This window comes from Xenopus laevis, chromosome 6L (genome assembly GCF_017654675.1).
Source record: "Xenopus laevis strain J_2021 chromosome 6L, Xenopus_laevis_v10.1, whole genome shotgun sequence".
In the NCBI taxonomy this organism is placed as follows: Eukaryota; Metazoa; Chordata; class Amphibia; order Anura; family Pipidae; genus Xenopus; species Xenopus laevis.
The window spans coordinates 22,842,454-22,986,632 of NC_054381.1; the positions used below are offsets into that span (position 1 = coordinate 22,842,454).

Here is a 144,179-nt window from a genome sequence, read left to right on the forward strand (position 1 = left end):
TAAAACACGCGAGCCGAACATAAAAATATTTGAATGGGGGACCGTGTAGCAAAACGAAAAAAAAAAAGAGAAAATGGTAATGAAGAGGAAAACAGCGTATAAAGGGGAGTAGAACAGGCGTGAAACTGGGGAAAATAAGGGGGGGAGTGGGCTATAAGAGTAGTAATAGGGGAAAGAAAAGTACTCAGAAATGGAAGGAAGAGAGGGAATAAAAAGCTTTTTAGACAATGGGAAAACAGAAGAAAATGGCTGATATAATGAAAATACTGGTGGGGGTGCTGGGTCAACCACTGCAACAAATGAGCGGTAGTTTTGATGCTATTAAAGGTGTGGTTGACCTTGAAGTTATGGCCCCCGCCGTACTTCCCAGCCATGCAGAACTCAAGCAGCTTTGTTTATGACGATCCCTAAGCAGCCCAGACCACACTGAGCATGTGCACAGTCTTAGTCTTGCAAAGATGTTTAACAAAGTTACAAGATGGTGACCCCCTGTAGCCAACTTTGAAAGCATAAATTATTTGTTTGATTAGGCTTGTGGTGCAGTAAGTTCATGTTTATATTTAGTATACAAAATACAGCATTTCTAGCCTTATTCTATTTTAGACTTTACATGCCCTTTAAAGGGATACTGTCATGGTAAAACATGTTTTTTTTCCAAAACACATCAGTTAATAGTGCTGCTCCTGCAGAATTCTGCAATAAAATTTGTTTTTTTTATATTTAATTTTGAAATCTGGCATGGGGCTAGACATATTGTCAGTTTCCAAGTTGCACCCAGTCATGTAACATGTGCTCTGATAAACTTCAGTCACTCTTTACTACCGTACTGCAAGTTGGAGTGATATCCCCCCCCAGCAGCCTAACAACAGAACAATCGGAAGGTAACCAGATAGCAGCTGCCTGGTAGATATAAGAACAGCACTCCAAAAAAAAATCCAGGTCAGGCAGTTCAGGGAGATTGTCGCCCCAAAGAAGAGGCGATTAGTCACCAGGCGACTTAATATCCCCAAATCTGCCCGTGTGCCCCTGTTCTAAGAACAGCACTCAATAGTAAAATCCAGGTCCCACTGTGAGACATTGAGTAGGAGAAACAACAGCCTGCCAGGAAGCAGTTCCATCCTAAAGTGTTGGCTCTTTCTAAAATAACAGGCAATGTGACCTGAGATGCACCTACACACCAATATTATAAATTTTAAAAAAATACACGTGCTGGTACAGGAATGGCAGTTTTTATTGTAGAGTGAATTATTGGCAGTGTAATTTAGAAATGAAAACTACATCATAAAAATTGTGACAGAATCAATTTAAGCTGTCTCTGTGCTGTAGTTAGTTTGGAGACCTGGGGTGCGCAACTATTTTCTCATTGTAATTACCAGTGGGTGGTTGTGGGAGTCAAAAGCCAATGGTATACTCCACATATCACATGTTCCTAACTCCAAATTGTGCAGGTTCCCTGTCTGTTCTGCAGCAGAAAGGTCTGGGGCCCCAAAAGGGTGAAGATTGGGGCTGGCAGGGGTTTGACCTGTTCCATGGGGAGTGAGAGCTATCAAACTGTCACCCACTAGTACACAAACAGACTGTTCACTTGAGTTCTGGTCCGGTGTTTTATGTGAAGTCCAGGGCAGTATTTTTTACAATATGGACTAATTCAACATATGGCTATAATATAGGCTAATTTGGGAGAAAAGAGCGGAAGAAATATAGTGACAGTAATATTTAGTTTATAGGCTTTTATGTTCACAGTAGTGTTGGATTTAGGGACAATAGGGGTTTTTAGGCTCTTATTTCTTACTCTGGTAAAAGGATACCGATGTTTTATATGAAAACTATGGTCGAATTTTTTCACAATTTAGGAATAAAAAAAGCTAATTTAGGAGAGGACAAAGGTGACATAGATCAACGGTATACGTCATTTTTTACGCTCATTTTCTACTGTGGTATTTGAGGATCCCTTTGTGTTTTGTGCAAACAAGGTTAGATTTTTTACAAATATAGGGACCTAAGCCGGGAACAAAAAACAACCCACTTCATTTTCTCTTTTGGTGAGTTATGGCAATAGACTAAATTGAAGTCTCTGCTCCCAGGGTCTTATCAGAAGACATTTATTTTAATATTTAACCAACGGTACATTTCATTAGTTTGTCTCTGAACACCTCAGAATTCATTCTTGTGCTTCTGTCCTGTGTCACATGATGGATAAACACTAGTGTCCCAGTGCCACTGGCAGCCATACACTCCCAAGCCATCACACTGCCTCCCAAATGTTTTATAGATGATGTGGTATTCTTTGGATCATGAGCTGTTCCACGCCTTATCCATACTTTTTTCTTTCCATCATTCTGGTAGAGGTTGATCTTGGTTTCATCTGTCCACAGAATGTTTTTCCAGAACTGTGCTGGCTTTTTTAGATGTTTTTTTTTTTAGCAAAATCCAGTCTAGCCTTAGTGACCTGCACCTTGCAGTGCACCCTCTGTATTTACTTTCATGCAGTCTTCTCTTTGTGTTAGCCTTGGATATCGATACACCTAACTCCTGGAGAGTGTTGTTCACTTGCATGGCTGTAGTGAAGGGTTATCTCTTCACCATAGAAATGATTGTGCGATCATCCATCACTGCTGTCTTCCATGGACGTCCAGGTCTTTTTGCGTTGCTGAGTTCACCAGTGCTTTCTTTCTTTCTCAGGATGTAACAAACTGTAGATTCTGCCACTCCTAATATTGAAGCAATTTCTCTGATGGTTTATTTCTGTTTTTGCAGCTTAAGGATAGCTTGTTTCACCTGCATGGAGAGCTCCTTTGACCGCATGTTGTCTGTTCACAGCAAAATCTTCCACATACAAGCACCCCCCCCCCACACTCAAATCAACTCCAGGGCTTTTATCTGCGTAATTGATAATGACATAACGAAGGAATTGCCCACACCTGCCTATGAAATAGCCTTTGAGTCAATGGTCCAATTACTTTTGAGCTAAAATGAAGCGATTGTGTTAAAAAAAAAAGCTTTATTTCCTCAGATTTTTATGCAATCTTTTTGTTCAACCCACTTAATTAAGGCTGAAAGGTTGCAGTTCAACTGCATCTGAGTTTCATTTAAAATTCATTGTGGTAATGTACAGAACCAAAATTAGAAAATAGTTGTCGCTGTCGAAATATTTATGGACCTAACTAAACTAATTTAGCAGGAGACATTGGGTGAAATATATCAACAGTATAGTTTGGGCTCCATTTTTCACTGTGGCATCAGAGGGTTCTATTGGTTTTTGGCAAACGGGCCAGATTTTTCACATTTTAGGGACCTAAGCACAGAACAAAAAACAACCCACTTAATTTTTTCTTCTGGTAAATGCTGGCAATAGACTCCACTGAAATCTTTCATCAGGAGATACTAACAGCATCTGCTTTTGCCTGGAAATTGTACTGTAATTTCTTGCTGCTTACCAGCAGTATGCACCACCACCAGAGCCTCTGCTCTCAGTATTTAACTACAAGTACATTTCATTTATTTTGTTTTTGCTCAGAGGTTCGTGCAGGGAACGAAAAATAATTACATTCTATCCTGGTTGCCGACAGTAACTGCTTTTCTTTTCAAAGCCTCTTTTGAATTTGACCGTAAAAGGATTTTTTTGTGCAAACTTGGGCCAGGTGAAATTAAGTAATCTTGTAAGTATTTTTGTAGTTTGAGGTTCTCAGTGTTTTTGGGCTGGATTTGTCACACCGGGGCTCATTTATCAACACTGGACACATTTGCCCATGGACAGTTACCCATAGCAACAAAAAAAAAGCTTTTTAAAGCCAGCTGCAAGTAGAACAATGAATTGAGCAATTGTATTGGTTGCCATGGGTTACTGCCCATGGGCAAATTTGCCCAGTGTTGATGAATGACCCCCACTGTGTCTAACTGAGGAGAAAATTGGATGAAACTCACCAAACGTAGTCTTAAGTTTCTATGCTTTTTCTTTTTTTTGTATCTGTCATCAGAGCTTATTCGCTCAATTTGACCAAGCAAATTTTTGTGCAAGATTGGGCCACTTGAAATTAAGTAATCATTTTATTTTATTTTTTGTTTGGTGTTTTTGTAAATACTGGACTTGTCTCACTATTTCTAAGAGAAGACAGAGGGTGAAATTCACCAACAGTAAGAAAAGACTGGCTGTTTTTCACAGCAACATCAGAGGGTCTCACACTGTTTACAATTCAAGGACAGATCAAGGGCTAAGATGGTGGGTGATATTGACCAAAACAGATCTTTTATTCTTCATATACTCCACTGTAAGGGGTGCAGGTTAGGGGGGGCTAGTTTAGGGTGAATATAATAGTTTAAGGCCTTTTGTCCTACAGTGATGTCAAATTTCAATAAAACTGGGAATAATGGAAACCATACCAGCTGCCAGCAGTAGCTCTCAAGTTCCCCTCATTTAATCATAGGATAAACATTTATTCATGCGAGCCTAATAACTGCACAATCTGAAATATCTAGTAATATATGTTTTTATTTTAACGGTTGTGTCAGAGAGTGCCAGTGTTTAACGAGACAGAATTTTCAATATTTAGTGCACTGACAAACAGGCTGCTTCATCACATAGCGGGAAGCACCCAACAAATAGGTCACTTACAGGTATTCTGTCATGATTTTTATAGCGTAGTTTTTATTTCTAAATTACAAATTTATTCTACATTACAAATAATTGGATTCATGAACCAACAAATGTATTTTTTAGCTGTAATATTGGTGTGTAGGCAGCCATCTCATGTCATTGTGCCTGATACTTTCATAAAGAGCCAGCACTTCACAATCACATATCTACACCTAGCAATGCAGGTGTTATGGAGCTGTTTTTCTGTTACCTTCCCATTCTGTTGTTAGGCTGCTGGAGGGGGGTTGATATCACTCCAACTTGTAGTGCAGAAGTAAAGTTTAACTGTAATTTATCAGAGCACAAGTTACATGACTGAGGGGACCTGGCAAAATAACCCCTTTTAGATTTTCAAATTAAATGTGTTTTTTTTTAAAAAAACGTGTTTTTCCCATGACAGAATCCCTTTAACCTTTTGTATGATGTTGACCGTAACATTCTAAAAACTCTTGAATTATTTAGTTTCTTTCAGCAGCTTAGTTCAGATGCTAGGGCCCAACTTACCCTTGCAACCAGTCATTGGTTTGAATGAGAGACTAGAAGATTACTAACAAAAAACTAACCAAGTTGTAGCATCATAAAGCAATAGATTTTTGTCTGCTAGGGTTAGTCACAAAGCTGGAAAGAGACAGAAGAGGAAGGAAAAATTGATCACAAATGAAGACTAAATAAAAGTTGCCAGGAACAAGAAATTATATAACGTACTCAGGTGAACTCCTATATCACAGCATTAAAGAGTACTTGCTTATTTATAGTGATGATGGGCGAATGGGACCTGTTTCGCTGAAAGGACAAAAAAATTGCCATATGCATTGAATTCAAAGGGTGACTTTTATTTTGACGTGTGACAATTTTTTTTTCCCCACTCATTGGAGTCTACTGGCAAAAAATAACTCAATACTCTTGTACTGAACTAGAAATTTTGAATTGAGTTTTGGAAACTTGGAGTAAAAAGTTGAATTAGGATATTGATGTGTTTACATTGTTGTGTTCACATTGATAATAGTAAGTGGGCAGAAAGACAACCAAAGGCAGATTGTCATTGCTAAAGCCTTGTTCCATCCCTGCTACTGGTTTTATTTTGTTTTTGTTTGTTTTTTAATAAAGCAGTTGTTTGAAAAATAGTTTGTTGGGTGAAGTGGCACAATTCTTCATGAAGTTTATTTAATTCTTTATAATCAAGGTAAAAGTCATATAGAAAATGACACTTTAAATAGGTCAAAGAAAATCAAAGGAAACTGTTTAAAGCATATACAGTATGAAGGGCAGATTTTAAAAGGTCTGTGTCGTAACAACAATTATCATCTTGTTTCTGAGGTCAAGTCTTAACACCAACAAACAACACACATAACCATTTGTTAAGAGGGCTGCTCCCTTTTGACATAACCTTTTTGTGATTTGTGAACAATTTAAAATAGACAGTGGACACCAAAGGCTTTATTCTTCTAACATTCAGCTTTTCTTTTTTTTTATCTACTGATCATTTTTAAATTAAGTTCTGATGTTCATCTTTGCTAAATAACAGGCACAATAGGGATTTCCTCCAGGTGGTGCTACAGGACAAGGGGAGAAATGTTTTTTTCTGCTTTTACTAGAGACAGTACAAGTAACAATATAATGTTCCTGTTTCATAATAAGAAATAATAATCACATGCTTTACAAACGAATACAATACAAATTTTTTTATTGATACTCACCAAGGATTTAATAAGGATTATTGCTTGTTAGTGACGAGTGAAAATTTTCGCTAAGTTTTGCTGTGAAAATGACGTCCCATAGACTCTAAAGCTCCCCATAGACTCGACGATTCTTCTTCCCGAACGACCGATTTTAGGGAAGCCCGACCAATCCTTCGAAATTATCGTGCGGTTAGTGGGATCGTTCTGAGAAGATTGTGGCCTCACAATCAGGATCTGATCTTTTAAAAATCTCAACATCTATGGCCAGCTTAATGGGTGAAAAAATTTGTTGCATCAAAAAGTTGTTGTGTAATGTGTTACTCCTCAAAAAAAGTTGTCGTCCATAGACTTCAATGTATTTTGGCGAATGTTCTACATTCTACTTTCAACCATGTGAACCAAGAAACTTGAAAATTTTATGAGGCTTCATTATTTACTACTGTTAATATATCGATTAGGGATGGGCAAATTTTACCCGTTTCGCTTCGCCAAAAATTCGCAGCTGGTGAAATGTCGCTGACGCCCATTAAAGTAAAAAAAAAATTGTTGCGCGTCTTTTTATTTTGACGCACATCGCCATACAAGTCTATAGGCGTCAATGTTTACTTTTCGGCGAAACAAGGCAAAAAAATTCGCCCATCTCTAATATTGATGATAGTTCAGCCTTTAACATGATAGTTCCATGTAGATTGTTGTATAAATTGATATATTTCGGACTAAATAGTCGCTTGTGTGCCTGAGTTTTTGATGGGAAAGTCATAGGTGGTAATTCTGTTTCTAATACTATCATACTAAATATAGGGGCTCCACAAAGATGCTTACCTTGCCCTTTGCTCTATACTCTACACCCATGATTGTGTGACCACATTCAGCTTTTTTTCCATAGTAAAATTTGCTGATGACAGTGGGCAGGGCTTCATCACCAATAATGATGCGTCTAGTGGAGAATGTAGTATCATGTTGTCAAGAGAATTGTCTTCATTGGAATGTCAGTAAAACTAAGGCGTTAGTGGTGGGAAATATCAGAGGTTCTACTCTACCCTTAATATTGGAGGGGCTTCAGTAGAGAGGGTGAGTGGTTTTAAATATTTATATCTAAAGGTCCAAATTTTTGAGGACTTAACATGGTCATAACATTTTTCAAGCACAGTCTAAGAAGGCTAGGCAATAATATTTGAGATAACCGTTAAAGACTTCTTCTATCAGAGTGTTCTGAGAGTGTACACAAACATATACACAGTTATGTGGATTTTTTTCTGCATCCTGTGTATCTTTTTTGTGTATCTTTTGTATGTTAATTGGGAATTATATTTCCATTTTGGTGCATTTTAGCCATTTTATATTTTATTGCATTTTCAGTTCTGCCTAGGTGTTGTATTGTTTGTTTTTGACTGTAAAAATTACTTGGTCAAGCCAAAATATTCAAACTAATTCTGATTGCCGATAACATTTATTGAATCTTAGTGATTTTATTGCATTCCGCACGGTTCTCTGTTATTTGTTTTTGCCCCCGGAAATTCAGTTTGCTATATATCCATTTGGGTGCCTCTCTACACCACATAGTTTGGTAAATGTTTGCATATTGGGCATCAAACTGTTCAGTAGACCCCTGGCATTCATTTTAGGAAGTTTTATACACGTACATTCCAAAATGTGGGGCATATAATAGTTTAAAATGCTTTGTGACGATTGCGAGAAATGTAAAAAAAACTTAAGTATAGCATAGATTTGCAGTTTGGTAATTTACAGTAAAAAGACATATATACCCCATATATCTTCAGAATGTGTACTTTAAAAAAATACATGGTTGTCTAGGGTCTCTGTACTGTTAAGGGGTCTTATGGCACATAATAGTGATTTGCGGGTCAAGAAAATCTCGACCCCCACATATTGGATGCTATTATTTTTTATTTTGGTACCTAAAGCTATGTGGGAGATACAAACTTGCAAAGTTCTGAGGTGATTTTTCAGAATTTTCAGAATCTTTCATAGAAACCATTATGTTTAATAAAGCTTTTATGTTTGGTAATTTGGAGTAGAAAGACACGATTACCCATTTTGGATTCAACAGAATGTGTGACTTTTCAAAAATATGTGGTTTTCTGGTTTAAACCTACTGGGATCTGCTCTGGGCTGCAGCTAAACCTTTAATAAGGCTATATTATTTCTTATTATGAAATTAAGCAAAAAAATCACTTCTTCAAATATATTCGCTTCTCCAAAATGAATTAACCAGACATTTATAAGGAATTCAAACTAATCAACTGAGAAGACGATAAAAGAAAAAACAACACTTTATTGGGGCATTATGTTTGCTTCTAAAAACATCAATGGTTGACATTTAACAGGATATTAAATTGTCACTGTTCTCAATTTATTCCCTGAAGAAGTAATTGTTGAAGCACCAACATCCTATGTGGCAATCCAGAAGATTGTATATGAGGAGCACATTGCAGCAGAGGCTAAGACTAACCCCAAAACAGTTTCAAAGTGTTTTAATAGTAAAAAGATGCAGGTTGAGAGTGTTGCCTGACAACTGCTGTTGGAGATGAGATGGTGGAAGTGGTAATTTAGTCCATATATGGGTCGTATTTTGGACACATATCTAACACATGTATAGAAATAATTAACTGCTAGGAGGTGTTCGGTGCTCTTCAGTACTGCTTTGCCATAAATATCAGAAGGCAGACTCCACTAAATGTGACTTACTTACTTGATTTGCTGATGGCTGCTAAAGCACTTATCCCAATCAACAAGAGAACCAAGCCACTATAGAAAAATGGTATGAGATAGATATCTATTCATAGGTCTTATGGAAGAAATTACAGCTTCACTACATAAGAAATACCTAGACTATATAACCACTTGGTTAACCTGGAGGGAATTTATTGGGAAAACCACAGGAGATTGAAAAACGTATAAAGTAGAAATACAGGTTTAACACATTCTGACAAAATATTCTACTGTACAATCATCATATAGAACCATTACGCTGCTAAATCACTGAAAAAACTGAAAAACCTTAAAATTACTGGCAGATACACTACAAAACCTTCTCCAAATATACTTACCTCAAACCAAGTAGGCTTCCATAAACATATCAGTTCAGGCCCTCTGGAAAATAATAGTGGCAATATATCACTGTAACATAGAAAAGAGAAGAAAATTTGCGAAAAATTTTGCAAATTTACTGAAAAACTGGTAATGGGGAAAAATTTGTGAAATGCATTGAAGTCAATTTTTTTACGCGTGCCTATTTCATCCAAATGCATTACAGTCAATGGGCGTCCAAATAATTTTGATGTGCGGGTTTTTCATCTTCAAATTTTCACCGCAGTTTTTGCGAATTTATATGCTGGCGGCAAAACGCGAAAATGTGACGCAAATTCATGCCTGGCGAATTTATTCACCCATCATTAATTACGCCCAATAGACTTAACCCAAATAAAAACATGGTTGAAATTTTTTTTTTTTAATACATCACGAAGTAACAAACCTTTGTGCTGATTCTGGGGTGCTCTCTATTGGCGTTTCTTGATGCACAGTTGGCTCCTTGTCTGCTGATACAGACAACTAAAAAAATAAAAATGAAGAAACTGTACCATTGCTAGAAGCTACCTTACTAGGGAGGGTCGAACTGGGGGGCCCGGGCTCACCGGGGCTGCTGCCCCCGGCTCTTGCGCACAACCACCTGTCTGTGAGCATGCGCACAGACCGGGTCCCCCCTGTCTGTGTGCATGCTCACAGACAGGTGGTTGTGCGCAAGAGCTGGGGGTCCACCAGGTTTTTTCCCGGCACCCTGCCAGCCCAGTCCGACCCTGTTAGTAGGACGCTAATTTAAAAAAAATAATTCTAAGTGAACCGGAAAGGTATTGGAAAAGCAATTTCCATAAAACCATAAAAGCTCTGTTTAAAAAGTTCACTTGCATTTCAGCTTTCACACGGGACCCTGATCCCCATGACCCACCTGTATTAAAATACAGTTAATTGAAGGCTATTATTGCCTTTAAATTTTTTCAATTTGCAGATGTAGATTTCTACAAAGAATTTCCATATGTTTAAGCTGATCTGTGTATTGCATAACTTCAATTAACAAACGGAAAGCAAATTTTTAAATATAGTTTATTTAATTTCAGTTTTTATTTCTGGTGGCTGCTGTGCAGGCTTGGGGGGCTATTAGTGATTGATTTGTGTGAATTTTCTTTAAACAGATGGTATGAGAATATTGACAAAGCTCAGAATTCTGCTGTCATCTCTAGGTCGGCAACCCTAGGTGTAAAAAAATGGCAGTATAATTCACATATCACCAGGCTTCGTAGTGTAAAAGAAACCGCGTAAATTCCACTGCAAACAAAGGTCTGAAGCAATGTAAAATAACGGTGGCAAATCTGGCATTTGCATGGTGTAAAATAACACACATTATAAATTAGGCATTTATTTTACATGGCTTTTCACGTCATTTTTTTTTAGTGAATTTAATTTTACATAATAAATATGGCCCTTAATGTTTATTTGTTTTTAGCAGACTTAAGGTATGGATAGGGGAAAAACCCTCAAAATTCTAGATAAACAATCCCATACTTTTAGGGAAATTAAGAGTTATGCAGGATAGGTGCAGGTATGGGGATGTGGCAGAATTCTTTTGAGTGTTCGAAATTGTCTATGGTGTTTCCAGTCTAAGTCAATTTCATCAAGTTTTGTGTTTGGCCAAATACACAATCCTACACTGAAGAGGCATCCAAATATTGTACAGAATCCAAACCCTAATTTGCATATACAGATGTGAGCCAAATACTTCAGAAATGCACATTCAGAATAATGCCTGTCATAAGCTATCCAGCAAGTCACGTGGCTGGAAGGAGTCGAATCCCAAATTAAATTCTGAATTTGGAGCGTCCTTAGTTATCAGAGTTTTTGGATGATGCTGGATTATATCTTGCTTGAAGCAGTTGTATTTTGAGTTCTGACACTCACATAGATAATGTCATTGTAGCCATGCATTTGCGATAAAAATAAACACACCTATCTGACATGCCTGATAGCTGTGTTTAATGAGGATGCCTATTTATCACCAACCTTACTGGAGATATAAAATAATTTTGGCTAAAATATCAACCCAAAATTTGTAAAAATAAGAGAAAAGGTGATTGTAGTGCTAGAAATCAGATTTGTGTTTCACCAATAAAAACTCTAAATAATATACAGTATCTCTAACCTCAAACTTTTAGTATCAATTTTTGATGCCCGGTGCATGTTCCGGGGAGGGGTAATCCCAGCTATTTACCAAGCCCCTCTTGTTCAACTGAAAATACGTTTTGCACCACAGGTAACCTGCATGTAATTATATGTTTGTATGAACAATAGTGGGGGGTTACAAGTATTAAAAAGTACAGTGTTTGATCCAGTATTAAAACCCCGGGCCACTAAGGGCACATGAGTAAATATGGTTTATAGTATACAAATATACAAGGTTCTGATGTGTTTACTGTAGAAGATTGAAGGGAATTGAAATGGTTTCCAAAAGTCCTTTTAAAGATTCCCACCCTCTCTAAGATGCCACTAGTGCAAAGCCACATGGAGCAAGTTTGTGCATGACACTAGAATATGATGTGCCAATTTAATTGCTTGCACAAGAAGAAGGAATTATTATGTGCTCCATTGTTCTAAAACAAAAGTAACAAACATATTGGTAAACATTACCTGTGAACATGCTGTATGCTGGTAAATTTACAAGGTATGTTTCAAGTGTAGATGCATTTTTACACTACATAAGATGGCAAAACCGCCATTCCTTTAAACCAGGGATCCCCAACCTTTTGAACCGTGAGCAACATTCAAATGTAAAAGGAGTTGGGGAGAAACACAAGCATGAAAAATATTCTTGTGGATGCCAAATAAGTGCTGTGATTGGCCATTTGGTAACCACTATGTGGATTGTCAACCTACATTGAGGCTCTGTTTGGCTGTACAGCTGGTTTTTATACAACCAAAACTTGGAATTCAAAAATAAGCTCCTGCTATGAGGCCACTGGGAGCAACAAACCATAAAAGGTGTCACGCAAGGATATCGATTAATAATACACAAAAGCCATGAATATCCTGTAAATTATATCCTTATAAACGGTGAGTAGTGATGTCATCAGTTATAAACGGTGAGTAGTGATGTCATTTCTGTCACATGACTCACTAAAATTTGTGTATTATAATAAATAAAGTACCCCCAGTTGTAAAATATGAGGATATTATAAGTTACCTCGGAGTTCCATGACCTGTATAAAAACACTCGGCCTTCGGCCTCGTGTTTTTATATGGTCATGAAACTCCTCGGTAACTTATAATATCCTTATATTTTACAAGAGGGGGTACTTTATTCACTATATAATACACAAAAGCTATGAATATCTTGTAAATTATATCCTTATAAACGGTGAGTTCTGATGTCATCAGTTATAAACGGTGAGTTCTGATGTCATTTCTGTCACATGACTCACTGAAATGTGTGTATTATAATAAAGTACCCCCAGTTGCAAAATATGAGGATATTATCAGTTACCTCGGAGTTCCATGACCTGTATAAAAACACTCGGCCTTTGGCCTCGTGTTTTTATATGGTCATGAAACTCCTCGGTAACTTATAATATCCTTATATTTTACAAGAGGGGGTACTTTATTCACTATATATTTGAGCTTGTACTCTGGTACAGAGTACTCTGTCTTATAATCATCTGTTTTTAGATTTACTCCATTGTGGAATCATTCTTGTTCTAAATTTCTGTGTTGCAGATATGTTAACAATCATTCTCTCAACCTACATGTGAAAATGGAAATTATATTTCACATGCTTTTATATTTCTTTGTAATGCATATAATGTAAGGGTGCACCAAATCCAGGAGTTGCTTCGATGAACAATATAAGTGCTTAGTCCGAACTGAATCCAAATGCTTAACATCATGTGACTAAAGGAGTGAACAACAGGACACGGTTTATTTTTCTCAAATTTTAATATGGCTTTAAATTCAGTGGGGTATGTGGCGGAATATTTTGTGGAACATTTGGCCCAATCTAAAAATGATGGATGTGGTGCATGCCTAAAATATATTAAAGGAAAACTATACCCCCAAAATGAATACTTAAGCAACAGATAGTTTATATAAAATTGAATGACATATTAAAGAATCTTACCAAACTGGAATATATATTTACATAAATATTGCCCTTTTACATCTCTTGCCTTGAACCACCATTTCGTGACTCTATCTGTGCTGTCTCAGAGATCACCTGACCAGAAATACTACAACACTAACTGTAACAGGAAGAAGTGTGGAAGCAAAAGGCAGAGCTCTGTCTGTTAATTGGCTCATGTGACCTTACATGTGATTTGTACAGTGCACAGTGAATCGTACGATCTCAGGGGGCGGCCCTTATTTTTTAAAATGGCAATATTCTATTTATGATTACCCAATGGCACATACTACTAAAAAAGTATATTATTATGATAATGGTTCATTTACATGAAGCAGGGTTTTACACATGAGCTGTTTTACTCAGTATCTTTTAATAGAGACCTACATTGTTTGGGGGGTATAGTTTTCCTTTAATAGCCATTCTCTGTCTACCTTTATTATGCATAAATTCCAAAGTGTAACACAACCTGACATTTTAAGCTTAGAAAGACTTAAAAAAACAGGAGTCTGACACCATCTTTACTCTAAAAAGCTCTTCATTAAATGAAACAAAATTTCAGGCATCCAAATGCTCATTTACATGTCAACATGTCCAGGAGGATTATCTGCAGCATCTGGTAGTTTTCTTGTTTTCCATCTCTTAACCAGTTTACCTGCCAAACTGTTTCCCAATCTGCATTTGAGAATAACCAGGCATTAGACCTACAGCCCTACTTGCAGACTCATTTAAGGTATATAGCATTATTTCACTGCAAGCCTGGAGATGAGCAGTTCCATTCCAGAGAGTGTGTAATGGACTTGGAATGTTTTTCTTTGAAAACCCTCTACAAGGAATCAGAAAGCTATGAGGGTGTCCACAGTAATGAAGTGAGATAACCCCCTGTCTGCGTTCTATCATTCCAACCAGCCAAGACGAAGGCTTGAAGCCACTGGGAAACGTTACAACTTGGAAATATATTACATTTATAAAAAGAAGAAAGTTACTGGAGAGAACATTAAGGGAAAAAAAAAACCCAGCAGAAATGATTACATATAATAAGTTTTATTTGGCAACTTTTGGCATGTGTACACATTAGAAAAATAGACCATATTTTGTAAAAAGCAATAGATACTTTGTTTAAATGAGCAATTTTTTTTTTCTTTCACTGACATATTTGCCATACAAATATTTCCCCATACGGTATAGAAAACAAAATAGGTCACGTCAAGTGCAAAAATATCAGTGGAATTTGAAGTCAGCTGAAACGGTTAGATATCATTTCTACATATTTTCTTAATATGTGTATAATAATGAGTACAAGTTGATATTAACCTCAGGAGATAGTCTATGTAAAATCAAAAAAAAAAAAAATACATGTAACAAAAACAGGCATTAAGTGAAACAGCTTGATTTTATTAATACAGCCCAAAGATGGAATTTAGGCTATGGCTTTTGTGGTGTACTCTGAAAAACACAGACGGAGAAGTGCCCGGATGTGTAAAACACAGAGACAGAGACAGATTACACCTTATAGTGCCATAGACCTTAGTGTCTTAGGTCTCATTACTGACCTTTCTAAGTAAGCAGACGGTGTGCAGACTACCCTTGTGTCTTCCTACTTATTGCTGTAACACACCTTCTAGAATCCTTCCAGATATCCCTGTACTACAGAACTGGTAGTGTGACCAAGGGAACATCTGCACAGTCATAACACATCTTAAAGGTTAAATATGAGCTCACACAACCACCCTGAGCCTCAATTTCCCCAAGAGCAACAAGACCTTGGGCAACAAGACCTTGTCCAATACTGCGGTTACATTCCTCCAATGTGGTACCTTTGGCAAATCGCAATTTCAGAAACAGAACACATTAGATTACACAAACTTTGTAAATTAAAGGCTCATCTGGTGATCAGACCCAGGTCCAGGCAAAAAAAGCCCTAAAACTCACAAGAGGTGAATGATGCAACAAGCGGGCTAGCACTAGAGAACCTTCAAGGAAATGATATGATGTCCAGAAACCTAAAGATACTCTTTTTCTATTCTGGAACCTTCTGGTTGAAATGAATTATGTTCAGGAAGTATTAAAATCGAAGTAAATTGCATTATAGTGTAAAGGAATATGGATTTACAAGAATTACTTTGACTTCAACAACCTTTCATTACATTTTTGTGCACCTCAAACTCAAAGGTTATAATACGAAAGCCTATTTTGTCTATGATATGCAACAAACATTGCAGCAATCCAAAAACAAGTCAATCATGGACTCCACTTCCATTTAACTGACTGGCCACATCAATACAGCATTTAGCAACAGGTTTATTAATGTGAGCGCCTACCATGTTTATATTGTTTTTAAAAATGGCAGTTGGTGCCAGGCTGCATGATTAGGCTTTACAATATGCACCTTAAGGTAGTTTAAGACTTCATACAGAACAGGGAACATCATTTTGTGAACAATCCCAAAATTCAAATATTAACCAGCCTGTCAACTCCCCTTACCATGGATACCATTAAAAAGAAGCAAATCTAAGAATAATCTAGAACAATTTAGATTTCATATGATTCTGGCTAGGAATTTGATATTTTTAAATGGACCATCTGACCAACACAGTATGTAGGGCCGGCAGTCAATTTCTTCCTACCGGCAAACCATGGCGGACCCTTTCTCTGTTTCGTTATAGTAGGCAATGTTCGGCCTATAGATAAGTTCAGCTGTGCTATATAAATAGCATTCTCATGCTCATGAATGCTACTATTAGCTCCACCACTGTAGCTGGTGAAAAACCTCCTTTGCATAACCAATCCTCATATGGATTGAAGGCTATTAAACTCTGCTTGAAGGCTATTAAAATAATCCTTGGCCATATATGGGTGAAAAAAATTATCGCACGTCAAGAAATTGTCGCTCATTTTTGGTGAAGCGAAACGGGTCAGATTCGCCCATCACTAGTCACAATTCGTGTACTATACAACAGTAATGCTAGTTTGTACTGTTTAATTGGATATTGTTCTCCCCAATGTGCAAGAGGTGTAAAGAATTAGAATAAATAAAGCAGGACTCTAGCCTCATTTTTCAATTTTATACGTTATGCTATTGTAGGTGTCAAAGGCAGAAAAGTATTTTTGTAGTGAGAAGTGCTTGCAGGTATAAAGTAACCCAACATCAGCAAGACCTAATGAGTCACCCTTAAAACAAAAGCCTGGAGTCCCAGACAACATCTGTAATTTAACTCTAGTAGGAAGAGGCAGCCAGGAACTCAGATTCTCAGAGAAATTTGATGATTTCAACAAGCCATTCTATATTTACTTTGGATAGAGGATGCATGGGTGCGGCGCAAGCAAAGTGCATTTTATATATGGTTTCTAGCGTGGAATGTGTATATACACTCAATTGAGGATACTAGATATATCCTTTAACAATAGATTGTCACCTTCTATGCCATAGTCATCTAATAGCCAAGCACTACTATATATTTATATATGTATATTCAAACAGGAATGACCATGACCAAGGCAAAAACACCAGTTCTAGATAGTCTGGGCTTAAACTACAAATACCATTGTGTGGTTGCGGTGGGTCTAACAGAAGATTATTTTAAGTAACATGTTTGCAAGTTAGAATTTAAGGCAACATAATAGCATGCGTCTACTTTAAATATGTCATAGCTTATTAATGTTGACACCCAGTGAAATGGTTTGACTCCACTGGGAGCAGAAACTTTTATTGGCAACAAAAACAGTTAGGAAGGGGGTGAGGAACATGCATGCATTTCCGTGAATTGTTATTCAAATGTATACTTGGAAGAAAACAAACCCTGATAAAAACGCGGCCAGCTTTGTAAGATTTTCCACTTGTTAGTGATCGGCCTGAATTAGGGAAGGGATGCTGGAACACTATGCTCCATAACGCTTACATTGGTGTTCCCTGGTAAAGAGAAACCAAATGTAAGAAAGTAACTACCTTTCAGAAAAAAGTACGTTGTTTTTCCTTCATCTTTATACATACACGACTGCAATGTTAGAAGGTAAAAATAAGGCAAACGGAACACAATCATTTCATTCTTAATGCACATCATTTTGATTTTATATGGAAAATGACCTAAAATATCACTTTTCTATACAAAATGGATACAGTTTAGAGACTATTCCCTTCAGTTGCAAGGTACAGTGCCCATCAAGCCAAGGAAAACACTTAAACTCCCACAGCTTAATAATATTTCTCTATGCGCTAAGTGCTCATACCCAATCATTTTTATAGTTAAACAGGAGCTTGTATTAGAATAGCGGGGAGCCCATGGTTATGCAAGATAAGCAGCAACTAGAAACATCTCAGGCAAAGCGGCGTCTCGCCAGCTAAGCTAACAGTTCTTTTGCATGACATATTAAGCATATGCATAAAATAAAAAACAGAAAATGGCACTTTCATAGGAAGCAAGTTGAGAGTATAGACCCCCCCAAGAAGCAACTTTTTTTTACTAAGTCTGAGGAGGATACCTCTTGGCTTTGCCAATATAATGCCCCTGTTTTCCCGTGACTTACTGCAGTGGAGCTACAAATTTCATCTAGTAATACTTAATCTGTCCCATGGGTATGACTTTTAATAACTTATATCTATTAGAATGTTAATACTTGTTATGAACAGTCCCAGTAAAGAGAAATGTTTGCAGCTGCATCTAAAATGGTCTTATGTTTTGTAGCCTCGCCAAGTTGTGATAAACAGCTTGAATACACTCTAATTTTATGAAACTTTACTATACATACATTGTATTTTAAATCTATACATTCTGCAGGAACAATACAGCTTATCAAACTGTGTTAACTCGATTTAAAGTGCCTACATTTTAATGGAAGCCTCCCCTAAATACCTTATTTAACTGACCAATAAGGGGACTGTCACTCAACCTTATTGGACAAGGACAAATACTGTTCAAAAGATTTAACAACAGCATCTAACCCAAAATGAGATATTACTGAAATCTTTCTGCCCATTAGAAACTACACGATATGGCCAAAGGTATTGCAGCACCTGTTTTATTCATTCATTTGAAATTGGCCTTCTCTTTGCTGCTATGACAGCCTCTGCTCTTCTGGAAAGGCATTGCACTATGGACATTGGAACATTGTTGGAGAGAATTGCTTCCCTTCTAGGGATGCACCAAATCCAGGATTCGGTTCGGGATTCGGCCTTTTTCAGCAGGATTCGGCCGAATCCTTCTGCCCGGCCGAACGGAATCTGAACCCTAATTTACATATGCAAATTAGGGGCGGGGAGGGAAATAACGTGACTTTACAAAACAAGGAAGTAAAAAATGTTTTCCCCTTCCCACCCCTAATTTACATATGCAAATAAGGGTTCGGTTCGGCATTCGGCTGAATCCTTTGCCAAGGATTCGGGGGTTCGGCCGAATCCAAAATAGTGGATTCGGTGCATCCCTTTTCCCTTCATATATAAGTGGTTGGGCGATCAGATCTGGTAAGCATTCCAATGCACCCAATGATAGTTGGGTTGAGGTCATTGCTGAGTAGGCCAGTCAAGTTGTTCCACTACCATATCAGCAAACCCATTCGGTATGGCCCTCAATTTGTACTTAGGATCATTACAATACTGAAAAAGGAAAGAGCCTTCCCCAAATTGTTGCCACGAGTAGGAAGCACAGGATTGTCAAGAATGACATTGAATGATCTAATGACCCCTGTGTAGGTAATAATAGGCACAATATTTAGTATGGGTGTCCATATACATCTTACCATATAGTGTACATCATCACAGCAGGGACTGAAATGTGTTGAAGTGCTATTTGTGGTCACATACACTTTTTGAAAATTCCCACTTTTCATCATGGGTGAAAGCGCTAAGCATAAGCAGACATACACAGACATCCATTCAGACCACCGTCACAGTGATAGTGCTTCTAAAGCGCTCACGGCATTATAGGAAAATATTGACCCTGTTAGAGACATTTGAGCTGATGATAGCTACTGCGTACATATAATATAATATAATAATATAATTTTTTCACTGCTTATTTGCATTTATACATATGAAGGGAGTATAGTGCTCTGTCCATTCCAGCCTGCTTAAACACCGAACACTGGCACTAGCAGTGTTCCATTGGTATCAATAATCATATACCACTTTATTTACGATTGTTAGTGGCGCATCATCTTTTAAAACTTGACACTACCCAGTTAAACAAGCCCCTACTGCTATGTATAAATGGAAATCTGCAGAGAAGGAATGGTTTGTTTACACACTGATCTAATAACCTCATTGGATCACATACCAAATTCTCCATAACAGACCAAACACCAGTAACATATCTGTGTCCCTGTAAGCAAAACCTCTTCAAGCTTTGGGGTCCCAGAAGTGATTTGATAGGTCAAGACTTAGTCTAGCTATGCTTTTTTTACACCTTTACAGGAAGTAAATCATGCGCTGTCAACTTTGTCCTCCATTTGGCTCATGCATTCAGCCCTCCTGTAGGCTTTCCTGAACTGATATCTTGCTGAAAATAGGTCAGATTTAGGTGATGCACAGGCCAGAACATCTTCAACTGAAACCAACCGAAACCCAGCCTGGTCCAGTGAGCAACAATGATACCATTATTGCCCTCACCCATCTCTGTCATCACATCCCTGCTGAGACTTTTAGCTGGCACCAAAAAAGTATTGGGATGGGGTGGGGGAACCCAGAGGTACTGGGACTCAGAGTAAAGCTGGCCATAGACGCAAAGACCTGATCGTACGAATCAACGTACGATCGGACTTCCCCATCTCCCGACCTGCCAGGAGATCAAAGTCTTACCATTCCGATCAAATAAAGTACAAAAGAACAGATCAGCCAATGTTTATCTCAGCCGGACGAAAAATGTTGGGACTCTCCACACACGGTCCGAAAATCGTACGAATTCACGATTCGTACGATCGAATCGTTGCGTCTATGGCCAGCTTTAGGCCCACAACCCACTACAGAAGATGTGGTTGGCTTGTCCATCCTGTGGGTTTTGGGCTGGCCCATGCACCACAACCAGATATCAATCAACTGTTTTGAGCAAATTGATACAGTCCTCTCCCAACAGGTCTCCCATCATGATCCTAACAGTTGCCCAGGGGTCATAACATGGGATCATCTTGATTTGGCCCAGCACATTGGTGGTCAAACCAACCTAGCCACATAAGCAAATCTTACAGTTTATGCCCAACATGAGCAACATTTGCCCTGGTCTAGTAATTTATAGCAAACAATAAGAAGTTCACTGCTCCATTTAACTGCCCTACAGCTGTTGAAGCCAATGGCTGATTGGTTGAAAAATGCTTTTGTTTCTACCTCAACCCTCAACCTTTACAGAACCTTCCTCAATCAAAAATCATAACAGAGTGTCTGCAACACGGCCAATATAGCTATCCAATAAAGAACAGTCCTAAAAAACAGGCAAAATATATTTCCTATAAGGAATCTGTAGCGTTCACAAAATCTGTGCAGTGTCAGTGTGGATACATTCAGATTCTTATAAAAATGTGCTTACTAGCCTTATTATTCATTTCTTACCCAATGTGTACAGAACCAAACTACATTCACAAGCTAGACCTGGCTGTTTGATCTGTGAATCTGTTCTGTGTTTATTCTAACAGACATCATTGGAAAGAGAAACAAGATGCAAATGTGCTTTTTTAACAAAAAAAAAAGAAAACAGATATTTCAACGTCAGATTCTTTCTGTTCTTAACTCCAAGATGTTGTCGCAGCACACGGAACACATGAGTAGTTTGGTTTTGGCAGTATTAAAGGCAGTGTTAGTATATGCCATAAATCACATTGGGAGTAAAACAATTTTTCTTAGCTTATAACATTAAAAAGGCTGTTTTCTTTTTCCAATTCAATTACTCTCTGTCGTGTGGCATTACATGAGCAGAATCCTCTCTTTCTCGTGTTGCTTCCAGATTAAACTCTTTCCACTCTGGTAGGGTCGTACGACTCTGCAACAAACACAGTAAAGAGCATTAAATACAAAGGTTTAAGGGAAATCTCTATGGGAAAGCAGTGCCTGATTCCTGTTCAAGTCAGTCTGCGCAATAAGGACGTGGAATATGATTATAACAACCCTTGGATGCATATTAGCCCAAACATGCTTTTTAAAGGGAAACAATACCCTCAAACAATGCAAATATATATACAGGTATGGGACCTGTTATCCAAAATGCTCAGGACCTGGGCCTTTCTGGATAACAGATTTTTTCTGTAATTTGGATCAAATCTACTAGAAAATCAAGTAAACATTGATTAAACCCAATATGCCTTCAATAAGGATTAATTATTTCTTAAGTGCTATAGTCCATCCATCTAACTTGTACAAGGCACTGTGCTCACAGACAAACCAGGGCACACATACGTTCTAGGTTTCATCAGCCAATGAATGGACAGAACTAAACTATTTTCCCAAACATGACAAAATTATGGCACAAAGATTTTGGCTGGAACATAGGTGGGCCATATGGGGGAAAGATTTGCTCATTTGGTGACCGTATCTACTTAAAGGAGTGGTTCACCTTTAATTTAACTTTTAGTATGTTATAGAATGTCCAACTGTAAGCAACTTTTCAATTGGTCTTCAATAGTGATGGGCGAATCTGTCCCGTTCCGCAAATTTTCCGGAGAAGCGAAACGGGACAGATTCGTCCAAGCGACAAAAATTAGCAAAACGTATTGAAGTCAATGGGTGTCAAAATAATTTTGACACGATCGTCAATTTTTATACGCGCTACTATTTTGTCCAAATTCATTAAAGTCAGCGGTTGGCCGAATAATTTTAATGCGCGACACAGAAATTTGCCGCAAATCCATGCCTGTTGAATTTATTCCCCCATCACTAGTCTTCAATATTTATTCATTTTTATAGTTTTTTTTCATTATTTGCCATCTTTTTCTGATACTTGCCAGCTTTCAGATGGGGGTCACTGACCCCATTCAAAAAACAAATGCTCTGTAAAGCTACAAATGTATTCTTATTGCTACTTTTTATTACTATTACTATTACTATTTTATTATATTTCTATTCAGGCCCTGTTCAGCCTCAAAGCAATGCATGGATGCTAGGGTAATTTGGCAACCAGATTGCTGAAATTGGGAACTGGAGAGCTGCTGAATAAAAAGCTAAATAACTCAAAAACCAGAAATAATAAAAATTGAAAACCAATTGCAAATTGTCTTAGAATATCACTCTCTACGTCATACTGAAAGTTAACTCAAAGGTGAACAACCCCTTTAACTTCTCTGGGATGGGAGTAGAATCCAGCAGTTAAAGGAAAGAGGGAGACATCTGATAGGGATGGAATCTGATAAGAGTGTGAAATGGGCAAATGGTACAGGTATATTTATCTCTGTCAGGATTATCAGGAGTAATGGGAAGAAGAGGGTAAGATAGGGGTCACTGAGCTGACTTTGATCCCTGATCTACATCTGATGCATTTCAAAGGGAAGTGCAGCCGTGGCAGATTGATGGCTATGTTTCATTAGATGGGGAATCTTGTGCAAAGGACCTATATGTACATCCAAACAAATAACCTCTCTGTTTTCAGTAACTGGTGGGAGCAGCACATTTTTTTGTGTGTTTTTGTGTTTTGCTTTATAATGAATATATTTTGTTCAATGGTTGAAAGGACTTGCAAATTACTGTCTATAAAGAAGAATTATATTTTTGGTCAATCTTTAAATGGTAGATAAAAGGAGTATCACACGCGCTAAGATTCGGGGAAATTAGTCGCCCAGCGACAAATCTCTTCTTCTTTGGAATCGACAAATCTCCTCTTCTTTGGGCAACTATTCGTCCCGAACTGCCTTCCCGCCGGCTCGAATGTAAATTGCCGGCGGGATGGCACTCGGAACGCTTTGCAATGCCTCACGAGGAAACTTCGGGCGACTTCGGAAAACGAAGCGCTCCGAGTGTCATCGCGCCAGTGATTTACATTCTAGCTGACGGGAAGGCAGTTCGGGGAGATTAGTTGTCCGAAGAAGAGGAGATTTGTCGCCGGGAAACTAATCTCCCTGAATCTTAGTGTTTGTCACTGCCCTAATGCATAATCTTGTTGGTTAACAAGCTTTTTATCACCTCCTTTAAACCTTTTACTTGTGTTATAATCTCCCACGCAATGAGGAATCATTCAAAGTAAATTATCACCACTGGGTCAGGGGCCAGCAGAACAGGGGCAAATTGGTACTCCATAGCAGAAACAGCTCACTGGCATTTCTAATTAGCTAAAAAAAGAGACAACGTCCAACTGTACCAGCTTTGGTATGTCCCTGTACAGGTATGGGACTTATTATCTAGAATGCTTGGGACCTAGGGGTTTTCCACATAAAGTTTCTTTCTGTAATTTGGATCTCTATCGATGGCCATAGACTACAATTAAGATCTTTCTTGGATGAGATGTTTCCAAGAAAGATCGTTCTTTTCAATACACACATGTAGAGCTGAATCGTCAGATATACAGGTATAAACAATAGATCAAAAGATAGAACCCAATCAAAATTTTCTGTCCAGCCCGATTAATGAGCCGATATTAGTTGGCTCTTTTCCCACCATACACTCACCGAATATCGTACGAAAATTAGTTTTGTCCGATATTATCTGTGCATCTATGGCCACCTTATAGCTTAAGCCTGCTTAAAATAATTTTATCACTAAATAACCCCAAAATGATTGTTTTGCCACCCATATGGATTAATAAAGCATAGTAAAAGGTACTGTTATTATTACAGAGAAAAGGGGAATTGTTTATTACAATAACAATGAATTTTCTGAATAAAAGGGTTCTGGATAAGAGATCTCATCCTGCCAGAACATTAAAGTGGGTGGTATCTTTCATGTGAAGTGTTTTTGTAATCTATCTGGTATGTGTAAGGAGACATCTGGCCTTTACTAAGCATGTACAAAATGCAAATAGCCGTTTTGTTACCCAAAATGCAGGGTTTCTTTCCTAAAACCCAGCATCATGGCAAGCGTGCACTAAGACTATGTTCACCACAAGTTGCAAAAGATGCCCCAATATGGATACAAAGTAACAATGGAAGTTGCAGCACACGGTATTCTGTTAGAATGGCTTCCCTTCTGGTGCAGCTATTGACTCAACAAGTGAACAGAACCCTGGAATTACCGCCATGTCTAGGCTGGAGGTAGTTCCAAGTTTCCCTAGTGTCCTGCATGCATTTGCTTGCAATTTATCAGGGTGGGCAATACAAGCACATTGAAATGCTCCCTATATGAAGCTGCAAGCCAGGTGTGTGGAGAACTTGCTGCCATTGTTACTGTCGGTTCTTACCAGAAAAAGAAAACTCCAATTTTTCTTTGCTTTTTGTTGTAATAAGCAAACTTTCATCCAGGGATATGACCCTTTTGTAGATGGCACCGGCAGAAAATTTGCGTGAGCCTACATCCTGACCTCGGTGCAATAGCTTCTCATCCTCTATTTCATCTCCCGAATCGGTACTCTTAATACTCAACCGTCTCATGCGGGACACAGAGTCAACTTCCTTCATCCGTGCCAGCCGATCCACAGCAGTGCGAGGAGGTGTAGACGCAAGCTTTCCCTGTAAGGTTTCAATCATCTTTGAAGTGTTTCGCACTTTCTTTTCACAGTTACGGAAGGCGCTAACTTCGCTCGGCAAAGAAATTGGCTGACTTATAAATGACCTGTCCAGCACTTGTATAAAGTTCTCTACATCTTTATCAATATGCATATGAGGCTGAAGAACACTGTTGCAGATGTCTGGGCTCTCCTTGGTAGAAAGTTTAATTTCACACACTTTTGCTTTCAATTTTGCTTCATTTTGTGCAAAGGCAAGGTTCTCGGGGCTTTGTGCTTCAGAGCTCCCAGTAGATACGAGTGAGTCATCTGCTACATCAATCCCCAAAATCCGCGTGGCTCTTTCGTGGAGAGATTCAGTTTCTGGAATTTCTGGATCACTCTGTGGCTCATGGAATTCTCCATTATGGTTTGCAGTGATGAAATGTTGGTTTAGATCAAAAACAGAGAGCCCTGGACTCCCATTGTTTGGAGACAGCTTTCTTATTGCTTTAATGTCAACCTGGCTACTTTTTTCCGAGCCCCCAGAATTTTCAGACTGAAATCTGTCTTGCCTGAAAAGTCTGCAGCTTGACTCGGGGGCATGTGAATTTTTGTCTATCTGGATTTTGCTTGGATTTTTCTGCACAGCAATATCTTTTTGTTCCACATTAGGGGTGAGAACAGTGTGAAGATTTATTGTAGTTCCTATCTTTTTGTTTTGGACTTGTTTTTCTGTTTTCACGCATCCATCTGATGACTTTTCAGATTTACCTCTGCTATCTTTCACTTGGCCAGACTTCAGTTCAGCACCAGTCCTTGGCTTGTCACATTTTAACTTTTCAGGGTACCAACTATCTGACATACATTTGACCTGTGAAGGTTCGAAAACTGGAACCTCTTCTACCTCAATCACATGGCGCTTGTTAGCCACCATTTCGCTCCTGATTGCAGAAACGTCCAACTGTGATTCTTTGCTCTGCTCCTTTGATGCACTTCTATCCCCATCATCAGAACAGTTCTCTTGCTCTTGAAACTCTTTATTCAAACATTCTAGTTCACTTATTGCGTCCCAGGGTCGCCGGTTAACAGGTTTCAAAAGAAACTGCCCAAACACCTCTTTTTTATTGCAAAAACTTTCCGATTCGCTCTCTTTCTTTTCATATTTACCAGTTGCTATTTTTTCTCTTATGTCTCCATTTTCATTATAATGTTCTGGCCTTTGGCATGGTTCTGTTTTAGGCATGTGAGTAATTAATAAGGATGTTCTTGAAAATGCGCTGTTGCTGGAGGGGCTAAGACTCATCTGGCCTTTAATACTGAACATATTTTGCCTGGCACTTGGCTTTTCTAGTTTGATTTCAGAGCCACAGTGAGGCTTTTTAGGGTTATTGTGCAGTTCATTTGCTTTTGTTTCATTATAATATTTAGAATTTTGTATATCACCAAACACAGTTTGAGTTTGCTGGTCTTTGTACTGATCACCTGGCCAAGAACCAGAATAGGCAAGTTCCCTATGCTTCCTTGGATCTGAACATCTGAGGTCATTTGCTTGTTTATTTCCCTCTGTTTTGGACTGGTCTTGTTTTCCCAGCTCCGCTTTATTGTTCATGTTTCCTGTAAGGGTTTGCAGTTCCAAATCACTGGAAGACGCACTTAAAAGTCTCTCGTCAAACAGACCCCCGTTGCTGTGTTTTAACATGTTCATCCTGTCCACATTGTCTGCTAAAATCTTGTTGTTCTTGCACATATCTGATGGGGCAGAATCAGATTTGATTGGAATAGACACTAAGCAAAATATTGTTTCGTTTAACTTTCTCTTTGAACTTTTCCTGTTGTGAAGACAAGCTTCAGGTTCAAACTTCTTCACCTTCGTGATTATTTCGCAAGCGCTGTCCGAATGTGTCTTTTTTAATGTTAGCCTGTCAGAGGAGTCACTGTTTTCTGGTAGGCTACATGCAGTGGACCCTTCTCTGGTTTCAGGAAGCGAGCAGCATATCTGACTTGGGATAGAGATGTGCATCCACTGTTTGTGTTTAATTCCTTCTCTTTTCCCATAATTATGTTTTGCACTTTTAAAATCTATAAAGGCACTTTCTCTGTCTTGAAGATGACCTTCCTGACTTGCATGTGCAACCCGGAAAGCATCTTTCATATCAGTGGCATGATTGTTGTGTCTTGGTTTTTCTGCTTCATGACTTGATGGTATATGCTTTATACGGGGGTCATCGAAAGGAATGTATTGTATAGAATGAATATAATTATCAGTGTGCCTCTGCTCGGCTGGCTTATCGTATAGGATGTCACTGTCATGAGAATTGGTGGGAGATTTGTCCTTTGTGCTGGTTTTTGCCACCGGATTATTTGGCCTGTAGTAGTGAATGCTAGGCACTTTGTTAAAAGATTGATTGGTAGCATGCTGAAGAGGGGGATATTTATATGAGGGTGGAGGTATGTAATTAGGAGGTTCCAGGCCTGAGTCTTGAAAACAGGATTCTTGGGGGAGATCTTGTACTCTGGCAATGGAGTGATGTTCATCTTTTTGTTGATGATCTTGACCTTCATTTGTATCCACTGCGCCCCATGTCTGCTGATGAACTTCATATGAGGGAGGATTTGAGGGTCTGCTATACTTTTGTTTTGAGGATGAATTTCCGTCTGAGTCCGAATTTATAGCACAGTTACTTTGCAGCTGTGTTTTATCCTCCTTCAGCACATAGTTTTCACCTTTAACAGCTGGCAGACTAATGTGATTTATACTATCGGGGGAAAGGCCTTTGGGCAATGACAAGGATTTCAGCTTATTGGGGCAGCCAACAGTGTTGTCCACTTGGTTAAATGAGATGAAATCTTGTAGCATCTTCTCACCACTGCTTTCTGACATAGTTCTCTCTGATGTTTTTGTAGCCTTCATAACAAATTTGTTGACTTTTCCCCACTGCTCTTCTAGTGATGGTTTCCAGTTGTCATAGACAGTGTTGGCTCTCACAGTTTCCATGTCTTCTACAAGATCCTTTCCGGCTTCCCTGGAATTTTTATCAAAAATATTACCCCTCAGTTTTGCTTCAGTATCGGTAGAGGACCTTAATTTTTCTTCCTCTTCATTAGTCCCTTGTCCTAATAATAAGCTGAAGTCTTGGCCTCTTCTTCTCCAGTACTGGATATCCTTTTCGGCCTTTGCCCAGTGTGCTCTTTCATTTTGAGGTTTGTCAGATAACCTGCAACAGAAATAAAAGGCTTAAATCAGCGACATGAGTACATGAGTGTTTGGAAATAATACATGGAACATATGAGTTACTGCATTGAATGTGCTAAATTGCAACTTTCTCTGGGATATAATAACTCACGCATGGCTAGGCAACTGCAGCAGACGGCATTGCTTATTTTATGCAGTAAATTACAAAACTCTTAATCAATACCTCACTATAGAGCATTCAGTTATGCTACACCTTGGCTTGTCCACTCGGTGGTATCTCATTTGAATGCCCGGGGATTGAGCCCCTTGAAAACTGTACTTTGCTCCATCCTGGCATGGATTTAGGGAAAGCCACAATGCCCTGGAACTAGGGAGGCAATTTGTTATCTATGGTTATTTTCCTTGAAAAAGATCCCTATTGGGATCGAAACGTTGGAATAAGATACCATGTCACAATAAAAGATTGTTGATTTTTCACCAAAAGGGAGTGCTGGTCTGGAAAGTTTTGCTGTATGTTAATATTACCGTGCACCCCTATTTATCCATTGCCTTGGAGTGCGGATACTCATCAAAGAAGTATATATATATATATATATATATATATATATATATATATATATATATTAAACAATTTAGAAAATTACAGCCAGACTTGATTCTCGGACAGAAGCAGAAAGCTGGTCTGTGTTTATAGTACAGGATCCCTTATCCGGAAACCCGATATCCAGAAAGCTCCGAATTACAGAATGTCTGTCTCCCATAGACTCCATTTTATCCAAATAATCAAAATTTTTAAAAATGATTTCCTTTTTCTCTGTAATAATAAAACAGTAGCTTGTACTTGATCCCAACAAAGATATAATTAATCCTTATTGGAAGCAAAACCAGCCTATTGGGTTTATTTAATGTTTAAATGGATTTCTAGTAGACGTAAGGCATTAAGACCCAAATTACAGAAAGATCCGTTATCCGGAAAAATCCAGGTCCAGAGCATTCTGGATAACAGGTCCCATACCTGTAGTAGTTGCCTCATACATATTACTAAAAATGACTAGGATAAGTCAAAAATAATGCTTTCTACATCTAGAAATACATGTAAAACTTAATTGCATTGACTTAATTCTTCAGTGGATCTTATTTGACAAAAATAATGCCAACCCACTGCTTGAAATGCCCGTGCTTGTATAAATCCTATAAACTTCTTAACTGACAGGCAGCGAGTAGCACATTCAATCTAGGCCTCCGTTGATCGGATTAAGATTCTTTTGCTTGCTGGAGCTTTGGTTGGTTGGGGGGGCATAGCAAATGGACCAAGTGGGTTTAAGAAATGTAAATCTCAGACTAATTGCAGTGCCAAAGCTAATGTGGTGGGGCATACAAGTTAAAGCTGACCATACACAGACTGAGAATTTCCCATATCAAAATTATCACCCTATGAGATATTCAGTCTGATTTAAGTAGTTTTTCAAGCTGTTGACTTTCCAATCAGTAAGGAAACCAAGTTTCACATGTATGTGCTTAGGTCATGTTTGTTTTGGGGACCACACACACAGTTAAGTTGGGAGTTTAAAACTACAAACTTAATTACAATACTGTAGGTACATATTTGATAACATTATGGTCTGGGAACATCTAAATATGAGTGTATAAAGAGTCTAAAGCCACACAGGGATGAGTGTCTCAACATCTGGACATCAGTACAACTGAGGCTCAGACTTGATTCTCCAAATTGCTTGTGGTCTACTCAGTGGAACCTATGCGGGATTAAGTTGGTTGATACAAATGCTGATTAGAATCATTGGTCTTTCATCAACTCTGGAGGCACATTTACTCAACCAAATATATAATTTTTTGGGGACGTGCATAGTAATTGACTGCAGTTTACTGTACAAAAAAGTGAAACTTTTCCACTATCATTTTTAAAAAAGGATTAAAATCCATTATGCCATCCGTTTTACAGAATTACAGAACTTTTAAAAATTATATTCTTTTTAAATTGATTCTCTTTAAGTATAAAACTAAGATAGATGTAATCCTTATTGGAAGCAGAACCAGCCTATTGGGTTTATTTAGGGGTTTATTTATCAAAAGTCGAATTTGTGTGTTTTTTCTACCTCGAATAAGCTCACAACTCGAATGTAACAAACTTACCTCTTGTTCGTAGGGGACGCCCGCCGCGCCGAGCGGCAGCCGCCGCTTCTAGGCCTCAGGCGCCAGCTCCTTAGGGAGCGCGCTGACGTCACGGCGCAGACGCGCTGGCGTCATTGCGACGGACGCAATGGCGCCAAAATTTAAAATAAAAAGGCAATGCACAGTGTGTGCATTGCCCAACGTAGGTTCTAGTTTTTCTGTTCCTGGGTGCGATTCTGCTTGATTATTCCTGTCCTTCCGGCTAGTCCTGACTCCTATAATTGATCTCTGCCTGCCCTGACCCTTTGGCTTATCCTCTGACTACGCTTTCTGGATCCCGATTTTGTACTTCGACCAAGATTGTTACTGACCCGGCCTGTGACCTCGACTACTCTGCTTCTTACCGATTCTGTACCTTGTTCTGATTGGTTTTGACTTGGCCTGTTTCTGGACTTTGATATACGTTTACGTAAAGTTCCCTTGCTCGCTCAGAGTTGTAGTCCTCTTAGTCCCCTCACTTTAAGACCTGGCGGCATCCGAGTAGCGGAGGGCTCATCCCGAAGTGAAAGGCGGCGGTTTGAGGCTGAAGCGTGAGCCGAGCCCGGGACATAGGGGTTAACTCTGGGTTGTGGGATACCAAACGTGACAATACGTTGGGCCGTTAAAAAGACTAAGAAGATGGAGCCAGCTGACGTTACTGCTTCCACCACTCCTTCGGACGCAATCCTGGCAAATCTTCTGCAGAGGCTTGGAGAACAAGAAGACAAGCAAGATTATATTGTCCAATGTCTTCACGGTCTTTCTTCCAGGCTTGATATGATGCAGCAACAGCCTGTTCCTGGTCCGAGTACTGCAACTCCTCAGGCAAGCTCTTCTCTACCTTCACCTACAGGTAGTTCCTTCCATGAGCCCAAGGTTCCTTTTCCTGAGAAGTTTACCGGGGATCGTAGTAAGTTTTTTACGTTTCAAGAAGCCTGTAAGCTACATTTCAGTTTTTTACCTTATTCTTTCCCCACCGAGGAATCTAGGGTAAATTTTGTAGTTACCTTGTTACAGGGCGATGCTCAGCTTTGGGCATTTAGTCTGTCCCAGAGGGATCCAGCCCGTCTCTCTCTTGAAGCTTTCTTTAAAGCCATGGCCGTAATTTACGATGATCCTGATCGTGCCGCCTCTGCCGACGCAGCCATACGTGCTCTTAAACAAGGCAAGAGGCGGGCAGAGGATTATTGTACTGAGTTTCGGCGGTGGGCTGTAGAGACGGGCTGGAATGATACTGCTCTCATGAGCCAATTTAGGGTTGGTCTGGCCGCAGCTATCAAAGATAGTCTTGTCAATTTTCCTACACAGTCCTCCCTGGATTCTCTTATGCATTTGGCTGTTCAGATTGATCGTAGGCATAGAGAGAGACTTCAGGAGGAACAGGTTGCCAATATCTCACCTCTTTCTGTAAATGTTTCCAATATCCCGCAAGTTTTTCCTCAACCCTTTGAAGAACCTATGCAGATTGGTTCTACTCGTCTTTCTTCTGCTGAGAGGGTCCGTAGGAGGAGTAATGGGTTATGTCTGTATTGTGGGGATAAAGGGCATTTTCGCAACACCTGTCCCAAAAGGCCGGGAAACGACAGAGCCTAAGCAGGTCTGGGGAGTCTTGCTTGGGTGATGTCGTTTCTACTCCCCAATCTTCTCAAATTTTAATTCCGGTCCGTTTGAATTGGGACAGTGGTTGTGTGCAGAGCTCTGCTTTTTTGGATTCGGGGGCTGCGGGTAATTTTTTGGATCTTGGGTTTATTAAAGAACATGGTGTCCCTTGCGAACCACAGGTTCCATCATTCAGGTTGTCTGCCATTGATGGTAGATCTTTGGGTTCTGGGTTAGTTTCTACCAAATCTAAGGTCATCCGTATGTCCATGTCTGATCATTTCGAATCCCTTTCTTTTTTCATTACCGAGTGCCCTCAGACTCCAATCATTTTAGGCCTTCCCTGGTTACAAAGTCACAATCCCCAGGTTGATTGGCCCTCTGGTAAAATTTTGAATTGGAGCCCTGCTTGTGAACATTCTTGTATTAAGGTTGGTCAAACTCTGGCTGCAACTTCTTTAAAAGGTCTCCCTCCCTGTTATGCTGCCTTTTCTGATGTTTTTTGTAAAAAAGCAGCTGAGTCTCTACCCCCCCATAGACCTTACGACTGTGCCATTGAATTATTGTCTGGGTCTTCTCCCCCCAAGGGTAGGACATATCCACTTTCTCTTCCCGAGTCCTTGGCCATGGAGGAATATATTAAAGAGAATTTGGAGCGGGGGTTCATTAGACCTTCTTCCTCTCCTGCGGGGGCGGGTTTTTTCTTTGTCAAAAAGAAGGATGGGAGCCTTAGACCCTGTATCGATTATAGAGGGTTAAACAAGATCACGGTCAAGAATCGTTATCCTCTCCCTTTAATCTCCGAACTGTTTGATCGAGTAAAGGGAGCTGTTATTTTTTCCAAGTTAGATTTAAGGGGCGCCTATAATCTAATCAGGATAAGGGAGGGGGATGAGTGGAAGACAGCTTTTAATACCCGGGATGGGCATTATGAATACCTGGTTATGCCCTTTGGCTTATGCAATGCCCCCGCTGTCTTTCAAGAACTAGTCAATGATATCTTCCGTGATCTTTTGGGCCGTTTTGTCGTGGTATATCTAGACGACATTCTCATTTTTTCTTCAAATTTATTTTCTCATCGGGCCCATGTTCGTGAGGTTTTATCTAGGTTAAGGCAAAATCATTTGTATGCAAAACTTGAAAAATGTTTATTTGAGGTTTCTGCTGTACCTTTCCTTGGATACATTATTTCTCAAACAGGTCTTGAGATGGAGGCCGCTAAGGTCCAAGCAATTCAGCAGTGGGCACAACCTCTTTCATTGAAAGCAGTCCAGAGGTTTTTAGGATTCGCTAATTACTACAGACAATTTATTTTAAATTTTTCTAAGTTGGTGGCTCCGATTACTGCCTTAACTAAGAAAGGGGTTGACCCAAGTATTTGGCCTGCTGAAGCGGTTGAGGCTTTTCATCTTTTGAAAGAAGCCTTTATTTCTGCCCCAGTTCTCCGGCACCCTGACTCTTCCTTACCTTTTATTGTTGAGGTAGATGCATCCGAGATCGGTGCTGGTGCTGTGTTGTCTCAGCGACATCCTGTCTCCGGTAAGATGCATCCTTGTGCTTTTTTTTCAAAGAAATTCTCTTCAGCAGAGGTCAATTATGATATTGGCAACAGGGAATTATTGGCCATTAAATTAGCATTCGAGGAATGGAGACATCTCCTTGAGGGTGCCAAACATACTGTTTCTGTGTTCACTGACCATAAAAACCTATTATACATTGAATCTGCTAGACGGTTAAATCCTCGGCAAGCCAGGTGGTCATTATTTTTCTCACGGTTTAATTTTCTCATCTCCTACAGGCCAGCAGATAAGAATGTAAAAGCAGATGCCCTTTCTAGAAGTTTTGTCTCCAAACCTAGGGAGAATTTGGGGCCAGTCCCTATTGTTCCGAAGGAGGTGATTGTGGCAGCCCTGAGTCCGGATCTCTTTACTTCTTTGTCTAATGCTCAGGTAGATTCTCCTCCTAATATTCCTGTGGGCAAGTTATTTGTTCCGAGTAATTTACGTGAAGCTGTCTTTCACGAGTCCCATGATTCCAAAGTGGCTGGTCATCTGGGTTGTGCGAAGACTTGTGAATTATTGTCTCGTACTCTCTGGTGGCCGACCCTAAGACAAGACGTTGCCAAATATATTGATTCATGTCCAATTTGCCAACGTTCTAAGCCTTCTAGATCTTTACCTCAGGGTTTGCTGCAGTCACTTCCTATTCCCGAGAAACCTTGGACTCATATATCTATGGATTTCATTGTGGAATTACCTCCTTCTAAGGGTCATACGGTCATCTGGGTAGTAGTGGATCGTTTTAGTAAAATGTCCCATTTTATCCCTCTCCCCACCCTTCCATCTGCCAAGACCCTTGCTGAACTTTTCATTGTCCATATTTTCAAGTTTCACGGGGCTCCTCTTAATATTGTGTCTGATAGGGGGGTTCAATTTGTGTCCAAATTCTGGCGGGCCTTTTGTTCTTTAATGGGTACTGATTTGTCTTTCTCTTCCGCATACCATCCACAGACTAACGGTCAGACTGAGAGGACAAATCAGACCCTGGAACAGTATCTGAGATGTTATGTCTCCTGCAATCAGTCACTTTGGGTTAATTTTCTTCCGTGGGCCGAATTTGCCTATAATAATGCCATTCACCTTCCTGCCGTCAATTCTATTACTGAGGACTTTTCTAAGGTTTGGCAGGAGGTTCAGAAGTCTTTATCTTCTGCAGTAGCTGCTCAGAAGAGGGCTTCTGATAAACAGCGAAGAGAGTCTCCCGAATATCAGGTTGGTGATCAAGTTTGGCTGTCCTCTAAGAATATTTCTTTGAAAGTCCCTTCGGCCAAACTGGGTCCCAAATTTATTGGTCCATTTTCTGTATCTAAGATTATTAACCCTTTGTACTTTCAGGTTAAATCTTCCTCCCGAACTCAAGATTTTTAATTCCTTTCATGTCTCCCTTTTAAAACCTGCTAGAGTGGTACGTCAGACTTCTCCTCCTCCTCCTGTTTCTGTTGAGGGGCAATCTGAATATTTAGTTCACAAGTTGGTTGATTCTCGTATCTCTAAAGGTAAACTACAATATCTGGTTCACTGGAAGGGTTATGGTCCCGAGGAAAGGTCTTGGGTTCCTGCCTCGGATGTTAGGGCTGATCGCTTGGGTGAGGCAGTTCCACTCTAGGTTTCCCAACAAACCTAGGGGTCCAGTGGCCCCCTCTGGAGGGGGGGGTAATGTAACAAACTTACCTCTTGTTCGTAGGGGACGCCCGCCGCGCCGAGCGGCAGCCGCCGCTTCTAGGCCTCAGGCGCCGGCTCCTTAGGGAGCGCGCGGCGCGCATGCGCCGGTCTTAAAGGCGCAGGCGCGTTCGCGCAGGCGCGCTGACGTCACGGCGCAGACGCGCTGGCGTCATTGCGACGGACGCAATGGCGCCAAAATTTAAAATAAAAAGGCAATGCACAGTGTGTGCATTGCCCAACGTAGGTTCTAGTTTTTCTGTTCCTGGGTGCGATTCTGCTTGATTATTCCTGTCCTTCCGGCTAGTCCTGACTCCTATAATTGATCTCTGCCTGCCCTGACCCTTTGGCTTATCCTCTGACTACGCTTTCTGGATCCCGATTTTGTACTTCGACCAAGATTGTTACTGACCCGGCCTGTGACCTCGACTACTCTGCTTCTTACCGATTCTGTACCTTGTTCTGATTGGTTTTGACTTGGCCTGTTTCTGGACTTTGATATACGTTTACGTAAAGTTCCCTTGCTCGCTCAGAGTTGTAGTCCTCTTAGTCCCCTCACTTTAAGACCTGGCGGCATCCGAGTAGCGGAGGGCTCATCCCGAAGTGAAAGGCGGCGGTTTGAGGCTGAAGCGTGAGCCGAGCCCGGGACATAGGGGTTAACTCTGGGTTGTGGGATACCAAACGTGACATCGAATGTCTGCTTATTTATGAAAAAAACTGAATGTAAAAAACTTGATTGAATGCAGTCGGGGGGAAACTTTAATTGATCAAGTTAGCGGCAAAATAACCCTCAAATTGATCGAGTTTTCAGGACCTCTACAGGTTTTAGCTTGAGTATTTTTCAGATTTAGGCTTTTTGTAGCTATTATAAATCTCAAAAAATTATGGTTTTCTTTTTATCTTAAACTGCTCTCAAAAAATGGGAAAACACAACTCGATGGATAATAAATAAACTCCTTGATTCAACATTAAGGTATAAAGATCCAAATTACAGAAAGGCCTGTTATCCGGAAAACCCCAAGTCTCCAGCATTCTGGATAACAAGTCCCATACTTGTATTATCTGAAGTACATGTTGGCCCACATTGATATACATTTATATAAAATGACATTTTAACCTTCATATGCCAGCTATGCCGTTATGTCTGATCACCCCTATTAAAGGCATAGTGAAGTGGTGCAGATTGTGTATGAATGGTGCAGATTGTGCTAATTACACAAGTTGCCTTTTTTCCTTTCCCTAGCCCCCAGTTACTGACCTGTGTTAGTCTTAACAGAAATTCTCTTAGCCCTGTCTCAGGCATGATGTCTGGCTGAAGGACAAATGTAAATAGTGTCCCAGCCTATTGGGTTTTTCCCTCACCCCCAAGTCATATGTCACTCAATATCGAGAGAAATGATTTACTGATCAACATAGATAAGTAACCGTGTCTTGAGATATTAAGTTCAGATATGTAAGATGTGAGTCCAGAAAACAAATCCACAATTCAAGCAAAATGAGCTTGAAGAAATCTTGTGACTGGAGAAAGTGTGTTTGTTTTAAGCTTTTAATCTTGGTGAGAATGTGATTTACCCTGAGGGCCAGAGTTAGAGGGGTCCCTTGCAATACAAGAAGTGTGGAGCCCAATGTGAGACCGGTGTGTATATGTATATATATGGGATCAAGAATGCTTGGGACCTAAAGATGGCCATAGACGCACCGATAATATTGTACGAAACAAATTTTTATACGATATTTGGTGCGTCTGCAGCAGACTTCGGATATCGGTCAGCTCATCGATTGAAGGCACCCGAACATCAGCCCTTGTTACTGCTGAATAATCAGGTACAGGTAGAATTCTATTGTTTCTACCTGTATATCTGACAATTCAGCTGTACACGTGTGTATTGAAACGAACAATCTTTTACAGGAAAGTTCGTAATTGTAACGTCTATGGCCACCTTAAAGGAAAACTAAAGCTTAATTAAATAGGTAGGCTAGAAATGTTGTAGATTATGTTTTGGGCTTCTATACCAACCCAAGGCAGCCCTTTAACAGGGAAGATCTGTGTCTCCAAAGATGCCCCAGTAGCTCCCCATCTTCTTTTCTGCTGATTCACTGCACATGCTCTGTGCTGCTGTCACTTACTGAGCTTAGGGACCCACTCACAATATACAGTACACATAGAATAGAAATGTCACAATATAAGGCTGATAATTAATACAGATAATTACTACATGGCAGCACAGAAACCAGTGCAACTATTATAATTAAATATTTAGCCCTGTCGCATTAGCTTATATTACAGACCAACCTCATTTTACATACATAATTATATAGTTGAAAAAAAAATTAGTCCATCAAGTTCAACTCCTCCAAATGAAAACCCAGCATCCATACACACACCCTTCCATACTTTCACATAAATTCTATATATATATATATATATATATATATATATATATATGCTTCAAATGAAAGTTCTTTTCTTCTAGTCTGAAGGGGAGGCCTCTGGTACAGTGATCCACTTTATGGGTAAAAAGGTCCCCTGCCATTTGTCTATAATGTCCTCTAATGTACTTGTAAAGTGTAATCATGTCCCCTCGCAAGCGCCTTTTTCCCAGAGAAAACAACCCCAATTTTCTGCTTGATAATTAGTGACAACCCCTAAGCTTAGCTTCTCAACAGCTGCTCAGAGCCCACTGAGCATGTGAGTGTCACAGACACTTTCCAAGATGGTGACCCCCTGTGACAAGTTTGAAGTCCTGGATCATTGCTGCTATTGACAAGCTGAAACTTTAGGCTGGTGCAATAAATTCAGTATATAAAATATGGCATTTTTAGCCACATTCATTTCTAGGGTTTAGTTTTCCTTTAAGTCTTTCTGAAAAATAGGTTAATCTGTAATGTGGAGCACCATGCCTTAAGACTAATAAAAAATTAGACTTTTTTGCCACCTGGCGAGTTATTTTATATATATAAACTGTCTTATAAAAAGAAAAAATCAGTAATATTTAGGAAAGGTAGAGACTATAGGAAATAGCTTTCTTGCGTAACCTGCTTTCTGGATAATGGGATTCTGGATAAGAGGTTCAGATCTGTAACTTTCCAAATGTATTGACGTGAAAGATTTTGAGGAAAGAAACTGGTTACTGAAACCTTAAGCCACAGAGCGTCTGAACACAATTTGATTAATCGCATTTGAAATGTATTTTAGGTTCAGTGTCCAGAGATGAGCTGCCGTCATTTCACTTCACATAACTGCCACCAGCAAAATGACAACAGACAAATATTGAATTTGACACAAATAGGACAAGGATTTGAGCAGTGTCCCAGTAAAGAAAAAAAAAAGTCTTTTGAGCTGGAATTCAGTTCAACTCTATTCATATTTTAATCAGTTTAATTTGCTTCCCTATACATCATAAACGTTTTAGGCCATGTATGTTCAACATTGGTGGCAGGTATCAAAAAACACAAAAGGACACTGGTCTCTTCCCCATGGAGATAACAATCTAAGTGGATTAATAAAGAATGTAGAGACTCTATAGGAAATAGCAGTACAGTATCTGGCTTGTAAGGGCAGAGACACACGGTCAGATTCAGGGGGGATTAGTCGCTACAAACTGTCTTCCCGCCGGGTAGAATGAAAATCGCCAATCGGAACGCCAATCGGAACGATTCGTTTTCCGAAGTCGCCCAAAGGTTCCTCGTGAGTCAACTTCGGGCAGAAACCGAAGCACTGTGAGTGCCATCCTGCCGGCGATTTTCATTCTAACCGGCGGAAGGGAAGTTTGGGGAGATTAGTTACCCCGAAAAAGAGGAGATTTGTCACTCTAAGGGATACTGTGCTAAATAGCAATGTACAGGTGTGAAATACATAACCTGTCATCCAGAAAGCTCAGAATTATGGAAAGGCCGTCTCCCATAGACTCCATTTTTTCCAAATAATCCAAATTTTTTAAAATGATTTCCTTTTTCTCTGCAATAATAAAACAGTAGCTTGTACTTGATCCCAACTAAAATATAATTAATCCTTATTGGAGGCAAAACCAGCCTATCGGGTTTGTTTAATGTTTAAATGATTTTCTAGTAGCAAATGATTAATAATAACATTTCTCAAGCGAGGTATAGACACCGATATACCATAATAATAGTGATATTGGGCTAAATGGACTGGGGTGTCCACAAGCAGACCAATTGAAATTATAATTACAAAAAATGGCTACTCAACCCCCAGTTTCTAGTAGACTTGAGGTTTGAAGATCCAAATTACAGAAAGATCCATTATCTGGAAAACCTCAGGTCCCGAACATTCTGGATGACAGGTCCCATACCTATAGTAGCGGAGTATGAGTACCTTATGGAGGCAATAATGCATAGAATGGCAGAGGCAAAAAAAGAAAGACTTTTAAGACAGGAAATGGCAGAGGAAGTTGGTGGCTCAAAGAGGTACTGAAGAGATGGCTGGAGGCACAGGTAGACCCAAGATAGAGATCACCAAAGTGCTGCAAGAGTCAATGATTTTAAAGTTATTCTAGTGGGGAGGCATATTAAGAATTTCAACAGTAGAGTACCCGGTTCTCTTTTAGTTGAAAAGCTGAAAATAGATTGAAGGAGTGCCAAGAATCTTGAAGGCCATTTAAGTCTGCGAAACTCTATGCTGGATAGGATGAGTGTTAGCAGTGGAGCACCTGCCATGAGGCATGGTGAGAACCATGCTTGACAAAGGGGTTACGCCCCAAAACGTTGCATCCGCAATAAATGAGCAAGGGGTCTCCCTGCTAGAAGCAACCCATGCTGTGCCGGTGTTTTCTTGCTTTTCATGGTGAGAACCTTGCCTCATGCGGTGTTGTCCCACAAGTTACCAGGGGCAGCAAAGAGCTGCTCGTGGTAACTTTAAGAGCCAAATTTCTGGGTTTTCCACAATTGTGCTCTCTGCACTACTGATGTGCTCCCCTCTGGAACTGTTCCGATGCAAGGTAAGATAAGAGTGGTGGGGAAGGGGGTGGCATCAGAGGAACCGCCTTAGGGTGGCTTAGGCACCTGAATCACCCCTGAGTGTTAGGATGAATACGTTTTTTAGTAGCTGTTTTAGAGAGAATGGGAAGCATCTTTCCAAGGATCCCCTTTTAATGAAACTGCACATCAGCCAAGCTGCCCCCAGCTAGACCCCCTATATTTCTGGATTTCCTAGCAGCTACCAGCTCTTATTTTTCATGTCCTGATGGCTACACTCCTTGAAGATAATGGCTTGACCTTCTCCTGACAACTGGGCCTATGTCCCAAATTAATTAAACCTCGATATTCGACCCAAAGTGCTCCTATGTCATGCGATTTCCCTCCCAACAACTAATATGCATATGCAAATTCGGCCAGGCAAAAGGATTCGCCCGAATCCTGCTGAAAAAGGTGAAATCCCAAACCGAATCCTGAATTCAGTGCATCCCTATTTATAACATAACTATAATATGGCTTTGCTTGGTGTAATGTAGCAACTGAATAACAGGTTACAAAAACCAGATCTAGCAATGCTTAACAGCCCTCCATTAAACAACTGTAAAGCTGCAAAATAATTGAAAACACCATTGAATCATAAACAAAACAATCAAGAACACAATGTCTTTAATTCAGTGGCTTTAACAGAAGACAATATAAGATTTTAATAATGGCTGCTGTACATCTTAAATTACAATAAATAAATATAAGGATTATGAGTTTCTCCTTACATGGTGATGCCTTGAGATTGTGCACATTTAGGGCTACTGACTCAGTATATTTATCTCTCTGTCTTGCACCAGTTATACAGTTTGTACCTCGGATAACCCTGCCACATTTCATGGAACAGATGAAATTTAAAATGGTCTTAGATTGTTTAAACAGGGGTATAATTGAGAATGGTTTATAACAAAGATAGGCAAGAAGTACAAATCTCTGGCTGATGGATGAGAGGTTTAATAGTTGCAGTTGTCCTTATATATATATATAGATATATATATATATATATAGATATATATATCTGACCCACAACTCGAGTACTTAGCTTCCCATGTTGACAGTTCAACAAATGGAGAGTGTCAAATTGGGGGAGCCTCGATTTTCAGCATTTGAGTCTCTACTGTCACAGGAAGATATAAGCTGCCAACTCAGCTTAACGTAGCTTTGCCAAGTATGGCACTGTCACGATCGCCGCCCGGAGCAGGTCCAAGAGCTCCGGGCGGCGCGTCCCTCCTTGCCGGCGTCGCTTCCAAAATGGCAGCACCCATGGCCGCCACGTGGGTAGCGGCGCCGGCGCGATGACGTCAGCGCGCCGACGTCGGCGCAAGGACGTCAATGACGTCACAATGGCGCCAAATTCAAAATAAAAACGCCAACTAGACGCCAGAATGGCGCCTAAGTATAGGACTACTTTCCCTATAGTATCCTGGGTTTCCTGTGAAGCTTTATTGCTATATCTTGTTCCTGATTTATATTCTGACCCTTTGCCTGGACTTTGGACTTTGCTGATATCTGCCTGCCTGTGAACTTTTGCCTGGATCTCGACTACTCCTTTGATTAACCCTTTGGACACCGCGAACTTGCTCCCTCAAGAGGGCTTCCTCCTCGATCCTGACAACCTCCCTGGTGGGAGCATCCCGGCTCCCTGACAGGCACCCACTATGGGCCTATTGGACCAATGTGTTGCAGAAATCCAATCTGGATCGTTGGATTATCCCATCTGATGAGTAACACATTGGTGTGTCGATGTGGTCCTCATCCAATGGGTCTGTAGGCCCCTCTGTATAATTCAATCATTGGCCCCCAAGACTAATTTGGTCCGGCATGTAGATGGCAAATTAGGCCCAGGTCCACTTTTTAGCAACCTCATCTGTGTATGTCTACTGGTTTCTATCTGATCAATTTTTTTATAGTACAGTTTCCTGGCTGAAGGTCAGTGAAAATTTGCAGAATGTTTATTTTTGATACCATAAGTAAACAACCAGTGAAATTTAGGAAAATAATTTATATATCAATAGTTGGGTTCAGTTGCCTCAAATCAGCATCTGTGGGATTCTGGGAGTTATATTACAAGGCCCTTAAAGGAGAACTGTAGCTTAAAATGTTGTACATTATGTTGTTCCAGCCCAAGGTAACCACAGCCCTTTAGCAGTAAAGATCTGTGTCTCCAAAGATGCCCCAGTAGCTCCCCATCTTCTTTTCTGCCGATTCACTGCACATGCTCTGTGCTGCTGTCACTTACTGAGCTTAGGGACCCACTCACAATATACAGTACACATAGAATAGAAATGTCACAATATAAGGCTGATTAGTAAATAATACAGATAATTACTACATGGCAGCACAGAAACCAGTGCAATTAGCATCAGAATTGAATAATCAGCCCTGTAGCATCAGCTTATATTACAGACCAACCTCATTTTCTGCTGGATAATTAGTGACGAGCCCTAAGCTGAGCTTCTCAACAGCTGCTCAGAGCCCACTGAGCATGTGAGTGTCACAGACACTTTCCAAGATGGTGACCCCCTGTGACAAGTTTGAAGTCCTGGATCATTGCTGCTATTGACAAGCTGAAACTTTAGGCTGGTGCAATAACTTTAGTATATAAAATATGGCATTTGTAGAGTTCAGTTCTCCATTAACTAAATTACATAAATATAGCTTCACACAAGTCCAATATAAAGCAGGAGTCTATGGCAGTATACAGCAGCCCTCTAGCATATTCCAGAGCTTTCACCTTGCCAGTTCATGTCTTCCAATCTGGGTCCCACAAAACCAGAAGTGACATCACTGTTAACTGGCGTTGACGCTTCGCCGGAGCCTAATAAGACGGCCATGGGGACGGCTATGTGCCGGAGGGATTTGGAGGGACCAGTCCTACACCTTAGTCAGGTATTCAGGTAGGTTACCTGAGAACTACCCAAACAATAAGGGAATCTGACATTGCTGCCCAAAACCCAACCACTTTGCGGGCATTCCATGGGTACCTGACCCAATGCAGGACTTTACCACTCTCTGGCCTACAATTACAGGCCAGAGTAAGCCATGTTCTGTATAATGACCCTTTGTGGGGTAAGTTGAGGATGCGAAAAGTGATGTGGCAATAGTGTCCATAGAACTGCACAATACTGTATATTTATTAATAAGAATTAAATATAAACCCTAATTACAAGCTGATGATATTTTCCCCACTGGAAATCTCTACAGCTACTGGCAACTTTTCTAACTTTGGTTCAGAGCATAACACGGTGAAATAGCACCCGTTAGAAAATAAATAGATGAGGGTGATAATCGCCCAACACCTGCACAAACAGAGAGGTGGTGTTTTCCTTGGCATGGCATCATTTAATGGCTGTTCACATCCTGGATTGTTCCTGGATTGTTTGGCTAAAAGGGTTGAAAGTAAGATCTCAGGACCCCCTTTTTTAGAATATAGAGTCAACCTGTATTTTTCTTCAATCATTTGCATTTGGGTAGAGAGGTAGGTTCCATGTTGGGGCTCATAAATATCACAAAGGTTCATTCAGAAACCTACCGGAGTGGCAGGTTGCCTGGGAACAGATTAAGGATCATCAGGCGAACAGTTTGTCAAAGTATATCAGATCCACTAACAAAAGCCTTTGCTATAATTTTCCAATACAGGTATGGGACCTGTTATCCAGAATGCTTGGGACCTGGGATTTTCTTTCCGTAATTTGGATCTCCATACCTTAAGACTACTAGAACATCATGTAAACATGAAATAAACCCAATAAGGATTAGTTATATCTTTGTTTGGATCAAGTACAAGGTCTGGTTTTATTATTATTGAAAAAAAGATAAATATTTAAAAAAATCTGGATTATATGGATAAAATGGACTTTCCATAATTAAAAGCTTTTTGGACAATGGGTTTCCGGATAATGAATCCCATACATATACAGTGTATATAAGCTCCTTACTAAGGATGCACTGAATCCAGTATTCGGTTCAGGATTCGGCCAAGATTTGCCCTTTTTCAGCCGAAAATGGCTGAATGCAAGTGCCTGGCCAAACCGAATCCGAAGCCAAAAAATCATGTGACTTTATCACGTGCAGTTTTCCTTCCCCCTCATTTCCCTACTATACACATGCAAATTATGATTCTGATTTGGTTGGTATTCTGCCGAGTCTTTCATAAAGGATTTGAGATTTGTCAGAATCCTAAAATAATGGTGTTGTTGCATCCCTACTCCTTACTGTAGGGTAAGCCAGAGCAAACTATGCATATATATTCATTACAGTAGCAAAACCCTTTTTTGTCTTTGTCACTTTTCTGTGACACACACGATTACCATAAAGAGAGGTTGGTCCCTATATGACCACTCCCCCAACCTACCCTAGCTCCGCCTTATCTGTCCAAACTGCGCCCCTTTTACAGAAGTTCCGTAAAACCTACTTCAGATTAAATTGAGATTATATTAGGGATGCACCGAATCCAGGATTCAGTTCGGGATTTGGTCAGGGTCCTGCATTTTTCAGCAAGATTCGGATTCGGCCGAATCCTACTGCCCAGCCAAACCAAATCCGAATCCTAATTTGCATATGCAAATTAAAGGCAGGGAGTGACTTTTTGTAACAAAACAAGGAAGTAAAAATGTTTCCCCCTTCCCACCCCTAATTTTCATATGCAAATTAGGATTCGGTGCAGTATTCGCCCAAATCTGTTGCAAAGGATTTGGGGGTTCGGCCGAATCCAAAATAGTGGATTCGGTGCATCCCTAGATTTTATGCATTTTAAATGTTTAACCTTTGCCTCAAAGTAACCTGTGAAATATATTTTACATTTATTGTGTAGCGTAATGTCATCAGCTATATCGCTTCCTATTTATGTCACATGACTCGCCAAATCGTGTGTATTGTAAGCAAATTAAGTTGTTAAAAGTTCTCAGATTTCCATGTCTTGAAACTGCATGTTGGCACCAAGCTACCAATACAATTCCAAAAGTGTTCTAAATGTCTGATATTGTTAAACTACAACTCTCAGCGTTCTCGCTTTCACAGAAAAATAAAAATATACAAAAAATTATGTTAATCTTAACTTTTTAGTTACCAAGCTGTAAACTTGGAGAACAATAGAGCGTTGTTCCAAGTGCTCAGTTGCTAAATATAGAGGTCACTGTGCACTTTACAAAATGAGTTAGCAATAAAAGGCACAGCCGTGCTCTGTTCTGTCTCAGGCACGCTACGAGTCAGCAGAATCCAGTTTATAATGAGCAGACCTTGGACTACATACCCTGTTTCTGAAGTATGACATGCTTCCAAACATCTCTGGCCCCTGGGATTCCCGGTGGAGCTCAACTGTCGTCTCCTGTTCGCACAACTCTTATCGCTGTCACCATAGAAGCCCTTAGCAAGAGGATAGGGATCGGCTGCAAATACCTCTGGGTCTGCCTGATAACCATTTAACAATCCATTGCCAGTCCTGCTGTCTGTTGGGTCCTGTTGGTAGCCTTCACTCCTGGGTTGGTAAGAGGAAGAAGAGTTCTTAGATACTTTGTACCCATGAGAAACAAGGAGATCCTCAACACTGAACATACTGCCGCTATGCCAGGTAAAACGTTACTTCCAAAGGGCCTTCCATCACTGTAAGGAGAGAGAGGAGAATAAGAGACGCTCGTTGCGTACTGGACGATGGACCTTTCACATGCTTCTTTCATAGCATTCTTTGATTAGTTACCTAATGGTAAATTACATGCAGATGCACCCATGAGTAATATGTGGCTCCTGCCAAGATAACAATGGTGTGTGTGCAGCCAGCGCGGGGATGAGATTATGCTGCTGACTCGGCTTATTTGAGAAGGTGCTTTAGGATCAGGAAACCGTTTAGGAAATGGTAAAAGTTCTAAAGAACTGAAAGCATGATGTGCACTAAAAGGAAGGGATGGCAGAATTTCAGCAATCCCTCGCTTTGCCTTGCATGTGGAACGCGGATACCTTCACGTAAAAGAAAAGGCAGAGTAAAATGTGAAACCTGCACAGATTAGAGGAGAACTAAAGCTCATTTAGGCTGCAAATATTAAAGGGGTTGTTCCCCTTTGATTTAGTTTTTAGTACGATGTACAGACAATTTGCAATTGGTTTTCATTTTTTATTATTTACGGTTTTTGAGTTATTTAGCTTTTTGCTCGGCAGCTCTCCAGTTTGCAGTTTCAGCAATTTGGTTGCTAGGGTCCAAAGAACCTTGGCAACCATGCATTGATTTGAATAAGATATGAATAGGAGGAAGCCTTGAATAGAAAGATGAGCAATAAAAAGTAGCACTAAACACATTTGTAGCCTGACAGAGCATTTGGTTTTTAGATGAGGTCAGTGACCCCAGTTTGAAAGCTGGAAAGAGACAGAAGAAATAATGAAAACACACTAAAACATAAATAATGAAGAACAATTAAAAAGTTGCTTAGAATCTGTCATTCTATAACATACTAAAAGTTAATTTAAAGGTTAACCACCCCTTTAAACCTTATATTTTGAGTCGTGTACCAGCCCGAGGCCACTTTCAGCAGAGAAAAATTTGTGCCACTTTAGAAGCCCCCCAGTAGCTCCCAATTTTTTTCTGCTTATTCACAGCACATGCTCTGGGCTGCTGTCTCTATACAGTATGTATACACACACACACACACACACAATATAAAATTCATGACAGCGGGCTATTTATAAATGCAGGCCCTAAGGGTGCCAATTTTTTTTGTTTTTTATAAAACCCTCCCCACCCTCTGCCACGGATTTCCATAGGAAATCTGGTGATGGAGCTGAGGGGGTGAGGGGACCGAGGAAGAATGCAGAAGTACATTACGCTGGGCGCTGGCATCACTTGCGCTGAATACGGCGCGTGACGTCAGCGCGCACAAAGTAGAGCCATGTTCAGGTCCGATGCCTAGTGTGGCATCGAAACCTGAATACAACCCTGACGACTGTTGGATGAAGACGCAACATGCATCGTTCACATCCGACAGTTGTGTCGCACCGGATGCAATCAGCTTCTATGTGTGACATTTCTATTACTTACATTAGATTCGGCGCATCCGACGTGACACTGCTATTAGTCTCATTGCGTCGGAAAGGTATCGCAGGTAAAATCGCCCTTTGAGTTCTACCCTTACCTTGAGTAACCAAAATCAAACCATCTTGCTGGGAAACCCATGATTCTACTCTGTCAAGGCTCACTAGGACACACGTCAAATAGCCAATTTACGTATATACTGTAGGTGAGCAAACAAGCAATGAGTTCTCCCACCTTGTATCCAAAGAATGGGGTTGTATTAACTTCCCTTTTAATGACACCAGTTGCCAAACCTGTTTTACTTGGGCAAGAAAAATTAATGAATAAGCATGCTGTGTGTGTCGGAATTGAACCGTAGGCCAGAAGCCCCAAGGATGCAATAAGATGAAAGTAAAACTTGGACAACAGTCATACATTGCTTGAAAACATACTGTAGGTATGAAGTGATATACGAGCAATATATACAGTAAGCAATTTTCCTTTCACACCCAAAACTTAATGGTGAGAGATGGATAATGTGTTAGAGAGCAGGAAATCAATGTAAGCACTGCCTTACATCTGCAATGGCTAAAACAATATGTATCACTGGGTAGAGCGATGTCAATAAAAAAATATCTGAATGAAAAAGTTCTTCCATGAACAGTGTCCCTACGTGGTACCCCCCGCTACCTGCAACCACTCTCAGCTGGTGATCACTTGAGATGGCAGTAGTCCTTTAAAGTAGTGCACAGTCAATATAGACCAGGGGTCCCCAACACAAGCATGCACACATTTCATGGGGGTGCCAAATATGGGCTGTGATTGGCTATTTGGTAGCCCCTATGAGGATTTGCAGCCTACTAACAGGCTCTGTTTGGCAAACCACAAAGTTTTTATGTAACTAAATCTTACCTTCAAGCCAAAAATTAAAAACATAATCACCTGTTTTGAGGCCACTGAGAGCAACATCCAAGAGGTTGGAGAGCAACATGTTACTCACAAGCTACTGGTTGGGGATTACTGATATCGACTATAATTGTGCACCTTACCTATTGCCGTTCCTTTAAGGGAATGTCAACCCAAACATTTTGTGCTCAAAGGGGTGGTTCACCTTTAATTGAATTTTTAGTATGTTATAGAATGGCAAATTCTAAGCAATTTTTTTTATAGTTTTTGAACAATTTTCCTTCTTTTGTCTCTTTCCATCTTTCAACCCCCCATCTAAAAATCAAATGCTCTGCAAGGCTACAAATGTATTGCCAATGCTCCTCTCCTATTCATATTCCAGTCTCTTATTAAAATCTATACATGGTGGCTAGGGTAGTGTGGACCCTAGCAACCAGATTGGTGAAATTGCAAACTGGAGAGCTAAATGACTCGAAAAACATAAAAAATGAAAAACAATTGCAGATGTCTCAGAATATCACTCTCTACACCATACGTAAATGTTAATGCAAAGGTGAGCAACACCTTTACTTAAATAAAACATAACTCTAAGGCATTTTTGTGATATATAGTGATTAAAGTACCCCCTCTTGTAAAATATAAGGATATTATATTATAAGTTACTTAGGAGTTCCATGACCATGTTTTTATACAGGAGGTGACTTCTAATATCCTCCTATTTTGCAACAGGGGGTACTTTATTTATTATAATACACAAGTTTCAGTGAGTCACGTTTATAACTGATGACATCAGAACTCACCGTTTATAAAGATATAATTCATGGTTTTTGTGTATTAAAGATTTATTACCAATTTTTTTTTATTTGTGTACCGTATGTAATGCAATTGAAAGCATTGTTTGCCTTTCTCTTTCTATCTTCTCTTCCTCTTTTTCCTTTCTGTAATTCAGCCTCAATACCTGAAAGGGAAAAATGCTATGCCACGTGTGAAAGCAGTTTAAAAATAATGTAATTACTCAGACCTGTAATACAGAGAGCAATGTACCTAATGAATGAACAGAAAACAGTGCCGTTAGCTACGCTTAGGCAAATTAATACTATTGTTATTTTAACGATGACTTAATCCTTCCATAGGAGATAATAAGCTGCTAAATGGGACTGACCAACTGTACGCCAATACTTAAACAGGAATATTCACAGTTTTTAACTGTAAAAACAATCAAGCCGAGCATGTGAAGTAATGGGTTTAGCAGGAGTACTAAGCATGGGAATGTGTTGTTTATAGGCTTCATTTTAAAACCGTGTGAACATAATGTACATGATAAAACCACAGCAATCTGGCAGCGGGACAGACACAAGTGCTCCGTGCATTTTTTTACTATTCTTTTATTGGCCAGTGATTTGATCATTTAAGACAAAGGAAATACATTTGCAAATCTTCCCATCCAAGACACAATGTACAGAAATTATGTTTTCCCAACCCTTGGCCATCATTTATTAATTCAATTGTTATTAGAAAGGACACACAACTAGATCAGTTATGTCCTCTGTATTTGTATCCACTTGTGTATGTTTAAATGGCAGAAAATGTTCCTCCTGCTGCAACATCTACTCCACACCCACCCCAGTCTTAAAGGAGAAGCAAACCCTAAAGTTAAAAAACCCCTACCCTACATAGATCCCCCTTCCCCCCCCCTGCCTAGCTGCCCCCTGGGCAAATGCCCCTAAAGCTGGCCATAGATGTTGAGATTTTTAAAAGATCAGATCCTGATCGTGAGACCACGATCTTCTCAGAATTATCGTACGAATCTACCATCAACTAAAAAGACCAATTTGCCAGGAAAACAAAGGGGAGCTGCCTGATTGGCCCTGCAAACATAGATACATTGCACTGGGGCCGACAAAGATTTTTTGACCTGGCCGATCAAATCCCACTAACCGCACGATAATTTCGAAGGATTGGTTGGGCTTCCCTAAAATCGGTCGTTCGGCAAGAAGGATCGTCGCGTCTATGGGGAGCTTAAGTCTTTACTTACCCCTCAGATTCTGTCCAGCGGAGTTCACGGCAGCCATCTTCTTCTCTTTGGCATGCGCCAAAACTCACTGAAATTGCAGAAGCACCGGGAGAAGACCCGAAGATTACAGAAGCGGCTGAAGGCCCGTGAACTCCACCGGACAGAATCTGCACCGAGGGGTAAGTAAAGACTATGGGGCATTTGCCCGGGGTAGCAGCTAGGCTGGAGGGGTAGGTTTTTTTTAACTTTAGGGTTTACTTCTCCTTTAAACCCATCACTAACAACATACTACTAGAGACAGAGGCTACAGGCAACATATTTATTTAACATTAGCCCTCTAAGTGGCAGATTTATTAATGTTCAAGTTGAGATTTGGAGTTGTATTTTTGGTCAAAACTCAAAATTTCGGGTTTAAAAAAAACTCGAATTGTTTGAGTTTTTTTTATAAAAAAAAAAAAAAAAAAGTATTATGCCCCAACCCTGAAATCTGAAAAAAAAAACCTTTTAAAACCTGTCAAGGTCAGGTAGAAGACAGTGGCAGAGATCCCCCTGAACCATTTGAAGATGCTAATAACCTTCATGATGTTTTGCCCGAAAACAGGTATAGGATCTGTAAATCCACAAACATGTTACCCAGAAAGCTCAGAATTACAGAAAGGCTGTATCACACAGACTCCATTTTAACCAAATAATTAAAATTTTGAAAAATGATTTCCTTTTTACTCTGTAATAGTAAAAATGTACCTTGTACTTGTTTATTATATATATATATGTGTGTGTGTGTATAGAGAGCCATTTTACAGAAAGATCCCTTATCCTGAAAACCCATTCTGGATAACAGGTCCCATATCTGTAGAATATCATTGAAACATTTTCATTCCAGCGATAGGAAGCTGATGTAACTCCACAGTTACAGCGACAACAGAAAATGTAATATTATCTTATTATAAAGTAATGTAACATCTGATTTCTTAGTATAATATCATTGAAATATTTTCAGTTCAGGGATAAGTTTCGGTAACCCATTGCGACAAATGTGCAGGTACCATTTACTGCTCTACTATTTGAAAGTATCCATTTAATTGGTTGCTGCAAGTGACTTTATGTGCGGATGTATTACTGGGTATTGCATTACCCCTATATAAATATTCCCACCCCATCTTCTTTAGAATTACCCTGGGAGTTTCCATTTAAATGACCCCTTCATTGCTACCCCTAGCCCACTCAAGGGGTCTCCCCATTGTAATATATACCTGATCTAATATTTTGTAGAAACCCATTCATAAATACAGTTTATAAATAGACAGTTTATGTCTCTATATTTATGTACGGAGAACTGTCAGTCACAGGAGGAGGGATCAGGATGGGACACGTGAGACTGTCAGTCAAGGTGGCCATATAAAGATGCTTCAGAACAGAGCGTGTGTACAGTATGTTCTTTTTCCATCCACCTGGGGAATATTGGAGTAGATCATCCTGAGCAGGAAATGAGGAATACAATGAAAATCAAAGAAGAAATGTTATTCTTTTTGGCAGCCCCGGATCACACAAATCAGCCAAATATCTCATAATTAAAGCTAAGTCTAGGCATAGGGCTGCATAAATGCTTTGTATCAGCTCTACTCTGGAATGCACCTTAGGTTCCACCAGACCAAAAAAAATCTGCTGACCATGATCATGTTATAGCGATTCTTTGAAGGGGATGTTTACCTTTAAATTACTCTGAGTATAATATACTTTGGGATATTCTGCGCCAATTGCAATTGGTTTTCATTATTTTTATATTTATTTGTGGTTTTTGAGTTATTTAGATTTTTATTCAGCAACTATGCAGTTTCAGAAATCTGGTTGCTAGGGTCCAAATTACTATAGAAACCATGCATTGATTCGAATAAGAGACTGGAATATGAATAGGAGAGGCCTGAATAGAAAGATGAGTCATAAAAAATAACAGTAACTATAAATGTGTAGTCTTACAGAGCATTTGTTTTTAGATGGGTTCAATGACCCCCGTTTGAAAGTTGGAAATGTTAAAAGCAAAAAATGAAGGCTAATTGGAAAGTTGCTTAGAATTGGCCATTCCATAACATACTAAAAGTTAACTTAAAGGTCAACCGCCCCTTTAAGTAATGCAGTTTTAAAACGAGGGCAAAGTATTTGTTTATATTACTTTCATTTACAATTAGAGATGCACCAAATCCACAATTTGGTTTGGGATTTGGCTCCAATGATCCCCAACCAGTAGTTCGTAAGCAACATGTTGCTCCCCAATCCCTTGGATGTTGCTCCCAGTGGCCTCAAAGCAGGTGCTTATTCTTGAATTTCAGGCTTGAGGCAAGCTTTGGTTGTATAAAAAACAGGTGTACTGCCAAACAGAGCCTCCTGTAGGCTGCCAGTCCACATAGGGCTACCAAATAGCCAATCACAGCCCTTCGTTGGAATCCTCAGGAACTATTTTCATGCTTATGTTGCTCCCCAACCCCTCTTACATTAGAATGTGGCTCACGGGTGGCTGTCGATGAAGGTTTTCATTCATCCAGGTCATGGTATATCTAGTATAAGTAATTTTAGATCAACTGGACTCGCTAAGTAATTATTGAAGACGTTTTACTACTCATCCGAGCAGCTTCTTCAGTTCAAATGATTGGTACGTGAAATCCTCAACATACAGTATGAACTCTTCCAATACATACAATGCTGTTCTAACATCTTTACCTTGGCGGTTTCCCAAAACTTCACTCTCCATTCACGCAAATCTCACAATTAACACCTGCCTCTTCGAGTTGCAAAACACATTGGTAATTCTATCATGGTAACTACACAGTATATAAAACTAGTGATGTGCAGGTCGAGAAAAACTTGACCCGTACCCAACTAAACCTGAACCCGTCCTACTTTTTGTATTGTAATACTAAACTCTATAGTTAGTAAAGATATAGGTATATATAATTTATGTGAAAGTAGGGAGGGGTGTGTGTATGGATGCTGGGTTTTCATTTGGAGGGGTTGAACTTGATGGACTTTGTCTTTTTTCAACCCAATTTAACTATATGCAAAAATTATCGATTAATTGCATCCCTAGCTGACATTTAAAGAGCAGCAGCAATCAAAGGTAAATGAGAATGGATAACAATGTTCCATAGTGAAATGGGTGGCAATGCACTACTAGTATAATCTTTGGAGAAGACTATGATACTGTAAGAAAATGTTGGGTAGTTATGCAAAGTCATGGCGGAAGTGCACATTCACACAACTGGCCAATAGCAAATATAGGCAGGGACAGATATTTTACGGAGTTAATCCAACGTGCCATACCTAGGCCTTATCCTGACCTAGGTGCAGATTAGACATAAATCCTCTAATCAGCATTTCTGGTACAGGTATGGGATCAGTTATCCGGAAACCTGTTATCCAGAAATCTTTAAATTATGAAAAGGTTTTCTCCCATAGACTCCATTTTATCTAAATAATCAACATTTTAAAAATGATTTACTTTTTCTTTGTTATAATAAAACAGTAGCTTGTACTTGATCCAGATAAAATTAATCCTTATTCGAAGCAGAACCAACCTATTTGGTTTATTAAATGTTTTCTGGTAGACTAGGTACGAAGATCCAAATTATGGAAAGATTTGTTGTCCGGAAAACCCCAGATCCCAAGCATTTTGGATAATACCTTATAATAATAGGCATCCGGTGGCCAGCCAGTTGCTGGAAATCTATAACACCCAACATCCTCCCTACCTTTTGAACTAATTCTATCCTTTTCATTTGTTTGTTATATCTTTTCCATTTTACTTGATTTCCTAAAACACAATAAAATACCTGACAAGCCCTTCTCTGTTTATCCACTGTAGAGGCCTCCCAAGAAGAGGGAGAAGACAAGGAACCCAGTGCTGCTTGTCTCATTGTGTTCTGCCCTGCCCCACTCACAGAGCCAAGAACTCACCATAAATGGCAGAGGAAGCTATTTTTTTCCTTGTTTGATGTCAATCCCCCAGCTTACAGCTGGATCTCACTTCTGGCCTGTCTCCAAGAATAAAACAGGCAGCTTTTTCTAAGGATCCTATCCTTTACAGAGTCTAGTGTAAAGATACACAAACAAGCGACATGTGCTGACTGCACCCTTGTTCTCTTGGCATTATGGGAGGGTTTCTAATAACCCGGCTTGGGGACACAGTTTCCAGCATACACATGCTTAACAATAACAGTGGAGAAGGGTAACTAACATGTTAAACTAACAAAGTCTGTGTATTATCCTAAGCCGTCCACAGGCAAGGTTGAAGAGGTTACGTCTTGAACTTGTTATGAAGTTAACTTTCCTTTTCTGAGAGAGGCTGTCGAAGGTCTCTGCTTCTGGAAAAGGGCCAGACTCCTTTGCTAACTCATATTTGTTTCACTGTGATTGCTTCTATAGAAGACCACCTGCAGATACAGTGTAATAATAAGCCAATTGAATTAAGCAAGCCCTAAACCCAAAGAGTCATCTAGTCAAATGCTAAAGCATTCTCTATAGAAAGCTGTGGTGACAGTAAGGGGATTATAACCACCGGAGCAGTTTTTAGGGGTGCAAATAGATGTAACTTTGCACTGAAATGTTGTACAATTCACAGCCATCAATCACATTCAAGTTACCGGGAGTTGTTGTATAATAACAAGGGCCATATATCAAACTATCCTACTTTATATAAATGATGGTTTTTTTTATGCTGTAAAGAGTTATCAGCTGCTCTGTGACCAGGTTGCCACCAGCCTGGTATTTCTCAAACCTAGCCATGAAAAAAATATGTGTGGCCAGTGGCTTAACGTGATTCAGCTGCCCTCCCCCGTGCAAAAAAAAAAAATTGGGGCCCCACTGATGAACACACTCCACAATCCTTTTGATCAACACCAGGAATTGGCCCCACTGATGATCTGCACCCTCAGCCCCAACAACCTTCTCATGTCCACGTGTGGCGAAATAGGCAGGAACAAGGGTGAAAATGGAGCCACACAGAAGCAGGGTCTATTGTATGGTAGTTCCACCACTTCCCCATTCTGTAACTACATAATATAATTGGTATTTAATTTATGCACACTTATTGTTGCACCCTTAATCTAACCCAATCCCACCCCTTCACAGCAACATCCAATCTGCTCAATTATGCTCTTGATTGGCCCCAACTATGGCTCCTTTATTTGTCCCTGTTACACCACCGATATTTCCTTTTATGTTGCAACATTTTGCCAGTATTATTAATATCAATGCTATTTACAGGACAGAAGATGGTCTGCAATTTTTATCCAAAAAAAGTGAGCAACTCCATCCCCAGGACACTACTAAAGACTAGGGAAATTAAAAATGTCCATTAGTATTTGTTTCCTCTCAAAAGCATATTGAATATATTCTATAGTCCCATGATCTACTGTAATTTGCAATATGCTGACACCTGGAAAGCTAATGCCATCAATAAATTATTCATCTATTCCCATTTTTATGTTATAGATATCACAATGAAAGAGCCACACAGATCTATAGCTTTGGTTTCACACATTACCTTCAAAATATCTATTACCCTTTCCTTTCTGTACCCTTAATTATATTACATAAATGCCCTCTTTGTAGCTTGGGTATTTAGTACAACTCTCTGACAGAATTTAAACTCCCACTGTATCATTCCTGAATGATTTATGCACGCTCAAAATAGAAAATGAATATTACACTCATTAATTTTGGATATGAGTTTTTAGTGATGCTGCGTTAAGTTCTGTTCTACATCTCAATGCAAAACGGGAGACCAGGAGGGGCAAAGAGAAAAAAAGGTCCTGTTTTAATCATTTGTGAGGAATTCTACCTTTGACTGTAGCAACACCAACTGTGGTCTGTAGAGGAGTACAGAAAATGGAATTCTTATGTAAAACCCCACAGTTAGAATGAACTAACTAGAGCAGTACTGACATGTGAAACAGTTCAACAATGTATATAATATGTAGAATAAACACCCAACCTCTAACAAAAATACTGTAAATAGCCCTTGCATAGGTCAGTGATCAGCCTGCACTGCCTGACTGCATAGAATGTATTAAACCCATCAAAGGAGCATGTTTATCAGTGAGTGAAAATAAAGTTCACCCCAATTCCCAGAGGGAACTGAACCGAGCCCCCCACACAAAGAGCAAACTTGGACAACAATATTGCACAACGGAGTCAACTTTTGAAAACAAATAATAGGGTGGGGATTGGGTGCAGGAGGAGCAGATAGCTGAGATTTCTGTGGCGGTGGTGTTGTTATTAACTGGACACCAATCTACACAAACAGACAACGCCTTTGAAAACCAGGCACTCCTAATCAAATTGGTTAAGGAAGACGTGTGAAAAGGAAGAAGACATTAAACAGTGTTTCCTAATAAATGTATGACACCCTGTATAGATTTATGTTCTAAGGTGGTAATTGCTAACTCCTAGTGAAGGGCGAATTTGGGCTGCTTCGTACAAAAATTAGCGAATTTCCTGTGAAAATTCGTTTTTGACGCTGGTGTCCGTTTTTGACGCCGCGTCCATTCCAAAAATGGACACCAGCTCACATTCGCCGGCGGAAATGTCCAAATGGATGCCAGCGTCCATTTTTTTTGACGCCGACGAATTTTCGTGGCAGTTTCACAAATTTATTCACCGGTGGCGAATTGCCGGAATTCGCGCCTGGCGAATAAATTCGCCCATTACTAACTCCTATTTGGAATGCTTTCTAGGGTGAACCAGCATCTAGTGTGGTCTCTGGCAGAGGCATGTGGGGAATAACAGGTATCTATTTAGACTAGTGAACTACTGAAAATATAGAATGAGTAATGAAATCTCTTGATCTCACTTGCCTATACTCTAACATTCCTTAACCACTCCATGCTGCAATCTAAAGCCCTGTGGTGCCACTGTTTTGCAGAGTGAATGAGAGCTCTACACCCTTTACAGTTCTCCATTCTCCCCATCCTATATTCATTGGATTTTTTTGGAAGAGGCCTAATAACCCCAACACTCATAGCAAAGGCCCAAGCTTAAATGATTGATAACGTTGAAATGCCATCTTCAGTGTACACCAGGGTTGTTTAGCTAAAAGCCTGCAAGGCAGTTGCGGCATTTCAAGAGATATGGTCCTGCTGACTGCCCAAGTGTTCCACTGGGTTGCTTCATTGTTATATTATAATCTGGCCCTTGAACATGTAATACATATAATTGGCCTACTTAATGGAAACATAGTTGGACAACGATGGTGTAGACTGTCACTTATCCAAGAATGTCCTATGACATAAGCTGAACTTCTTTGTGGTGGCGGTACCTGGAAAATTAATAGACAAATATTTATATTTGGAGTTAGTAGAAGTGTTCACCAGCTCTCCGGACTAGTAATCTGTTGGTGACAATATTTGTGCACAAAGTCTCATTGAGCAGCCCAAAATCATACGTGTATGGAAACATTTACAAGATCCTCAAAAGCTTGAAATGACTGGGGCAATATCTTCCTGACTCATGGAATCTGGAAAGACTTGAGGAAGCAGCTGTTTCGCTCTTAGCTGAAAGGTGCAGTTTTTTTCTCAAAAGAGTATTATTATTAAAACTGCTGCCCTCACACATCAGAATTGCACATTCTGGGTTTTACATGTCCATAAATATTCATTTCTATTACATTGTCATCAGCTTTCATTAAATAAAAATTTGAAAACCCAAGGCCCCCTGCAAGGGGCACTGGTACAGTGTATTATATAGTGAATAAAGTACCCCCTCTTGTAAAATATAAGGATATTATAAGTTACCGAGGAGTTTCATGACCATATAAAAACGCGAGGCCGAAGGCCGAGTGTTTTTATACAGGTCATGGAACTCCGAGGTAACTTATAATATCCTCATATTTTACAACTGGGGGTACTTTATTAATTATAATACACAAATTTTAGTGAGTCATGTGACAGAAATTACATCACTACTCACCGTTTATAACTGATGACATCACTACTCACCGTTTATAAGGATATAATTTACAAGATATTCATGGCTTTTGTGTATTATAACTATATTATATCACTAGTTTAATGGGGGGCACAGACTCCACCGGGATATTCCTATGCTGCAATTTGTCCACAGTTCTGACAATAATCAGGCAGTAAGTACAGGACTCCCTATTTCGTTGCCAACCCTTCCACTCCATGATTACTTGTTTTAAATGATGCATGAACTAGGGGTGTGCCAGGGGATGCCCCAATACTGCCCAACACTCACCCCTCCTTTATGCAGTGCTGCCATGACACCCACATACAAAGAGAGGTGCAAATTCCATGATGGCAGAAGACAAAGTGCACAAAAATATGGCACCCATTTAAAGCATTACTTTCCCATTTTTTGATAATGAGGCTGCATTTATACATAACTGTGAAAATTACACAAAAAGTGTTGCTTCATTCACATCAGTCCATAGATTATGGGTGGAACACCTCACAAAGACTGGGAGAATATACAAACTCCATGCTCTCCAGTGCTCTTGTTATAATTAAATGCAGGGCCTTTGGGTTGTAAGATAACCCCTACTTTACTGCTGTTCAGAGTTAAGGTGGCCATACACGGAGAGATCCGCTCTTTGGCGATGTCGCCAAACGAGCGGATCGCTCCCCGATATGCCCACCTTGAGGTGGGCAATATCGAGCTGATCCGATCGGATCCTAATAAATAGTAATGGACGGTCGGATCGCAGGACCGCATCAACAAATAGATGCGGCCGCGATCCAACGGGATTTTTCGTCCCATCCGATCGAGATCTGGCCGACTTTTGGCCAGATCTCGATCGGTGAAGCCCGTCAGGGGGGCCCATACACGGGCCAATAAGCTGCCGACACGGTCTGTCGGCAGCTTTTATCGGCCCGTGTATGGCCACCTTAAGACTATGGGTAGTATGCCCCAAGCTCATGTGGGTAATAAAGTGCTGGGCCAAGTTCACTTAACTGATTGCCACCATTCCAGCTTGCACCCCCACCCCGTTGTGCTCTAGATAGCCACCTATGCAGCCTACCGCTTGTTCTGGGATAATATGCACTGAGCACATAACATCTGCTGCGTTGCATTTCTTTTTGGTTATAAAGTGTCTGGCTCTGCAGAAACCCTGCACGACTTTCATTTATACCTGGGGGCATTGTTTTGTTTTTTCTCTGTAGGTCTTTACAATTTATTACCCCTTCAAATTCAATAAACAGGCCCTGCCTATGCACAAGTGTGTGTGTGTTCCCTGGCTTAGGTAATATGTATTTGTTGCATTTCATATAGGATTGCCACCTGCCCAGTATTTTATACGAACAGTAACACCAAAAAAAAAAAAGTGTTTTAAAGAAATGAAAATATAATGTAGTGTTGCTCTTCACTGGTAAGACTGGTGTTTTTGCTTCAGAAAACCTACTATAGTTCATATAAACAAGCTGCTGTGTAGCAATGGCGGAAATTGAAAAAAATCTATATGGCACAGGTTAAATCGTGGATAACAGATAACACCATTATGTTCTACAGAGCTTATCTGCTATCTGTTGTGTAGCCTTTTCTCCTTTGAATGGCTGCCCCCATTGCTACACAGCAGCTTATTTATATAAACTATAGTAGTGTTTCTGATCAAACACGCCAGTTTTACCAGTGCAGGGCAACACTGCATTATATTTGTATTTCTTTAAAACACTTATTTTTTGATGTTACTGTTCGTTTAACCGACCTTGCCGGTAAAAATGTTGCTTGATGCCAATGTTAAAGACAAAAATACCGTTGTTCCCCTCAGAAAATGTGGCAGCTTTAATATCATGGCATGCTGGCAAAATCCTAGCAACCTGGAAGATTCTTGTTTAGGACTGGGCATATATCGACCGGATGGTGATGTGAGGGTAAAAAAAATCATCAATGTCTAAAAGCAGTTTGTTTTATAGCGGCAGCCTTTGTTATAGAGCCGCTGACATCATCCCCTTAATAGATGTTGCTTCCTGAGGATACAGGGTTAGCTCACTCATTTCCAACTCATTTCTAACTTTAACAGCACAAAAAATAATAAAGGCAGCTGTTCAGCTTGGAGCCCGTTTCCAAACAGTAACAAAGGACTCTTAACTCTACCCAAACACTTCTGCACATCAAGGACATTTGCCAATATCAAACACTACAATGTTGTGTCTTTCTCCCCAAATTCCTATTAACCAATAGTGGCACCCCAGTGTATACCAGAAATCCCTTGCATTAAAATGGGAGAATGTTCCAGAGTTTTGCACTCATGGAAAAAGGTTTCCATTTTTATTTCGCAGACAATCCTGCACAACATGTTTCGGCTACAACCGCCTTCATCAGGTGCACCTGATGAAGGCGGTTGTAGCCGAAACATGTTGTGCAGGATTGTCTGCGAAATAAAAATGGAAACCTTTTAATACATAAAGGTGTGCTCTCCGGCTATTTTTTGATTTACTTGGAATCTTTTGCAATCTGGCACGGGGACTGCGGCTCGTTGAGAAGCACTAAACACACGGAAGACCACTATAAGGACAATTTGATATTGAATCTGACACTCATGGAAAAACATGGGCATCTTTAGATATAAGTAATCCTCTGGGTGTCAGTGTGTAATAAGTAGGCATGCACCAAATCCAGGATTCAGTTCGGGATTCGGCCTTTTTCAGCAGGAATCAGATTCGGCCGAACCAAATCCAAATCCTAAATTCATATGCAAATTAGGGGCGGGGAGGGAAATCACGTGAATTTTTGTCACAAAACAAGGAAGTAAAAAATGTTTTCCCATTCCCACCCCTAATTTGCATATGCAAATTAGGATTTGGTTCGGTACTCTGCCGAATCTTTTGCAAAGGACCCCCTGGGCAGATGTGGAACTCCAGAAGCCAACTTTCTACACATGATCTGGTCTTGCCCAGAAATAAATGCTTACGGGTCGCAAGTAATGGCCTCGTTAGCGAACACACTAGAATTCCCACATATTCTCCCCCACAGTGTGTCTCCTGGGTGTAGTGGAGCACCTAGTACCCACTGTACTGTAATGCAAGATCAAGGTTTAGAGCGTTATTATTCTATGCTAAAAAATGTGTGATTATGCACTGGATGGGACCCACCCCTCCCACAAAGGACTCCTGGATAAACCTAGTTGATTCAACGATACCCAAAATAAAGCTTACCCACAAAGCGAGAGGCACAGCAGATACAATTCAAAAGATATGGAGTCCTTGGTGGGAAATGGGCAACCAAGAAATTATCATGCAACCGGATAATACATCTGTTTTACTTTGTACCTGTAATGACTTCTGATGCTAATTTACCCTCAATCTATGCTGCACCATTTGAAAGCAAATAATTCAGGACCATTGACAAACGTTTCAACTGTACACATGTTTATTCATATATTACTATAATTTTTTCTTTTTTGTAATGTCTATTAAAGCAAATAAAACATAACCTTTAAAAAAAATAAGGACTCCCTGGGCAATACATAGAATAGAAATGAAACTGTATGTTTTTTGGTACCTTCTTCTCACTTTGCTCATGGTTGGTGGCAGCCAAACAGAATCAGGTGACCAATATATTCTACCTGCTGATCGGTTGCTATAGGTCACTGCACCTGGGAAAACTTGGTGCCACTTATTACATAATCACCCTCAGTTTAAATGAATCTGAGCCCTAAAGATTCAATTGAAACCTAATCTAGCAAAAATTACTGGTATTTAGCCAAATCCCAAATCAAATCCTGGCTTTGGTATATCCCTACTTAGAAGTTTGGTATGCTTTCCTTTAATCTTGATTCTATGTAGTTATTATAGGCCACCATCAGAGATCTATTCTTATCTATTGGGGCCCATACAGGTTTAACATTCAGGGCACTTTGAGATGTGTAAAAAAAAGTTTTTTTTAGGTCTAAGAAATGACTGGACTCCCTATCATGTTATTTGAAATCGCCAGGGTTGAACTAACATGTCATAGTACCAAAGGATATCTCAGTGGCCCTCATGTAAGGATACGTTCTATTAGCCCAGACTATAACAAAGAGATCTCAATCATGTGGCTCTCCAGATGTCAGTGGTCTGCTTTATTTCTGCTGGGAATTGTAGTTAATCAACATATGCAGGGCTAAAGTCTGAAGACTCAGGCACACACAATACACATAGCTAACAAAACAATTTTTTTTTATGGAATAAGAAAAAGAAATAAAGACACAATGAGAATTTAGCCACAATCAAACCTTTGGGTTGCACTGGGACAGTCCGCGCAGTTGCAAATGCAAAGACCCATGACCTTGATTTGTAAACACATTTTTATGCTTTTATCTCAATAGCACAACCTTGGAAACAATCTGTACCATAATACATAACTGATTTCTCAGCATAGCAAATCGCCTAGAGGTATGCAAGCTATTTCCAACTGGTACTAAAGTATATCAACAATCACCAAACATTATCAGCCCGGATGGAGTTGGCTATTTGTTACATAAAACCTGAATTATATTCGTTTTATTTATTTCCAAACTGCATATGAATTCCATCCACACAACAGTATTGGAATATCTAGTATAGGTCAATCTAAAAAAAAAAAAAAAAAAAAAAAAATCACCCGACGAAGGGGCGTGCCCCCGAAACGTTGTGCATCTTATGACACAATAAACACTTAGGGGTTTACCCCACATCTCATTTGTTCCTGTGTGCCAATTCCTCCTTTCTTTGCTTTACATAGAAAATTTCTGTCGCCTGCCGATAATATCTCTGCATGTATTGCCGATCGTATGATTTTCAGAGGGAGACTGTCACCAGCTTTGTCAGACATAACTTTCATACGATTGCTGTCAGGGGCAGAACATCGGCTGATCTGTTCTTATTTGATTGGAATGGTAAGACTTTGATCTGAATGGTTAGTGGAGGGTCGGGAGATGGGAAAGTCTGATCGTACGTTGATTCGTACGATCGGATATTTGTGTCTATGGCCAGCTTTAGAGGTGGAACCATAAGCCAGCAACATATAGATTCTTAGGAGGTGGCAGTCACAATAGCAAATGTCAGATTCCCTCGTGTTTCTCCAGCTTGTCGTTTGGGGAACAGCACTTTCTCACTGTGCATTTCCAACCATAGTCCAACTGTTCAGATTGAACCCAAAAGCAATATATTTTTGCCATGTCAGTTTGTTTGCAGTCAGTGGTACTTAGAATTGTTAAAGAATAATTTGCTGGTGGCCAGGCTTCTGCCTCCATACACCCATGTCCATCACTCATTCAAGCAACCTCTCTAGAGTAAATTCTTTCATCCCTTCTCTTTAAAAAGACTAAATTCCTTTTGTATTCTTAGAAATTCCTGCTCTGCACCAGTAACACACTAAGCTGCTTTGAGTGTATTTGAGTGTAGGCTATGAGCCTAGCAACAGCAAAAGCTGCTCACTAAGTGTTCCTGAGTGATAGAGTACCTGTTAACATTCCCAAAGCAATTCATTTTGGCTACATTTCTGTTCCACCCAATTCATACGTTCATCTGCCAAAAGCATACCCTAACCCCTACTCTTTCTGGAAAGACACAGCCATTTTTTATCAAGAAAACAGTATCTTTTGTAAATAGTTGCAGTTGGCAGGATTGTACCTAACAAGCCAGTTTATAACTATTTATCACTTGGAGGAAGAACTGGAGAGATTCTGATCAAACACCTTTACAAATTCTTGGTTTTCTGTTTTGGAAATATAACCTTGGGGCAAGCAAAATAGTGTTGTGTTTTGCTGGTGATTGTGCTCCAAGTTTTTGCCTCTTTTTTCTTGGGGCAACCGGAGGCTCAGTGGCCATATTCATTTTTGGTTGATTGCTGGCAAACATAAGGGGCCAATTCACTAACTTCGAGTGAAGGATTCAAAGTAAAAAAACTTTGAATTTTTGTGCTCCTCAACTATCGAATTGGCGTAAATTCGCCTGAGTAGAAGGATTCGTATAGATCGAGCGCAAAAACGCTGCGACTATTCGCCATTCGATAGTCGAAGTACTGGATCGAGCGCAAAAACGCTGCGACTATTCGCCCATTCGATAGTCGAAGTACTGTCTTTTTTAAAAATACTTCGACTGCCTACTTCACCACCTAAAACCTACCGAATTGCTTTAAAAGCCTATGGGAAAGTCCCATAGGCTTGTTTTCCAAGTTTTTGATCGAATAAAAAGGCATTCGATCGAATGAAAATCCTTCGAGCGAATATTCGATCGAGCGCCTATTCGCCTGGCGAATATTCGCCAATTCGACTATTCGCCAGCGCGTAAATTTGCCCGAATTGCCTATTCGATTCTATTCGATTCTATTCGCCAGTCGAATTTCGAGGGACCCTCGAAATTCGACCCTTGATGAATTTGCCCCTAAGTGTTAAAAAGTGGGCCAATAAATACGAAAAGCATATTCACTGTATGTACTGGAACGTCTGTGTAGTGATCTGGCCAATTTTTCAGTAATAACTGCTGTATTACAAAAATATGCTACTGTTCTGCCCAAGGCTCAAAGCTGGCTGCAGCTAGCAACACTCAAATGAAGACAGGTTGGCAATCTGACCCTTTTATAATGAATTGGTTGACTATGTCTACATGTGGGGCTCTCTATGGACCATTCGGATCAAAACATGTAGGAAGTTATCAGCAGACAGGATCAACCTTTCCTTCCAGATCCCATATCAGACCAGAATTGAACAGATTACAATGATTAGGACAACCGTGTGGCCAAATTACATACAATCAGGTCTGGTGCAGTAGTTGCCAAAGTTTTTCTGCTTCAAGCCCCAGTTAAAGGTCCAACATTCACTGTCGGACGATCATGCGGTGAAATCTCTCAACCTGCCACTAACCATTCAGATCAAATAAAGTAGTAAAAGAACAGATCAATGTTCATTTACTCAGCTCGCTGTCTGGGGGTAATCTTTGACTCCTCTCTCTCCTTCTCTGATCATATTAACACCACTGTCAAACCTGTCACTTTTTCTTACACAATATTGCCAAAATCCCTTCCTTGCATGCTCTCATCCTATTCCGACTAGATTACTGTAACCTTCTACTAACTGGCCTCCCTAACTCCCATCTCTCCCCTCTACAGACTGTATTAAACACTGCTGTCACAATTCTCCTCCTCTCATCCAAAAGGGTACAGGCCCCTCCCCTGCTGAAGTCCTTATCATGACTTCCTATAAAACAAAAAATAACATAAACTCCTCCTCATAACCTTCAAAGCCCTTCATTCTGCTGCAGCTAGCTACATCTCATCTCTTGTTTCTCTGTATGTTCCTGGCCGAAACCTCCGACAGTATCCCACTGAAATTATCGTTAGCCAACGGAAATTTTTTAACCTCTCCGATCTACAGAACGACCGATCTCCATGGACCAAAAAAGGCAGGACTATCCACACATAGGCTGAAAACCACACGAAACAAAGATTGAGGAAAGTATTAGTGAATCAATCATTCAGCCATAGTTTCAAGAGTCTATAGGACAGTCAATTCATATTTATATATACCTAGCAGAGCAAATGGGCCATTCTTCCCAATTCTCCTCCTTACTGTTCTTCGGGTTGAGCCCCTTGCTACGGCTCCAAGCCACCCAGACTAGCCAGTTCCACAGTTTGGGAAGAAATGGCTTCATCTAAAAAAATATGTATATTAACAGGCAGACTAGGGGCACAAGTGTATACTTGTGGCACCTCCAACTGTATATCATAGAAAAAGAAGAAAGCATATACCACTTGTACCCACGTTTCAGGGAGATGTGTAACCCAAGCCCTTCCTCAGTTCTTCCTGAGGAAGGGATTGGGTTACACAACGTTTTGGCAAGGTGTGTACGGTGTCAAGCTGAACTACATGGAATAAAAAATATTCTCTACAAGTGGGTATATGCCTTTTTTATAGTATATTAACAGCAGCCTAAATTTGGGCCCTATAGAGCTATAATCATAACCTTAACAATAAAACATTATATGTTCCATTAGCAGGAATCTAAGCCATCTATATGATTATGCAGATTATTTTCCATAAATGTGTCGGTAGTTTGTATGTGTAGATGCATTTGACTTCCCTGCAGATTGCTGCTATATGACTGTGGGTTATTTCAAGCTTCGTCCAAAATTCTCGAATTATTGCCAAAACTCTGAATCAGTTTCATATTTGATTTTTAGCACCTTCCTGTTATCAGTCCTGATGAAGCTTTTCAGATTCAAGGCCTTCCAGCCCTTAATCCGACACCATTGCAGCCTCCTTTCCTGGAGCAATGCAGCACATGGCACTTTGATATAAAACATGATTAGATTTCTTTTTGATCACTGAGACATGGGCTGAAATTTTATGAGTCCCAAGCAGTTTCTCTCCCAAGACAGAACACCAGTCACTCTACAGAAATGGAAATAAACCATGTGTAGAAAACTAGCCAAGGTTAAACAATGGCACACTGGCATCCTATTATTAAAATACAGTACAAGAAAATAATTTATTTCTCTTTGAAGGAGAAGGAGAGTTGTCTTGAGTGCCAAATGTTAGGCACCCCAAGTGATTGTATTTACTTACCTGACACCCCGGGCCAGTGCTCCTATCAGCAGAAAACTGCACCGGCCCGGGGTTATACCAGTGAGCACCACGGAGCGATCCACTTCTGTCTTCCTCTTTCTTCACACAGCTGCACATGCGCAGTAGAATGAACATCCGAACTTTAACTAAAAAGTCGCCTATTTTGTTCAACTGCACATGCATCTGCCTCGGGAAATTTGAAGAAAAAAGAAGCCGAAAGAGGATCACTCCATGGTGCTCACTGGTATAACCCCAGGCCGTTTACTGCTGATAGGAGCACCAGCCCAGGGTTTTAGGTAAGTCAATACAATCGCTTAGGGTTTCCTAACATTTGGCACCCCCAAGTGTAAGACGCATTTCCTTCTCCTTTAAAAGTCAAAAGCCTTTTGTAGTTATTCACTGAATGATTAATTTCTAAACATTTTGCATCTCATAGGCCCGTATGCTGCAGTTTTAAGGTCTGCACCTAATGTGGGCAGGCCTAGACTGGCATTCTGTGGGTTCTGGCAAATGCCAGAGAGCTGCTGTAAGATGCATAGACCGTCACTTTTAAGTGAGCTGGAGAGTTGTTTTGGCTTCTCAGTCCAGACCTGGTTGTGGACACAGGTTTTGTAGCCGGTGCACTAAACGCGGCAGCTGTGCCAGATTCTTTGCCCAGGGAATGCCCCTAATACAGTACAATGCCCAGCTGCACCTTCTCCAAAACACTTCCAATGAAAAATGGCATTACTTACATCTGAACGGCATTGCTCCCAGCACAGGATCCCTTACCATTTACTGCACTAAATGTAACAGAGGAATGTTTTCTGCTCTTTGGGCGAAGCAGTGCATTAGCTAAATGACTACATCTACTCCTATATCCTTTGAGCACCAAGGAGCAAAACATGGCTTAGCAAGGTATTAACCTCTACTCTTTCAAGGTCAGACCACTTTAGAAACCACACAGCGCTGATTCACTAAAATAGCACATTGTCTAAATAACAATATACATGAAAGCATCACCCAGCAGCCTAGTCAAGAGCCACATCAGGAGGCATAAATCAGTTTGTGAGGCCCTGGGAACTAGGCTGCAACATGGGTCATGTGTGGATATCTCCTGTTATCTAGTTAACTTATACTTACTACTTCTTAAAGGGGTTGTTCACCTTTAAATTAACTTGTAGTACAATGTAGAGAGTTTTTTTTCATTTGTGTTTTTTGAGTTATTTAGCTTTTTATTCAGCAGCTCTCCAGTTTGCAATTTCAGCCAAATGTCCAAATGACCCTAACAACCATGCATTGATTTGAATAAGAGACTGGAATATGAATAGGAGAGGAACTGAATAGAAAGATGAGTAATAAAAGTAGCAATAACAATACTTTTGTAGCCTTACAGAGCATTTGTTTTTAGATGGGGTCAGTGCCCCCCATTTGTTGTAAGAGTCAGAAGAAGAAGAAGAAGAAGGCAAAAAATGTAAAAACTATAAAAAACGAAGGCCAAATAAAAAGTTGCTTAGAATTAGCCATTCGATAACATACTATAAATTAGCTTAAAGGTAAACTCTCCTTTAAGATGTATGGGTAAAGGGCTGGTTAGTTCCCCCACTGAAATATAAATATTCAATGTTGTGTCACAGCCACATCAACAAGCTTATGCTTACTTTGGACCTTCAACTTTACTCCCAGCAGCTTTTGGACATACAGTCCATTCCCATTTTATCCCACATTTTCTGGCCATTCTATGCCACAAATTCCAATCACGTTCTTCTTTACATTCTCGCCATTTCATTTCATACATTCCCAGATAGTAGGCATATTCTCGCATTCTATCCCAAACCTTCCCACCATTCTATATATTCCCACCATTTCTCACCACATTGCTCTGTACACTGTCACCAATGACAGTGTGAGACTTTGATTAGTCAGATGGTAAGAATGTATTAAGATATGAATAACGGTAACATCTTTGTGGCAAATTTACTAAGCAGAGAATTTTCGCCAGCGTCGGTGTCGCACCCATCGCAACACTTCGTCAGGAGCAAATGCGCTCAGACTACGCCAGTTCACTAAAATGCGAAGTTTCGTCCTGGGCGACGAACGCTGGCAACTTTTCGCTATCGTTAGTTCGGCAGTGCGAGCATTTGAAGATGCGCTAGCGTTCATTTGTGCCTAAGAAAAATTCGCTAGTGATCTTGCACTTAGATCAATTTGCATACGGCGGGAAATTTAAAGTTGTATGGACGTCTTTATGTTAAATTGTGCAACTACTTACAAATTCACAAACTTACACAAGTCCAGGGAACCTTAATAAAGACAATTTATTGAGTTATTATAATGCGGTACACATGAGCCCACTGTAAAATGAATGGTCTATATGTATGGGGAAAACCAGTTACCCAAAAAAAGTCTAAGTTAGGACTTTTGCAGCCAATCCCGATTCAAAAAAGAAAAAGTCGCCAGCGTTTTTTGAACTGAGATGCATTTTCGGCACACAAGATATGATGAGTGTGACAGAAGATTGAGGAAGTTCTAGCTACTTTATAGCACTTTGCCTGATCTGGCGAAAGAGGTAACATTCTGTAAAATCCGCATCTTAGAGAATTTGCCTTGCGATAGAGTGCGAATGATCGCTAGCGATGGTCTCTTTCACTAGCGAATTGGCGACTGCTTCTGTTAGTAAATCTGCAATGTCCCTGCAGGTGGCAACGCTAGCAAATTGTCGCTAGCGTTAGCCACTTCGCACCTTATCAAATCTGCCCATTTGATACTTGTTACTGAACCGAACCATGATGAAAGTTCTTCTATTGTATATCCACAACCAACAACAAAAAAATGCGTCAGTACAATGAGTTAATAGTTTCCCATCCAACTACACAGAGACAGAGGCAAGCAGGAAGCCCACCCCCTATCTATAGTAAACAACAAATAGACACTGGCCAGGATAGGGATTTAGATCAGACAATTGAGACCAGTGAGGCTATCAGGCCTGGAATATGAGAGAATGTTCCCAGAGCCGCTTCCATCTGCCTCATCTGTTTTCACCTTCTGACACAAGAGATAGGTTTCAACGTTATTGTTTCTTTTGATGCTGAATTCTCAGAGAGTAACGCCCGAAGATAATTCTGAGATCTACATTATGAAAATATTTATAAAATTAATGTATGGCATGCATTTCAAATAGAGAGAGTTTTTCTATTGTAGTCCTGTTACAATTACAGTGACACACAAAAAGCCTACAGCTCAACAAATAAAAATGCACTGAAACAATACTGTTTTATCCTTGGGTTCCAGTGTTGGACTCCGACCCCTCTGAGCTACCAGAGAACCTCCATCCAGGGCCCACACTTACAAAAGTTATGCGGAGACAGTGGTAAATAATATACAGAATATATAAGCTTGTGGGAGAAATAAGAAAAGTCTAAAAAATTTTTTTTCCCAGAGTAGGGCCACTGGGCAGGGCCATCAAGACCCTGTGGCAGAAAAGGTGGCTGAGAAGATGCAATTTATGGATTGTGAAACAGGCAGGGGTTTGTAAGGATGTTGGTGGGGTTTAGATAGACCATATGAATTGCTTTGGAATGTGGCCATGCGTGCAAGGGGCATTTTTTTTATTGGGGCTCCATTTTACTTGTTGGCAGAGTCCACCATCCAAGGGGCCCAGATGCTTATGAGCTAATAATTTGTCCACCTAGGAAGGGCCCTGAGAACCTTGTCACATTCTTGGTCCATGGATAAGTTATTTTAGGCTAAAGGGGGGGTTGTTAGTGGTTCAAAAACCCTTCTGTGATTGCTAATGTTCTCTGTTGGAGATATATACAATGAAGTATTGATTATGGATGGCTGCCTATATAGCTCAGCATCTGCATTGTGCTACACACGGTCAGACTAGTCTGCTAGAATTCCAGAAGTTCTCCTAATGGGCCCCAGGCCAGGACAATACCTATCAGACCTTTTTCACCATAGGCTTAATTGTTGTGATAGGCCCTTGAGATCAGGTTCTCTGGTGGGCCCTAGAAGGTCCATTTCATAACTGGTGCTACAATATTGAACATTGAGAAACCTTCCCCTTACTCTTAAAATGTTGTTCGGCCAGAACTAAGCTGAAGACAAGTGTTTGGTGGCAAATCTGTGGAATATCAGAAGACCCAACAGCTGCTGAGAGTTCCATAAATATGGGGGGGGGGCTGGTGGGAGTCCTGAATTATTTGCAATTTCAATCCAATGAGCAAAGTAGATGACCAGGCCAAACATTTTGGAATACAGTGATGTTCCAGCTGACAATTCTTGCCCTGGCGAGAAGGAAAAGGCCTGAGATGCATGGGGTTTTCAGCAAATTAGATAATGCTTTCCATATTAAGCATGGAAACCCAAATATACTGGTGTTTATGGACAGACAATGACACAAGTACATATATATATATATATATGCCTTCCTTTACCAACAGCCTCAATAAAGAATATACAATGGAACTATTGTTTCCTAATGGGTTTTACCCCCTCGAAACCTCTAAAGGTTAATTAACATGGACCTCTGCCAAATTCATTAGGAATGAAAACTTTGTTGCGGTTAGGAAAATTCAGGGGGGAACAATTGCCAAGCCGTGCAGAGTCTATGGAGAGAGAAAAAAAATAATTTATCCTTAATCTGTTTCAATTATTTTCACAGTTATACTCATTTATGCTCTTGATAGTGTCACTTTACTAAACTGTGGGTAAAGAGTTCTCTTTTAATCCGTAATTCTGTATCTAAGTTAGAACGCAGACTGCATTGCTAATGTGAGAACCCAGTTTACTCATCTGGCTGTGTCTAAGGATGCTGGGAGTTGTAGTCTATTGTCAGACAAGGCTCTACATGGTAAATATCCTGGCCTTAAAGGGGAACAATCACGAAAATGAAAATTGAATATAAGCTTCATCAAACTGAAATAAGACATTTTCTAAATATAATCAAGTACATATTCTGAACTGTTTCTAAAATATTCAAGTTACTCTTTACTCTCCTCCTCTCAGCATCTGCCTTTCTTCATGCAGGAGTTGGGTGTCAGATAATCATTGACAGTTAGCTCAAATATATCTCATAGGGGGGCTACTTTTGCCTAGAAGATGTATTAGAGCTCACGCTATTAAAATCACCAGAAATCCTGTCTCTCTACATGCAGAATTTGTGCTAAAGGCAGTTATTTTGTTAGATTGTGTTTGTACTGGAATCAGTTATATGAGTTTTCCCTAATACATCTGCTAGGAAAGGAAGCCCCCCATATAAGACATATTGGATTTAACTGGTCATTGAAAATCTGACACCCAACTGTTGCATGAAAACAGAATGAAGAGAAACAGATGCCGAGACAGGGATAGTGAAGATAAACTTGATTATTTGAGAAAATATACAGAATTTTTAGTTGATTGTATTTAGAAAATTTCTTATTTCAGTATGATGAAGCTTATATTAAATTGTCATTTTCGCGATAGTTCCCCTTTCAGTTTCCCTGTTGTAACTTAGGAGGACTAGTGATTTGCGGGTCAGGTAAAACCCGCACCCACACCCCCCCCCGAGCCTATCTTTCATTTATAGACCCGTCCGACCCATAAATGACATCACAAAAGGGGCAGGGCGATCAGGCGCACGTCTATAAAAAAGGAAGGCTGAAGCCGGCAGTGCAAGTGTGGAGAGCAGGAAGAAGAGCTCAACCCAGACCCACCTGTCACTCACAAAGGGGATGCGAGGTCGGCCCGAACCCGTGGGTATCAGGCTGTCCCACACATCACTAGTAGTTACCATTTACTCATCAACAGTTGCTGTCAGGCATACTCAGTAAATGTGAACCTGCTGAGAAATGGATTATAATGTATTAAACTGTTAGAACAGGTCCTCAAACTGCTGTGGTGAACATTGGTTGGGGCAGCCCAACAGAAAGGTCAATTACAGACAGTTTTAGGGAGATTGCCTATTTGCCTAGTTGATTTTGGAATGTTTTCATATTTTTGCATAGGGAAACTTTAATACTTTAAAAAAAAAACACTTTTAATGAGTCACTGTATTGCTACTGGGTATCAGGAAATAGGGGTTACAAAAAAAAAAGTTCATTTTTTAAATATAAACAGAAACTACCCCTTTAGGTTATTTGTGGGGCTTTCTTAAAGGGCGATCAATAAGAAGCAATCGGTAATTAACCTCTGGTGTTTTCATTGGCTCTTTCTATGATTAAAATGTCTTGCCACAGCCCGGAGTATGCTGTACAGTAGACCTATATATTAATGCAAACTATTCCTCCCCTTGAAAGGAATATTTACTGTGTATATGAATGCCAATTCATATACACAGTATAAATATATGCATTTTGTCTTTTGCCTGTAGTGCTCTCAAAACTGTAGGGGGGTTGCTATAGATTATTTCTAGATTATAAATCGTAGTACCCATTTTAACCTGCTCTGTCCAGCAACCTATAAGGCTGTTCTACTACCCATGGGGAAGCTGCAAAGTGCCCAAAACTATCTCAAACTTTTCCACACTTTGTACCCTGTTCCGCTGTGCAGTACGAAGTGGAGCACAAGGACCTGCCCTTCCCTGATGGATACAGAAGCGCCTGTGTTTGGCAGCTCTGTATTCATGTTGGAGTTTGCAGTTAGAGACCCCTCTCCCACATCCTTTCTAGCAAGTCTGGGAGTGCTGGCTTTAGGTGCAAAGGACAGATATGTCCTTATTGTCATATAGGGCTACAGTCTAATTTGTGCTGCAGGCAAGACATAAATATTTCAACCAGAACCCCTTTTATATGAAACATCAGTGAAATTGCCCTCTATTACTAAGCTTGAATAGTTCTACAAAATAACTCATGTGCCACACCCCTTTAATTAAACCTGCGCCAATCAGCAGAACTTTCTCAATTCAAGAAGTTTTGAGTGAACTACAGCTGGTCAGTGATAAAGTGTACGTGCAACATACGTCTAAACAGAAAAAAGTCCATACACTTTAATATAATAAACATGATAAGAAATTCATTTTGCTTCAACTTAATCAGATGTTTATTTGAGGTTGAGATTCTTCTCTGCTCATTTGCTGTTTCCATTAAACCCATACAGCTGTCAAGATATGAGCTATTGAAACCCGGATAGGGCAACACGTACCTTACTAAGCAAAACATCAGCCCAAATTCTTTCCTTAACGGCAGGGATTGAACCTGGGAACTTTTCAGCTTGGAGCTACGTTATTACTTGACTATTTACACAGCTGACCATCTTGTGTGGTTCCAGGGGCCCCTTCCACCAACTGAAGCCACTGTGGTGTCTGAAAAGCACATATGTACCGAGGAATCTGAAGGTTCGCAGAGCTTCCCATGGAAATAACTTTGGATTCTAAACAGAATGTACAGGCAATGCTGGTGACACACGCTTCATGCAATATACCTGCACAGCAATTATTCATCCATTAAACCTAACCCATTACTTATACTTAATTGACACTGCAGAATGAATGGAATTTCCTAATGCTCATATACTGGAACAACTTGATGTCTTTAAAAACGTTGGTGTTTTTTCTTGGATTTTTAGGATTGTACTTGATTGTACGTAAAGCTAGAGCTACGTTACAAAGCTACAGATTTATTATACAGGAAAAGCAGAACAATTTGCACTGCAGCATGAGGGTTGTCTTCATTTTTCTTTGCTTAATTTGATGAGAATGTATGTTCTCTACCCCAGCTACCTTGGGTGGTGGTTTTCAAACTACCTTAAAGTTTTCTCTGTGGCAGCACCAATCATCAGGGTTTCTTGCAGAAATTGTGGGTCCACATAGAACACCATGGCCACATCCTTAATCTGTCCAGCCCTGGCCTGGTCCACCCAAACCTTTCCCATCTTCTTGCAGCAATTCCACTTGAATTTGGATCCTGCCAGGACTCCTATCTGTGCCCCAGATAAAAGAACCCCAGCGAAAGATGCAGCATGTATCCAAGAAAAAAGGTTTGTACCTAAGGATATAGGTATATTTAGGGGCAGATTTACTAAAGGGCGAAGTGACTAACGCTGAACGCTGGCGACGATTACTGAACTTTACCTCTTTCACCAGACTTTCACCAGCTCAGACCAGGGGAAGTCAGTGGCGTAACTAGATGTTACCGGGCCCCACAGCAAATTAATTTTAGGGCCCCAAACATATCCAGTGTTTGTCCTGTTTAACCAATATATGTTCAAATTGCTCATCAATGAGAGCCTCATGGGGCCCCCTGTACCTCCTGGGCCCCCTGCAGCCACAGGGTCTGCTTCCTCTGTAGTTACGCCCCTGGGGGAAGTACATTGGAGTGTATAATTTTACTCAATCCTCTGTTACTTACATCATATTTTTTTAGTGGAAAAGTTTCTAAGTCCAAAAACCGCTGGTGTTTTTTCCTTTTTTCAGAGTGATAGCCTTAAAAATGTTTTTGGGTAACGAGTTCCCCCATACATTTCCTAATGGGCTCATGTGTAGGGCATTATAAACAACTCTATTTTTTTATCAAGGTTCCCTGGACTTGTGTAGTGTAATGTATTTGCTGCAACATATACGTCAATTCAACTTTACAATTTCCCGCTGTATGCAAATTAGCCTGAGCGAAGACCTCTATCGAAGTTGCGCTAGGCATAATTGAACGCTAGGGTATCTTCACTTTAATTGCCGAAGTAACGCTAGCGAAAATTCACCAGCGTTCAGCGCCCTGGATTCAACTTGTTGTCTGAGCGTATTTTCGGCAAAGTGTAGCAATCCTGCTGAATCTTGGACAAACCCCAAAGTGAATCCTGGATTTGGTACATCCCTACAAGCAAGGTACAAGTATAGAATCTGTTATCCTTAAACCGGTTATCCAGAAAACTATGAATTACTGACCATCTCCCATAGACTTCATTATAATCAAATAATTCAATATTTTAAAAATGATTTCTTTTTTCTCTGTAATACTAAAACAGTACCTTGTACTTGATCTAAACCAAGATATAATCAATCTTTATTGTTTCAATGATTTTTTTTGTAGATTTATGGTATGGAGATCCAAATTACGAAATTAAGACCCTTTATTTGGAAAACCCCAGGTCCTGGGCATTTTGGATAACAAGTCCCATACCTATACAAAATTGTGCCCCTAAGACGCATCCCATGGACCACGCTACACCTTGCACTGAATCTGGCGCAAGATGCAGAGAGAAGGAAACTACAGTTTTCCTGTGACCGGAGAGCGGCCGGTGGAGAAAACACCAGCACCATTACCCTAATAGTTGCCAATTTAGCAAACCCAGGCAGTGAAGGGGCTCTATAGCACCAGTCCATAAGGAGAAAAGGGTATTCCCAAATAATTATCATGTGCTGATCCTTTATAACTTGTCATACTATTCCTTGTCAATTCTAGCAGTATGGCAGCTGGGGTTAGAGCTAGAGGTACATGCTAAACATGCAGGGGAATCTATGTCAATATGCCTTACTCAGCACATATAGAAATCTAAAGCACAGTTCTCCTTCCTTTCCCAACGCAGGATGGATCTTTGGCATTTCCCAGTTCCACAACAATCCAGTAAAGCATCCTCATTTCCCTTGCTGCGACGGATCAGCATCACTAACTTCAGCCGTGCAAGACTTAGTAGTAGGAATAAATAGAGTGCAGCTAAGCACTTAAGGATATCCTTTAAAAACCCCAGTGGGGGAGATCCCAGCAGCCTTCATTCCAAATAGCCTTCCATTGGCTGCTGGATTTTAGGTGCACACACTGATGCAGTGTAGTCCCAGCAGGTCCCTGAGAGATTATCTGTGCGCGATAAAAACTGCAGCAATTTGCTGCAACACTCAGATGTGCCATCTCCAAGCACTCTAAGAGCCCAGAGCTATAATTACAGAGATAATGTTTTAGAAAGCTCCGTGCCTTCAATTCACAAACACTGTCCATGGTGGGGGGGCGGCGATGCTTCTTTTTTTTTTTTTTTGGAGGGGGGGGTTATTTTACATTATAGTGCAGTAAACTACCCACCCTGAGAAAGGAGCCTGTGTCTGTTACTTAGCAGCATTTTAGTTCTCCAGTGGGCACACAGCAAGTACCCTCTAACAGAGCTCTGCTGCCATGCCAATTTGCAGGCATTGTATTAGAATTGTTTGGGAAGGAACATAAAATGCATTTTATTTAAAAAAAATATCTGCAGAGCTTCGAGAGCTATACAGAGAATGCCAAGAACAGATGTGAATCATAGAATAGTTCTTAAAATAAAAATAAGCATTGTTTTGGAAAAGCGGTGGGAGGAGATCCCCTGGATCCACAAGAACCCACATGCTCTTCTTTGATTTCACACTATCCAGACTATAAAGTACAGGCAAGGGGATCTCCAGATGTTATTGAACTTTAACTACCAGCAGCTGAGAGGTGTAGTTCATCAACATCTGTAAGGAAGTGGGATATTATAGAATGGTCATGTTTATTCCCTTCCAGCATCCCAATGCAACTTGCCTTGAATTTTATATACAAGTATGGGATCTGTTATCCAGAATGCTTGAGATCTGGGGCTTTCTGGATAACGGATCTTTCCATAATTTGGATTGTCGTGCCTTAAGTCTACTAGAAAATCATGTAAACATTAAATAAACCCAATAGGCTGGTTTTGCTTCCAATAAGGATTAATTATATCTTAGTTGGGATCAAGTGCAAGCTACTGTTTTATTATTACAGAGAAAAAGGAAATTATTTTAAAAAATTTTGATTATTTGGATAAAATTGAGTCTATGGGAGACGAGCATCCCATAATTCAGAGCTTTCTGGATAAAGGGTTTCCAGATAACGGATCCCATACCTGTACCTTCGTACTGTATGGGCAGAGGCAGGACTAAAATACAATCTCAAAGAAAAAAATAAATAGAAACTGATTTTTTAGAATCATAACCCCCTGCTCCCCAAAGAGCATGCAATTCAGATCAGCAGGTTGATCAGCAAGGCTGCCTCTCGATCCTGCAAGTCGATATGCAGATACTGTATCAGTTATATAATACCAGGCAGATTATAGTTTCCCTTCCGAAAGAAAGGAAATGATTGGTTAGAAGGAAAGCTACTTCCCACCAGCCGTGGCATCCACATAGAGACAAGGTCAATGTCGTCTCCTGCCTTAAGAGAAGTTTGTGCCCATTGAGCCCAGGCACAATCAGAGACGGGTGGGTCACCCTAATCATGTCGGCCAATGGTATCCCCGCGTGTGGGTGCTGAGTGGGTGCTCTCGTGTAACATCTGTGCCAGGCAGAAGGGAAAGCAGCCTGTCGGTTAACATTCAGTCTGCATCATAATGAAGAAGTAAAGATCACAGATGTGCCCCCCCCCAAAAAAACATAAAGGAGAAAAATCTGGGAAATCAAACCCACATTTCCCTTTTGAGTTGCTCCAAGTGTATGTGTAACAGGACCCATCTGAATCCTTCCAGCCCAGACAGTTCCTCCAGCAACACGCCGATGAACACCAGCTCAGATGCGTAAAATAAAGGCAAATCCCGGTGCCATGGTGCCAGCAGAGGTGGCACAGCTTCTCCCCCAGCCAAGATCTGTCTGACGGAGAGAAGGCACCAGCCAAATCCAGAGAGAAACTTAGATTGACTTAATCATAGGCAGCTGCTGCCCTTCTCTCTCTCTCTGCCTTTCTATAAACCCCAGCTCTGCCTATTCTGCTTTGCTGTTTAATATGCCACCGGCTGCCAATGAGTGGGTGCTTGAGCTGATCGTCCCCCCAGACACAGATAAATAAGGGGGGAAAGGCTAAGGACTTACCTTGTGAGTCCCCCATGCTTTCATCTGTCTTACTTGCTGAGCAGCAGCTTCAGAATTGTAATCCAGCACTGCATGAAGCTACAGCTGAGCATGCCTAGTAGAGGCAGCCACTAGCAACACAACTGGGGAAGGAGAAGGTTTCCCCTCGCCTGTCTAATGATTTTGCAGCCAGCAGCAAAGTTTTAAAGGTGCAAACACCGGACTGGGCTGGGGTGGGTTTTCCTTATTGTGACATGAAGGATTGGATGGGCAGTGGCAGGCAGGAGAATGAGATGCGGCTGCTGCTGCTTCTGCTGCTGCTGCTGCTTCTGCTTCACAACGGTGATGATTTGATATTTAAAAAAAAAAAAAGATTTTTCCATTACTGAATCAAAGCCGGGGAATGGGATTTGGGCTGTAACATAGAAAGAGAAATAGGATCCCCTCCCAAAAATGTGCCATTTAAAAGCAAATATAAACCAATAACATCAGAAAATAAAGATATAACAATATATTATGGATGTCAGTGGAGGAGGTCCCAATTCCAAGGGGCTAAATTATGAATACAAAGTGTAAAATTTGGATGCAGATCCTCATGATTGTTTATACCCACCATACAGTGTTTTTTCCCTTGCGAGATGCACAGTGTGCCTTAGGGTAGGACTTCACGGGCGTTTTCGGCGCAACGCGCTGCCTAGAAAAGCAGGCATCAAGTCGGATGCGACAGAAATAAGGTAAGATATACAAATGCCGGATGAAGTCGCATCGTTGATCCGACGCAACACAACGTGTTGCATTGGATCAACGCTGCAACACCATCCGACAATGCTATTGCTTACCTTATTTCCGTTGCATTCGACTTGACGCCTGCGTTTTTGTGCAGCGCGTCGGATCACACCGAAAACGCCCGTGTAGTCGTACCCATAGCGTTTGTTATGCAGCAAAGTTACAGCACATTTTCTCCCGTGCATTTGTATTTAAATTAATGAGCATGACGTTAATTATGGTTTTATGGACAAAGTGCCATTTCAGACACAAATCACCGTTTTTACCAACAATGCAGCATTTCTTTCACGCAATTCCTCTGGAGTTCTGTCTACAGCCATTGGACCAAGTACAAGTATGGGATCCGTTATCTAGAAACCTGTTATCCAGACAGTTCAAAATTACAGGACGGCCGTCACTCCATTTTATTTAAATATTCCAAATTTTTAAAAATGATTTCCTTTTTCTCTGTAATAATAAAACAGTAGCTTGTACTTGATCCCAACTAAGATATAATTAATCCTTATTGGAAGCAGAACCAGCCTATTGGGTTTATTTAATGTTTACATGATTTTCTAGTAGACTTAAGTTGTGAAGATCCTTTGTGTTATGAAGATCCTTGTGTTCATCCTTTGATAAATACGCCTTTCAAAATCCCATAGAAAAGAATGCAGTGGCGATCTCTAACTTTACTCTTTGATAAATATACCCCTTGGAATTGCACCCCATTGATGTGAACAGTAGGCTTGGGCAAATTTGATCCGTTTCGTTAAAAATTTGACGCCGGCGAAATGTCGCTAACACCCATTAAAATCTTTTGACGCATGGCAAATTTTTTTTTGGACGCGCGTCATTTTTTTTTGACGTGCGACGCCATACAAGTCTGTGGGCGTCATTTCGGCGGCGAAACAAGCCGAAACGATTTGCCCATCCCTAGTGAACAGTATACTGAACTGGTGGGTTCACGTATGGATGCACTTATGTGTCATGCAATGGTCACTTAAAGGTGGCAGTTAGCCATCCCTGTAGATTAGAATAAAAGAAATTTAATTTGAAGCAACGTAGGGGGTTCTTCACAGTCAGCACAGTGAGGTTGTGGAATGCACTGCCGGGTGATGTTGTGATGCTGATTCAGTTAATGCCTTTAAGAGTATCTTGGGTGATTACTTGAACAATATCTTGTCAGTAAGTGTTTTTTGTAATGCAGCAGATATGTATAGTTCAGCTCCTCAAACAGTGTTGTAGGTTCACCACTTCCACAGCAGATTATCGTGTATAATAAAGGTTCACTGGAGAGCTAGTAGTGCAATTAACAGAACATAGCTTGTGATCCTCCTTAAATCAACATTAGAACCCCCACACCACATCTACATCCACCACTGCTACACCAGCTCCTACTAGTGGCCGGGTATATGTATACACCTTGTAAAGTATAGCATCAGATTCATAGGTTCATATTTAAAATGCAAATTAAAAACTCATCCAGGGGTCCTACCATACCAGATTAGTGCCATAACACAATTAGAGTCTGGTTTCACCAGGAGGACTGAAGTCAATATTGTATGTCTCCCTATAGCATAGTCTATATTAAAGGGGTTGTTCACCTTTACGTTAACATTTAGTATGATGTAGAGAGGGATATTCTGAGACAATTTGTAATTGCTTTTCATTTTTTATCATTTGGGGGATTTGAGTTATTTAGCTTTTTATTCAGCAGCTCTCCAGTTTGCAGTTTCAGCAGTCTGGTTGCTAGGGTCCCTATTACCCTAGTAATAATAAGAGACTGAAATATAAATAGGAGAGGACCTTACTAGAAAGATGAGAAATACAAATTAGCAAAAACAATAAATGTGTAGCCTTAAAGAGCATTTGCTTTTTAGATGGGGGTCAGAGAAGCCCATTTGAAAGCTGGAAAGAGTCAGAAGAAACAGGCAAATAATTATAAATCTATAAAAAATATATAATAATAGCCAATGAAAAAGTTGCTAAGAATTTGCCATTCTATAACATACTAAGCGTTTACTTAAAGGTGAATCACGCCTTTAATGTAATACAGTGCGGAATAAATGCTATTAGTAGCCCATAACTGACATGTTGATCAACGCACGGTGATAACATTTTATATCATTTAGGACATTAGCTTCACATTATAAATTTCATATTAGCTATAGTGGTATATATTTGTATTATAGTTAAATCGATCTTCCCATAATTTGGATCTTCATACCATGAGTCTACTAGAAAATCTTTTAAACATTAAATAAACCTTTTAGGCTGGTTTTGCTTCCAATTAGGATTAATTATATCTTAGTTGGGATCAAGTACAAGCTACTGTTTTATTATTACAGAGAAAAAGGAAATCATTTTTAAAAAGTTATATTATTTGATTAAAATGGAGTCTATGCGAGACGGCTTTTTTTGTGAATTGAGAGTTGCAGTTTGGAGTGCACACTTATATACCAGGTGCTGCATAAGACATCATTTATTCATGGGTGACTCTAATCTCTAGGTCCTTCTAACCCCATTGTATTCTGTAATCCTTGTTTGTTATCCACCATTTATTCCCTGTTTGCTATAACTGCAGTAAAGCATTGCGTATCTTGATAGCGCTATATAAATAAATGATGATGATGATGATGGGTGCTGAGACGCTGTTGATCTGTAGTAGTTTAAGCAACACTCACTGCCATGGAGACACTGTAAATGTCATCTCCAGCACATTATGGTTAATGGAATCAGCATATCATCATCCATACGATTAGAGCAGTGGGTCCTACATCCCAAGAACGTTACTATGTATGGCAGTAGAAAATTGCACTATAAGCACATTATATAGTGAGAGGTGCAGGCAGGGGGTATTGACGCCGAAAGTACAATTTAAACTGAGAAATGTGAATGCTGTGAATACAAGCAAATTATACCATAGGGGTAGGACTACATGGACGTTTTCGGCACGATCTGACGCGCTGCGACAAAACGCATGCAACAAAAATAAGGTAAGAGATAGAATTGTTGCATGGTGTTGCAGCGTTGATGCAGACGCATGCATTTTGTCACAGCGCGTCGGATAGTCCTATCCTAAGGGCTCTTACACATGGGCGGATTTTCCTGCATTATGCTTTCTTCCGTTCAGCCGCAGGGGAGTGCAGGAGTAGACGTACTCAATTATTGTGAAGGGGGCTGTACTCACACAGACGCATGTATGTGCCAAACGTAGGTGAAATGCAACATGCTGCGTCCCATCTGTGTTTGGCGCTTACATGCGTCTGTGTGAGTACAGCTCCCTTGACAATAATTGAGTGCGTCTACTCCTGCTCTCCCCTGCGGCTGGACGGAAGAAAGCGAAACACGGGAGTGCAGGAAAAACAGCACGAGTGAAAGAGCCCTTAGAGGTAATGGATTCTGGCACCCAAAGTACATTACATTCAGAGACTGTGGGGTACCCACAATCTGGATCATTTGGATAAAATGGAGTCTGCATAATGGATCCCAGACCTGTATTACCCAAGATTGCTTTATGTGAAATATAGCCCCCCATTTAACCTGTCTAGTACATACACAGGCATGACATCCATGCAGTTATGGGATTACCACCCCACACACACACACAGACCACATAAGTGCCTAGGGAATTGGGGAATGTGGAAAAGACACACCTTGCAAAGACATTTGCTTACCTCTGCTGAATGTTTAGGAAAGGAATTCATGTGGTTGGTTTCCCCCTATAAAGATGGATGTGCTTATAATGTAAATAATGTAGTTCTGCTTGTGAATTATTAGATATTTACAACAAAGCCTAGGCTTCTGGGATTGAGATCTGTCAGCTGTGATTTTGAACATATGCAGCGACTGATGAGTTTGTAGGGGGCCCCCAGACCGGGTTATGTATAATGGCATATAGATCCTGTTGCAATAAATATCTGTGCACCTTGCCCAGCCCAAGTTCTTTTCTGAATGGAAGCACTGCCCACCGGCCCAGACATGCTCCCTGACCGATTCCGTTGTTCCTGCCCCCTACCTCCCTCTTTGCAGCCAGTCCGACCCTGACTCTGGTTTAGGATAAGCAACTGCCAATTCAGCCCCTCCACACTGAACTAGCAAGTTAATTGGCCTGTCTATAAGTCCTATCTGACCTGCCTAATCAGTATCTTTACTCCCATATATCTGTAGGGCAGGTTAGAAAATCAGATGAGGACTGACACAAGATAAAGGTCTCTCCTGTTGGCCAAATAATCCAATCAGCCCAATTTGACTCAGCGTGCAACGGCCATCTTGTGCAAATAAATAGATCTTCCAACTTAAGTGGTACTTTATCTATTTGGACTGACAATGTTTGAAGCTCCATTTACAGTACTTGGATATTGCACTGTGCCAGTGTGGGTGCCAATAGAAAATTCCAGTGGCACACAGGTCTGCTGAAACACTTCATGTGTTTATTATGGAGTGCAGTGCAATGTTTCGGGGCGGACCCCTTTGCAGACCTGTGTGCCATTGGAATTTTCTATTGGACTAATGTTGGGAGGTGGCCGAGCCTCCACCTTTGTGCACCAGGCATCCTTGTTCCACCCAGTAGGTAGGGTGTACGAGGTCCAACAACAATTGTATCCAGTGTCAGTGCCAGTCATATCTCCCCTCTTCTTTTGGGGATATCGTTTGATCCAACAGAAGCAGTAAGCATCTTAACAAAGCAATGTTTTGGACACACACTCCTCCTTTTTTTCGGGTTTCATCGCAATGCTATAAATATGACGTATTGGCTGTCCTCATGTTTGACAACTCAGGGCATTGGTACTTCGTGAGCTCATACCTGCAGAAAATCCAGGGGCCTCCAAACATTGTCATATATATGCTACATCACCAGAAAGAGATGGCACTTAGAATACTATTGCTTCTTTTGAAAAGTGTAAGTACAACTAGGGTTGCCACCTTTTCTGGAAAAAATACCGGTCTTCCTATATTTTTTACTTTTTTCCCTATTAATAACATTGGGATAAACCATCATTTTTACCGGCCAGGTGACAACCCTAAGTACAACATATGCATGTTGAAAAATCAGAAAAATACAAGTACTCATCTCTTGAGGCTTGGTTTAAAAGTTATTCCTTGCAAAAGCCAAGCAAATGTTCAGCCATGTTCATGATGATTTGGCAACAGGAAAGCCCTGATCATTAGAGTCTTTGGATGAGATTTTGTCATTAGATCTATTCAGGTTTCTTCCACTGATGAATATAATTAAGCAATTAAATAAGACTCTCTGTGCAGACTTACTAATGCCAATATGTTTTAATGAACATTTTTATGAGGCGTTAAAGTAATCATATACCATGCTGCAAATTCAGTTTGTATTCTTGGTTAGTGATGAGCAAAACTGCAAAAAATTCACCAAAAGCATTGGGCGTCAAAACTTTTCTTTACGCACAACAATTCTTTACTCGCTCGACAATTTTTCTTGCTCCACATACATTAAAGTCAATGGCCATTTTTTCTTAAGGTGACTTTTTTGTCTAAATGCATTAGACAACGGGTGTTTTTTTTCTCTCTGCAACCTTTTTGTCGTGCCGAATTTTTGCCACAGTTTTGCGAAGAAATTCGCTCATCATTATTCTTGGATATTAAAGGAAAACTATACCCCCAAAATGAATACTTAAGCAACAGATAGTTCATATCATATTAAGTGGCATATTAAAGAATCTTACCAAACTGGAATATATATTTAAGTAAATATTGCTCTTTTACATCTCTTGCCTTGAGCCACCATTTCGTGATGGTCTGTGTGCTGCCTCAGAGATCACCTGACCAGAAATACTACAACTCTAACTGTAACAGGAAGAAGTGTGGAAGCAAAAGACACAACACTGTCTGTTAATTGGCTCATGTGACCTAACATGTATGGTTTGTTGGTTTGTTTGTGAGTACAGTGAATCCTACAATCCCAGGGGGCGGCCGTTATTTTTTAAAATGGCAGTTTTCTATTTATGATTACCCAATGGCACATACTACTAAAAAAGTATATTATTATGAAAATGGTTTATTTACATGAAGCAGGATTTTACATATGAGCTTTCTTTTTATAGAGACCTACATTGTTTGGGGGGTATAGTTTTCCTTTAACAGAACCACTGCAGGGTATTAATGACATCATGTGTCCGACACAATGACCACAAGGTGGAACTTGAGCCCAAGAAGTCTGAAGGCATCTGAGCATTATTTTACCTTTTAGTTCTCTGCTGTAGAACAGTTGCGTATGATCTGAAAGTTTTTTTTCTGGTTACCTAGTGAAACATTTCAACATGTGAATGAGCTTAAGCAGGGGATTAACAAGTCTTGCTCTCCAGAGGTAGGTGGAATGACCTTCACGGTTTAATCCTCTCACAAACAAGGTCATTGAAATACCTAAGTGCTAAATCAAAATGATTTAGACTTAACCAAACTTCTTCCATCTAATAACTTTTTGCGGCAAATATACTTTATCCTGTAGGTATGATAACTTGCCAGACATAATAATATCTATAGAGCTCCTTTACAAAGAAAAGGTGCAAAGTGCAGAAAAGGGTTTAAATCAGCCATGCCCACAGCACATATTGCTTCATGTTCTTTATGCCGAGCACTGTGTGGCGCAACTGTATGGAGTAAGACTTGATTGTGAATGCCAAGAATGTAGGCATCTGAAGGATCAGCACTTTGACAGAATGCAGGCTTCTCCTTGAATGTTCTGTGCTCATTGATTTCCTTGAACACAAAGCACAGTAGTTGTATTGCACACAATGGGTGTGGCGACCATCAGGGTACATAGTAATTGCAAAAATTTATAGTAAATGAGCTCATAGTTCTTGAGCATCCACAGCAGTCATGCATAATATTCAAAGAAAAAGTACTGGGACATAAGTGAGGACAGGGACCCAATCCCTATTGTCTCTCTTAACCCCCAATAAGAAAAGCCCCTACCTACTACACTAGATAGTCCCCCCCCCACCCTGCTTCCCCAGCATAGTTCCTTACCCCTGAAAGTGTCCTGAATACATTGCTCGCGTATCGGTGCAGAGTAAGAGCAGTGGAGCTCATGGGTGTTATCTTCCAGATCTACGGTCTTCTTCAGGTCCTCTTCCTTCCCTTCGCAATTCACTGCACTTTTGGTGCATGCGCAGTTGCTACAAACTGGAAGACTGCTCCAACTGCGCATGCACCAATATGGCGCTCCCGAAGACTGAAGATCCAGAAGATGGTGTCTATGAGCTCTGCTGCGCCAATACGTGGGCAATGTATTCAGGATACTTTCAGAGGTAATGAACTATGTGGAAAGGGAGGGGGACTAGCTAGGGTAGTAGGTAGGGGCTTTTCTTATTGGGGGTTTAGTTATCCTTTAATAAGGTATTTAATCAGAAATAAAGACTTATTTATCTACACAGTTTCAAAATTATCTAGGATAACAAATAGGTGCTCACCCCAAATCTCACCCTAACTGGCCTTCAACTTGACACCTCCACAACAGATCACATTGATGAGGCCACATCTAAAAATTGGAAGACTGTTTTACAGTGAGCGATATGGTTAACCTTTTTTTCCATACATTGCATGGAAAGGGGTGTTTATACAACACCTCTGAACAACAATAGAGCACTTAACCCTAAACCTAAATATCCCACAGGCTAAAGACCTCTGGAGGCATCTGTGTACATCCTGCCTTAAGCTGGCCATACATGTAAAGATTTTTAAAAGATCCAATCCGTGAGACCACGATTATCTTGAAATGATCGCTTAAATGTACGATGTGTCCATCAACTAAAAAGACCATTTCAGGCGATATTACCAGCAAAACTGAAGGGGAGCTGCCTGCTTGGCCCTGCAGACATCGATAGATTGCACTGGGACCGATAAAGATTTTTTAACCTGGTCGATCAATTTTCTGACAGATGTCGGACGAAAAATCGTAAGATGGACGATCGTTCGAATCCCACTAACTTCACTATAATTTGAAGGATTGGTCGGACTTCGCTAAAATCGGTCGTTCGGCAAGAAGTCTCTGATTGGTTACTGCCTGGAAACCAAGAGAGAGCTGAAAAGCAGGAAGTCGTGTTCTGGCTATTATGTTAGACATCCAGTCACTCCAGCCTTTATACATTATATTTTTGGCTAACTAACTATATCAGAAACATTTTTTATTTTGCACAACCTATCTATTTATCCAGATTTTATTTTTACACTGAACAATTCCTTTAAGAGTGGGGTGTCCAAGTTCAGGTAAATGTGTGGGATGGATGTGGAACACCAGGGGAGATGTTTTTAACGCCATGGATGTAACATTTTATGAAGGTTCCTTGCATTATTATTGATTGTTGATATGATTTGGACAATAAACAACCTTCAAAATATTTATTTACAGGTGCACCCTACACAGGTGCCATTGCTGCTGAGCCCTAGTTCCATTCCTGTGCTAGAAGGGAACTGCAGGCTACCATGGTTTTTGATGTTGCCTCAACTTTATAGATGACCGCCAAATTCTGGAAACCTTAATATGTGTAAATGTTAATATTACAATACAACCTGTTTCTGATTTAAAACTGCTTTCTGAAATATATAACACAATGTTTATTTTTCAGAGTTGGCTATAACTCACCCAGCCACGCAGCACAACTGCAATAAGCTCAAGGCTTTGTTAGATGATCAGACTTAATCAGTAAATAATCAGTAAATTGTTGTTTTTTTGCAGGACTTTCATAAAATCTTGGCTGACAAAAGAACTGGGGGGGGGTGTTCTATATATCTGGTTTGGCTGCCCCATCCTATGAAATAGTTTGCCCTCTGCAGAACTTGAGCATTGATCTTTAAAGGGGTTGTTCACCTTTAAACTAACGTTTAGTATGATGTAGAGAGTCATATTCTGGTTTTGATTTTCTATTTGTGGTTTTTGAGTTTATTTAGCTTTTTGTTCACTAGCTCTCCAGTTTGCAATTTCAGCAGTTTGGTTGCTTGGGTCATTCGATGCATTGATTTGAGTAAGAGACTGGAATATGAATAGGAGAGGTCTGAAAAGACAGATGAGTAATAAAAAGTAACAAAAACAATACATCTGTAGCCTTACAGAGCATTTGTTTTTTAAATGGGGTCAGCGACCCCCATTTGTAAGCTGGAAAGAATCAGAAGAAGAAGGCAAATAACTCAAAAGCTATAAAAAAGAAAAAATGAAGACCAATTAAAAAGTTGCTTAGAATTGACCATTCTATAACGTACTAAAAGTTACATTAAAGGAGAACTAAACCCTAAAAATAAATGTGGCTAAAAATGCCATATTTTATATACTGAACTTATTGCACCAGGCTACAATTTCAGCTGGTCAATAGCAGCAATGATCCAGGACTTCAAACTTGTCACAGGGGGTCACCATCTTGGAAAGTGTCTGTGACACTCACATGCTCAGTGGGCTCTGAGCAGCTGTTGAGAAGCTAAGCTTAGGGCTCATCACTAATTATCCAGCAGAAAATGAGGTTGGTCTGTAATATAAGCTGATGCTACAGGGCTGATTATTAAATTCTGATGTAATTGCACTGGTTTCTGTGCTGCCATGTAGTAATTATCTGTATTAATTACTAATCAGCCTTATATTGTGACATTTCTATTCTATATGTACTGTATATTGTGAGTGGGTCCCTAAGCTCAGTAAGTGACAGCAGCACAGAGCATGTGCAGTGAATCAGCAGAAAAGAAGATGGGGAGCTACTGGGGCATCTTTGGAGACACAGATCTTTACTGCTAAAGGGCTGTGGTTGCCTTGGGCTGGTTCTCTCCCAGTAGACAGCACTCCAGTTTCAATAAAACCGTCTTTATTGTATGTGGGACAGCAGCATGAAAATACAACGTTTCGAGTGGCACTCCACTCTTTGTCTTTGGCTGGTACAGAAGCCCAAAACATAATGTACAACATTTCTAGCTACGTCTTTAGTTAATCTTTAGTTCTCCTTTAAAGGTGAACCACCCCTTTATAGGTTTGACTCTCCAGCTGCTGGGGGGCTATATCTACTACCATCCTATTAAAAAGCTTAGAAATTAGGCCACAAAGTGTCCTCAGAAAACTTGTGAAACAGTTGACCTTGATAAAAATGCTGAGGACGGTGTTTCAGGAAGAATGTAGGATAGCGAGAGATTTAGCTTGAGGTGATTTTAAAGTAAAATGGTAGACCAAATGAGAAACATGTGTATCATACAGGGAAAGTGTCTGGGGGAGTATTAAAACACTGAAGAAAATATTTCTCTTTCTGTCTTGTCTAAATATTCATGTAAAAGAGCCTGTACGTTTGCAAATGGGAGAGGCTGAAACCCGAATACCACGGATAGCAGTTAATACAGTAGATCATTGAGCTGACAACCTGGAGAAGTACAGGAGAGCTTTAGACCAAAATACACCACCAAGACACAAATACAAATGTCAATGGTTTTCAGACTTTTTTTTGGTTCAAGCTGCACTTTGATGTCCAACATCTGGTCAGACATTTAGTCATGAATATCTGTTAGTAAATAAGCGTTCACCCCAATTCTAATCCTAATTGATTTTAAAGTTGGGGTTCCAGGAGCTCCAATAGGCCTTCTCCCCAAATCCCAAACTAACTGGCCTTGAGGGCCCTCTAGAGGATCTAGCCCCAGATTTTGGCAACCACTGCTCTAAGTTATATTCCTCATCCCGAGACTACTGAGAAGAAACAGGGTACTGCACTACCAGCACAATTTAGTCTGCCCAAAGTAATTACTTATTCATTAAAATTAATCTATAATCTGCTATGAGGCAGAATAAAAGCCTCAACTAACATGATGCTTTTGCAGTGGCAGCCAGATGGAATAGCTACATGCGCTCAGTACTGATCCCCAATACTTACATACTGACCATAAGGGGTAGATTTACTAAGCTCGAGTGAAGGTTTCCAATGAAAGTATTTTTTTGGGTACTTCAACCATTGAATGGGTCGAATTCGATCGAATCGAATGATTCGAACATTTCGAAGTAAAAATCGTTCGACTATTTGACCATGCGATAGTCGAAGTACTGTCTCTTTAACAAATACTTCGATTACATACTTTGCCACTTTAAACCTACCGAGGTTCAATGTTAGCCTATAGGGACCTTCCCCAGCACTTTTCTAACATTTTTATGATCGAATAAAAATCCTTCCATCGATCGCTTAAAATCGTTAGATTTTTACTTCGATCGAAGCATTTGCGCTAAATCCTTTGAATTCGAAGGATTTAACTTCGAGGGTCGGATTTGAGGGTTTATTAACCCTTGAAATTGACCCTTGATAAATGTGCCCCTTAGTGTTGGGCGAATAAATTCGCCTGTCACGAATTTGTGGCGATTCTCTGCGTTTCGCCGCCGGCGTCAATTTCCGATTTTCAAGATTTTTTCTGTGAAAATGTTCGAATTTCAAGTTTATTTAATTTTTTTGTGAAATTGTTCGAATTTCGCGTTTTTTTTGTGGAAAACGTTTGAATTTCACTGTTTTTTCGTGAAAACTTTCGAATTTCACAAATTTTTCGCGAACTTTCCGATTGCACAAATTTTTCACAAATTTTTCGCCCAAAGTGAGAAATTCGCCAATTACTACTGACCATAGGAATAAGATTTGGAACCTTGATGAATACTGGGGGTCGCGCATTTCAATGAAAATAACGAACACAACCTTTTCTTTGGGTCACCCCTTTTTAAAGTGGGTCTAAGTATTTTTCCCCAAATCTTTGACCCCTTGCTCCTTACTTGCCAGAGGAGTGAATATGCATAAACGCTGTTCATTACAGAGGCAGTTATTTAAGGTGTAACTTTTATATCATAGTGCTTCTGTACCTGCAAGCTATGATAGTTTGATTATTATTATCCTTTATTTAACATTATTCACATCGGTTCTTGCCCCAGTGGAGCTTACAATATAACGTCCCTAGTACATTCTTACACAATATAGTCAGTTTTATCAGACGGCAATTAACCTGCCTGTAGGTTTTTGGAGTGTGTAATGAAAGCAGATTGGGTAGAGGGACCCACATAAGCGTGGATTGGATATATAAATTACATTCAATAAAAACATTATCTAAGGGCGGGGGGGGATGTAAACTGCTTAATTTTTATATAAATAGTTTGCTTTGTGGCTCAGCCCCCTTCCCTACAAAAAATGGTATTTGGAAGGAACATTGACTACATGTCAGAAGAAGAAAGCAAGAAGGTGGATAATAAAAATTCAAATTTTTTGATCGGGAAAGTGCTCTTTATGGAAAAAATAAGTCTCTATAGCAGTGATTTCCAACCAGTGGCTCGTGAGCAACATCAACCCCTTGGATGTGGCCTCAAAGCAGGTGATTATTTTTGAATTCCAGGCTAGTTTTGGTTGTATAAAAAACAAATGTACTGCCAAACAGAGCCTATTGAAGGCTGCCAGTCCACAAAGGGGCTACCAAATAGCCAATCACAGCCCTTATTTGGCAGCCAGGACCAAATTTTTTGCTTGCATTGCTTCTCAACTCGATTTAAATCTAAATGTGGCTCACAGTTTTGATCCCTAGCCCACTACTAGTCTTCCTCTTTCAGAAAATTGATCGGCCAGGTTAAAAAAAATGTATAGGTTCAAGTGCAATCTATCTATGTTTGCAGGGCCAAGCAGGCAGCTCCCCTCAGTTTTCCTGGCAATATCGCCTGAAATGGTATTTTTAGTTGATGGAAAATCGTACATTTAAACGATTGTTTCGAGATAATCGTGGTCTCGCGATAACGAAAATATCTTTTAAAAATCTTTACATCTATGGCCAGCTTAACTAGAAATCCTTTACTAATTGGTTTAAAGATCCTTGAAAATGTATTGCTGAGGGTTAGTCCACACGAGCAGATTCGGGGAGATTTAGTCGCCTGGCGACTAATCGCCTCTTCTTCTGGGCAACAATCTCCCCGAACTGCCTTTGCGTGTCTTCCCATACGCTATAATGAAAAGTCGCCTGCGCTAAAGCACACGCGGCGCTTCATTTTCCGAAGTTGCCTCACAAGGAAACTTGGGGCGACTTTGGAAGCCTAAGCGACTAAATCTCATTGAATCTGCTCGTGTGGACTAACCCTTAAATGATTTGCAATTAGAAAGAACTTGGGTAAGACCTTTCCAAACTGGTACTTGAACAAACAAACAAAGAAAGAGTTTAATTACTTTTATCTTACTAAATATCTAGTGGCAAGGACACATTGGAATGAGTTTTGTGAGGTCATTCTTAGGACACAATAGGACTCATTTACTAACCTCTGCAAAATCACACCGGCACAGAAGCCTAGCGACACCCTTGGGACATTCGTTTTACTTATTTTAACTACACGTGCAATTCATTTCCTTATTGGTTGCTTTAGGTTTTTGTACTGGAACACTGCACAGTTCATCAACGCTAGGTTCATGCAAAGGAATATGAAGTCATTTGTTTAGGTTCAGAAAACATTAAGTAGATGCATATTTAAAAAAAAGGGTGAAATGCTGGGCCCATTAAAGGAGAACTAAACCCTAAAAATGAATATGGCTTAAAATGCCATGTTTTATATACTGAATTTATTGCACCAGCCTAAAGTTTCATCTTGTCAATAGCAGCAATGATCCAGGACTTCAAACTTGTCACAGGGGGTCACCATCTTGGAAAGTGTCTGTGACACTCACATGCTCAGTGGGCTCTGAGCAGCTGTTGAGAAGCTAAGCTTAGGGCTCGTCACTAATTATCCAGCAGAAAATGAGGTTGGTCTGTAATATAAGCTGATGCTACAGGGCTGATTATTAAATTCTGATGCTAATTGCACTGGTTTCTGTGCTGCCATGTAGTAATTATCTGTATTAATTACTAATCAGCCTTATATTGTGACATTTCTATTCCATGGGGCAAATTTCCTAACCTGCGAAAATTCAACAGCGACGGCTTCACACACATCGCTACACTTCTCCAGGCGAAAATTCGCCAATTGAATAAAATGTGAATTTGCGTCCAGTGTGCCGAATGCTGGTGAATTTTCGCTAGCGTTATGTCGCCAATCAAAGTGAAGATGCGCTAGTGTTCAATTCTAACTTCATTAGAGGTCTTCTCTCAGGCTAATTAGCATACGGCGGGAAATTATAAAGTTGAATGGACGTATATGTTGCAGCAAATACATTACATTACACAAATCCAGGGAACCTTAATAAAGACATTAGAGTTGTTATATTGCCCTACACATGAGCCCACTGTATATTTAATGTTCCATATGTTAGAAAATGTATGGAGGAACCCGGTTACCCAAAAAAAAATTTTTTACGGACTTTTGCAGCCTATCACTCTGAAAAAAGAAAAAGACGCCAGCGTTTTTTGGCACTTAGAACATTTTTCATCTAAAAATCGAGGAAATCCTATGCACTCCATTGCACTTCGCCTGATCTGTAGAAGAAGGTAGGTCTGTAGGTAGGTATGTATGTATGACTACACGGAGCCGAACACAAATTATGCAGTTGGGGAGCTTACTCCATTTATTGATTCACCAAAAGTATCAACATTTCGGGGGGGATACACCCTCCCTTCTTCAGGATATAAATTGCAGTGTACCCACACCTTATAAAGCCATAAGCCCCACCTCCCTTACCCATAGTCCTTCATTATCCAATTGTTGTTTTAATCCAATTGGTCCATACGGTGAGCAGAGAAACCAATTGTCCATTAGAAGTCCAATCCAACTTGCATGAACATGTAATTACTATAACTCAAAAAAGTATACTCACTGCCAGAGGGGCTTGTTAACCTTATCTTTACTCTTTATGTGGTCCCAGCAGTTCTTATCTGAGGGAAAGACGGGGAAATGTTAGGATCATTATAAAAAACAAGAGAGGATAAAATATTTATTAAGGCCCTTAGGAGACAGCGTTTTTAATCGCACCACCAGTCCAGTGTCTGAAACAACAGATGTGCGGAGGATCTTTAACATATTCAACTGTAGGTAAGTATGATCAACCTTATGTAAATACTGTATATAAGGGGAGCACATTAGAAACTCTACAGTGGTTTATTCTGCACTAGTTATTCCTAGAGAACTGTAGGGCTTATGTTGTGATCTGCTGTTTTGCAATTTTTTTTACATTGATAGTAACACTATGAAATCCACTCTATAAATATCCAACAAGACAATTAATTATGAAAAAGGTAAAAAAAAAATCACTTCGCCCTTTAGTAAATTTGCCACTTAGTGTTCTACTATAGGAGTAAGTAGAGCTGAGTGTTATGTTTTGGGTAGCCGAGGATGAGTAGAGTATAACAGTGTTTTATTAGCAGAGTCATGCAGGCATTACACAACAGTAAGCTTTCACTTTTAAGCTACCAGGAAGTATGCACAGTATAAGTATGAGCACAGTGACATCTACAGGCCATTTATATAAACACCACACTGAGCCTTAGGGAAGAACCTGCTGAGCAAGGTACAACATTCAAAAAACAGGCACAATAATAAAATAATAATACAATAAAATAAATTTGTCCTATTTTTCTAAAATATAAACACTGCCCAGTTTCCTGTAAGTGCAGAGAATTATTGGGGCTTAGCTATATCACCATAGTTTGCTTGGAGTATCCTAAAGTATGTGCGTAGTTAATTATAATTAGAGCTGAGGGGCAGCAGATACCTTAGGGCTATCAGCATAGGGTGCTGTCACTTTCGGATTCCGCTCATTTTGTATTCGAGATGGCACAAACATTATAGCAAATGTGCCAAACAGAGCACACTTTTAAATAGAGTCCCACAACTGTGTGTAATAATGCCTCTCTCTCTCTCTCTCTCTCTCTCTCTCTCTCTCTCTCTCTCTCTCTCTCTCTCTCTCTCTCTCTCTCTCTCTCTCTCTCTCTTTCTCTCTGTGCTTTTATAAAAAATATTGACAGTAAAAGAGCCGCAGCTGGCAAACAAATAGAATCCGGCTCTTTGTTACCAAAGAAAAGAAACAGCATTTATTATTGGAAAATGAGTTCCAGCACCACACGAAGACCAACCAAAAATGTTATTTTAATAGACCCGAAAAAGGCCTATATAAAACAACATGAGAAAAACGATCCCAAATGATATATATCCTCTTAGCGAGTTCCCTCTCAGTTCATAGATATAAACATATGGAAAAGAGTTATCACTCCTGTGACAAGCCAAAAATAAGAGTTCAACCAACGAAGAAATATAGACATAGACTGAGACCATGAGTAACTCAAGGGTGTATTAATTTATCTATTTATCAATTTATTAGTGCATTATTACATGATAAAAAAAACTTTTAGCCCTCCCTCTGCTCCTAATATGTTAATGGAGATGCAGCCTTGTGCCTGGGGTTCAGAGGGACATTTTGTCCAAATTCCTAGGACCTGCATATCTTCCATGAATACAGTGCTGCCTGCATTCTCCAACACTGTATTCATGAGGAGCAGGTGGGAGAGGCACGTACAGGGCCGCCATCAGGGGGGGACAGGGGGGACAAGCGTACCGGGCCCGGGCATGAAGGGGGGCCCGGCAGCGCTGCATTTTTTTGAAGATCCGGGCCCCCCTTACGAGCGCCCGAGCCGTACGTCTTGCCTCTTCAGTGCCGAATGCGGAAGTGCCGAAAAGCCGAAGCCGATGCGACGAAAAGACCCGAAGTCACGGAAAAAGCCGAAGTCCCGAAGTCACGAAGCGCCGAAAAGACCCGAAGTCACGAAAACAGCCGAAGCCGAAGTCCTGAAGCAGCGCAAAGACCCGAAGTCACGAAAACAGCCGAAGCCGAAGTCCTGAAGCGGTGAAAAGACCCGAAGTCACGAAAGGAGGCGAAGTTGAAGTACTGAAGCCATGAGTTCAATTCTACTGAACACCAGTTTGTGTTTTTTTTTTTTTTTAATCCCCTGGCCACCAATGTATTATTTTAATATTCTATAGGCCCCTGCCACCAATCTTTTTTTTAAAACTTTTGTTTTTGGGGCCCCAATTTTTTTTTTAACTCGTAAGGGGCCCCTTGCCACCATTGTTTTTTTTTGGGTTTTTTTTTAAAAAAAAATTAATTTTCTTTTTGGTGGCCCCAAATTTTTTTAACTTGTAAGGGGGCCCCTGCCGCCAATGTTTTTTTTTTTTTTTCAAAAAAAATTAATTTTTTTTCAAATTTTTTTTTGGGGCCCCAATTTGTTTTTAACTTATAAGGGGGCCCCTGCCGCCAATGGTTTTTTTTTTTTTCAAAAAAAAATTAATTTTTTTTCATATTTTTTTTTGGGGCCCCAATTTGTTTTTAACTTAGAAGGGGGCCCCTGCCACCAATGTTTGTTTATTTTTTAGGTTTTTTTACATTTTTTTTTGTTGGGGCCCCAAGTTTTTTTTAACAGGGGGCCCCTGCCACCAATGTTTTTTAAAAAAAAAAAATTTAAATTTTTTTTTTTTTTGGGGCCCCAATTTTTTTTATAAGGGGGCCCTGACCATCAATAGCTTTTTACAACTTGTGTGGGGGGGGGGGTTACTTTTTTAGCGCTGATGTCTGTGTGGTCTTTTAACTGCGATGTGGGCGGGATATGGGGCGGAGCTTGGTCGTCAGTGTGGGCGGGGCCCAGGGGGCCCCAAAAATTTTGTTGTACGGGGCCCCGTGATTTCTAATGGCGGCCCTGGGCACGTAGGTTTCCCCTCTCCCGCTCCCAACCTAACCCTAAGTCAGGAAGTGCCGGTGAGCTCAGGGTGCATCAGGGGGCCCAGATGCAGAATGTTCACCCATCGCATCCAGACAATTATTATTTCCTTAGCAAGAAAATGATGGTATCCATAGCATGGGTCGATGACTGTAAGGCCTTCTCCTATATATTCTTTTGCCACTTTCTGGGCTGACTTGTCAGTTACCTGAGCTTAATGTCCAACTCAAATATACTGTACATACAATATCAAATTCAAGATGCACGGATTCACACTAAATGGCAGCATAGAAACCAGTGCGTTGGTCCTGAGCATTGATTCATTATCAGGCCTTTAACATCAGCATGTTTATTATTTCCGATAGCCCCCTAAGCTTCACTTCTCAACAGCAGCCCAGAGCACACTGAGCATGACACTTAAAGAAGGTTTAACAAAATTGAAGATGGGGGAGCAGCTGTAAACAACTTTAAGGCTGGCATTATTACTATTGTAGGGCTGCTGAACCACTGGCCTGGTCAATAAGCTCATTATATAGCATAAAGCATTTCTAGCTATATTCGTTTAGGCTTAGTTCTCCTTTAAATGCTGATTAAAGCTCACGTGTCTTGTGCGACAGAAAGGATATCTGAGCAGTTATCCCAAATTTTAGACACCCTTACAAACCTAGGTAGTTCACTTAACATCCCCAGACCTTTATCCACTATTATTTAACTACTGGTACAAAGAATAGACCTTTTGATAGGGTCGCAGGAACAATGCCCATCAATTTCCTTTTAAAACTGAGAATAATTACAGCCAATTTCTTATTACACTTTTCTATTCCATCTTTTTTCTTAGACATTGTTCCTGTCCACTGATCTGTGACCATTATCCTGCCCTCATCCTAAAAGCAGTCAGCATAGTGCCTACTGCATCAGTAGCCAAGAATAGGAATTGTCTGGACATCCATTAAATACTGTATGTGGCCCTGTGTTTTGAAGACAGTTGTCGCTCTATTGACAGAGTGTATTTCACAATTATTTCTCATCCCAGAAATATAGCAGCCATAGAAAATCCTGTTTCATACTTCATAGGTTCAACATTTAATGGTGGTACTGATATGGGACCTGTTATCCATAATGCTCAGAACCTGGGGTTTTCCGAATAGGGAGGGGGTCTTCCTGTAATTTGGATTACCATTCTTTGTCTCCCAAAAATCATTTAAACGTTAAATAAACTCAATACAGTATGATTGTTTTGCCTTAAATAAGGATATCTTAGTTGGGATCAAGTACAAACTACTGTTTTATTATTACAGAGAAAAAGAAAAAAAAAATTAAATATTGGAATTATTTGATTAAAATGAAGGTTATGGGAGATTGCCTTCCAGTAATTTGGAGCTTTCGCGAAACAAGTTTCCGGATAAGGGGATCCCATGCCTGTATATGAAAAATCTAGCTTTTCGGAAGAAAAGCCTGAAAAAATTGCACAAGTTTTTTACCGATCCGATTAAATCGAGCCAGTTAATAGGCAAAATAGGGCATGGGAGTTTGGTTGAGCTGTATTTATTGGAACAATGAGATTAATCAGGGCCGGAACTAGGGGTAGAAAGAGTAGGCACATGCCTAGGGCGCAAAGCTGAGGGGGCGCCAGGCACGTACCTGCTCTGTCGCCTACCCTGTGTCCGGTCCTGTCTCTCCTCAACTGGCACTGGCGTAAATGCGCTTCTGCACATGCGCGCACACATTTTGCGCATGCGCACTGGAGCACATGCGCAGTCGAGCGCGCACAGAGCCGGCGCCTTGGCCGCCAGGCTGCCTAGGGCACCTGGTTGGGTTTGCCCGGCTCTGAGATTAATTCATATTTTTAGTAAATGTTATGGGCCTATAGCACTGCAAATTGTAGTACTCACTAATACAAAGTAGCTGCATGAATGATAATTATAAAAGAGGCCTTGTATAGAAATTATATGTATATATTGATGGAAGATTGCCTTTATTTGAATGCCTGCTCCAAATTCATTTACGGTATTCCGCTTCTAATGGTGAGGGCACCTGGGCCATTTTCCCCATGTGGTGAGTAAACATTCTACCTTATGGAGACTATTCTTTCTAAATTCTATTACACATGTTGTATATAAACCCAAGAACACGACTTTTGGACCGTGTCAAGTCAAGCTAATAATGGTAATACTTGGCCCTCTACACAGAGGGAGAAAGGTTTGGGGGGTTAATTACTTCAGTTGTGATGTGGAATGAGTAAGTTTATGGTGTTTGAAAGCAGCAGTGAGGAAGAGGATGTGCCTGAAGTATATGTAAGCAAAAGATATGCAATGTTTGTTCCAGTGCACACAAGAGACAAGCCAACTGCAATGCCTGGGCATGAGATCAAAGGAACTGTCCCGAATGTGTTGTCTGTCTTTTATCCCTCTTTACAGGATCATAGATTTTCTATCTACAACAATGTTGGACAAAGGAAATTACAGTTGGGTGGCACCTCAGTGTAAAGTGGTTAAGTTGTGAAAGAAACAAAGACATAGACCATGATCTCCTCTACCCCTAATGAGGGAGACTTTGCATGGATAGATGGATCGCTAGCACTTTATTTCTACCTGAAAATAAAACCTGCAGCATCCGATGTTCTACAATTTCACACACAATAATAAGGCCCCTAATAATTTATATTGTTATACTTGCAATGTCTTTTCTTTCTCCTGATTTCTATCTGGTGGAATGGTAACTCATCAGGGAAACATGTTTATTATGCAAATGGTTATTTTTCAATACACTCCCAGTTCTTGGGGGGCCATGTTGTTCCAGTAGAACCCAGGCCCTGCCCCTGCTGCCTACAAGGATAAATCATCTTGCCGGAGACTTCTTGGTGGCTGCAGCCTGCTGGGGACCGTGGGACCCTCCCTTACAATGCAGGAAGCTGTTCTGGGCTGGTGGCAGTAGATAAGGTGATGACTGGCCTGAGAGTTATGTGATTACAAATGCAGGAAATGATCCAAAACAGCGAATGATAACAGCTTGAATTTTCCCCGCCGACACTGGTTTCTAATACCCCTACTGGTAATCAAGTGGAATGAAAAAAAATATATTGAATGCATATTTCTGTGAATCAGAATTAAAACAAAACACCAAGGGGCTGATTCACTAAAGGTCGATAAAGTGAGTGTTATTTATAGCATGGCGTAAAAATGTTATCACTTCTTATATTCTTAGAATTAACAATCGATTCACTAAAAGTTCACTTATCTAACTTAAAGGGCATCTAAAGGTAAAAAAATAAAATCCCATTTCTACTTTCTTTAATGAAAAAAAAACCTTTCTCCATTATACTTTAATTCAAAAATATGTACCGTTTTTATAAGAAACCTGACTGTATGCAGTGAAATTCTCCCTTCATTTACTGCTGTGGATAGGAATTGTCAGACGGTCCCTAACTGCTGAGCAGGGAAACAATCATACTTATGAACAGCAGGGGGAGCCCCCACCTTACTTCCCAGCCATGCAGAACTCAAGCAGCTTTGTTTATGATGATCCCTAAGCAGCCCAGACCACACTGAGCCTGTGCACAGTCTTAGTCTTGCAAAGATATTTAACAAAGTTACAAGATGGTGACCCCCTGTAGCCAACTTTGAAAGCATAAATTATTTGTTTGATTAGGCTTGTGGTGCAGTAAGTTCACGTTTAGATTTAGTATACAAAATACAGCATTTCTAGCCTTATTCAATTTTAGACTTTACATGCCCTTCAAGAAGTGATATTTTTACATTAATTTTAGCTGAATTGTGTGCTGTATTTTGTAGCATGCGTTAATTTGTTCGTTATTTGGTGCTATATTTTAAGGCATTTGATATTGTCACATGTTATTAGTGCAATCTATAGCATCTAAGACATTCAGGATGCCACTGGCAGAGTAGAAGTCTCTTTTTACAGTATTCTAGTCATTCTTTTCCCTGGGAAACTCATATAATTCCATGACACAGAACATAGTGCATTCTGGATCTGCCCAAGGAATCATGAAAATGTGTTAGTGGCTGTAGGTAAGTCTCCAGTTCCTCATAAAGGTCTTTAATTGCTGCCCTACAGCTCCTCACTACATCTTCCTCTATTAATCCATCTGATGTTGTTTAGTAACGCCTACTCCTGGGAGGTGTTAAATTTCACAGTAATTATCGCACTATTTTATGCTTTTATCGCTTAAAAGATTTTAGTGAATAATGCGTTAGGATTAATTCTATAAATATCGCAATGCGATTAGAATACCGCTGTGCAGAATTGTAGAATTAACGCTTGCGATATGTCTATTAGCGCATGCGACAATACTTTGATGAATCGTTCCTTAAATACGGCACAAAACTGTGCGTTAGGGAATATCGACCTTTTGTGAATCAGCCCCTAAATGGTGAACATTTACTAAAGAGCAAATTGTGTTTTTCTGACGAATTTTCTAAAAAGACAATTTGCGGTGACATCGCCTATTTACTTAAACTTCACTATCGAATTAACTTGTCGCTGGAGAACTTTTGCTGCGTTTCGCCATGCGAATATTTGCTTAGTCGAATAATCTTAAATCCGTTAATTTATCAAAGTGTAAAAATTTCAATTCGTTACCCTTTTCACCAAAATCTATTTCGCCAGGTTTTGACAGGCGAATGAATACAGTGAAGCTACAGCCTAAACATTATTATGTCAATGACAGCATGCCCCTTATTCCAAATAAATCAAAAGTCAAAAACGCTAAAGTGGGATTATGTTTACAAGTTGTAACTGTTAAAAATATCTTATTTAAACTTTTTTTATTTTGAAGCCACATTTGTTTTACGGTGGTGGCAGACAAGGCTACTGAGGGAAATTAGTCGATTTGACCCAGGTGAAAGTGCAATTGCCCCCTGAGCAGTTGTGCCTGGGGCAATGGTGTGTGTGTGGTGGTTGCCCTTTACATCTTGCGCCAATTACACAAGGTTTAGAGCATGGTTCTGTCAGGTGCAGGGTTGCCTTATACCGAATGTGTGCCATAAGCAACAAGTACTGGACTCCCCTGCTTCTTGTGACCCCTGGTGCTTCCTAGCCTTTGTGTCCAAATAACAATGTCCTATGTTTTTACATTGCCATGACATTCCACTTTAGAAGCATTGTCCAAGCTCTACGTTAATGCTTAAGTCCTACACTAACATCCCATATAAGGCTAGCTATGTCCTATGCCATATTACTAATAAAAAATGAAATGTTTAGCTTTTTTTTATGTCTTTTAAAAGTTGTTGTGAGCCTTAGCATACAGTCCTTAACAATCGTGAAAAATGCATTTATATGGCCATATGTTTTCATTTGGTGGAGAAGTTTGCAGTAAATATATATCTCCCAATTGCCAGATTGTAGGATAATGTAGGCTTATTCCAGGCTTTAATAGAAACAGATAGGCCAGCGTTCCATTCACAGATGACAGGCAAGAAGGAACCTCTAACACCCCACTCACCAAAAGCTCATGGGATGTACTATGAGTAATTCTGACTCCTCAATGTTCCATGACTTGGTGAGAATGTTAAATATTACGGCAAGTTTGCATTTTCTATACAGATTTTTACAGTTTACATTTAACATTTTAAACTTGGCTTTGGTTGGTAAAAATCCAGAGCCCTGGATAAAGATAAAGGCAATGGAGAGGGGTGTAAAATGTAGGAGGGGGTCAAAAACCCACATGAAAGGAAGGAGAGATGGAAATAAAACAATAAGGTATGTTATGGGGTTGCAGTATATTTGTGTTCTTCAGAGCAGATGTACTGTAAGAGGCTTGTGCTGGAAGAAGATCTCTTTCCCCTTGCAGGAAACATGGGCTTCAGTTCAAAGGAACCGACCAAGTGCAGCCCTCCCACCAATACACACATGTGCTAACAAATAAGGTGAGATAGGAGGGGAGAGGTCCCTCCCTTTCACAAACAGCAGTGCAATGAAATCTATAAAGTGTGTGAAGAGAAGGATGTCGGAATCATTATACTGGCCGTCACATGCTATTTTCATGATGTCTGCTTTGGGAATGTTGGTCAGTAAAAAAACGTGCGCAACTGGAATCAGTTCTCAGTAGAAAGCCTAAGGCAGCACCACAAACCTACAGAATAAAATATTTGGGACCCCCTATCAATTGAAGGGGTATTATCACTAAAATGTTGTCTTAAGAAGGAAAGGAGCTCTTTACTTGGGGATTGTATTCACTTACCTCACACCCCGGGCTGGCGCTCCTATCAGCATAAAAATGCACCAACCCAGGGTTCTCCAGCGAGCACCACGGAGCGATTGGCTTCTGGGTTCTTCTTCCTTCGTGCTGGTGCGCATTCGCAGTCGCACAAAAATCCGAACTTTAATGAAGAAGTTGACTATTTTGTTCTACTGCGCATGTGTCTGCCCCAGGAATTTGAAGAAAGAAGTAGCCAGAACCCGATCGCTCAGTGGTGCTCACTGGAAGAACCCTGGGCTGGTGCAGTTTTCTCCTTGTAGGAGCACCGGCCCCGTGTGTGATGTAAGTGTATATAATCACTTAAATAGGCCTTTCCTTCTCCTTTAAAGAGAAACTATACCCCTGAACATGGTTTTTATCAAAATATGTCACTCTTATGGCTGCCACTTATGAGGCCCTGTGCTCACACACAAACTAAAGGCACGCTAGGTTTACTTTGGCCAATCAATGGACAGAGCTGTGTCTTTCACTCCCACATTTCTTCTTGTTATGGTTAAAACCTGCATTATTACTTGTCAGGTGATCACTGCCTGATAGTGACGGGCGAATTTGCCCCGTTTTGCTGAAAAATTAGCGAATTTCCCGCAAAATTCACGAAACGTCTAAAAATTCATGAAAAAATCGTGAAATTCAAACGTTTTAATGAAAAAATCTTAAAATTTTAAGGTTTTTACAAAAAAAATCGTGAAAATCTGACATTTTCACGAAAAAATCGTGAAAATCGGATATTTTCTCCAGCGAATTTTCATAGGAGATTCACTAATTTATTCGCTGGCAGCGAAACGCTGGAATTCGCAGCAAATTCGTGCCAGGCGAATTTATTCACCCATCACTACTACATGACAGAACATGGCAAAATGGTGGCTCTAGTTAAAAGTTATTCAAGAGCCATATTTAGAAACTCTATTTTGAGTATAAATATAAATTCTATACATAACTAAAGGGGGCGTAAAGGGCTATTTCCCCATCCTGCTCAGGCATTCTTGGTTCTGTTACCTGTGCCCTGTGGGAGGGAGATTATCCCAGTTGGTCCATAATAATGGGAGAGAACACTGGCCCGGGGCTGGATGTGCGGGGAGCCTGGGGTGTATCAGGGTTTGAACTCTAAGGAGATCCTTAGAGAAGATGGGGAAAAAAATCCCATTTAATGATGAGCAACATTTTGCCCCAAGTTTCGTCAAGAAATTGACACCAATAGACTCTAAAGGGTGAAAAAAATTGTAGCACTTCAAAGATTAGTCGTGCAATTAGTCACACAAGCAAAGATTCGCCCATCATTAGACCCCATAAATGCGGTAAAGCCAGTAGCAGTTTCTGTCACAGCACATTCATAGGAGTTAGGCTAACATGGAAAGATCGGCACTGGGTTCCACCAAGTAGTAGTGTAGGGTTAAGATGGCAATACACTTGAGGATCCACTTGTTTGGTGATTTCGTCAAACAAGCAGATCTTTGCCAGGTATGGCCACCTTGCGGTGTCGATTGTTGCCAATCAGAGCATAATGAACTTAAATGCCCTGTGGATGCGATTATCTCCCAACAGGATTTTTATACCTGCCTGATAAATATACACCACATTTTCGGCCAGATACCTTTGGCGAGGACCCACAAGAGGACAGCTAAGCTGCCAACTCAGTCTGAAATAACTGACCTGCCAGTTAAAATGTGTTGGTGTATGGTCAGCTTTAGTTCTCCATGGTGACACCCATCTTAGGTCAGAGACACACGGTCAGATTCGGGGAGATTAGTCGCCCTGTGACAAATCTCCTCTTCTTCGAGGCGACTAATCTCCCCGAACTGCCTTCCCGCCGCCTACAATGTAAATCACCGGCGGGGTGGTACTTGGAGTTATTCGTCTTCCAAAGTTGCCTCACGAGAAAACTTTTAGACAACTTCGGAATACAAAGCACTCCGAGTGCCATCCCACCGGCGATTTAAATTCTAGCCGGCGGGAAGGCAGTTCAGGGAGATTAGTCGCCCCGAAGAAAAGGAGATTTGTCGCTGGGTGACTAATCTCCCCGAATCTGACCGTGTTTTTCTGCCCTTAAGTGTAGGAACCACAGGTTGGAAAGGTGCTGAGGCTAATGTTATACCTAAGAGGTTTACATTGGAAGTATCTGTTGAACTGAGGTGTGCAGGAATAGTGAGACTAAAGCTGGCCATAGACATACAGATTATAGCCTAAAGTTGGACAAGCGATCATCCATGCCAATCTTCTGACCTGCAATTAACCATTCAGATAATATAAAGTAGTAAAGAGAAGAAATCACACAATTCTCTGGTCATTTATTGGCAGACAGCAATCATATGAAAGTTATGTCCGACAAATAGTAATGACAGTCTCCCAATGATATTGTCAGATAGGCAATACATGCAGAGATATTATTGTTAGTCGATATAAATCTTTTAACCTGTCCGATCGACTGAACGACCGATCGATATGGTACGAAAAATGTCGGGACACTCCACACGCGGTCCGAAAATTGAACAAGTTTGTTTCATAAGATAATATCTTTGAGTCTATGGCCAGCTTTATCATTCACCATTTACTAGGTGTCTAAGCTATTGTATACTGTATAATGTTGTCTATACAGGTATAGGATCGGTTATCCGGAAACCCGTTATCCAAAAAGTTTTGAATTACGGAAAGGCCATCTCCCATAGACTCTGTTTTATCCAAATAATCCACACTTTTAAAACTCATTTCCTTTTTCTCTTTAATAATAAAACAGCAGCTTGTACTTGATCCCAACTAATATTTAATTAATCCTTATTGGAAGCCTATTGGGTTTATTTAATGTTTAAGTGGTTAATGGTAAAGGTGAAACAAATTGCAAAAAGATCTGTTATCCGGAAAAGCCCAGGTTCCACGCATTCTGGATAACAGGTCCCATACCTGTACCACTCATCCTCAATTTTGCTTCATCCATTGCGGTTCTCAGGTAGTACCTTCTGTAAATCATTTGCTTGGTTAAGAATCACTAATCGCCAATGTCATAGGTTTTGAGGCTTACAGTTCCGCTTCATAAACCCTTTCCCCCTAATTTGTGAGGGCCCAGCTGAGGATGTAGGTCGCAAGGTAACTGTGTTGACCTGAAGAGAAATTTGAATAAGGAATTACTGCCAAGAAAGGGTTATGTAAATATAGATAAATGATAATAATTTCCCCCTAGAATGTTTCCCAATAGCATTTTATTCACATCTAATTGTGAAAACATTTCAGACTGTAGTAAATGTTACCTATAGCTCAACAGTCCCCAACCTTTTTTGCCCCAGGAACCAGTGTAAAGTCAGAATTTTTTGCAAGGACGGGGGGGGGGGGTGGCAACTGTGCGCCGCATTAAATTCGGGTGCACCGTCAAATTTCATGCAGGCTGCACCAAATTCGGGCGCGACAGCGGCAAATTAGGTGCGTCATCGTTAATTCCGTGCATCCGTCTCAGATTCGGTGTGTCCACGTCAAATGTGGACTCAGCTTGCGGCCCAGTTCAAGTATGTCCGCGGCCCGGCGGTTGGGGACCCCTCCTACAGCTGACGGCCCTAAATATATTGTAGCACAAAGTATCTGTGTTGTTTCTTTGCTGCAATGGTAACAGAGCAGTTTCATTAGTAAAGTAGAATGTGCTGCTCATTAGAACTTGATGAAATGAAAGCAGTGCCCCTCTCCGGGGAAAGGTTGGCTGCTCTGCTCTAATGCCTCTAATCTCTGGAATTTTCCCTTTGTCCAGTCCTATATTTTGTTACAAAAATAAATTAACATTATTTATCAATTTGCCCATTTTGCTAGAGGATCAGAGATTTCTGGAATTAACATGTACGATTAGCTGATCTTATTTTGGCATATGTACATTTTTTCATATTGCTCCATTATATCAGAAGCACATTTGGAGTGTATGTATACAGTATGTGAAAGCCCACAAATACCTCTGTTATACCAAATTTATTAAACACGCTCTTGCCTTGGTAATGGGTAACTGTAAAGCATTTTACTGATCATGCTTTTGGATCATACATAAAAACATTTACCATGTGAGCACTGGTATTTGGACACAAAAGCACAATACACCTTATTTATGGGTTGTATGTAGTGTTATTGTGGGCAAAGCTAAGGGGGTTATTTATCAAAGTCCAAATTTATCTCAATATATTCTGCTACAAACTCCAATCAAATCCAGTCAGGTTTTTTGCGCTTATTTATTATTCCATTTTCCCTATTTTTCGGATTTTTCATCCGATCTTCATGATTTTTTTGGATTTCTGACCCGACAAACTCCGAGTATTGCACGAAACCCAGCGCACATCAAAAAATCATTGGGACTTCTCCCATTGACTTATATGCAACCTCGACAGGTCTGAGATGCTGGATTTTCTGATTCGGACTTTTCCATCCTTGGGGCTTAATAAATTCCGAAAAATTCGTGATTTTTTAAAAGTCTAGTTTTATTTAAATAAATCATGAATTTTTCGTGATTTTTGCATTCAGAGTTTAGTAAATAAGCCCCTTAGTGTGCGCAGGATATGGCTGCCATATTGTTTTCAACATTATCCTTGTATGTATGTATGTATATTTTTATTATACATTATAAATTATTTTATTATCCTTAAGCTTCTGTGTACAGCACCATATGTGTATGATCACCAGGGGTGCTATACTTAAAATATTAATTAGGACTAATGGTATTAGTTTAGTTAACCTTGTACCCTATTATGTTGCCCTTTTGCTTATAATAAATGTGATGTGAATGATCGTGCTTTTACTGCCTTCCTCTCTTTTTAAAGATTTTTATGGTTTATTATTTCTAAAAGACACTGTTTATATTGCAGATAATTCACTCTACCATTTAAAATATTATTCTTGAACCAACAAATGTATTTTTTTAGCTCTAATATTGGTGTGGAGGAGCCATCTACAGTCCTGATTCTGAGCTTTGAGAAGGAGCCAGCACTTCAGGATGGAACTGCTTGGAGACAGCTATTGTTTCTCCCATTGCCATTGTATTTTACCACAACCTAGGTCATGGTATTTCTCCTGCTTGGGTGCTATTATCATGCCTACCACTAGGTCTACTAGAAAACCATGTTACCATTAAATAAACCCAATAGGATTGGGTGTTTTCCCCTTGACAGTATCCCTTTAACTTATATACAGACAATCTGTTATGTAGTTCTTTTACAGAGAGTATATTATATCACATAGATATGCAAACTGCAGACACACTAGTTAGTGTTTTGGGTCAGAAGAAGAAGGCTTGGGTGCTATTCTCATGCCTACCACTAGGTGGGCACTGTAGGGAGCACTTTTAGCAATGCAAACAATTTCTGACTTCATTTTGATCTGTACAATGCTCAAATCTTCTCCAGACTCCAGGAAACCTTCTTTTTGGAAGGGTAGGCAGGTTTGGGGTGTCAGAAATCATTGTCTCTCATTGTATTTAATGTATTTGGACCTAAAGTTCTCATTGCCTCTCACTTCATACCTTAAGTCTACTAGAAAACCATGTAAACATTAAATAAACCCAATAGGATTGGGTGTTTTCCCCTTGACAGTATCCCTTTAATTTATATATAGCCAATCTGTTATGTAGTTCTTTTACAGAGAGTATATTATATCACATAGCTATGCAAACTGCAGACACACTAGTGTTTTGGGTCAGAAGAAGACAGTTACCTGAGCTAGGCAGCCATGCTAACCACTAGAGATGAACAAAATTTTCGCCCACCATGGATTTGCAGGGAAATCTGCAAATATTTATTGCAAAATATTTTCTGCAACAAAAAAGTCACCAAGACAAAAATGTTGACTTTAATGAATTCGGACAAAAAAGTCTCCAAAAGAAAAAAAAGTTGCCACAAGAAGAAGCAGCCATTGACTTAATGCATTTGGAGTGAGTAAATTTGTTGCGTGTAAAAATATTTTTACGCCTTTCGCAATTTTTTTTCCGTTTTCCAAATTTTTTCACCAAACAGGACAGATTTGCTCATCACTACTAGTCACAGTGCTCTTCCAAACATATCCAGGAGTTATTAACAATGACTCCACAGAGTCCACACAGAAATTGTGCTCATGCAAAAGAACTTGCAAAGAAGTCTTGCTGCTCTCTGCACCTCTCCCCATACTGTAAAAACTGCTGCAATGAGCAGAGTGCCAGGAGGCACCAGGCAGCCATGTTATAATGCAAGACAAGGGCATGGATTTTAGGTGATGGGTCAGAGAACATCAATGCACCTCCCCCTGTCCAGCATTTATAAATGTAATTGCCAATGCAGCCAGCTTTGTATTCATGGGGCAGATGAAATATGCAAATAACATGGTGAGTTGCTCTAGTTTTTTTATGCTTTCCACCCTGCTCTGCCTTTGAACATGAGGCTTATTTCCTCTTCTCTATTAGAATAATTTTTTACTCCCCTTACAACTCAATATCAACCATTCTATTCACTTTTACAGCAATATAGTTCCCATTCCACTATACATATCCTTTGCTTTCTTCCTTCCAAGAGTTCCCATCATAAGTTGGCCATATATTCAAACATTTGCTTGTTTATTGGGACAACAATCACGTCATAACAAGGGTCTAGGCCAGTGGGCCCCAACCTTTTTTTACCCATGAGCCCTATTCAAATGTAAAAAGAGTTGGGGATCAACATAAGCATGAAAAAATTCCACACAAAATGGCCTGTGATTGTGTGGATTGGCGGCCTACAGGAGGCTCTATTTGGCAGTATACCTGACTTTTATCTAATGAAAACTTGCCTCCAAGCCTGGTATTCAAATATAAGCACCTCCTGTGAGGCCACTGAGAGCAACATCCAAGGGGTTGGTGAGCAATATGTTGCTCATGAGCAACTGGATGGGGATCATTGGTCTCTAGGCAAACCAGTCAGGAGAGGACCTCATCAACAGACTGATAGTAATCTCACCCAAGGGAGTATTTAAACCTTCCCAGTTGATATCATAACAGGGGTCTAGGCAAACCAGTCAGGAGAGGCCACATCAACAGATTGATACAGACATCACCCAATAGAATTTAAAAAAAAATCCAATTGATATCATAACAGGGGTCTAGGCAAACGAGTCAGGAGAGGACCATATCGACTGATTCTGACTTGACTAAAATAGAATTTCCAAACCATCCCAATTGCTATCTGTCCAGATGTGAATTGAACAGTTAGTCATTTTGGCTCCATACATGGATCAATAAGCTGCCAACCAGGTCTGGAGTGGCCAGCTCAGCAGCTAGTGTTTAGCCTTGCATTTTATATTCCACAAGACCACCTTCTCGGATGAAGCTCCCACTACCTCGGTATTGTTAAGATTATGTTTGACTTGTTTATTAAACTCTACTAATGAGAAGCAAAGTTATTTTCGATAAAAATCATGGTTGCCATACCACTGGAATAAAAATACAGGTCAACAGAGGAAAAGCTTGGTTGAATAATGTAGACCATACAATGTCAAATCATTTAATGTCGGGATGTTAGATCATAACTCCCAACATCAAGCATTCATTTGTACCTAATTTTATGGGGCGCCACTGATCCTTTGTTGCAGAAAGACACATCACATTGGCGTTTTAAACTGCTTTACACACAAAAGGAGCAGTATGCTATATTTAAAGTGATATTTGTGAGAATATGGAATTATTTTGCGGTCACAGGATTACCATTGCTCTGTTTAACCACTTTCAGATGTACGATTGTAATTTCTGCTATTCTGAGCTCTGGTCTACTGGGCACATGGTAAACACATCATATGTTCATCATTGTTGGAGCAGATGCATTTTATAAACACATTGTACAATTATATTTTCCAGAAAGGAAAAGCACATGACTTAAATGTCAGATAGTATGAGGAAAAAGTCTGAGTAAATGAGACCTCTATTGTTTGGGATTAGTACCTAGGGGATTGCTGAGAAGCACTAGAGTACAACCTGGAGGACTTACGTAGCAATAGCAGGAAACACCTGTACTGCAAGGAAATTAAAACAGAAGGAATCGGCAGGTCCTTTGGGTGCCAGAAAGAATGAAGAAAGTCTGGGGAACAGTCTCCCTGATATTCTTTATCTAAGCCTTTGGGCAAATGTACCACTGGAGAGAGAATGGGATTAACACTGTTAAAGGAAAACTATACCCCCCAAACAATGTAGGTCTCTATAAAAAGATATTGCATACAACAACTCATATGTAAAATCCTGCTTCATGTAAATAAACCATTATCATAATAATATACTTTTCTAGTAGTATGTGCCATTGGATAATCATAAATAGAAAATTGCCATTTTAAAAAATAAGGGCCGCCCCCTGGGATCGTAGGATTCACTGTACTCACAAACATACCAACAAACAATACATGTTAGGTCACATGAGCCAATTAACAGACAGAGTTGTGTCTTTTGCTTCCACACTTCTTCCTGTTACAGTTAGAGTTGTAGTATTTCTGGTCAGGTGATCTCTGAGGCAGCACACAGACCATCACGAAATGGTGGCTCAAGGCAAGAGATGTAAAAGGGCAATATTTACTTATATATATATTCCAGTTTGGTAAGATTCTTTAATATGCCACTTAATATGATATGAACTATCTGTTGCTTAAGTGTTAATTTTGGGAGTATAGTTTTCCTTTAAAATGCACACCCAACTGCCACAGCACCTTATATCTAGCAATATGAATATACTTAGCAATTGATAACATGTTTATATATAGAATGACAAACACTTCTGCCTGTACTGAAAGCACTTAAAGGTAATTAAGGGAATGTAATATGCTTTGTTATCGCAAAAAAAAGACGCTTGCGCCCGTTATCGACAATGTTTGCTCCATTTTTGACTGATTAAGACCTCAATGGCTTCCTGGCAAAGTTTGCGACCAAGCTGCTTTTGCGAACGTTCGCAGTGGAAGTAATAAAAATTCGCAATTGCAAACCATTTTTGAGACAAAATATTTAACGAAATAATGCAATAAAAGCCTAACGAAGAATATTACATTGCGACATGCAAATTTTTATTCTCAAAGTTTTGCTCTTTGCGAATTTTATGAGATTTCCCCCAATATATTTAATTGCTAGCAGTTCACTGTTTAGTGTATACATATTCCAGTCTTTGCAATTGTACGCCAATTCAGGCTCTATGGGGCAAATTTACTAAAGGGCGAAGTGACTAAAGCGAGCAAAACTTAGCTAGCGAAGGAGTAGCGGTACTTCGATCCGTAACGCCTTGCGAATTTGCACTCTGGCGAATGGACATAACTACGCAAATTCACTAAAATGTGGATTTTACTGAACGTTACTTCTTGCGCCAGACTTGCCTTCACCACCAGTGCAATAGAGTAGATTTTTCTAAGTCCCAAAAAACTCTGGCGTCTTTTCCTTTTTCAGGGTGATAGGCTGAAAAAGAGCGTACATTTTTTGGGGGTAACCTGCTTCCCCCCTACATTTCCTTACATATGGCACCTAAACTATACACTGGGCTCATGTGTTGGGCAATATAACAACTTTATTTTATATTATTAAGGTTTCCTAGTTGTGTAGTGTAATGCATTTGCTGCAACACATACGTCCATTGTACTTTAACTTCCCGCCATATGCAAATAAGCCAACGCTAGCTCAACTTCGATTCGATAGGCGCAGTAACGCTAGCGCAACTTCGGCAGTGTTCGTAGTCCTGGACGCAACTTTGGATTTTAGTGAATTAGCGTTGTCCTGGTGAATCTACGCTTTGGTGACATGTTAGTGTGAGCGAAGCCGTCGCTGGAGAATTTTCGGAGGTTAGTAAATTTGCCCCTATGTTCCTAAATCAGCCATGCAGCAAGCACTGTGAGCTTCCATACCTCACTTCACCACCATGCAAACTTCTTTCTTCACGATTTACAGCTGCATCCCTTGCTCCCTACTTGCATGGTGTGGCGGCATATGCAAATACATCAGGCTGCATAAATTCAGTGATCCTGCATTGTGCGCCATACAGATGGCAAAGGGAGCCCACGGTCCTGCAACTCCAGAAACCCCAACGACTGTTTTTTATTTTTATGTAAAAGCAGCTTTTTCAAGGAGTCAAAGCAAAAAACAATGAAATGTAATTGAAATTCTCAATCAAGCTTGTAATTGTCAAACATCATCAGACAAATTAAAGAGGTGGTTCACCTTTAAGTTATTCTTTTAGTATGTCATGGAATGGCTAACTTTTCAATAGGTCTTCATTATTTATTTTTTATAGTTTTTTTTTTAATTATTTACCTTCTTCTTTTGATTCTTTCCAGTTTTCAAATGGGGAACATTGACCCCCATCTAAAAAAAGCTCTGTAAGGCCCTGTTAGTGCTACTTTTTAGTTACTCATCTTTCTATTCAGACCCTCTCTTATTCATATTCCAGTCCAGAGAGCTGCTGAATAAAAAGCTAAATAACTCAAAACCCACAAATAATAAAAAATGAAAACCAATTTCAAATTGTCTCAGAATATCACTCTCTACATCATATTAAAGTTAATTTAAAGTCGAACAACCCCTGTAACTAGAAAATATGTGATCAGACACAGTATTCTTTGAATATTTTTTGACCTTCTTTCATTTAAAATATATGTACAGGTATGGGACCTGTTATCCAGAATGCTGGGGACCTGGGGTTTTCCGGATAACAGATCTTTCCGTAATTTGGGTCTTCATACCTTAAGTCTACTAGAAATTAATTTAAGAATTAAATAAACCCAATAGGCTGGTTTTGCTTCCAATAAGGATTTATTATATCTTAGTTGGGATCAAGTACAAGGTACTATTTTATTATTACAGAGAAAAAGGAAAACATTTTAAAAAATTTGAATTATTTGGATAAAATTGAGTCTATGGGAGACATTCCATAATTTGGAGCTTTCTGGATATCGGGTTTCCGGATAAGGGATCCTATACCTGTACAGATACATCAAATGAAATGATGTCATTTATAGAGGCTCTAACAAAACAACAAGAAATGAAGCAATGCCATATTCACAATAAAACGCTATGGGCTTATACACACATAGCACGTAGCATTCCACCTGCATTCGGCGCTTACATGCGTCATCATGAAGACAGGAATATACAGAAGAATAGAGTGCGTCTGGGCCTGTGCTGCAGTTGAACTACTTGAAACGGAGCGCAGGGAAGCTCAGCCCAAAACGCTTGTGTGTAACAGCCCCTTAAAGAACAATCAGTCCCTGTTCTTAGGATAATATCCCTTTAAGACCAGCATAGTATTAATAAACTAAGGATGCACCAAATCCACTAACTGAATCCTAATTTGCATATGCATATTATGGGCAGGAAAGTAAAAAGTGGGAAAACATTTACCTTCCTGGCCCTAATTTCATATGCAAATTAGGATTCGCATTTGGGCCGAACAGGACCGAATCCTGCTGAAAAAAGACCGAATCCTGGCCGAATAATTAACAATTCATTTCCCTAAGGCTAGGCAAAATTTTCATGTAATATGTTAAAAATAAAAATCTATATATAAATTACAATTTTTTTCATAAATTGTGTTACAAGCATTTCAGCAGGAATGTTTCTTTTCCAGCATTTTATACAGCAGTCGTGTTACTGAACAGTTATTAGAAACCTTTATAAAGAAAGCTTATAAATATTGTAAGTTTCCATTTCCCCAGGAGCGCTGTGAGCTGAAGTGAAAATGTGCCGCACGCTTGTAGGAAGACATTGTTCTACCTCCTAATTTGCCAGCAGAACTATTTTCCCAACAAGCGACTTGCCTCTCCTCTCATGTGTTTCTACTTACTCCCATTGTTCTTGGGAACTCACGACACACAAGAACTGCGCTGCATTTTCTCGCCCACTTTAGGAGACACACTCCTACCTTCTAGTGATAGAAAACAAAGCAGATGGAATAATAATTAAAAACAAGCTAAGCACAAACTTCCAAGCTGCTTAATCACTACTGGCTGGGTTATTGCTGTGGTCAAAGCTCTAAAGTTACTTATGAAGCCACTAAACGGAAAACAAAGTTCCCCAAGAGTCATAGTTACTAATTGATTTAGTGCAATCGGCAATGTTTCCTACACTGTACTGAATAAAGTCAGAACCTTCTTATAAACACAGGTATTTACACGTTGGGGAAATACATGGGAGAGGTATAAAACTTCCACTCTATGGGGAAATACATGGGAGAGGTATGATGTACATGTAATAAAGAGACAAGACACCATAGCTTGAGTGGAAGAAGGCTGCAGCCTTTATTATAACTCAATAAAGTTTTTAACAGCAAATTCATTAATGCCAAATAAATGAATATGACCATATAAGTGAATCTGGATGTATTTATTGCCAGCCTCAGTCCATTTAACAGGCTGCTAGTGATGAACGAATCGCCAAACGCATTGAAGTCAATGGGCGTCAAAATTGTTTGCGTGCAACTATTTTTCGCGCTTCAAATGCATTAAAGTCAATGGCCGTTTTTTCATTTGGCGACTTTTTTTGCTGTAATTTCCTGCAAAAAATGTGCACATTGCAGAATGCGGAAATTCACCACGAATACATGGCTGGATAAAAAATTCGCTCATCACTACCGGACGCCTATTGATTCATTTTTCGCGAAAAGGCTCAGCCTTATCCAAAACCTAGCCTTGAGCCCTTTGGTTCCTTTTGGTAGCCTCCATGCTGGGACAATTGTTTTTTTGTTTTTTTTTACTGGTAAATGGATATATTAACATATATTGGGAGGGTGGGTGGGGGATTCAAGCGAGTGAGCTATCCAGCTGCCCGAAGAAGGGGTATCTGCTCTGATACTCTTTTTATATCCCCAAAATTCCTGTGGTTCCAGGGCCCAATCATGCCCTGAGCTAATCTTGTCCTTTGACATCATAACCCTAACAACTGTCCTTACAACATTAACCAATGCACTGCCAGGAACAAAAATGAATTCCCTTGTACCTCACATGGAAATGACTTCAGAGCAGTTTTTAGCATGTATTTGAAGAATGGATGCAGACCTTTGCACTCCTTTTCAGAGCACATAGACTTGCAATATGCACATTGAATTTTGTTACACAGAACTCAATCCAATAGTGCCAGGTAGAGGTAGGCACATAAGTGTTCCTACCTGCCCCATATTTTGCAGTTATTCAAATGCCCTGTGACCAACTATACATCCATTTAATAACACAGACACAGCCTTAAAATTCAGGGCCATTGGCATAACTAGAAGCAGGGACCCACAACAAAATAAAGTTAGGGCCCATCTAAACTTTGGCTATTAGACATTTTTCATATAAAAATATTAAACTGCTGATTTAGTCAGTGCCCCACTGGGTTCAATATACCTCTTAGCCCCAGCGGCTCAAGTTTTGCATTCTTTATATTTACACCCCTATTGCGTAAAGCCAACCTTATACATAGCCAGAGGCCTGGTTGCTGATATTCATTTGAGCATCAGGAGTAGAGACAGCTTGGAAAGGTCCTGGCTGATGTTGCGTCTTAGTGTCATTGGCCTGAGGTAGGCAAAACTAATTAAATAATCCCAACTCTTTTTTTATACTTCCCTGTATTCCTATTTTTAATTCTCTTTATTTCTCATAGACCACATCCTGTAAATGAGCTTAAAGAGACACAAAGGCAGACAGTTTTTCCACGAAGCCTAAGTGCTAAAATAAGTATAATTAAAGTGTATTAAGCTCCTGCTTTTCTTGTTCCCATACAATGAAAATGATAATTATGTTTAGGTGGATATTATGCAAAATAACAATGTTCTTACTCTGACCAGACTCCAGTCTCAGCCATGGTTTCAGCTATGATGGATGTGTGTTTCATATGCTGCCTGTCCATTATGTTTTACATGCTAGACTTTTCATTTTACTGTTATAATTTACTTTAAGTCTGTAGACTGCTACGGGAGGAGAAGTAGGAGGAGAAGGTACAAGGCAATGGGAAGAGAAAGACTAGGGAGGTTCAGGACGTTGTTCGCTTGCGTGTGTTTTGATGCTAGGTGTCTTTGCACCTACAGTATTTTATATCTTCAGCCTAGTTATTCAGTGTTGTTCTTCAGCTCTAGCAACTCTAGCTTACTTCTGTTGATTCTTCGGTTTGACCTGAGCCTGTAATTCGACCATGATCCTTGCTGTCTACCCCTGATTTGACCTGTCTTGAATAATAAAACTTGCTGTCCATTCTGACCCATAGCCTGTTTGAATCCAATGTTATCTTCCTGAATTTTCAGAACTCCTGTTTATCCTTATGTCACAAACCTCGGCCCCTAGGGACCTCCTTGTTGTGGAAATCAATGGTGTAGTCATTTGCAAATGCCTGGAACGTTGCTTTGCATCCCAACAAATCGATAGATACTAGAGTTCAGATTGGGGCTTGTACATGAAGTGCATTGTGGCAGCTTCTTGTTGCTTTATACTTTTCCCAATAGGAAGGATAGTATCAATTTATATGACATAACATTTAGAAGTTATCTTAGGCAAATCCATAATGGAAAAAGGACCTTGGAGTCCTTGTAGATGATAAACTTGGCTGTAGCAAGCAATGCCAGTCAGCAGCATCAAGGGCAAATAAGGTCTTGAGCTGTATTAAAAGGGGCATAGAGTTCTTAAACTGTATAGAGCACTTGTAAGGCCCCATCTAGAATATGCCGTACAGTTTTGGTCTCCAGCGCTCAAACAGGACATTATTGTATTAGAGAGGGTACAGAGAAGGGCAACTAAGCTGGTAAAAGGTATGGAAAATCTTAGCTATGATATCTTCTGTCCATTACTTCCCCTTATTGGTCACTGAGTTTAAGTCCCGGTTGAGCTGCTCAGCGATTGGATAGCTGAGGTTTGAACTTCTCCTCCAGCTCATTCAATCACCATGCAGCTTTATCAGGACTTGAAATTCTGTGACCAATAAGGGAAGAAAATGCTGTCACTGGAAGAAGATGCAGCCACCTGTGCTCCCTTCTGTAGTTGGCAACTCACTGACAGAAGGTGGGCCACACTAATGAAGTAAGTGTAACATGGCAGGGCCCCCCCTGAAGGTATCCCTTTGTGGTCCCTGTTGTGTGGTGGGGCCCTGGGCACCAAATTTTTTTAAAACTTCTGGGAGGGCAAGTTTTTTTCATGGATGTTTAAGGGGGGGCCCTGGCCACCAATTTTCTTATAATGTGGGGGGGGCCCTGGCCACCAATTTTTTTTCCCCATGTGGTGTCTTAGCCACCAATATTTTTTAATGGGAGGCCCTGACCACAAATGTTTTTTTCAATGGGGGGGCACTGACCACCAATATTTTTTTATTAACATGTGGGAACCATAGCCACCAATGTTTTGTTTTTTTTAGTGTGTGGTGGGGGTGGACCTGTGGGGTGGGGGGGCGGACCTGTAGGTGGGGCTTGTGGTGGTCGCAGCCCAGGGTGCCCAGGAAATCTTTTCGTATGGGGCCCTGTGATTTCTGATAGCTGCCCTGCAGCTATTTTCCGGGTCTTCGTGTTTTCTTCCGGCGCTTCTGCATGATTTAAAAGGTTGATCTTGATGGATGTGTCTTTTTTCAACCCTATTATGTTACTATTCTGTGCAACAATTTGTCATAGTGAACATAGCTGGAAGCTCAACATATCCAGAGCCAATTATTTGGCCATCTTATAAGTTTATAACCCACTAGTTAGAAGTACAGCCCACTGTTTAACTTGTGGTTATAAATAAATAAACAAAGCCACTAAAGTGCTGCAAAAACAATATCCAAAGATATTGACATATTTACAAATTGAAACAAATTGCTCATCCAACATCCAACCAAAGTAGGGCATAATGAAGCTCGCCAGAAATATAGTATGGATATTTCATTCAGAAGGCTCATAGCCCATATAACACTGGGGCCCAGTGCTGACACAAACAAAGCATTGGCATAAAACGCTTTTATAATTATATCTACAGTGTCTGGACATAACTGAATTGGACTAAGAGTGACAGCTCTATTTATTGACTGAAATTCTAAAAGTGCATTCAGCCATTCTCCCTGGCCGGGGAAATATGTAATTAAGGAGGCTGTTTAGTAAAGAGCGTTTGTTGTAAAGAATTTTTTTTACACGTAGGAAATGCTTTATCAGCAATAATAACCAGTGCCACTGGTAGGACGTTGATGCTTGGAAAGGAATTTCTTTTCAAGGGTCAAATCACAGGTTTGTCATGAAGTATATGAATGGCTTCCAAGCAAATATTCAATTATCATGGCACTGAGAAATTTTTCCTTGAAATACTGATACTTTGGATGGTCGGTACATCCACCTAAAGGGGATTGAAGCATTCACCAAAAGCTACAATTGGCTGTGCACAGATCCTTCCAGTTTCTACATCTTTAGTTATATTATTGAGTTGAATTAATAAGAGATCTGCATGTTGTTTGTAATTTAAATATCATGTATTATTTTAGATTAGCTGACATTTAAATATCATGCCTATGATGAAGGGTGGAATCGCCCGAAACGCAGCAGGCAAATTATGCTGCATGTTTTTTAATGTAGATAAATAACAATACACGTTTATTAAAGCTGTCTAGTGTGGCACGACAGAGTAAGCGCCAGATGGTTGGCTCCTATATGCAGGCTGTGATCGTAAGATCAGGCTTACACAGATGCCTATAGTATGGACCACCAAGGGGCATACGGAGAAAAGAGCAACCAGGGAGAGCAGGGCAAAGGGCTCTGGGCTCGTACTTGGTAGATGCTCAGGCGGAATGCAGCAGGACAGAGTAAGCGCCAGAGGGTTGGTTCCTATACCCAGGCTAGCAGGCTGTGATCATACAGTCAGGGTTACGTGGAAACCTGTGGTATAGACCACCATGGGGTGCACTGAGAGAAACCAGGGAGAGCAGGGCAAAGGGCTTCTTCTTGGTGGATGCTCTTAAAAAATGACATGTGATGTGAACTGGGCCGCATTTGGTGGAGGGGACTTAATATGCTAAATGTTTAATAAAGCTGTGACCTCTGGTCCCTCTTAATTTTTCCACAAGTTTTGGTGTTCAGTCTGGTTATTTAATTAGTAGGATTCGTTGGTTAGATGGAAATATTTGTTTTGCAGTGACAACAGATAGCGGCATAGAATATTTAGGGCTCAATATACTGAGCCAATGAAATATGCAAAGTGGGGCTAGATAGACACAGAGGGACATGTATAACTGTATAAACAAAGACTTACTGTACATAATAACCAGAAATTACTTATGTTAAGAGAGATTTTCTTTCTCATGGAGGAAAAAGGAAGCAGGATGTTGGGTAGACAGTGAGTGAACGGGGGTAAAAACGGTATTTATATCCAATATGTTTATTTATGAATGTGTATTCCTTTGCAGGGCTGAATATATTTGAATACACACTGATCAAAATGCATCTTGTCTGTGTCCTGTCAAAGAGCACAGAGCTGATAGAGTAACTCACGGCCCAAAGTTCCCCAAATTATAACTTTCACCAGTAGGAGGCATCACCAGTAGGAGGCAAGGGGAGGCTGAAGGCCAAATCACCCCATATCTGAGGGTCATTGCATGATCTCCTAGATCCTCCTGGAGACCCAGCCTGAAAGCCAATTAGAGGGAGATTTGGAATGAACACGTATTCTCTACCTGATTGAAATGGAATGAGCATGAACCTCTGCAGTATTTTTGCTGCAAACAACTATGTTTCGAGCCATAAAGGATCCTTTCTAAGGGAAAGTCTGTGTGTGTCGAGATGTATTTGCTACCATAGAAATTATTTGAACTGTAGCAGGATAACCAATGGCAATGTTATATAATTGGAACAATGTTATGAAGTATACAGGGCCATAAGCAAATGTTGGACCAGCAAGGGAACCTGAATACAACAGGTCGGTAAACCACTGTCTTAAAGGGAATCCATTTATCTATATACACAGATCTGACACCATGGGATGAACTACCACATTGCAGGGATATACACAGAGGAGGGGGAAGTAAATGGTGAGTAGTAAAATGTTAAAAGAAAAAAGGCAGGGGGGATGCCACAGTCATAATTTATCCTTAAAAGTAATTTTCTTTATTCTTATCCACTCAGTTTCAGATCTTCTGGTTCCACTAAGCAGGAGCCCCAACTTTCTCTACATTAGTCAGGAACTTCTTCTAGAGTAGGGGCCTCAGCCTCTTTTACCCATGAGCCACATTTAGATGTAAAATGAATTGGGGAGAAACACAAGCATAACAAATGTTCGTGGATGGCTCAAAATAAATGCTGTGATTGGTCATTTGATAGCCCCTATATGGACTGGCAGCCTACAGTTGACTCTGTTTGGCAGTACATCTGGTTTTTATGCAACCAAAACTTGTCTCCAAGCCTGGAATTCAAAAATAATCACCTGCTTTGAGGCCACTGGGAGCAACACCCAAGGGGTTGGAGAGCAACATGTTGCTTGTGAGCCACTGTTGGAGATCACTGTTCTAGAGCAGTGTTCCCCAACCAGTAGCTCACGAGCAACATGTTTCTCACCAACCCCTTGGGTGTTGCTCCCAGGGGTCTCAAAGCAGGTGATTATTTTTGAATTCCTGGCTTAGAGGCAAGTTTTAGTTGCATAAAAAATATGTGTACTGCCAAACAGAGTCAACTGTAGGCTTCCAATCCATATAGGGGCTACCAAACAGCCAATCACAGCCCTTATTTGACATCCCCATGGATCTTTTCATGTTTGTGTTGCTCTACAACTCTTTTTTTCATTTAAATGTGTCTCACAAGTAAAAAAGGTTGGGGACCCTTGTTCTAGAGGAACTAAGTCATTGATGCTTCTACAGATGATAAGAATGGTGTGATAAACAAGTACACTGATGAACCGAGGATGTCCCTTTTAGTGCATTGGATAGAACACTGGATTCATTGGGTGGGTCTAGTCTACTCAGATAAGTCAACATCCCCTAGATTAATAAGCCTTACTGGACAAAAAAGGTGTGCCACTTTGTATATACATATGTGGAAAACACCAGGGAAGTTGACTGATAAAAATAAGTGCTCTCAAAAAGTTTTTGAAAATAAATGCATTCCAGGAAAAAACATTCACTTCAGTCAGAAACTGTATACAATGTTGATGATTATTTTCCCATGAGAAAATATGGCCACCCCAGTAGAAGGCTAGTGTGGGAAAGTAAGATACAGGAGCACCCAAGGCTTATTAACATAACCTCCGCTACCCCAGCCGTAATCATCCCGCTACCACAGGAATAACGCAAACGTTTGTTAAATTTGACCCAAAGTTCCTAATTAGTGGCTTATTAAAGCATTCACAATGAAAGCCCTCATTATGTGAGCACTGTGCTTACATTGGGCTAGTAATTTACCAGACAGCGATATTCATTTTTAGAAAACAACACTATATTTTCCGCACAATTCCATGCCTCTCTAAAGAAGCCTTCATGTTCTGCGGCTCTTGTGAGATTGCCGTAATTACACGATCTGTTTTTATCTCTCTTTTTAATTATTTACATTTGTCACACAGGCTTTTGACAGGGAAACTTTTTTAAATGCAGTAAACAGTTTCTGTGCAAATGATGTTGATTTGTTTGCATGTTCAACGTCTTATTAAATTATTTTGTTTCTCCTTTACCTGGGTACTCAGGAAATGTTTGATTCTAGACAGATGTCTGATATATTATTCCTACATATATTATTCCTACATGTAAGGTATGGAAATAATAGTAGATACACCTGCACTTATTAGTGGTGTAAGTTTAGGGGGAAAAAACATTTCCAGGCTCGACTAGCTTGCTTGCAGCGCCCCCATTCCCTCCGGCCCTCCTACATCCATCTGGTCCCCCTCTCCATCCAGTGCCTCCCACAGTAATCTGGACCCACTCTACCTCTGGTCCCCTTCAACAACCATTTGGGCACCCTGTCCCTCCGGCCCCCATACACCATCTGAGCCCCCTCTTCCTCTGGTCCCCCCTACAACCATCTGGTCCCCCTTTCCCTCTGGTCCCCCCTACAACCATCTGGTCCCCCTCTTCCTCCGGTCCCCCCTATAACCATCTGGTCCCCCTCTTCCTCTGGTCCCCCCTACAACCATCTAGTCCCCCTCTTCCTCCGGTCCCCCCTATAACCATCTGTTCCCCCTCTTCCTCTGGTCCCCCCTACAATCCTCTGGCCCCCTTCTTCCTCTGCCCCCCCTACAACCATCTGGTCCCCCTCTCCCTCTGGTCCCTCTTTTCCTTGGGTCCCCTCTACAACCATCTGGTCCCCCTCTCCCTCCGGTCCCCCCTACAACCATTTGGTCCCCTTCTACCTCTGGTCCCCTCCACAACGATCTGGGTCCCTTTCCCTCCTGTCCCCCATACAACCATCTGGACCCCCTCTCCATCCATTCCCACCTACAACCTTTATGCTAGTTATGTCACTGTATTAAATAGTATGAGCATTGTTGTTGGTCATGAAGAGGAAATCTGACAAAGAGGATTTTATCATTGTTGATGAGCAAATAAGTTGAAATCTGGATTTCAAGCTGCAGCCTTAGGATCTCCCCATGGGCCCATATTTTAGTTTGCTCCAGCCAATTTCTATTAGCATTTTTTATTTACACCATTCTACATCTAATTGTTACGATAATGGGCCTTTGGTGTCAGGTCTTCTGATGGGCCCAAAGAGCCCAAGTCTGACACAATGAGGAGCTAACTACAGTGTAGAGATGAGCCAGCATGAGAGCCAAGTGATGGCACAATCTAAGACGCACAACAATTGACTGCACCACCGATTTATCACTGTGTACCCATCTGTCACATTTTACAGCACTGCCATAGCCTGAGCTACACTTGGGGCTGTCAGTATTGCCCCAGCAGCAACCAGGTTTCACAGGGGATACACTGCCATCGAACAGTGTCTCAGTAATTCTTTTGGACCCAGCACAAACAGTAGATACAAAGAGTTTAAATGTGGGTCAGTTGGATTTACTTTACTTCTAAAAATGTTATACACAAAGGATCAAAGCAAGTGCCTCCTAAGACAAAGACAATATAGACTTATTTAAGATATAGTACATAGAGCTATTTCTAGCACTCCGAGTAATTTTTCCCACTGACTTGTATTAAATTGTACAGACATGTTTCAGAGCAGCTGAGAAAATACAAATCTATTGTAGGGGTCACAAATCACTGATGACTGGGTTAGTGTCTAATTTATCATGATAGTGAAACAAATAATAGAACTTGCCGGGTCCAATTAAGCATATCACTGTGTTTAAGGCAATGGCACACAGAACAGTTCCAGCATTTAGTTTTTTTCCAAAATGCCAACTGTCTGGAATCACCATCAATCGCTTCTCTTCCCCAACAATAAATATCACAATTTACATGCAATTCTTGCATTAAAATGCAATTTTCCCGGTTTTTGGGCAAAAAAAATATTTGAAAACAGTCTGCATTTCTCAAAGGAGTTCAGCACTGTGTGGGATTCCATTAGTTATGATCTACTCTACTGCATGACCAGCATTTGATTATATATGCACCGTTTTTTGGCTTTATAACTAAGTATATACACGTAGGCATGCCACCATTGTCTACCTCATTCTCCTATGATTTAGGCCAGATGTTTGAGGCTGATTGCAGCTATAACAGGATGTGGCTATAATGCAGAATAAACCATATGTAAGCTTCTTCCCCACCCAACAGCTCCCTTTATATTTGAAGACTGAATTATTCCCAGAGTCATGATACTAACGCTAAGTCATTTCTACAGACCCTTTTTAAAGCGACCAAGTCTACTGCTGAGCACTCATTAAAACCATCTAAGTAAGCACGCCTGCCACTCTCGCCTGATCTCTGTTCTGTTCATTTACTCCCAACAGACTTTTAAATAAACACATTCTCAATATCTGCTCCTCAATGTCCATAAAGACCTCCATTATCCATTTGTTCTCTTTAGTCTGTCAGCACAACAGAGCCTATATCTACTCATATCTACACAGCATTGTGTCCTACCATCAGATGTTGCCAAGTTGTGCCTTTTGACCTTCGGTAGCATACCACAGCTCACACGGCAGCCTCTCATCTCAGCAGATAATAAAAATGCACCACATGTGTCTCATCACACTATAATACTACAAGGAATCCTTACGTTAGTGTTTCAACAGAGACTGGTATGCCAAAATAAAAATATGAGAGGATTTCAGAAAATGCGTAAATATTAATATCTGTAGCATTCCCAGTAATTTATTATAGCTCTAGTGATGACTATTAGATTAGAGAAATGCTCTTATGATTTATTTCAGCCCCATCCACCCACTGCAATTATTTCCACGTTAATGGAGAATAGCTCCTATACTATACCTTGTAAAACTTTACTCCACCCCACAAACCTGTCAACTGAGGATTCTATGAACTGTTTCTGCCTGACACCTTGAACTTTCCTCTTACCAGCGCTATCTCAATGTTTTATATACTGACTGTCAGTATCTGCCCTTTGCATCTGATTTCAGACCCTTCTATAGAAACTGCCAGGTAGATGACAGAAGACATCTTCTTGGGACCAAGGGGGGGCCTTAAGAAATTCCTCCAGAACCAGCACATGATTCACACACAGGGCACCAGTCAGTTTCACCACTCGGCTCATTTATACGTGAAAATGAGAGAAGAAGAATGGTGTGTATGCTGTGAATATGGAAGAGTTACGCTGTAAAGCAGAATTCAATATTTTTTGTTTGATTGGAACATAAAGGGAGTCCAGGGTGACATATAGGAAGAGGGTCTTATAAATGCATCACTGCGGTTTTTTCTGTTAGGATTTTCTAACCTTACAAAGAGATATTTGGCCATTTTATAAGTGATCCCGAGCCAGTGGCTTGTGAGTAACATGTTGCTCACCAACCCTTTGGATTTTGCTCCCAGTGGCCTCAAAGTGCTTATTTTTGAATTTTTGTAAAAACCAGATGTACTGCCAAGCAGAGCCTCCTGTAGGCTGTCAGTCTACATAGGGACTACCAAATAGCCAACCACAGCCTTTATTTGGCACACCCAGGAACTTTTTTCACTGATTGGTAGATACGAGTTACTGCCCAGATGCAAATTTGCCCACTGTCTTTAAATGAGTCCCAGTATGTGAGTGCACCCTTTCTTTATTTGTCCATAAGGTTTACACCAATATAACCTGGAGACAAATAAATATGATGACATGGTCCTCCTCCGAGTGATATATGTTATATGAAACAATAAACAGCAGCACAGTACATCAAATACTCCCCAAAAAAACCCACTTTTTATTAGTACATTATTACACTTTCCAGCAAAAAAAAAAAAAATAATGCAATTATTGCAGAAACACTGGTGCACAGAGTTATATAAATTCCTATAGTGAATGTTGGATTACTAATAGGATCTCACGGTTGCCTTTCCTGACTGATCTGATGCCCCCAAATTTTAGAGCTGCAGAAAGTAATCAGGGCTATCTTGTTTGTGATGATGAATGCTTTCATGATTTCTACTCCTGAAACATTGAAAGACAATTCCTTCTAGGCCAGTGACCGTCTAGGCCAGTGACTTCCAGATAAGAGGTTGATTGGTCACTATAATTTAACATTTGTTTTACTACTCTAGAGAGTGCACTATAGGGGTGTATAGATCCTTTTCAGTTCCTGCTACCCCATCTGGAGCACCCGTCTGCCCTCCACACACCCTCTGGTGCACCCACCTGCTCACCCAGCCCCTCCAACCGCCTGCGCAACTTATACTTACTTTTGCTGCGATCGCGGGAGGGAGCGACATCAGAGGGCATTCAGTAAAAATCGGGTCTGGGTCACCAGGGCCAATGAGGGCCAGGGCTCACTGGGTTTTTTCCCGGAGTCCCTCCAACCCCGTTTGACCCTGCTGCTGCCTGTTCCGAATTACCTGCAAGTAGGGTTGCCACCTTTCAGCTAAACTGTACTGGCCTGGGGCATGATTGTGCGTTCAAGTGGGCAAAGCCATGACATCGAGGGGTCGGAGCCTGTCATGAAGCATGGAATTTTCTGGGGATTTGGAAAGTAAGAGCTAGGACTGCCAGAAAGGGGCAGATCAGAGGCAAGCTGGGGGTGCAGTGTTTGGTCGTTAAAAGTTTCCTGGCAATGTCGTTTTGTAATTTGAAATACCGGCCTGGCAAAGCACTGAACCTTCGAGCTGCTGCCACCTTCAACTGCCAGTCATTCCATTGTTCGAACTGCTTGCTGCGTCATTACTAGTGATGCACCGAATCCAGGACTCGGGTAGGGATTAGGCCAAGATTCAGCCTTTTTCAGCAGGATTTGGCCGAATCCAAGTGCCTGGCCGAACTGAATCCAAATCCAAAAAATCACTTGACTTTTTGTTGCAAACAAGGAAACCAAAAATGTGTGGTTCTCTTTCCCCCTTGTCTTCCTAATTTACACATGGCATTCTGCCGAATCTTAAAATCGTGGATTCAGTGCACCCCAGTCAATACGTGTAGCAAACTTCTGCCTTAGGAACCACGTGCAGGTGTTATTTTGACCACCGGCCACCTGAAATGAAGTCATCCCAACAGACAATTTTGTAAGCAATTGTGTCCTTTATCCATAAGCTTTATACTGCAAAGCATTATAAACATGATAGAAAAACCAGCACACTAGAAATGTATAAAAGTGCACACCCTGAAAACAGCATCATATTCATATATAGCAGCCATTAACAAATAAAACCCCAAAATAACAACACAAGAGTCACTTGCAAAGATCTATGTAACGGAAAATGCTTTGCAGCTCTCAGAGGCACTTTGATTTTCTGTATTATGAGGCCATATTCTGAAGCCGTTTCCAAATGTGAAATTGTGCCCACCTACACGTGTAGCATGTTCTGTTGTTTGGCATTCAAAAGAAGGCGACTAATTCACTGCTAAAGCTGGCAGGGAAATGTAATATGTGACGCCTGCTTCCTATCAATAGATCCTTTTACAGTGTGAATAAAACATGAAATACATTTGCAATAATATCTGGAGATGATGTTTCATGGATTGCTAGTTCATACAAGAAAAGGGTAAAAAACAAGTTTTTCCAAGTAAGAGATCAACAAGCAGTCAGTTTTATGGGGATAAACATGGGCAATAATATACCCATTTACTTCTAAGGCTTCTAAAGCTAAAGCTTCTTTTTATTTCCACTAGATAAGCAATGATATATAGGTGTAAATACCCTCTGAGGACCTGCCATGCTGCATGTGATATCCAGAGGAGCAGAAATCCATCAGAACCTGTAAATGAATGCACTAAAAAACATTCCGTATTTTATGCAGCAATACATGAATGTCAGTGACAGGTTTATATGTAGACTGGTATGTGAACTCTTGCACTTCCCAATATGTGATTACATTTCTCATATAAGGCCTCTGTTAGGGAGTCTTGGGCAAAGTGTAAATAACACAGAAACATACAGTACCAGCCAGCTACCGCCCATAACTGCTTTATGTAAGCAGCGTTTCATTCACAGTAAATCTTTGCTCTATTCTAGGACAGCTCAAAATGCTACAACTCAGGGCAAATCTTTCAGCAAAGGACAGGACGGCCATTTTTTCCACTTTGTACTTTGCTCAAGACTCCGTAACTCAGGCCTTATATGTGAACTGTAATTTAATTGGTCAAGTGCAAGAGTTCAAATACCTTTCTAAGGGAAACAAACCTGTCACTGAACTTAAACTATGGAATGTTTTTAGTTCACTCCTTAACAACTGCTGATAGGTTTCTTCTGGATTTCCTCTTTTACACCTGAAGCCAATCAGTAGCTCAAGGTAGGGAGCACAATTAGCCCTTACCTCTAGCACAGAGAGCCCTAACCAGTGGCTCACAAGAAACATGTTTCTCAACAACCCCTTGGATGTTGCTCCCAGTGCCCTCAAAGCAGGTGCTTATTTTTGAATTCCTAGCTTTTAGGCAAATTCTGGTTGCATAAAAACCAAGTGCACTGCCAAATAGTCCACATAGAGGCTACCAAATAGCCAATCACAACTCTTATTTGACACCCCAGGAACTTGTATCATGGTTGTGTTGCTCCCCAACTCTTTTTACAATTGAATGTCTTCACAAAAGGTTGGGGACCCCTAGCACATACACCCAGGGCAATGTTAAATGAGACCCATAAAGCTCATAGCCCCATACAAAGTACTTTATTGAGGACAACACAAACATAATGCAAACCCAGGGTCCAAAGTTCCTGCTACATTTTTATTTTTTACTGTCCACTTGGGCCTGAAAACAGGCTCTGTGGTACCAGTGATATCTGTTCACTAATATATTGTTTTCTTACAGTGTAACTTCAGAGATCATATAGTTCAAGGTTCAAGCCTTTGTGACCAAAGATACGAGGGCATGTGTACGTCCTTAAGTGCGGAAATTGTGCCTTATAACCTTATGTAGTGCCGTCTTTGTGCTTTATCCCATAGGGAGATCAGAATGTCTGCTGTGTGCCACTTCCTATCAACATTAATGGGTGGCAACACGGGTTACCTGGGATATACATTGTATGATTATCACTTGTTTCCTGGAGAAAATCCATTCACAGCAGGGTGGCTCAGAGAGTTTACCAGTGATGTTAATGGGATGCTACTTGGAAGAGACAGCAGGGGGTTTGATTGCTGATTTTGCTGCAAAAGATAAAATCCAATAGTTCTGTGCAATGCTGCTTTTAGGGAACGCCGGTGCCAATGCACTCGCATCGCTTCGGAAATCGAATTGAATTGGCGCTGGCGTTTTCTCATTATAGCAGGGGGAAGGCAGTTCGGGGAGATTGTCCCCCCGCAGAAGAGTCGATTAGTCGCCAGGCGACTAAATCTCCCCGAATCTGCCCGTGTGCTAACTCCCTTAATTTCTTGTGTGTCCAAAAACATTATCCTGTATGATAGTTTCAAACCTGCTCAAATAAAGCACTGGCTTGGTCTGAGCCCACTGAGATTATCTATAAACCTCTGGTCAAAGGCATTTAGCTAAGTCTGGGTATGTGGCAAAGCTGAACTGATCCATGGGCCATCTGGGCCACTAAACAGAAGCCCCATCCTGTACCAGGTTACCCAGGGTCTTCAATGATTTTGGCCAATCACACTAGGGTGTATTGATCCATAATGCTTGCTCAGGGGCTCAGTATTCAAACACAAGGCATGCAACCCCTCCGCTAGCATAAAAATATTGGCAATTGTCTAGTTTGCAGCATTTCTAATGCCATATGTTTTTCCATTTATGATTCGAGCTAAAAGGTTATAACATTTGGTTATTTCAAAGCAAACCGTATGACTTCCAGTCCATGCATGGGCCTCCTTATTATCTGACTAAACTATGGTAGACTGGGCTGGCTGATAAACTAACATCCTACACCTCCTCTCTGCCAACCCAATCAGATTCAGCCTGAGAATGTGCCCCCAGTGTGGATACAAGTAGGGTCCTATTGGCCAAACATTGAAAAGTCCATTGCTCGAATTAAGGATGAGATACAGGTATAAGATCCATTATCCAAAAACCCGATAACCAGAAAGTTTTGGGAAGCCCAAAAAATATAAAAATAATGGATAGTACACCCGATTTGAAAAGAAATACATTTATTACAAAAAGGAAAAAAAGAAAAATTTATGCAAAAATAATATACAAAAAAAAATCAAACAATAAGGTGAGCCCAACGCGTTTCGACCTTAAGGGTCTTCCTCAGGGACACAAAATAAACAAAAAGGCCTTTGTATAATTTTTTCTTTTTTTCCTTTTTGTAATAAATTTATTGCTTTTCAAATCGGGTGTGCTATCCATTATTTTTATATTTGTAATTCATATGGAGACCCTTATGGGGAGTCAACTATGGATTAGCACCCTGTAGTTTAACTTTAGGGTGTGCGCCTTCTATCTTTATTTTGGGAAGCCCAAAAGACTCCATCCCATAAACTCCATTTAAAAATGTTTTCCTTTTTTTTCTGTAATAATAAAAATGTATTTTGCACTTGAGCCCAACTAATATATAATTAATCCTTATTGAAAGCAAAACAATTATATTGTTTTTTTTTAATGTTTAAATGATTTTTAAGTAGACAAGGTATGGAGATACAAATTACGAAAAGACTCCTTCTCTGGATATCCCCTTGTCCCAAGCATTCTGGATAATAGATCCTATACCTGTACTTATATGAGCAATATTAAGGGTCCCGTTTACTTATTCTGTTGTCTGTAGCACCAAACCAGTGCAAGAGCTACAATATTGATTTCACATCAGTCCCAAACCCAGTGGAACATTCTAAGTTCTGTAGAAACTCTTGTCACGTTCATCAGTGGCCAATTATCCTGCCAGTATGTTTTGGAGCAACTAGAGTACAGGTATAGGATCCCTTATACGGAAACCCGATATCCAGAAAGCTCTGAATTATGGAATGGCTGTCTCCCATAGACTCCCTTTTATCCAAATAATCCAAATTTTTAAAAATGATTTCCTTTTTCTGTGTAATAATAAAACAGTAGCTTGTACTTGATCCCAACTAAGATATAATTAATCCTTATTGGAGGCAAAACCAGCCTATTGGGTTTATTTAATGTTTATATGATTTTCTAGTAGACTTAAAGCATGAAGACCCAAATTACGGAAAGATCCGGAAACCCCCAGGTCCCGAGCATTCTGGATAACAGGTCCCATACCTGTACTTAGAAAAACCCTCACAAACATCTGGATACACCTTACAGACGGTGCCCTTGTAAGCCTTGAACTCACCCAGGGCCGGATTTATAGATGGTTTGCCCCTAGGCTGCTCCTCCCTGTTGTATTCAAAGGCAGGCCCTGTGGGTTCTGGCAAAGGGCCAGAGGGGCTGCTATAAGGTCCCATAGAAAGTCAGTATGTAGTGGGCTGGTGGGGGGCTGTTTGGGCCTCTATGTGGGCTGATTGGGCCTCTGTGTACCTGAAATGCCAGGGCCTATTTTAATACTCAGTCCGGACCTGTTCAAAGGTATTGGTGGGTTTTAACAATTTGAACAACAATCTGAATGCTGCAACTATCCCCACTTTTCCCTGTGAATTTCAAACATATAGCAATGTATATCGAAGAATAATAAGAGCAGCAAATATAAATATACAAATAAATTACACCATAAGTGTAAATGTAGAAATGTAAACCTCTTGTTTTGTTTTGACAATGGAGGGTAGGTTTAAAGTAGAAGAAAGCTATTCTGGGTTCCTTGATCTCTGGAAAAGTTGTAAATGAATTAAAGTAAATAATTTTGCATTTATACATCTCTTTTTATATCAAAGTTAGGAATCTAGTATTATGTTTGTTTTATTTCTGTTGTGAATTTTTTATGCGCCCGACCTGTTTCCAACTCCCCATCCCGACCCAATCGCACACCCTCTGCACTCCTCAACCCACTCGCAGAACCCACTCAGGCCCGCACAGACCCACCACTCACCTATTTTGCAATTCCTTTGATTGCTGGCACTGGAGACTGGGCAGGCAGGTTCAATTGTGGCCAGTGGGCAACATGCCGCCCCAAGCTTTTTGCCGTCCTAGGCCCGGAACTTTTTGCCCTGCCCACAAATCCGGGACTGAGGACACCAGTATGAACCACTGTTCCACCTTATAATAAAACAGCATTTTTACTGACCAAAAGCAAAGCTTTTTTTTGAAAAGGGAAATTGCTATCCAAATTTACAACTGGTGTCTGTGTATATAGGCCCTATAACTGAATCAATTATTGTAGCTGAGCACTAAAAATAAAAATGTAAAAGAAAAGCAAAACAACAGAACATTTATTTTATATAATAACATGCAGTCTGGCAATGCTGAAAGCAACTCAGCATCTCTGGAAATGTTTTGGTATGGCAAAAGATCTGTACGGTGGTCATAAACAATTCAACATTATTCACCCTGAGTACATAAGATATATACAATAGAAACTATTGGAGTGCTAGTCCATGAGAAGATATATATATATATTTTTTTTTTTTGCATATCCTGTTAGAATTTAAAAGGAATTTCCGATTGTTGACTTATTCTTCATGGTACGGCTCATCGATCTAAAGGTGACCCCTAGTTTAAGCTGTTCATCACAGCACTTGACTACACTGATGACAGTCGTGTTTCACTTCCCAGACACGTATGACCTACATATATCCCAAAGCTGACTGAAGAGCAGAGGGCCATGGAAAGTTCATTCTGCTCCAACCAAGACAAATAGAATAAGTGTCTCAGAAAAATGTATTACTTAACAATGACACAAATTGAATTGTATGAAAATTATCATTATTTAATTGTTTAAAAAAAAGTCCAAAAGAATACATTTTAACCACAGTGGACGCAATTTTATTTCCACCATCTAAAATATAAAGACATTCAGGTGTAAACTACAGTATTATACTGAATATAGACAAGAACTCACCAAATATAAAGTGTGGTCCGGGTGCACCAGCCCCAGACCCCTCAGGGGTGCAGAAAACCCATGTACATCAACCAAAAAATGGAGACCAGGCACTGAAAAACCACAAAGGTCACATTTGTTTATTTATTGGAATGAAATCTCTAATTCCTTAGGTGTTTCATGCTCAATGGACACTTAATCATAGGCCTAATCATAAACCTGTGATTAAATGCCCCTCGAGCACAAAATGCATAAGGCATTAGAGATGTCGTTCCAATATAAGTTTTTGCTTTTTAAGGATAAGGGTTAGGAAGGCAAGTGAATAAATCCCATCTCCTGTGTTAGTCTATCATCTGAAACCCACTACACAGAAACCAATGTGCCCCAAGATCTAGTCTAAAGGTGGCCATAGACGTTACAACTACAATCTTTCCTAGAAAACATCTTTCCAGAAAAGATTGTTTCTTTTCAATACTCACATGTAGAGCTGAATTGTCAGATGTTGATATTACAGGTAGGAACAATAGAATTCTACCCGTATCTGACGATTCAGCACTAACAATGGTCAATGTTTGGGTCCCTTTAAAGGCGCCCGATCAAACATTTCTAGCCAGCCAGATTGATGAGCCGAATGATATCCAAGTCTTCTGCCTATATTGGTAGGCTCTTCTCTCACCATACATGCACCGGATATCATACTTTTCGTACGATATTAGCAACTTTTTCATTATACTTTTTGTTTATGTTGTTATCCGGTTTAAGATTCTCATGAATCATCTTACTTTCTTCTTGTTGCATTGTAAGGTTCAATCTTGAACTTGAGGTTTAGGATTAGTGATAAGCAGGAAATCTCTGCACTGCACCTAGCCGTAACCTACCGCCAGGGGCGATCCTGGTGCCTCCGCCGCCTGAGGCAGCAGCAGTTGCTGCCGCCCCCACCCTCCCCTATGCGCTTACCTTTTTGCACCTGAGGGGGTCCAGGAGGGCGTCAGAGAAGGCCGGTACGCTAGCACAGAGAGCCTAACTGCACTCTCTGTGCTAGAAGAGCTGCATTTCTGGTTCGAGAACTGGAAATTCGTCTCCTAAAGTACCAGGAGTGGCATTTTTGCTGCCCCTGGTACCTAGTGGGGCGCTGCCGCCTGAGGCGACAGCCTCAACTCGCCTCATTGGCGACATGCACTTGCATATTTCCTTGAATTACTTAGACAGGGCTTTAAATATTTTGAAATTGGCCTTAGGTGTGCACCCACAACCCCCCTTTTTTGTACATGCCCAATCTGCCCTGAAGTCCTCCTTAGTTTTAGAGAAAATAAATATTTTTAAAAATGGGGAGGGGACCTTTAACTTTGGTACCCTATGTAACGCTTTCTTGGCCTATCCCACCAATTAGGGGTTAAGGGTGTCCAGCTAGTGTATGAGCATGGGTTACACTGTGAAACTACACTCAGGGCGGAGCCTTCGCTAAATGGAAGCTTCCCCTTTAAGATGGTGTAAAACTACAACCCACAGGCTAATTAGTGTAAAAGATAGAATAATGGACGCCAGGAGGTTCTTAGATAGTGAAAACAAGTGAAATGGTTTATTTAGCCCAAAAGGATATGCAAAGGCAATTGACCACAGGTTTACTCACGCAGGAGTTGTAGTAGGAGTTAGCACATCACAGAGGAGAAAGGATAGCATTGATGATGATGCAGCATGTACAGATGTCACTCCTCAAGTCAAACAGTAGGAAGAATATCTCACTCCCAAAGACCAGCGACCAAAGTGAAACAGGATCGATCAAGTAGGGGTCAGGCAGGGCTCTGCTAACTGAATTCCCTATCACTGAGTTCCTTACACTAAAGGCACCTTAAAAGCCTTTGGGAGGCTACTCCCTGCTATTCTCCTTGTTGGAGCACAGAACTGCTCATACTACCTTAATCTGGCTATCTCTCTCTCCTAGAGAGACTATTACAGATCTGCCCTAATGATAGCTAATCCTCGTTCACGGGATTGCCTGGTTCCCGACTTCAGCACCAAAGGTACAGGTCCCTTTGGGGTAAATGGCTTTACTGGGGCCTTGGTGATCCCAGGCTCAATGGGAAACACCTAGCAGCACAGACACCAGGAGCCAAAGAGGAAGAGGCCACTCCCTACACAGCACTATATAGCAGTGTGGCAGGGGAGTCTCATTACACTCTTTGTCCAATAGGTGTGGTTGTTACACTTTACCAGTTAGAAGGGCTAGGCCCAATAACAAAGGAAAAGAGAATTTAAGCAAAGGTAGGGGATTAACTCTATAGGAGCCTAATAGATCCTATAGGTCCCTACACCCTATGTGCCTAAACTGGTCTGAGTTTTCTATCCACAATCCCACCCAGTCTGCAACACTATTTTGGATACCTTTTATTGTTCAAAGCTTTAATCTTCTTATTCTCTGGCCATTGATTAGAGTAAAGATGGCTGTACAGGATCAGATTTGATTGGGTACCTTTGATCCAACCATCTGACCATCTTAGCACCTTGAAGGGCCAATCCAACAGGCCATTAAAAAGAAAATCTATTTTATAATGATGTAATAACATACAGGTATGGGATCCGGAAACCCATTATCCACAAAGCTACAAATTACAGAAAAGCCGTCTCCCATAGACTCCATTATAATTAAATAATCCAAATATTTGAACATGATTTCCTTTTCCTCTGTAATAATAAAACAGTACCTTGTACTTGATCCAAACTAAGATATAATTAATCCTTAATGGAAGCAAAACCAGCGTATTGGGCTTATTTAATGTTTACACGATTTTCTAGTAGACTTAAGGTATGAAGATCCAAAGCACTGCGTATCTTGACAGCACTATATAAATAAATGATGATGATATTATGGAAAGATCCAATATACAGAAAACCCCAGATCCAGGGCATTCTGGATAATGGTCCCATACATACCTGTATATTTTTTTAACTTTCACTCTGCACTTTTTCACCTAAAGTACAAGTCTGAACAGAATTCTATCAACTGAACAGTCATATTCATGCCAAGTGAAAATAATACTGTTTGCTTGAGAATAAATTATCAGGATACAACCCCACCAAAAAAATGAAACTAGAGAATTGTTTCAGATTTTGATATATTAGCTCCATAGTTTCCGTTTATTGTTATGTTTATTAAGTATTTATCAAGTGCCAGCATATTCTTTAGTAGAGAAGAAGAATGAGTGCAGATCACACCCACTACTGACTAATACAAGCTTGTTAGAACTTACCCTTCAGTTACTAGTTCAGTGAAAGCTCTAAGAAATGGTTTCACAGCTGACTATTCGATAAACAGTTAAATGGTGAAAGAAATAGTAGCTTGTCCTCTGGGTTTCCGTGTCTACTGATTATTTATTTATGTCTGTCTTTTATGTTTCTGTCTACTTGTGTTGGCCAGATGTTTTATTTTTTCCAGGTGAAAGCTGCCCCATGCTTCCCCTATTTATAGTCTCCTAATTCATAGCTGTAAGGAGTCTGTTATTCAGCTATGTAACATGTATTTTTAGCCAAGTTCAGAAAGTTTAAATAAGTATTTGGGGTGATAGATATCTGATGTGTTTCAAATACACTTTAACAATGTTCTCAAGGCCTCATGTAATCTACAAGTAAGTTTCTTAGGTCGCCGCCATTATCGCACAGGGAACGTTATCTCCCAGCGTCCGGCGCTGACTCTAGAGCATATTCATTTAGGATGTGGCGTTGGAATGTTCCTAGTAGAAAAGACATGTTGAAATCAGTGGTGTTAGACCAACATTTCTTAAAGATGCACCCACACACATCTCCATTCCGAGAACCTCAGCCAACATTCCGAATTATGATGGAAAATTCCAAAGGAGGAAGATAACACACCCTCGTACTTCTTAGTAAATACAAGGTATGTGTGGAATTCCTGCCCAGATACTGATACAAGAAGTGCAGACAAGGAAAACAAATTCCACTGGGTTATCTGTGGTTTCTTGCACCTTGCTTTAAAGGCCATCTATTCACAAGGGGGTTGGGGATATATTCATGCAATCCGTGTTCTTTTTTTGGGAATGAATGAATCAGTAGCCTGTAATAGTCAGTCATTTTTTTATACTCAATTTATACATTGCGACATATTGGTAAAGTCTGGGTCAAATTAGAATTCATAGGGTTCCAATATAAAATACAGGTATGGGATTAACTTATCCAGATACCCGAAACGTATTATTCACAAAGTTCCGAATTACAGAAAGGCCGTCTCCCATAGACTCCATTGTAATTGAATAATTCAGATGTTTAAAAGTTATTTCCTTTTTCTCTGTAATAATAAAACAGTAGCTTGTACTTGATCCCAACTAAGATATAATTAATCCTTATCGGAAGCAAAACCAGCCTATTAGGTTTAATTATCGTTAACACGAGTGTCTAGTAGACTTAAGGTATGAAGATCCCAATTACAGAAAGATCCATTATCCGGAAAACCCCAGGTACCGAACATTCTGGATAACTGGTCCCCAACCAACACACCCATTCTAAGATCACAGAGGAAACTCTCTGCCAAGTTACAAACTGTCTCTGGAAACAATATCAATACAGGTATGGGATCCGTTATATGGGAAACACGTTATCCAGAAAGTTCGAATTACAGGAACTCCATTTTAATCAAATAATTCAAACTTTTTAAAATGATTTCCTTTTTCTCTGTAACAAAACAGTAGTTTGATCCCAACTTAGATATAATTAATCTTTTTTGGAAACAATTGTATTGAGTTTATTTACTGGCTTAATTATTTTTAAAAGACTTATAATATGGAGATCCAAATTACAGAGCAATCCCTTATCTGGAAAACCCCAGGGCCTGAATAAAAAGTCCCATATCTGTAAAAGATCTATTTGATAGGAGATTTTTTTTGGGTGTGCAGCAACACAATCATCACTATGCCCAATTGCATGACTGGTGCACTCAATCATTTCAGTATTATAGTGTAGGAAAACGTAAAAATGGTGTGTTGCCAGGGTATACACATCAGCAAATATGGATTTAAAAGCACAGGAGCTGCTCTACTCTCTAAATAGTAAGGGGATCCGTTATCCAAAACCCTGTTATCCAGAAAGCTCAGAATTACAGAAAGACCACCTACCATAGACTTCATTTTAAGCAAATAACTGTTTTTTAGAAATGATTTCCTTATTCTCTGTAATAATAAAACAGTGCCTTGTACTTGATCCCTACTACAATATAATCCTAATAGGAGGCTAAAAAATCCTACTGGGTTTATTTAATGTTTCAATGATTTCTCAGTAAACTTAAGGCATGGAGATCCGAATTATTGAAAGATCCATAACCTGGAAAACCCCAGGTCTAGGGATGTAGCGAACCGCCGATAATGTGTTCGCGAACGCCGTTCGCGAACACCGGCAAAAAATGTGAACAGTTCGCGAACTTCGAACATCCGAAAATCGTTCGATTCGAACGATCGAAGGATTTTAATCGTTCGATCGAACGATTTTCGTTCGAATCGAATGATTGAAGCCATTCGATCGAATGATTTCATTCAATCCAATGGCTTCGATCGTTCGATTCGAACGAAAATCCTTCGATTTTAGCGATCGAATGGTCGAATGGTCGAACGATTTTGACGCGAACGCCTATTGGCGAACGTCGCGCGACGTTCGCAAACTTGCGGCGGACGCGAACAGCCGATGTTCGCGCGAACAAGTTCGCCGGCGAACAGTCCGCGACATCCCTACCCAGGTCCTGAGAATTCTGGATAACAGGTCACTTTCCTGTATGCATAGATGAGGGGTAGTTTGGAGTAAAAGTACCTTCAGTAGAATCACACGTTGCACTAAAACAGAGCCGTCATCATATTATTGCTCTTATCATGTATTTTGGGGTGTTTGCGCTGAGTTCTCATGAGCACCCATGTGTAAATCTCTTGGGAAAGGACTGAATTCAGTTGCCATCACTTTCCCATAAGACATTGCTTGAAGAGGTCACAGTCTTGGCCCCATTCGTGGACCAACAAAAATTTAATTTCTTGGCCTAATCCTTCAGATCTCCATGTTACCACACTCTACCCATTGACAGGGGGCGCAATGGAATCACACTTTGATGGACATGGAATCGAATGAAATATTTCTGCAGCTGCAAGAAAAATAAAATGGGGAAGTATGAGCGTCTGAATCAGAAAACAGTACCCAAACAATTCAAGGAATTTAGGAAAAGGAAATTGCAAAAATAAAGGTAGATCTAGTTCGTCGCTTTGTGGGGTGACACAATTTAACTCATTAAACATATTAACATAACAGATTTTGTGAATAATATTATTGTAGTCATTTTACTAGAAATCTGCTTTTTCTAAATATCGTGCTGCTATTTAGCTACAATCAGTATTTGTAGTAGTGTCTTAAATTCTTTATCAGAAGTTAGGCAGAAGGGGATGCAGGTATACAGAATAGGAAAAGCTCTGCTCCAAAGAAAAATCAAAAATATTCCAGAAAATTGATTGCTCCCAGACTGAGAATCAGTTAGTTAAGAGGGGCAATACAACCCCTTGTTCAACATGAGTTGAATAGGGCTTGTGCTCTATGGTTTTTGTTGCTTCTTAAGCTAATTAGGGAGAAACAGGGAGATTTTGTTGAATTTCCTGGTCTCTTGCAAGAGGAAGTTAATCAAATTACAAGTGAACAGATACAAGTGTTACCTTTTATTGTCCAACTCTCTACTACTATTTAACAAACTTCTATACAAGACCTGAGGATGCTCCATACCCAGTATGGGCCTTTGGTATCATAGGGTGGTCCAACCTTTAGCCCAGAGCATCGCAGGAGACAAGCTGGCTCTGTATGGAATCAGTCTATGAGTAAGTGTTGGAAAAATGAAACGCGTAAGGCTGTGTATCTATACGTGACATAATAAACTATTTTACCTATATCTACTGCCTGGTAGAAGATTGCCTTTACTTGAGTGCCTGCTCTACTATTAACTGCTTTATAGTTGCAGAGAAAAAGGAAATCATTTTTAAAAATTTGGATTATTTGGATAAAATGGAGTCTATGAGAGACAGTTTGTCCGTAATTCAGAGCTTTCTGGATAACGGTTTTCGGGATAACGGATCCCATACCTGTATTAGTTATGGAGCAGAAAATAACCCAGTTCAAAGGAGATAGTTATTCAGAAAAACACAGCCAGAGGATGATTATGAAGATGAACCCAGTAAGTTTAAGCCTTGGATTATGCAGCGCATGAGAGTTCATAGGAATGATTATAAGACTCATGCACTGCACTGACGAATGTCAGATGTTTCCAGGTTGGATCCTGCCTAAAAAGCCTTTCAGAGGATTAAGTACATTCTATTAAAAAAGCAGAATGAGTGAACGCATATGGTTACTGAGACAATTCCCAGTACAGCTACCTTAAGATATACCAAAATCCATATTCAGGCTGAACTTCCCTTCTTTTGTATAGAACTGAAGATAACCTCCATCTATCTTTTGCTTGCTTTGGTGGCTGTGATGTTTCGCTTCCCTTTGCTTCAGGTAAGACCCAAACGTTTGTAGGTGCAAATTGCCAAATATGCCTTCTTACCAGTTCTGCAGCTCAAGTTCATCTTGGAGCCATGTATCATATACAAGAAAATGGAAATTAAGTTCCATGGGGGAGCAGGTAACTTCTGAAAGTGTCTATTTCCTACCCAGGGTCTCACATCATGATTGTGAATACATGCAATGTTGGATTGGTTGAGTAGATGGTTGCCCCTGTGGCATCACTGCTATGTTCAGAACAACAACAAGGTGAACCTCAAAAATATGCAGAGCTGCCCCAGTTTATTTAGTGTACAATATTGGCTGGAGGTTGGAGCTCAGCATTCACCAAGAGCAAAATAAACTTGAAGGGGAAACCCAACCTGCAATGTCCTTCAGCAAACAGCTGTGATGAGACTTGGCTACACTCTGGTACCTGCCAAACCGGGAACTTTCTTAACTACTTTCTTGTGGTTCTTAATCATCCGCTTGGCTTTGGCCTCAGCTTCCCGAGAGGTTTCCCAGGGCATTCATGTTCATATTTCTATAATATTGTCATTCACAGAAAGAGAAAGCATTGCCCGGGAAAGTAAAGGTAATTTCAATAAACCCTAACAGGATCCAGATGCAGCAATAAAGCTTTATTCCACCAAATCTAAAATAGGGAAACACACAAAGGGAATTTTAATGCATCAGGTAAAATGGTAGTAAAAATCTTCTTATCTGGAATAAATTCTTTGCAGTGACCCCCTGCCCCTTCCCCCCCGGATCTGCAGCACAACTGACCAAGACACTACTGGGGAACACTACATGCAGCCTGAGTGTAACAATAGGTTACCCTGGTGGTCTAGTGGCCGGCGGGGACTCCCACCACGTGCTTCTTCTTCCTTCTGTGCCGGCTACTGCTATGGTGCATGCATTTCGGGTTTTGCACGCTGGCGTCATGGCGCTTTGATGCAAAATTCGAAAGTATTTAAAGGGATTTTTGAATTACACACGTTGCCCATTGTTAGGTCTACTTAGTTAGTTCCTGGGTGCATATTCTTCGTGAATCCTGCTGTTTATACCGGTTTTGACCCTTGCCTGTTTGCCTGACTATTCTGGACTCTGTATCCTGACCATTGCTTGCCTGATTATTCGGAACTCTCCAATCTGACCCTTGCCTGTCTGCTGACTATTCTACGCGCTCCAATCCTGATCCTAGCCTGTCTGACCATTCCTTGAACTCTGCCTGCACCGACCCGGCCTGTCTGATTATTCTTAACTCTGCTTTTGCTGGCCCTGCCTGACCACGCTATATTGTCTGGCTTGTCTTCTAAGTTGTGTAGTTTTCCATCCAGTATACTTGGTAAACGATTGTGCCCCTTTGCTCGTCCAGAACATTTTGCTTTGCTCCTCTCTTATTAAGACCTGGCGGCATCCAATAAGCAGAGGGCTCCTCCCGAAATGAAAGGCGGCTGTTTTAGACAGAATTAAGAGCCGAGACCTGGGAGCCTAGCACTGGTTCTGGATTTAGGGTGTCGTTCTTGACACTGAGCTTCCATTCCCTGCTGTTGACCATTTGTCAGAAGTGGGTCAGAGGTAGGGTTGCCACCTGGTCTAGCCGGTAAAATACCAGCCTAGTCCGGGACCGGTATTACAAATTTACCAGCAATGTAGCTGCTGATAAATTTGTGATCACAAGTAACCGGCCTGCCTCCAATGCACCCTCAGCCCACCACTTTCTTTCCTTTATAGCTAAAATACTTACTGATTCCAAGCTCCACGACTCAGGTCCGCCCCTCTACATCGTGAACCCACCCCTGTGACATCACGACCCTGTCCATTTACATAACGATCCTCAACCTCTTGGACCCGCCCCCTTAGTTGGTAAAGTTTTCTTAAAAAGGGTGGGAACCCTAGTCAGCACAATGATTGTTAGGAGCAGCCTCTCAATATTAGTATCTTTTATGTAGCACCAACATGAGCAAGTGTTCCAACTCTACCAGGTCATTCCAGGGAAGCCGTCCACAAAAGGGTTAGGTTTACCCAGAAGTGGGTTTGGTTTTGAGTGACATTTAAATGATGGTAAAAAATGAACTATTTGTGGAGCTTCTCCATAGGCCCACTCTGGTTGGTGTCTGTGCCTCCAGCCTCCAAACTTCATCCAATCACAGCTTTGCTCTTGCACTGGGAAAGATATACTGCAGTTCCCTGTCAGGTCTGCCAAGCTGCTGGTTGCCTGCCACAAGATGGGGATTATGCTGAAGAAAAATGAAATAGCTGGGTCTTGCTATGGGGACATTTTCATTAAAGCAAGAAAGGACATTTTTAAAGGCACGTTCCTTGCAATTGTAGAGGTGATTAATGATATTGCAGGTATTTATTCTTGATACATGTCCATTTTAAGAAAGCAATACCAGCCATATAGGGCAATGACAGACGGAGCAATTTAGAACTACCATATTTTTTTAACAATTTCCTGATCTGCAAGTGCACTCGTGGGCCCAGATTATTGTCATTGAAATAAAGGCCTCTGGCCCCAAATATGAACAGGGCTCTGCATATTGTGTTTGGCTGAGCAGCGGTTAACAGCGCAGACTGAGTTGCCTGTATCTCACGGGAAATAAAGTGTCTGCAGTCAGCTAAGTTCACAAGCAAATGTCTCATCTGACCCCTTTGGGGGTTCACACTGAGTCTAACTCTCGCCTTAAGCAAGAAAACGAAGCTGAGGTGAGAGGCTAAAAGAAGTACAAAGAGAGAAAAGCAAAAAGGTGAGGGAAAATAGGGTGAATGGGAACAAGGTATCAGCCAATCACAAAGAAAATAAACTCAGTGCTGTATAAGCCTCACATCTGAGTCTCTTTCCCAGCATAAAAGCACCATAGTGTTGTATTGTTTATATATAATAAACCCTTCTTACTGGACTGATCTGAATACACTTTAGTCATTCTCAGCCGTCCCCTCCTGAAATAACATCAGATCTATGAATTAATGTGTTTTCTGGAAAAACAAATCTCTCACCCCTAATGTGTCGCTGTTGGTCCAGCTTTGATCTGCCCAATGCTCCAATTCTGCTATAGTCTAATTGTGGGGATATTAAAGAAGTAGCAGAATGTGCTCACAATAGTTAATGTTCTTTGTCTTAAATAATCAGGGAACATTGTGTCCCCCCGGGCAGATCTGATTCTGCTTGCGGTATCATTCATAAAGAAGCAAATAGCTTAGTCAGCAAGAGACTCGTCAGGTCACTGATTGGCAGAAATATTACTTTCTTGATGTCCGGTGGTATATATATATATACACAAAAGCCATGGAAATCTTGTAGATGATTTCCTTATAAACGGTGAGTTCTGATGTCATCAGTTATAAACGGCGAGTTCTGATGTCATGTCTGTCACATGACTCACTGAAACGTGTGTATTATAATAAATAAAG

General features: G+C 40.3%; 1 protein-coding gene across 1 annotated transcript; it reads right to left on the reverse strand.

Moving 5' to 3' along the window:
• Nucleotides 1–20,359: 20,359 nt before the first annotated feature.
• Nucleotides 20,360–78,667, reverse strand: LOC108718771 (junctional protein associated with coronary artery disease). The gene is made up of 4 exons (XM_018267198.2): nucleotides 78,386–78,667; nucleotides 45,449–45,798; nucleotides 24,796–28,256; nucleotides 20,360–21,456 (listed from the first exon to the last, which is right to left on the reverse strand). Exons 2-4 carry the CDS (start codon nucleotides 45,748–45,750, stop codon nucleotides 21,422–21,424), a joined length of 3,798 nt encoding a protein of 1,265 aa, XP_018122687.1. The 5' UTR covers nucleotides 45,751–45,798; nucleotides 78,386–78,667; the 3' UTR covers nucleotides 20,360–21,421.
• Between the last annotated feature and the right edge of the window lie 65,512 nt (nucleotides 78,668–144,179).

What these genes read in the sequence shown, in the direction of transcription:
- LOC108718771 (XM_018267198.2), bottom strand. Translation starts at nt 45,750, where the DNA reads ATGTTCAGTGTTGAGGATCTCCTTGTTTCTCATGGGTACAAAGTATCT. An exon ending in TGTCATACTTCAGAAACAGG is followed by an intron (nt 28,257 to 45,448) that starts GTATGTAGTCCA and finishes TTTCTGTTGCAG; the next exon opens with GTTATCTGACAAACCTCAAA. An exon ending in ATTGGAGTTTTCTTTTTCTG is followed by an intron (nt 21,457 to 24,795) that starts GTAAGAACCGAC and finishes TGTTTGTTGCAG; the next exon opens with AGTCGTACGACCCTACCAGA.